The 144179-nt window shown below is 36.5% G+C and overlaps 3 protein-coding genes across 6 annotated transcripts; 1 reads left to right on the top strand and 2 right to left on the bottom strand.

Moving 5' to 3' along the window:
* Window positions 1–34667: 34667 nt before the first annotated feature.
* LOC127802033 (mitochondrial adenine nucleotide transporter ADNT1) lies at window positions 34668–48116 on the top strand. Its single transcript, XM_052337670.1, has 8 exons — window positions 34668–35090; window positions 35994–36042; window positions 42916–43079; window positions 44177–44214; window positions 45089–45201; window positions 45316–45429; window positions 46559–46903; window positions 47662–48116. Exons 1-8 carry the CDS (start codon window positions 34933–34935, stop codon window positions 47743–47745), a joined length of 1065 nt encoding a protein of 354 aa, XP_052193630.1. The 5' UTR covers window positions 34668–34932; the 3' UTR covers window positions 47746–48116.
* An 11543-nt stretch (window positions 48117–59659) lies between these two features.
* On the bottom strand, window positions 59660–62590 carry LOC127802473 (uncharacterized). The gene is made up of 2 exons (XM_052338307.1): window positions 60592–62590; window positions 59660–60307 (listed from the first exon to the last, which is right to left on the bottom strand). The coding sequence occupies exons 1-2, from the start codon at window positions 62498–62500 to the stop codon at window positions 60171–60173; spliced, it is 2046 nt and encodes a 681-aa protein (XP_052194267.1). The 5' UTR covers window positions 62501–62590; the 3' UTR covers window positions 59660–60170.
* A 6690-nt stretch (window positions 62591–69280) lies between these two features.
* LOC127802561 (mitochondrial carrier protein MTM1-like) lies at window positions 69281–106860 on the bottom strand. Of its 4 annotated transcripts, XR_008023305.1 has the most exons (11): window positions 106404–106860; window positions 105329–105403; window positions 104234–104359; window positions 103663–103722; window positions 103390–103560; window positions 102549–102639; window positions 97235–97326; window positions 96978–97127; window positions 95716–95774; window positions 94842–95274; window positions 69281–69432 (listed from the first exon to the last, which is right to left on the bottom strand). XR_008023305.1 is itself a non-coding variant. In XM_052338427.1 (10 exons), exons 1-10 carry the CDS (start codon window positions 106659–106661, stop codon window positions 95136–95138), a joined length of 1221 nt encoding a protein of 406 aa, XP_052194387.1. In that variant the 5' UTR covers window positions 106662–106860; the 3' UTR covers window positions 94722–95135. The 4 variants fall into 4 exon arrangements, 3 of the variants coding, with proteins under 3 accessions (XP_052194387.1, XP_052194388.1, XP_052194389.1); XM_052338427.1 differs by lacking the exon at window positions 69281–69432 and having other exon boundaries at window positions 94722–95274; XM_052338428.1 differs by lacking the exon at window positions 69281–69432 and having other exon boundaries at window positions 94722–95274; window positions 104234–104349; window positions 106404–106473.
* Between the last annotated feature and the right edge of the window lie 37319 nt (window positions 106861–144179).

Raw genomic sequence — 144179 nt, 5'->3', positions numbered from 1 at the left:
CTAGTGAGGACACGTTTTCGATAGTAAAAATTAAATTATTTTCTTACATCTTATTCATGCTCCATGCATTCATATAGCTCATGCGCATGATAGGCTCTCAATTGGTCATCCAAATATAAAACCCAAAAGAATGTTGATTGTATTCATATCTATTTAAGTTCTCAAAATACAAAAAAAAATAATGAGCCCAAAAAGACAAAAGAGGGTAAGGGGCAGCAATAAATCTTTCCTAAATCAAAGCACCAAGAAACCCATCCTCCTGACCAAGAGGTCCCTCTATAAAATCTAAATCAGTGAATTCAATGTCTTCTAGGGCCCCTATTGCCTCCATCCCTTAAGAAGCCCTTGTCAACTGACGTGTCCGGCTCTGGTATATATGGGCTCCATGGACCGATGGGCTTATCAAGATCCTTCACCTTTTCATTCAGAAATACCTTAGGTCAGGGTCCAGTCACGGATATCCCCTATCTTGTCACCCATGAATATGACATCAAAAAGTCGGTGTTCGGACGGGTTCTCTCTAAATACTCCTAGGCCAAGTAAAATTCATACTTCGAGAAGCCCGAAGCATATATTTCTTTCTCCTCATAACACACCTAGTATGATTAATACTCCTTAACTGTCTTGGCCTTGATGGCCTCAATGTTGATCCCCCCAAGCTGATTAGACAGCTCATCAGCTTGCTTTTTCTCGTCCAAAAATTGGGAGTGGGCGTTGTCCCTTTCTTGCAAGGCTTATTTTAGTTCAGTGGATAGTTCAGAATTCGTCCATAGCAACGAAGCCTCAGTCTTCCTAAGATGTTTAACATCCCCCTTCAAGGAAGCATTTCCCTTCTTAACTTCTTCTTCCTCACGCTCGAACAAGAAGGCCTACCTCTCATATTCCTTAAGGTCCCTCACTTTATCTTGTAAGCGTAAAGCACGACAGACCATCTAGCCTTTGTCTGCCTGGGCCTTGGTCAGGTAAACTCGAGCCTTTGTCGTGTCCATCGCCTGGTGTTGAATTCCCTATTAAGAAAAAGTCCAAATATCATAAGCCACAATAAACATCAGGAAAGTGCTAAAAGAGAAATTCAAAGTTTTTCATACCTCAGTTAAATATTGCTCTGCCATGTCAAGCTGACTCGGTGTATCCCCTGAATACCTTGCCTCATCCCATGGCATTATCGAGGTATACATCAACCTCGCCACAATGCCCAGCTCCAAAATGGTATCTGTATCCAAGAGCCCTGGGCCGATCAAAAACTCGCGCCCCTCTACTTGCTTACGCCCTATTTGTGCCACTCCCTGGTAGATAAGGCCCAAGTTGGGAAATAAGGGCAAGTGTGCCCTAGTCTCTGAAGCCAGCACTCGCCTTCCCAGTTGCTCTGTCAGCTATGGAAAAAGTAAGTTGCTAATGGCCCAATTTTGGCCATGGTGCCTCCCCAGCTCTGCTTAAGCCTCAGCATTCTCCCTAGCTTCCCATTCTTCTTGTGCAGTCATTATAGTTGCTTGGGCCCCTAGGCTCAATGGTGATGGCTCTGGAATCTCTCCCTTCTCAATAGCCTTGTTAGCATGTGGGGAGATGGCAGCAGGTCCACCGTAGAGAAATTGAAGAAATCCTCTGAAAGCGGGTCCATAGAAGTTTTCACCGAGCTAGGACCCTCTCCATCCGTCCTAGCCCTCTTATTCCTTCGAGCTTGCAAAGTTTCTTCTCCCTCGACTTCTCCCAAAGAAGGGGCCTGGGTGGCCAGCAATTGTATCCTTTGAAGGGCCTCTTACGCTCGTTATTCTGATTCTTGCTACTTAACCCGTGTTGCTCTCTAAAGCTACCTCATCTCTACACATTCAATCAAATCATTAGTGCAATTATTTAATATCAATATTTAAAAAGCTTTAAAGAGACAAGTAAAAAGATAAGGATCAAGGTGAGCACCCCTAGGGTCTGACTCCCCTTCAAGCCCTTCTTCCTCCTCTTCAATCACATCCAAGTCCTCTATAACATCCACCTCTTCAGCATCTCCCTCACATTCCTCCCTTCTTCCTCTCTCACTATCATCTAACAAAAAGGATGACAAGGACATGGTCGCCTGAGAATTAACAAGTTCTGAAGAACCAATGCCATCGCGCCCTTCAACAACTATCCATCTCATCTCAATAAAATGTGTATCATCTATTAAATCTAATATAATTATTAAGCCTCCTTTGGCTAGTTTATTGATATCATCTTGGGATCCTTCACCAATGAATCTACTTCTGCCCAATCGCACCTTGTGCTCCTCAATCTCTCGATGTGCCAATATCATAAGCCCCTAGTGTCCCACAAGCGATGTGACCAATATCCTCTTAGTCTTAAAATCATCTATTTTTTAAGGTACACCCCTAAACAATTTAATCCTAAAATGCGTCCGCTAAAGGGACACAAATTATTTCTCCCCTCTTATAGTGTGAGCGCGATAAAAGTAGCGCAATAAGGATGTTATGGGTTCCACTCTCCACTCCTTACACACAAAAAAAAATAAATCTTACCAACATGGCCCAGCCATTAGAATTCAACTAGGCCAGCACTAATATTTCCTCCCTTAAAATTACATCCCGAATGAGTGTAAGGGAATCCTAAGTCCTATTCACAAGCTATCTAAATGTATCGCTATATCTCTTCCTCTAACAGTAGCAGTAAGTTCTCCTTTCCTAGGACCCCTCGATTTTCATGACTTGGGGATGCGAAATGATTGCGTAAGGTCTTTAGCGTGTTTTCCTTTACAACAGAGGGTCTCATCTATGGGGAGTTGATAATATCAATTGGAGGTTGTTTGAAACCCATTTTACCTCTAAGAGTTAAATTTTTCAACAAGTGTGAGTCTTTCGAAGAAGTAGAAAACTCTCCGAGCTTAGACAGTATGTCTTCAGGAGCTCCAAATGACTCAAGCTCTTCAAGGTAAAAGTGTAGCCTATTCGGGACCACCATTTATTTATAATCGCAGCCTTCGGTAAGCCAAGCGTCGTGAGTCCCCCGAAGACTCTTTGTAAAACCCAAGAAATCCTTAAGGGTATAAATGGTATTTTATGAAGGGCATAAATGGAACTATAGAAAGAAAAAGGCTGTGGGGTGCACTATCGCAGTTTTAAGAGATCAAATTGACCGAATGGAGTACCCCGGACCCTAGATAGATAAGGAAAATAGAATAGTACTGACGAATAATTCGAGGCATGATTTAAGGTGATAAAAGAAATTGGATCAGGAACAGTTTTCGGTATAATTATCGACCGGGCTGAGAAAACTGAATCAACGTAGGGAACTTTCGAAGGGTCAACGGAATGTGCCGAGGACCAAAAAGTTATATGTAGAAACAACCCTTGAGCGATTTTGGGTTGAAACGAATGGATTTAAGGTCAAAACGATCAACCGGGCCTAAGGGTAATTTTCCAAATTTACCCGAGGGAGGTCAAAAGGATAGTTTTTTCAGAAATTTCAAGGATGAAATGAAGAATACAAAACTTGTGGGCCTTAGTGGTATAGTTGGATTAATCAGGGGTGTCATGGAAAGGGCAGAAATATCAATTGAAGAAACTAGGGGGCCAAAGTGTAATAAATCAAAAGTTGGCAGTGTGAATGCAAAGGAAAACCCGGTCGCTGCCTTCACTGCACATGGCTGTCATTTCCGACGATGGGACGGCCAAGGGAGACCTGGGGGAGGTAGTATACGGCGGTGGGAAGCTTGGAGGCCAAGCCATGGCCATTGATTGGTCGAGATCTGGCTGAATTTTAGCTATAAAAGGAGCCGAGGGTTTTGATATTTTTGGCATCAAATCAGCTGTGATTTTAGATGTTTTTGAGAGAATGGATAAGAGGCTATTGGTCCTTGCATCAAAGAGAACGTTTCTGGAGCATTTGGTGCGCACTGGAGCACGTTTGAAGCTCGGACGGAAACTGGAAGTGAACCGCCTAGGGTTGCCTATAACTCAACTTTTTCGGTGAGCTTTCGATCAAAAACTGGTACGGTTGTGATCGACTAAACGAGGGTTTCAAGGGGGTACCCTCAGATCATCCATTGGAGCCGTCACCGGCAACTGGAAATCGGAGAAGAATGTGGCGCGTGAGCTGCATGCGCCACACTTCACATGCAGCCATGCACAAGGCGTGTGGGACAGGGGCATTTCTGGTATTTTTCTTCTATATTTTTCTTAAATTATGTTAGGAATTATCATGTTGAAAGATTTGGGAAAAAGCTTGAGGAGATAATTATTTTTGAATTATCAAGGTAAAAAGTGGGAGAAAAATAGAGAAAATTATGAAAAATTGAGGAAAAACAGATTTTAATACTCCTTTAATTAAATATGGTGTTCAGGGTGTGTCGTGGCTCGAGGTTGAATATAAGTACAGGTGTTTGTGATTTGACACTCAAATTGAGGTCGTGCACAAGGATCGAGGCAATCTAAATACATTCAATATGAGTGATCTGATTCTAGTCTTACCTTTACTTGGAAGTGTGTTGGTGTGTGTGTAGTGGGTTCTGGTGAGTGGGTTTACCCTCCCGAGCTTAAGTTGCATGTGATTGAACCAATTCTAGTGAGCGGTTATACCCTCCAAAACTCGAGATGTTATGCATAGGTGTTTTAACTTATGTACTTGTGGCATCATATGCATATTGAACATGTGGTATATTACATCAACTATTTTTACTTGTAAAAAAGTTGATGCATGGCGTGTGATTTTTCATATCATCGGGGTGTTAATTTTCGTGTCGTTGTTATGTCCATGGGGGACGGGATGGGATCTTCTTAAGAATGGGGCAAGGTATGTAATATCCCGAGAATTGGAAAATAAATAAATGATTATTAATTTGGTCGGAGCAATTAATAATTGTTAAATATTTTGGGGTTTAAGGAAAATATTGATTTGATTTTTATTTGTGGTGATTATTGAATATTTGTGGGTTAAAAGGAAATATGAATTTATTTGGGTATTTAGGAATTTAAGAAAAATGTTTATGTATGTTAGTTTGAGGAAATAACTTTTTATTAGGGAATATTTAGAAAAAGATTAAAATAAAGTAATTTGGGAGAATTTCTAGAATGATTGGGATATAAGTGTAATAAGGGAAATAGGAGTTAGGGGTGTATGTGGAGGTTTCTAGAAGTTGTGGGTTTAAGTGTAAACTTTCGGAAGTGGCTGAAAGTCACTATAAAATTAATTAAGTGTTGACATATTGCTAAAGAAGCAGCCAGCTCAGTGGCCGCGTGCACGCGGGTGCAGGTGTGAGGCGCGGGATCGAGCCAAAGAGCGGACGTGCGCGCTGGGAAGAAAAATTAATTTTTTGGGCAGCAGAGGCAGCCCAAAACGACGCCGTTTTGGGGCGCCAGTGCTAGCCCCTTGTGCGGCCACGTGGCGCGCGCTGGCGCGCCCTGCGGCTGCCTCTCTCACGCACTATTGTGCGCGAATTTTAAGGCCAAATTGGCCCTATTTTTCTGCCTACTTCGACTGCCTTTTTATGCTTCAAATTGAAGCAAAAATTTGGATTAAATCGGAGCAGAGCAAAGAGCTCGGGAGAGAAGAAAATGGCGCGTAAAGGCTGGAAATCTTGAGGAAAATTAGAAGAAGTTGAGGGTTTAGTCAAATTTAATTGCGGATTAATTACTCGGGTGAGTAAATAATTATGTATTAATAATTTTGTTCGTTTAGAAATTATTTAAAAGTTTGATTTTAGTAATTTTGGATGATTATACTGTGTTTCGTGTATTAATTTGTTGCGTAAGTATATATATATATATATATATATTAATACATTGTGTGCAAGTGGTGAGTTTACTGTGTGTATATTGTTTTGATTGTGAGAATTGCGTTACAGTAAGGGTGCCAATTATGCTATTTTAGACAGTTTCAATATAGCTCTGTAATTTAGGTATAACTTTTTCGTCCAAATTCTGATTGAGATGATTTAAGATTTTATGGAATGAAAAGAAAAAAATCTACAATTTTTATGTTTTGAGTTTTAAGAGATACTATCTGAATCAAGGATGAAATTGGACTTGAAATTGCTGCAATTGTACAATTGGAAAAAAAAAAAATCATGAATAATGGACCATGCGCATGCTTTATATATTAATTATGAAGGCCCAATTGGAAAGCATCATCCCTGAGAACTTAAAGTCCAAGAAGCAACTGGAGATGTCATGGAAAAATTGTGGCCCACTTATATATTATATTATAAAGTGAAAAGGCTAATTGGAAGCAATAAATTGAAAGCCCAAAAGGAAGCTACGTGCACTTGAAGTCCAATTGCGGGTCCATGAAAATCGGAGATGGGCTAGGGTGTGCTTACAACATATATATATATATATTTCATGGAGATGGGCTAGGGTGCGCTGTGCTTACAACATATATATATATATGTATGTATATATATATAATACATGGGAAATTAAGGAGGAGAATAGCAGGGGAGGCACACGGAAGGAAGAACGAAGCAGCCGCTTAGGACTTCTCTTTTCCCTTTTCTTTTTCATAATTCTCTTTTGAGTTTTTGTTATGGTTCTAAGTGACTAATTTTTTATTCTTAATTTAAACAAACAAAAAACTCAAAATTAATAAAACTGTGAGATTTATTTTTATTATTTAATTCATGCTTTGAGTATCGGATATTCTTCTATATGTATTCTCATAATTGTCTCGTTTAATTACTATGAGATCTATTAATTTATTATTCGATGCAATATACTATTAAGTTATATATCAAATTCGTAATTGTTTGATCCTTCTAATTTGTGAAGTAATTAAGATTTAATTATTTGTTGCGTCAGAAATTATTAGATCTTAAGAAAAACGTTCAGACTAAATTAAATGTAACCGCCTGTGTTTGTGTTGTTTAGTTTTATCGATTTTTCTAACTTTTAAGGTTGCTACTAAATTAAACCTTTAGCACTTGTATTGGGTTATTTAGTAGTTAGGGTTGATTAGATCTCTTATTTTTTAATTAATTATGACTAAGAAGAGATAGGAAAATAGTTATAACAGTGAATATTTAAAGTGTGAATTAATATATTTGTATCGATGATCAATTGTAAGATTCCAATAGTGGATGTTGACTTAGACAAATGTTTATTCTTTTAATTGATTTATATATTTTAATTTGATTGATTAGTTGTTATTCTTAAAATTACTTTCGTTATACTCAACCCCTCCCCTCAATCTTTATTCATATAGCATAAAACTAGACTAGATACTCTCTCAGAGAATGATCTTTACTCGTACTACTACATATATTTTTAATAATATAGGTTTTATTTTTAATTGCTTGTGACAACACACCAATACACTAAGAAAATTCAAATTCTAATAAACGACTTGAAGAGATTAATCAAAGAAAATGAAAGGATATAAGAATCAACGCGTTCTATTTGTCATTTTGAAAAACTATTTTTTAAAATAGAAAATTAGAAAACGCGTTCTCTTTTAAATTTTGAAAATATTTTTTAATTATATTTTATTCAATAAATTTGATTATTAAGTAAATTATAAATATTTAATGTTAATATATTATTAAAAAATATATATATTTTTTAAAGTTAATGAATTTTATAATATTTTTTTATTATAATAATAAAATATGAATAAATAAATAAATATGTTTTGAGTTTTGATTTTGTTTTGGATGAAAATACTTATAATAACTTTTTGTTATTTTGAGTTTTCTTTATAATTTTTTTTTATTTTTTAAAATATATTTTTAAAAACAACATAGAGAACGCGTTTTCATTATTTTAGAAAATTGAAAACTAAAACTAACTTAAAAACAATAAAGAGAATACAAGCTTAATATTTTGTAAATGAATTTTCAGATGTGCATTGAAATTCAAATAGGATAACCGATCTTTTTCAATCTGAAAAAGAAACTCAGCCTTATAGGAGGGAGTCAACTTACTTGTCCAGTGTGAAAATACACTTTCAGCAAAATTCAGCATGAGCACTTAATGAAAATCAAAGGCTCTTTTCAAGAAAAACAAAAATAGTGAACATACTTTGAAAAGACGTCCGATTTCTTACTAGTATTTAAGACTTGAAAAGTAATTTTTTTTAAAGGTATAAAAACTTTTCCAATATGATTAAAATATTATTTTATTATCATCAAACCATAAATTGTACTGTTGAGGTTAAGAGATGTGGATTGGATCATCATTTAATATTTTTATTTTAATTTTAAAAAATAATATTAATCATTGCTCGAAAAGTAATGGTCATGTTATAATAAACGCATGTTATTTTTAAATAATATGTATTTATTATATATTATTTTTAAAACACAATATAATTATAAAAATTAAAAAAATAATATTATTTTCAAAATACAAAAATGATGAACATCCTTTGCCAAATCTCAAGGGATTCCCATGGAATTTAGCTTAAAGGAGCATTATTTAGGACAAAGTAAAGGAAACTACAGGGCCGCACAAATTGCTCCTTGTTTTGATTTTATGATGACATCAAATGTTGAGAATGCCGAGTCAGGGCAATCGCCGCCTTAGGTCTCTGACTCGCCGGTGTACCGGTCCTGTCCATGCTGTCAGCCAGGTTTCCTGTTCGCAGAGAAGAGCAAACTAGCAGAATCTAGTACCATCCTCTCTTCACAAAATAACTGACACGTGTCAAACAACAAGGGCATTTTGGTAAACTCAACTTCCCCAACTGGGCCATCTCGGGAAAGCTCTTATGGTTCCCGTTGCTCACCGCCTCGGACCAGTATGTGGTCCATTTTCATTTGTGGACCAAGCATTATTTCACCGCCATTTATTGTTGAGTGCAACGCTTTATTGTACGACTATAACTATTATTCTTTCCATTTTATAATAAAAAATAAAATGCTTACAACCTTTGTAGACGTAAGAGTTGTTTTATGGAGCCCGACAATCCTATCGAGCAACTCATAAAAAAGGACAAAAAATATGATTTTATCTCGTCAACTTTGTAAATTTGCAAAGCAGGTCACTGTCCCCTCTTTCTGTGCGTCTCCTCTGCCATGGCCATCGTCTTGTCTCGTCGCGCTGTCGTCTCCGTCGTCTCTTTACCATGGTTGCCTCGCCTCGCCGACAGTCAATGCAACAACTGTCGACGAGGGCGAGACAGGACGACAGCCATTACAGGGGAGACGCACAAAGTAGAGGGGAAGAAAGCAAGGCGTGAGGGCAAAATCAACTTTTTGTCCCCTTTCGATAAATCTGTCGATAAGCCTGTCGAGCTTTCTAGTATTTTTCATTGACGTAATTTAGTGTTAGTAAGATCTAGAAATACAATTTAGGACTTTGAGGTTGTGGGTTTGGATTTTAATTTTAAGAATAATATGTGAAGACTTTATGTGATAAGTTGATAACATTTTTAATTTTATTATTACTCTTATTTTTTGTGAAGGTGACTAGTGATCCAAAGAATGGAAGGGCACGATTGTTAGCCCAAACAAGAACAATACTAAATGGTCCCCCTTCCACTTGGCACGTAGGAGAAGAAGAATAGGTCCCAAATGAACAGTAACATCAACTTGTAAAATGAGCACCAAGAGATTAGCAACTTAGTTCTATTGTTAACAAATTCATCTATCAACTCATTTATCCTTGTTGAATGGAATCCACAGGTTTGGCTACAAATTTAGGCTTCTTTTAGTTACCTCATACTTGGAAGAGTTTTGAGGTTCTATAGTACAAACCATATAGCTTACCCATTCTTTAATAATGTCCACAAAACATTAAAAACCCACTATTTTTGCTATTCATAGATCTAATTATTTTTTTTATTTATTTTTATTAAAATTATCGAAGATGAAGCATTCAACCTGACAAGTCATTTTAACTTTATTGCCAAGTTGATCTTTAAGATTAAATCACTTAAAACTTCAATTATTTAAAAAAAGAAATATTTTTCTGTCCGATCCAATACGAGCATGCAGGGAGGAGGGGGTGGGGCTCATACCCCCTCTCCCCCCACGTTTTGTTGTTCGCATCAATTTCGTATATGAGGAATCATGTTACATAAGAGGATTAAAAAATAATTAAATAATTGTCATCAAATGTCTGTGTATATACAAACAAAAGAATAACATTTGTGGTAAATTATTTTTGCCAAAAATAACGCACACATATATAAGATATTTATGTGAAAAATATTATCAGAAGATGCACTACAAGTGATATTTTAATATTTTAATTATAAATAAATATAAAAATATATCTTTTATATGAAAACAATTATTTACTTTATAAAAAGTCGTAACAAATTCGGTAATAGCCTTATCTACATGACCTGCCAAGTCAGCTAATATTAGCATTCAAAGTAATAAAAGTTCTAAATTTACCTTTCCCAATGTTAATTTGTCAAATTTATTTTTGTACTTTTTTTAAATAAAAGAACATATACATAGATATGAAAAAGATATAATACAAAAGTAAATGTATAAGCCGAGCTAAATAGAAGATCAGCCCACTATTTGTGTTATGATAACTGTTGTGGGGGTGCCATAAGGAAATTATTAGAAAAAATTTTAAAATTTATAAAAATATTTTAAGTTGGTCGAAGACCCAAATGAGCTTAAAGAGTCTTTTAGGGCAAGAGTTTCCTGGAGACTCTCCTAAATAGCCTATCCGTATCCTCAAGGCCCAAGAGACTCCCAAGAGTCATTTGGAGTCTCTTGGGCCCAAACCATTTGATGACTCCAAAAAGTTTTCGAAGCCACCTAGAAAATACTCATCAGAGGACTTTGACCTTGAAGATATCTTCAAACCTTTCGACCTCATCCAATGCATTTTTTTCGAAGAATTGGGAGACTCATATTAGCATGTCATGTGAACTTCACCACCAATTGTCTATAAATACTCGTTCATTTCACGACAAGAGAGAACTATTTTCGAACCCTTTGAGACCTCTCTCTCTCTCACACACAGATTTAAGACTTGAAGACTTAAACCTTAAACCACACAAAATCCTTCGGGAGACAACCCATAAAAAAACTTCCACCAGAAACATACATATATACATTCATACTTCTACTTGAGGACATTATTGTCTAACTTAGGTATCAGAAGACCCACGTGGGAAAAATCCTTGCATGCCTTCTAATTATTTTTTTGTTGCAGGTTCTTCTGGTGCCACCCATCCAAAAACCATTCGGACCCTGTGGAAGACTGTCCATCTGAAGGCTCTCCGAAAAACAAGACCTCCAAAAACTCTCAAAAGTCACATGGAGATTCCCTGCATCCTTATAGCTCTCACAGATAGCGGATCGAGCTAGACACCTCTTGACTCTCCTATGGTGCCCTAGACCTTGAGTTTTGACTTGGACTCTATCTAAGCTGTTACTTAAGATAAATAAATTTAATTATTGCATTAAGCCAATTTCAATAACAAAGAAAGTAAAACATTTAAATGATGATAAATTGTATGGTATCTGAGGCATAGTATCTTGTACAATATAAAATTTTTGATGTACAATAAAATAGTATATTGTACAATACAAGAGATATATTGTATCATGAAGGATTTTTTCATAATTCATGTATAATGCCATTTTTTTCGTGTATAGTACACCTTTTATATTGTACTAAATACTAATGTTCTCGAGTATCATCGTTGATGCAAAAAGCTCCAGTCTGCTACATGAAACTGAAATAGTACAAATCAAGTACCTGAAGATGTTGGCTAACAGACAAACCGCTTATCCTGTCAACAAAAGTACAAAGTTACTCCAAATTGTATTTGAGGATAAACTTTTTTATGCTTAAATCAAAGACTAACAAGATTAATAAGAATAGTTGGAATGAAAATGAGAATAAGCTCAAGGTTATGATTATGCATACCTCATTCCAACCATCTATCTACCTTTTTATAAATCAGTGAAGTAACTATTGGAGGTTGAAGACATCCGATAATGACTGTTAGTGGATTACTGCACCCATATTTTGAGGTCATATTTATCACTTGTCATCTAACATTGTTGCAACAGTTTCCCATAACCCACAATACAATTATTCCCGACATGATGGATGATTACCTTTTCGTCATGTGTCATAATTAGTCGATTACTATTCGATTACTATTTTTACCTATATAGTTGATAAAGTTTGAATAATTACTTAGACAATTATGTCTTATCCATGAATGCCCGTGAATAACTAACTATATGGTGTGCATACTAAGTGGTTTATTTGCGAGTGATTTCACTTTATAAATCATTAAATTAAACTTAGAGTGTGTTTGATTGCACATATTTATCATAAAAAATATATAATTATTATAATATTTTTTACGGAAACAATCAAACACTCTTAATTTTTTTATGAAAAAATGTGTATGATACAAACATTTAAAACTTCTTTCCATGGAATTCATTTTCCAAGGGGGTGGGGTGGTTTTTATTTTTTAGGCAAATTTTACCTAAAATTAAATTCTAAATAATGCAATCAAACACACTCTTATAGGAATAATTTTGTTTGATGTTTCTTTTTAACCATGTGAGATCTCTTTATTATTCCATAATTTTTTCACATAAACCATAGAATTTCTCTATACTTTCCTCAACCATCTTACCGTCTTCTTTGCAGCTTCATATTTGCAAAAATATATGATTTTTGAAGCACGAAAACGATTTGAAAATGCAATTTTGACGTTTCTAAACCATTTCCCGTTTCGGAAACGAAAAAATGATCCGAAACGTTTTTCGAGCTGTTTATGTAATTTGTGAAATATTTTGGAGTCGTTTCGCAAATTACATAAAATGACGGAAAACACATTTCTGGTTATGAGGGAAGATACAACAATAGAAGGAGGGGTGTGCAGTAGCAACAGAAAGAGAAGATGCAACAGTTGTCAGCGATGAGAGGCAAGACAACGAGAGAGTTAGTGGCAAAAGACGATGCGACAGCAAGAGAAAGATAACAAGAAGCAATTGTTAAAGAAGAAGAGGAACAGGCAAGCAGTGGCAAAGAAAGGGGAAAGAGGAGAGAAAGAGAATGATTTATCGGAAAGATGAATATAAATATGATAAATGATATAATATCTAATATATGTATATGTATATATAGATTATTGATAAAAATAAAAAAAGAGGAATATGATGTATTATGTATGTATATATGTTAAATAATATATTTATAAAAAAATTCGTATAAATTTTTAATTTACACTTTATCGTTGCTAAAAAAAAATTGGTTAATTTCAAAAAGACCACCATTACAACATGAAAAGAAAGGTGATTTTAAAAAAAAAAAATGATTGTTTGTGCGGCATGTTTACTTTTGTAAGATAAGCAAAATGATCCTATCATTTTATACTTTAGTAATTTTATGTTATAATAAAAATTTAGTTTTTTGAATGAAGAATTTTAAACTAATTATAATTTTACTGTTATCTATGTTGTTGATTTTATGTGATTCAAAATGTGTTTAATATTTTATCAGAATGTTGGCATACTGTTTCATAATATTGAAATGCATATTATATTTGTTTTAATATAATCATGTCTCATTATATTTGTTGTTACATGCTGATTAATATAATGCATGTTATCTTTATTGTGGGCTGTTGAGTTTTATGGGCTGAGCCCATATTGCCCATATCCTTTCGTGGTGTTTTCCTTGTTGGCTCGAGCCAATTCTCTGGTCCATTTGGCACTGATATATAAGGGTTTTCAAACGCCTTAATATCGAGAATTTTCTTATATTTGTCTTGTGCTCTTTTTCTGAAAACCCTAAAACGACGATTCTTGAAGCGAGACACTTTTTGTGAATCCTTCGTTCTGATCTCTGTTTCAATCGGTTGTTTGGTTGCTTCCATGGTAAGATCTGACGATAAGAACAGTTTATTCCTTAATCTCTATGTGTTTTAATCGCCTGAGGCGTGAGAAGTTGTTGGCTGATAGAACAGATACTTAGTCTTGATCGCGAGATCGGTATAGAACAGATCTATCTTGATCTTGTTGTTTTGTTTCTATTTTTCAGTTGTATTGCAATATTGTTTTTCTTTTCAGTTTATGATCTTGTAATCTTTTGTAAACTTGAGATCTAGTGGATTGACTAGAGGCGGAGCCTTTGTCGTGAGTAGGATCTATTGATCCGAACATGTATATCGCTGTGTCTTGCATGTATGGTTTTCTGGTTTAAAGCTTTTGGTTTTACTGTTTATCGCGCTTGATCTGTGTTTGGCCGAGGAATCAGGTTGTTCAAAACCTACAAGTGGTATCAGAGCCACGAGGTTCTAAGATCCCGGTTAAGTTGTCTCAGATCCGAAAGGTAAAATCTCAGATCTGGTAAGAACTTCAAAAACTTAGGGTTTCAGATCTCGTACTCTTTTTACCCTATCTTTGTCTGCAATAAAACTTGCCTATTTTAGTCCGTTAGATATATGCTGCATGCCCTAAATATTTTGTATATTCTTGATCTTGAATAAGTAATCTGTTGTTTACTCTATTCTAATATATATTGTTATATGTTCTGGTTTGTATTTGAAAATCAAATTAAGGTTTAATTAATTTCTGAAAAATTAAATTTTTCAAAACCTTTGACCTGCTTATACTTTAAATCCTGTCTGAATAATCTCAGAAAATTGAAATATCACCTGTAATCTCTATTCTGTTTTATTGTTCATATAAATGGCTCTATCTAAATTCGAATTAGATAAGTTTGATGGTAGTGGTGATTTTTCGTTATGGCAAAAGAAAATGACTGCAGTATTGGTTCAAAACCAGTGCTCTGAAACACTGGATGAACCTTCTGCAACTGAGAAAGATAAAGTAGAATCACCTCCTACCCCTGAAATGAGTAAATTGGATAGATTAGCCTATAGCCTAATAATTTTAAATCTTTCTAATAAAGTCCTTAGGCAAGTTAACAAAGAAAATATTGCCTTAAAGGTGTGGAATAAGTTAGAATCTCTATATATGACTAAATCTTTAATAAGTAAGATTTTCTTAAAAGGAAAATTATTTGGTTTTAAAATGAATACATCTAAATCTCTAGAAGAAAACCTAGATGACTTTAATGTCATTGTAATAGGTCTAGAAAACATAGATGAGAGTATTTCTAAAGAAAACCAAGCTGTAATCCTTTTAAATGCTTTGCCTGAGTCATATAGAGATTTAAGGACTGCAATGCAGTATGGTAGAACTTCCTTATCCTTAGAGGATGTAGTGTTTGCCTTAAGATCTAAGGATCTTGAAGATGATAAGAAAGATACAAAAATAAATAGTGCTGAAGGCTTAAATGTAAAGGGTAATTGGGAGCATAAATCTAAGAATAAAGGCAAAGGAATTCAAGGGGTAGAAGTAAAACAAGGTCAAATTCAAAGTCTAGAGGATCTAGTAAGGAATCCTCAAAAACTAGAACATGTTGGTATTGCAAGAAAGAGGGTCATATAAGAAAGAATTGTTACAAAAGGAAAAAGGATCTAGAAAAAAGAAAACTCTAGTAATCAGGATGCAGCAAATATTTCTGATGGATATGATAGTGCAGAAGGCCTAATTATGACAGAACATACCATAGGTGATGAGTGGATCTTAGATTCAGGCTGTACTTTTCACATGACACCTAGGAGAGACTGGTTGATTAACTTCCAGCACATAGAAGGTGGTAAAGTCCTAATGGGTAATAATCAATCTTGTAAGGTAACTGGTTTAGGATCAGTTAGGTTTAAAATGTGGGATGGAGCATATAGGACTTTAGATAATGTGAGATTTGTGCCAAATCTTAGAAGAAACCTTATTGCCCTAGGTATGTTAGACTCAAATGGGGGGTCTTATAAGTCAGAAAATGGAGTCCTTAAGGTGTTTAAAGGATCCATGTTAGTTCTTAAGGGAATCCGTAAGCAAGGACTGTATGTCCTTCAATGAGAGTCTATCTCTGGTTGTGTTGCAGTTTCATCTTCTAAAATTGATGACACTGTGTTGTGGCATAGAAGACTATGTTATATAGGAATGAAAGGTTTACTAGAATTAAGTAAGCAAGGAATCTTAGATCCTAGGAGGATTGGTAATCTAGACTTTTGTGAGACATGTGCTTTGGGTAAGTCTCACAGGTTGTAGTTTGCTGCTGCAACTCACAAGTCCCAAGATGTCCTTGAGTATGTTCATTCTGACCTTTGGGGATCTCCCCAAGTCCCTAGCTCCCTTTCAGCTGCCCAATATTTCCTTTCCTTTATAGATGACTATTCTAGGAAGGTTTGGGTCTACTTCCTTAAGTATAAGAGTGAAGCCTTTGCTAAGTTTAAGGAGTGGAAGACTTATGTAGAGTTGCAATCAGGAAAGAAAATAAAGACCCTTAGAACAGATAATGGCCTGGAATTCTATAATCAAGAATTCTCAAATTTCTACAAACAAGTAGGCATTGCAAGGCATAGAATTTGCAGTGAAACACTTCAGCAAATTGGAGTTGCTGAACGCATGAATAGAACCATCCTAAATAAAGTTAGATGTTTTTTAAAGGACTCTAACTTGCCTAAGAAATTGTGGGCTGAAGTAGTTTCAATTGCTTGTTATCTGGTAAATAGATCTCCTTCCTCCTCCATAGAATTTAGAACTCCAGAGTAGTTGTGGAGTGGGAAAATCCCATCTCTTAACCACCTTAGACCTTTTGGATGTATAGCCTATGTCCATAAGAAAGAAAGGAAGTTAGACGCTAAAGCCAAGAAGGCTGTATTCTTAGGTTACCCTCAAGGGGTAAAAGGATACAAATTATGGCTAATTGAGAAAAAGAAAACTGTTATCAGCAGGGATGTAGTATTCAAAGAATCAAAATTTTATACCCCAAATAAGGTGGAAAATCTCAAGGAAGACTAAACTAATAAGTTTTAGTTTGAGGTGGAAAGAGATAAAATAAATGATACTGAAGAAGAGTCTAACCAAGAGAGTCTTCAAGAGTCTAGCTCCCAAGACTTTGCTGAAACTGAAATAAAGACTGAGGAAAATGAAAATTTAGCTCAAATCATTCCAAAACTGGATGATTATGTCCTATCTAGGGATAGGGTTAGGAGGGAGATTAAACCTCCTACTAGGTATGCTCATGCGGATGTGATTGCTTATGCTCTTAATATTGGAGATTCAATAGAGCATGAAGAACCTCTTAGTTATCAAGAAGCCAGCTCTAGTAAATATAGAACTAATTGGTTAAAGGCAATGAAGGAAGAGATGGAATCTCTTCAAAAGAATAAAACCTGGATTCTTGTAAATAAACCTAAAGACCAGAAAGTTATAGGTTGTAAATGGATATTCAAAAGAAAGCCAAGTATCCCAGGTGTTGAACCAGCTAGATTTAAGGCTAGGGTAGTTGCCAAGGGTTTTTCCCAAAAAGAAGGCATTGACTACCATGAGGTGTTCTCCCCTGTAGTAAAGCATACTTCTATAAGGTTAGTTTTAGCCTTAGTAGCCTTAAATAATCTAGAGCTTGAGCAATTAGATGTAAAGACTGCTTTTCTCCATGGAAACCTAGAAGAGAAAATATATATGGATCAGCCTATAGGTTTCATAGAAAAAGGTAAGGAAAATAAGGTTTGCTTGTTGCAAAGATATCTATATGGTCTAAAGCAATCTCCTAGACAGTGGTATAGGAGATTTGATGAGTTTATGCTCAAAGAAAATTACACTAGGTGTAACTTTGACCATTGTGTTTATTTTAAACAGCTTAAAGAAAAGTTGTTTATATATCTCCTTATATATGTAGATGATATGCTTATTACATGTAAAGAGAATGGAGAAATAGATAGATTGACTCAAGCATTAAAATCAGAATTTGAAATGAAAACCCTAGGAGCAGCTAATCGTATCTTAGGGATAAATATCACTAGAGATAGGAAAAAGGGTACTTTGACCTTATCACAATCTGGTTATATAAGAAAAGTGATAAGTCTCTTTGATATGGAAGGATGTAAACCTGTCTCAACCCCTATTCCTCCCCATTTTAAGCTTCAAGCTATAAAAGCAAATTTACCTAAGAAAGAAGCTGATTACATGAAGAAAGTCCCCTACTCCAATGCAGTGGGAAGCCTCATGTATGCCATGATAAGTACCAGGCCTGATATAGCCTATGGGGTTAGCCTAGTAAGTAGATTCATGTGCAATCCTTCTAAGGATCATTGGTCAGCTGTTAAGTGGGTTCTTAGGTATTTAAAGGGGTCAGTTAATAAGGGTTTAGTGTTTAGTTCAAATGCTGAAAATTCCAACAGCATTAAGGGTTATTGTGATTCTGATTTTACAACTGATTTGGATAAGAGAAGATCCTTATCAGGATATGTTTTCACTTTGGGTGGAAATGTGATAAGTTGGAAAGCAAATCTTCAACACATAGTGGCTTTATCAACCACTGAGGCTGAATATGTAGCATTAACAGAAGCTATGAAAGAAGTCATCTAGTTGCAGGGAATAGTTAGAGAATTAGGTCTAGGTGACCAAATTTCTAAAATATATTGTGATTTCCAAAGTGCAATTCATCTCTCAAAGAACAGTGTGTTTCATGAGAGAACCAAGCACATAGATGTGCGTCTTCATTTTGTTAGAGATATTATAGCTAAAGGTCAGGTAAAAATAAAAAAGATTTCTACTTTAATAAATCCTGCAGATATCCTAACTAAATCAGTTCCTGTAGTTAAGTTTGAGTAGGCTTTGGACTCACTCAATATTCTTCCAACATAGCTATGGAAGATTTGCAGGGGTCTCTAGTCATTATCCACAAATTTTAAAATCCATTCTTGAATCAAGGTGGAATTTGTTGATTTTATGTGATTCAAAATGTGTTTAATATTTTATCAGAATGTTGGCATACTGTTTCATGATGTTGAAATGCATATTATATTTGTTTTAATATAATCATGTCTCATTATATTTGCTGTTACATGCTGATTAATATAATGCATGTTATCTTTTTATGGGCTGAGCCCATATTGCCCATATCCTTTTGCGATGTTTTCCTTGTTGGCCCGAGCCAATTCTCTGGTCCATTTGGCACTGATATATAAGGGTTTCCAGACGCCCTAATATCGAGAACTTTCTTATATTTGTCTTGTGCTCTCTCTCTGAAAACCCTAAAACGACAATTCTTGAAGCGAGACACTTTTCGTGAATCCTTCGTTTTGATCTCTGTTTCAATTGGTTGTTTGGTTGCTTCCATGGTAAGATCTGACGGTAAGAACAGTTTATTGCTTAATCTCTATGTGTTTTAATCGCCTGAGGCGTAAGAGGTTGTTGACTGATAGTACAGATACTTAGTCTTGATCGTGAGATCGATATAGAACAGATCTGTCTTGATCTTGTTGTTTTGTTTCTATTTTTCAGTTGTATTGCAATATTGTTTTTCTTTTCGATTTATGATTTTGTAATCTTTTGTAAACTTGAGATCTAGTGGATTGACTAGAGGCGGAGCCTCTGCCGTGAGTAGGATCTATTGATCCGAACACGTATATTGTTGTGTCTTGCATGTATAGTTTTCTAGTTTAAAGCTTTTGGTTTTACTGTTTATCGCGCTTGATCTGTGTTTGGCCGAGGAATCAGGTTGTTCAAAACCTACATATGTGAATTACATTACAAATAAATTGATAGTCATTAAATTATATATTGTCCAAAATTATTTTGTAAAAGTTACAATTACAAACTAGTTGTAAACTATCATATTGCTTGTAAAGATAATAACAAATAATAAACATTAAGCTCATAAATCTTAAAAATTTCATATAATTCACATAATGTGATTAAATAAAAGTGTATATTAATCCATTAAAATATAAAATTGTAAAGGAAACTGCCAGTTTATAAAGAAAACAACCAAATTTGATTTCTCCCTTCTAATCCAGACCTTGATGATAGATGAAAAATATAACTGTAATTTGTTTTTATGTGCATGGGGTAGAGAGAGAACTAAACCCATATTTTTAATTGTAAACATAATCTCTCATCAAGGCTTATTAACTTGAAATATTAACGTGAGTCATGACGGTTATGTGTCAATTTTTCAACCTAATCCTTTTCATATACCACAACACTAACTTCGTAACAGTCCAACTTTAATGTTTTTCTTATAAGACTATTCCTGTCAACATTATTCTAAAATAATTATGTATACAAATAAAAATTAAAAATATCATAAACACATAAATGAACTCAAAATGTCAAATGTATAAACTTTAATAGTCATATTACAATATCTCTAATGATGCTCAAAAATACCCATGCTTTCAATATGTTCATTAAATATTTTGGACGACAATTCTTTTGTTATATGATATGTAATCATAAGATTAATGCTAATATTTTTTATTGACACTCTTTATTTTTGAACTTTTTCTTTTAATAGCCAAGTATTTAATTTTTAGCACCCTTGGAATACTTGTCATTTTTAGAGAAGAATACCATTGCATAGTTATCGCAATAAATTTTCAACGACTTGGCAATATTGTCAAGAATCCAAAGTCCTAAAATAAAGTTCCACAGCCATAAACCATGAATAGTGGCCTCAAAGCATGCCATGAACTCAGTTTTCATAGTGGATGCAGTGATGACAGTTTGTTTCTTACTTTTCCATGAAACTACTCCTTTAACTAATAAAAACAGGTAGCCAAATGTAGATTTTCTAGTATTAACACATTTGACAAAATGTAAATCTGAATATTCAATCATCTCAAGATGATCGGATATTTTATAAGTGAGCATATGATCATTCATTCCTTGGAAATATCTGAAAACTTTCTTTGTAGCTTTCTAGTGATTCAAATTTAGATTACTTTGATACCTGCCCAATATTCTAACAGCATAACTAATGTTTGGTTTGGTGCAAGTTTGAGCATACATTAAACTCCTAACTACAGATGCATAAGGAATATTTCTCATCTGTTCTCATTCCAATTCATTTTTCAGGCATTACATAAGGCTAAATTTGTCCTCCCTCCCTCATTCTGAATTGGAACTACCTTTACTAAAAATTTATCCATCTTAAATTTCTCTAGAATTTTATTAATATAAGCCTTTTGAGATAACCCTAACAATTCTTATAATCCATCACAAAATATTTCTATTCCTATCACATAAGTTGCCTTTCTCATATATTTTATTTCAAAATTCTCAGAGAGATATTTATTGGTTTCATATAACAAACTAAGATCATTAGCAACCAACAATATATCATCAACATACAAAATCAAAAAAATAAACTTGCTCACACTGACTTTCATATATACATATTGATCAACAATGTTTTCCAGAAAGCCAAAAGAAGTGATGGTGTTATTAAACTTCAGATACCATTGACGAGAGGGTTATTTAAATTCGTATATTGATTTTTTAACTTACACACCATGTGTTCATGTCCCTTAACTGAAAAGCTCTCAAGTTAATCCATATAAACCTCTTCCTCCAAATTCCCATTAAGAAATGTGGTTTTAACATCTATATGATGTAACTCTATGTTATAATAAGCCACTAAAGGCATAATGATTCTAAGAGAATCTTTCTTAGAGACTGTTATGGGTATTTCCTACACCATTTCTTATGGGCTGGACACGACATAGCAGACTGGCCCAATCGCCAGAAGTCCAATAAGCCCAAGGCAGAGCTCGTTAGAACAAGGTCACACATCGCTGAGACCTGAGCTCAGACCGTGAAACCAAGCGAGCTCCCAACGACTCTTCCAGCTCGTTGGCCTAACCAAGCGAGCTCTCAACAATGTTTTCAGTTCTCTGGTCTAATTCTCCAGCTCGCATAACAACAAAGCCACAGAACAACCGGTGGTAGGGACTCACCTACTTTATCTAAAGCAAACCAGATCCCTGGTAATACGAGCCCACTCTTGATTTTATGGAATCAATAATGACATACTGTCTCCATAATATTATCATGTTATTTTGGATTTTATTCAATTGTAAACACCCATCACTATAAATAGGGGTCAAAAACCATTGTACAAAGGAGAGAACAAGAAGAATAATGTACTATTACTCTACCAAAATACTTAGACAACAGCCGTGAAGTAGGCATCATTCTAGCCGAATCATGTAAAAATTTCCCATGTACGTTCTATTTTGTTTCTCTTTCTTGTATTTTGGCTTATTTTCTCATTGCGGGCCTACGAATCACGATCGGATAATTTTGAACGTCGACAGAGACTGATGAAAAAGTCTCTTTATAATCAATGTCATCCTGTTAAGTAAAACCTTTGGCAATAAGTCTGGCTTTATGTCATTTAATATTACTTTTTGAGTCATGTTTGGTCTTAAAGACCCATTTACATCCAACTCTTTTACACCCTTCAAGCAATTCAACAAGATCTTAGACTTTTTGATCCATAGATTTTAACTCTTCTTTCATGTCATTTAACCATTTAGTAAAATCACCACATTCCATGGCTTGTGTAAATGAAACTGGATCATTATTAATTCCTAAGCTAAATTCTAACTCTTGTAGATAAACCACATAGTCATTAGGAATAACATATCTCATTTTCTCTTTGAGATCTCCTTAATGGTACTACTTGTGGTTCAACTACTATCAGTTCATTATTGACATTTTTATCATGGAGTGTTTGATCATTCATTCGTTGTTCTTGACTGTTATTTGGTTGGATTACAACTTGAGGAACAACCATATCAATTTTGGGCATAGGAACTTTTACCCTAATTTCTTGAAAGCTAACATCATGCATTCTTTCACTCCCATTAATATCACAATTTTCAAAGAACCTAGCATTTCTAGATTTAACAATTCTAGTAAGGTGACTAGGACAACAAAATCTATTCCCTTTGGATTTTTTCGGATATCTAATGAAATAACCACTGGTTGTTCTAAAGTCCAATTTCTTTTTATGTGGATTGTAAATTCTCACTTCTGCTAGGCGATCCCAAACATATAAGTGCCTTAAATTGGGTTTTTGACTTGCCTACAATTCAAAAGGAGTTTTTGAAACTATCTTACTGGGAATCCTATTTAACAAATACAAAAAATGTATGCATTCACAAAGATAAAGACAAAGATGAATGACTCATCATATTTCTAACCATTTCCATTAAGGTACGATTACGCCTTTCAACAACACTATTTTGTTGTGGTGTACTTGGCATTGTACATTCAAATACCATGTCTTTCAAGGAATTTGAAAAATGAACCTAGACATTAACTTGATTCATCAAACTTTTCATAATATTCATCACATCTATCAAACCTTACAATTTTTACCTTTTCATCTAATTGCCTCTTAATCTCTTCAATATACATCTCAAGTGCATATCAACCTACTGAGATTTACCATGTAATAGATAAATATAACCAAAACATGAAAAATCATTAATAAAGATGATAAAATATTTTTCTCCACTAAAAGATGAAGCATCAAAAGGTCCACAAATGCCAATGTGTATAATTTCAAGAACTTGTGTGCTTTTTGTGACTCATTTCTTAGTATGTTTTATTTGTTTGCTTTTAATACAATCAATATACACTTCAAGGTCAGCAAAATCTAAATGCAAAAGGATTTCATTCATTGCTAATCTTTTTATCATTTATATGTGACCCAAATGTTTATGACACAAGCAAGCATAATTCTCATCAACTAAACTATGTTTATTACCAACATTATGATGCAAGGCTATCAAAGTCTCAACAAAAATATTATCAAGTTTAAACTTGTAAAGACTATCACATAACATTCTAGAACTAATAAAACTATTATTTTTAAATAAACTAAAGATTCGAAACCAAATTTAAAAGAAAACCCAACTACATCGAGTTTTTGCAAAGAAACTAAATTGCGAAGAAATGTAGGCACATTAAGAGTTTCTAATAAATCTAAATAATGTCCGGTATCTAAAATTAAATGATAAATCCTAACGCCTTCAATAGGATTTTTACATTTATTTCCCATGAACACAAAACTTTCATTTGGTTTTATGGTTTGGATTATAAGAAATTCATGTATCATGTGAGAAATATGAGCAGTGGAATTAGAATCAATCCACCAAATATTATGTGGAACTTCAATAAAGTTTGATTTAAAACATACTAAATCACAAGACTTACCTTTCTTTTCGAACCAAGCTTGACGTTTCAGGCAATCTTTCTTGTAGTGTCCACCTTTATTACAAAAGTGACAGTTAATGGTCCCATGTTCCTTTCTATGAGCACCTTTAAAAGATTCATTAGGTTGTGAAAGCCCTTTTTCTTTCCCTTTCCACTTTTCTTTTTAGAATTCTTTCTAGCTTCTTGATGACTCAGGAGATGAATTGAATGAGCTTTTTGATTCTTTAATCTTGTCTCCTTTTGAACAAGCATACTACCTAATTCATTTACATTCCACTTATCCTTTATAGTATTATAATTCATTTGAAATGACCCATATTGCTTAGGAGGCAAGAAATTGAGTATGAATTATATCAAGAAATACTCATCTATATTCATTCTCAAAGTCTTTAATTTTGCTGCTAAGGTTGTCATCTTAAGAACATGCTCGTGCATGGTACATGAATCATTATATTTCATGGTAGTCAAAGTACTCATTAATGTACCAGCAAAAGATTTATCAATAGTTTGAGAACGCTTTTCTACAAATTTCATAAATTCCTTAGCATCATCAGTTTTAGGAAGAGTGGTCTTTAAGTTGTTTGCAATTGACATCCACATAAACATTAAGCTTAATCTGTTCGATTTTTTCCGCGCTTTATATAAAGCCCTTTCATCATCGCTATTTTCAGTAGTAATAGCAGCGAATTTCTCAGCTCGGAGTGCCGAATCAAGATTTAGAACACTAGTGAAATTGGATTTGTTCACTCCAATTAGAGAAATTCAATTAGTTAAATACAGGAACAAATGAAATATGTAAATGCATTGAAACATGTACATATATTGCAAGTAAAATTAAAATACTCATACACTAATATTTTGAAATATAAAATTTCACATGAGTTCAGATTTAGACATTCAACATAAATAAAAATAAGATACATCAAAGTTTTTCTTTGGGTGATACTAAGATGTATAAAATAAAACAATCATTGGCAATTATATATGCATTAATTGGATCTATTTTGTTATCTTTGGATATACAAAGTAAGACTAATATAATATATTAATTACTACATTTATGTTTGTCAATTATAAAAATAAATAATTAACCTTTGTGCTAATCCCAAATTGTCTTATAATGCAAACCTCAATTTACCCATAAACAAATATCATTTATAATCTTAATGTTATCATCAAATATAAAGTTTGTGGGTAATTGAAAACAATTTATAACTTGAAATTTATTTACCAAAAAAAAAAAATTATTTACTTTAAAAATTTGGCCACCTTGGTGACTAACAATTTTTTTCCTAATATAAATTTCAAATTATAACTATTTATTATATATATATATATTTTAAATGGATCTGATTATGGATCGCGATCTATGTCGGACTATGGATTGTGGATCTGTACTAAGTTAATGGGTCCAGGTTTGCGTGGATCCGATTTAGGGTTTAGATCCAGTTGGCTGCAACTGGATCTAAACCCTCTTCAGTGGGTTAGGTTAACCTAGCCCAACCACTGTAATGGGTGGATCCTTTCCTTTTAAAAAAAGCTAGGGTTTTAGCTTCTTTGATTTCTTAAACCCTCGCCACCAATTGTCTCCTACCTCTCACCTTTCATTAATGTCAGCTTTAGCTGCCAACTAGCCTCCTTTAATAAAGGTACATGAAGCCTTTGACTGTTAACGAGCTGCACGAAAGGGAGATGAGCCATCTCCAACCACACATCATGTCGTCGACACCCTCAAGAAGCTACCTACTTACACCACGATCGAAGAAGAAATGGCTGCGAGGTGAAGCCTAAGGCCAATGCCCGGCTGGCCATGATGAGAATGGTAAGCATGTGACTTGCAGTTAGCGGTGACAAGCAAACATAAGGCCATGGGGGAGGTGACAGGTCAAGGCCAGCAATGGCGCGACGAACACGTTAAGCCATGATCGATCACAACATGATGAAAGATATGACCGGAGAAGACTAAAAGACGTATAGCAAAGGTAAAAGCAACGATTGGCTACTATGGAAATGTAGAGCCACAGTTAAAGAAGACGATGCATGGTGGATCATTGTTAGCGATGCAATGAAGATGTAAGGCCATCAACCGCCAATGACTATCTTTCTTTAATGGTAACCCACTAAGCCCATGGCCACCAGCAAAGACATAAAGTCACGGCGAATGCGTAAGGCCCATGGCTGATTGATCTTTAGTGAAGATGAAAAGGCATATAGTGGAGAAGACCCACGTCATACGACCAAAAAAGATGAAGAGTCACAAGTTTTCACCACCCTTAAGCCGCCATTCTTCTTCAACAACCTCTATTAAACTCTTTGACAATTCCAAATGGAAAGTTTTCCTTTTATTTTCATGTATAGATTTATTCATGCTATTGTTGCCAAAATACAGTAATGAATTTGTAATGTGGGAAATGTGGTCTTGATTGTAATGATTAGGAGACCTGGGGTCTTGTTGCAAAGATCAGGAGACCTAGAGGTCTCATGGATGATTAAATGCCTTGATGAACAGGTAGCTCGTTGATAAACAAGTGACCCTTGATGACTGGGAGACCTTTGATGAGCGGGAGGCCTCTGATGATTGGGAGACCTCTGATGACTGTGAGACCTTTGATGAACATGAGACCTTTGATGAACGGGACACATCTGATGACCAAGAGACCTATTGAGACAAGCAACCGGTTAGGGGAGCGGGCGGATGTCCCTACGCAAACCTTTTGATACTTAAGAGTGTTAAGGTGGTCCTCTTATTTATATATATATAGAGGAGGGAGAAGAGGACATGTGGCAGCCATCCCATGTTTTTAGGATGGAATATTTCTAGCATATTCTTGGCATATTCCCAACATATTATGTGGAATCTTTGCATATTCTATAGAATTTTAGAATATTTCTGTGGGTCCCCGAGAGGGTCTTGGAAAGAGGCTCTCAGGCCCGGTTTATGGAATACCCCAAGAGGGTCTGTCGGTTATAAGAGAGACTCCCAAGGGTGAAGGATGGAAATGATCAAGAGGTCCTAAAATGACTGAGAGGCTCTGGATGACTGTGAGGTCTTGACATGACTGAGAGGTCCTAAAATGACCGAGAGGCTAAGCCTTCTTTTGTTGCATTGTTCTTCTTAACCAAGTGGCCACTCGGTCATTGTCTTGTCTTCAACTTACTTGGTTCCTTCTTTGTTGCCTTCATTTTTGTGGTGTGTTTTAAAGGTTGTTCTTTTTTAAAGGATTAAGGAGTGCCTTCATTGCCGTGAGCCTTCCACGACCGAGTGGGGGGTACCCCACTTGGTCATGTCTTGATTTTTTTTCACCTTGTTCTTCCTTTATTGGTTTTTGCTCTTGGTTTGTGGATTTTAGCCCATTTAGATATGCACTTGATCTAAAGGCCCACTTATAGATTTTAACTCGGATCTATCACTTGGGTTTACTCTATATCTAAATTGTATGCTGTTTGTAGGGCATATCAATTGCTCCCTACTTTTTTAACCAGGAGTCTCAGGTGGAAAAGTATCTCACCCTACAAATCTTGCACATGTCTTCCTTTCATTCTTTCTCTTGAAGCTCTTTTCTAGGAAACTTTCAAGTCTTAGGATCATTTTAGCTCTCCATATCATTTCAAGTCTCTAGATCATTTGTAACTCTGACATTTTCGTATTTTGACTTCCCATAAGCACTAATGGTTCAGAGATGATGAGACAGCGACTTCGTAGGACACACGTTGTCCTGAAGCTTTTACTCTTGCAATAAGGCTTCTTATGTTCAGTTTTCCATCCTCTGAGAGCGTAGGCACAACTTCTGTAACATCTCGATAATTTGGGAGTAGTTAATATTATTAAATTTTTGGCTTTTGAGGTAATTTTTGATTTATTGGAATTGAATAATTTAGTTAACAGTTGATAATCATTAATTATTGGGTATTAGGAGATTTAAGGAGAAATAATAATTTATTATGTTTTGAGGAAATAGCAAATTTAGGTAATTCATTAAATTATTTGGGGATGTATGCGAATGCGATAATTTATTTGTGATTTTAAGAGAAATATTAATTATTAATTGTTGTGTTTGTGGAGATTATTGAATATTTATGGGTTTAAAGAAAATATTAAATTGTTGTATTAAAAAGAAATTAAGGTAATTAATAATCTTTTTGGGAGTAATTATCGAAATAGTAAAATAAATTAATTTAGTGAATTTCTAAAAATTATAGGGTGAAAGTGTAATAAAAGGAAATGAGAGTGTGGGGTGTATATGTTAATTTCCAGAAATTATGGGGTTTTAAATGTAATTTTCAAAAATGTCGTGAGGTTCCATTAAGATTAATGGGGCGTGTATATATATATTAACGAATGGGTAGCCAACGCAGCTGGCACGCATGCTCGAGGAGGCAGGCGCAGACGCAGGATCGATTTTTGGCTGGTGCGTGTGTGTGTGCTGGAGGGAAATTGGCTGATTTTTAATTAGCCTCAAGCGCCAAAACGGCGCCGTTTCATGTGAGGCGGTGGGCAGCATTTGGCTACCAGACGGCGCTTGCTGAGCCGCTTTTTTTTTTTTTGCCTTTAAATGGCCATTTTGCAGTGTGTGTTCGAGCAGAACAAAATCGTGAAACAACAAGGGAAAATTGCAGAAGAAGATGGCGCACGCACAGTGATGAAAAATGGAGAAATTGGGGAGAAATTGGGATTAAATCAATTTTAATTGCGGTTTAATTAGTCAGATAAGTAAAGAATTATGTATTAAACATTCTGTACGGTTATAATTTATTTTTGGGTCTAATTTTATTAATTTTGGGAGTTTAATCTATTTTACAGCGTGTATTAATTTGGTGGTGTTCAAGCGTGGAAATGTTGTAATCAGCTTAAACGAGGCAAGCTCCATCTACCCTTCGCAATCTCTTTCCATTTTGTGAACCCCTTGTCTTCCCTAATTTCGTTTCAATTTCGCGTATTAATTATGTGAAACGAAGATTTTATTAGCGTGATTTAATTTAAAATAAATATAAGACTTATTGAGATTTTATTTGTGGTGAGCCTACATGGGAGTTTAGATGGCTAAATTATTTATATTACACAGTTAAATTTGCTTAATATAAGTTATGATTTTATTAATTGTTAGGAAACATTTTACTTCGTAGCGGGAGTGCAAGAAAGGCAATGAACTACCGTGTAAAGGCAAGCTCTTAACCCTCTCCTCCTGTTCTTTAATTCCCGTGAGAGACTCCGTGGTTTCTCATATTTTATCCCCTCCCTTGCTTTAATTTGGCTCCTAGCATTATTTGTTGAGTTATTATTATTGAGTTGTTATTCATTGGATTTAATTTAAATTAAACTCGGGACTTCTAGAACTTTATTTGTTGTGAGACTACGGGGGTTTGTACCGCCCCCATTCCTTTCGGAATGATGCCGAACCCAGCTTGGGGACTAGGTTCCTAGACGTGCGGGTATATTTATGATTTTCTCGGGTTTATTTATGGTTCGGTTAGAGCTATTGAGCAATGGGGCAGGGGTTGGTTGTTTGGTGACGTTGGGGTAGACTATTGTATGGCCTTGAAGTGGACCGTCGGGTGGACACTCCTAGTCACCGGCCATTGACCGGTGCCGGGCACTACTGATTAGTTCTGCCATTATGTGACTTACTACATAATTCGATATATTGTTTTATCGTTCATGATTTGATATGTACATGGGTACAGGATGCATGTTGGAATATTCATTTATTGAGTATGCTTGGACACGGACATTCTAGCTTGGTTAGGTTGCATCCAACACGGGTATATGCATCACGTGTGGTTTACTATGTGAGCGGAGCATGGCCTGATGCCTGGATGTATGGGCATTAGTGTATCACGTTGATGCTCACTACGCCATTGCATTTTGTGTGCATTGCATGGTTACTGGTAGTTCACTGGTCTCGGACGGGAGGATCGTTTCGAGGGAGCCTACGGCTCAGTCATTCAGAGGCTTGGGTGTCGGGAGTATCGACACAAGCACACGGGTGGCGGGAGCACTGACCCGGGACGGCGCACACAGATTTGCTGGAGGTATTTGTTTCCTTCCAGGGGCAGCGGCAGGTTGGTATGGGACTTGGGTGCCGTGTATCTTGGGTGGGCCCCAAAGACCGGTATGTGCCTTTATTTATGCTTTTATACTATGTTGTGCGTCTCATGGCTTGTGTGTACTTGGGGGTTGGTGTTCTGGGGAGAGCTTATTGGATATGTTCAGCCATCAACCTTTCTTTCTTTATGCTTGCTGAGTCTCTCAACTCACTTTGTTTTCCATCATTCTAGGTAGTAGCAGCATAGGTCAAGAGCAAGAGAGATATTTTCTAGCGACAGAGTCGGTATGGTGTATAGGCAGTCCCGTTAGTCCCTGTCAACTCTGATGGTTGAGTAGGATTTACTCTATTATTTTTATTGTGCCAGGTTCTTTCTCGAGTCTCGTGTATGTCGGCACAGGAGTCTGTATTCATTTATTTATCTTGTGACTGTTGTGCTAGCGGTGTTCCTGTAGTGCATGCATGTATATAGCTTCGCTTCCGTTGTTTTAACTCTTATGTATGCATGCCAGGGTAGTTCTTGTCTTGTGTTTCATTCTTTCTCCTTCTGTAAGCGCTCCTGTTCGAGTAGTCCGGGTGTTGGGATATCCAGGCGGGGGTGTTTACAACTTTTTCATGTGCTCCTGATTCCTGATAGGGTAAGGGCTCTTCTTCTCATTGACTCTAATGTTGTTTGCAAATGACTTAATGCTTTATGGGAAAGATCTTCAAATGTGCTCAAGATTGTTAAACACGGACTCAGTGATTAGGCCCAGTGTTAGTTCATATGCGAATCTATTTTTTGTCGAGATGAGCATTGGCATATCGAGAACTTCTCCGAACCATAGATGTTTGTGATGATAGACATTCCATTTCCTTGTTGTTGAGTTACTTGCGGGACGATGGATATGATGCCTCTTCATTGTTAAGCTTCTTGCAGGACAACAGGTATTATGCCATTCAGTCACCAAGCGAAGCAACGTAAGTCACTCGTAAGGTAACGGATATTGTACCTCCTTGTTGTCGGCTTACTTGCGAGACAACAGTCCTATACTTTCTTGTTACTGAGCTACTTGCAAGACAACGATTTTATTTTTCCTCCCTTCTCGAGCTACATACTGGATAATGGTTTTGTTTTTCTCCTCATGGCCAGGCTATAAGTAAGGTAACGAGTTTGTTTTCCTCCTCATTGTCGAGCTATAAGAAGGGAAATGGATTTGTTTTTTTCTCATTATCAAGATGTTAGCGAGACAATACATTTCAATTTCTCCTCATTGTTGGGCTATGTGCAGGGTAACGAGCTTGTTTTTCTCTTCGTTGTTGGGCCATAAATAGGACAACGGGCTTGTTTGCCTCATTATCGAGCTATGCACGAGGCAACATTTTTCATTTTCTCCTCATTCCCAAGTTATCTGCGGGATAACGGGCTTGTGTTTTCCTTGTTATTGAGTTATGTGTAGGGCAATGAGCTTGTGGTTTTCTCGAGATAAAGATAAAGAAAAAGGCTAATGTTCTAATACTTTCTACTACTGCCTAGTGCCAAGAAAGTTCCTCAAGTTTTCAACTTTAGTTAGAAAAAGAGAGAATGAGTGCTTATATTTTTTACATTCTTTCTGTCTCTTTTTTCTTTGTGAGAAACTAATCTTGTTATTTGTTCTCTATCTTGTAAAAGCTTCTCAAGGTGTTCAAATTGTAAACCTTATTTATTTTGTTGTGGTTCCACTTGATCCCTAAAAGGCAAGAGGTTACGCCTCATCATTTGAAAAGGCAGTGGTTACACCTTATCCTTTAAAAGACAGTGATTTCAATTGAGCCTTTAAAAATCATTGTAAAGTTTTGTAATTGGTTATTGCTGAGCCTGTGAAAAACAGAGGTTACAGCTACACCTATGAAAAGCTAAGGTTATAGTTGAAATTGCAAAACTTATAATGGATTGTTAAATCCTTGGTGAGGAGCCAAGGGAATAGAGTAGGCTGGTTGAGCCGAACTACTATAAAATTTGTGTGTACTACATTATTTACTTTCTTTCATTTCAGCACTTTCATTCTACATTTAGTAAGAGTCATTTTTCAGCACCTTTGATATCAATTTTAAAATTCACAGCAATAGCTTTTTGAAACTTTAAAAGAATCACTATTTTTATATTGAATTTATTTCACACTTATAACATTTCATTTTTTGTTTTATTCAAATATTCATTAAAAGTTAGAAAAGTTTTTGAAAAATCCAACTCACCCCCTCTTAGTGTCTATCATTTATTTCATGTTGCAATGATCAGGAGACTTAGGGGTCTTATTGCAATGATCAGGAGACCTGAAAGTCTTGTGAATGATCAAATGCCTTGATGAACGAGCATCTTGCTAATGAACGAGTGACCCCTAATGATCGGGAGACCCTAAATGAATGGGAGACCTTGGATGAATAGGAAACTTCTGATGAACAAGAGACCTTTGATAACCGAGAGACTTGTCAAGATGAGCAACTGATTAGGGGCACAAATGGATGTTCCCGCACAAATTTTTCGATGCTTAAGTTAGTCTTCAGATGCTTAACTACAAGAAATAGAGTTAGAGTGGCAGAGTGAGCGTACTTAAGAGAGGATGTGGCCCTCTTTTTATAAAGGAGGGAGAGAGGGACACACGGTAGCCATCCCACGTTTTTAGGATGGAATATTCTTAGCATATTCTTGACTTATTCCCGACATATTCTATAGAATCTTAGAATATTATTGTGGGTCCCCAAAAGGGTCTTCGAAAGAGGCTCCTAAGGGTGAAAGATGGAAATGATAGAGAGGTCAAGCCATCTTTTGTTGCATTGTTCTTCTTGACCGAGTAGTCACTCGGTTATTGTCTTGTCTTTTGCTTACTTAGTTCATTCTTTGTTAACTTTACCTTTGGGTTGTGCTTTGATGCTACGTTTTAAAGGTTGTTTTTCTTTAACGGATTAAGGGGTGCCTTCATTGTCGTGAGCCTTCCCCCACTCAGTCATGTCTTGATTTCTTTTCACTTTATTCTTCCTTTGTTGGTTTTTGCTCTTGATTTGTAGATTTTGGCCTATTTAGATATGCACTTGACCCAGATGCCCACTCATAAATTTTGACCTAGATTTGTCACTTGGTTTGGTCCATATCCGAATTGTCTACTGTTTGCAAGGCATATCACATGCGAAGTAGAAAAATATATGACTTTTAATGGAAAAACGTGAGTTTCTAAACCATTAACTCTATTCCACATGTAAACTATCATATTGCTTGAAAAGATAACAACAAACAATAAAAATTAAGTCCGTAAATCTTAGAAACTTTATGTAATTCACCTAATGCAATTAAATAAAAGTGTACTTTGATCCATTAGAACTTAAAGCCTTAAAGGAGATTGCTAGTTGATGAAGAAAACAATTGGATTTGATTTCTTCCTCTTAAACTCGACCTTGATAATGGATGAAAAATATAAGTGTAATTTGTTTTTATGTGCGGGGTGGAGAAAGGACGAAACCCCTATTTATAATTATAGACATAACTTCCCATCAACATGTATCAAGAGTTGTATTTAACTTCTAAACTAAATAGAATTTTTGTAATCAATTATTTTATTAAATCTTTTAATTATCTTAGATAAATGCTAATATATTTAATAAGATATTTCTTTAATTATCATGTGAATTACAAGATAATTCTTACACGAATTACATTACAAATCAATTTGTAGTCATCAAATTATATATAGTCAAAACTTATTTTGTAAAAGTTACAATTATGAACTAGGTTTTTAAAAGAAAGAGAGTTAGATCCACAAGCATTTTTTAGAAAAAAATTAGTGATCAAAATGATGAAAAAAGTAATACAAAATTATGAGTATAGACTTTAAAAGATTTTCTTACATATCATTGATCAAACTTTAAATTATTACAAGAATAAGTAAGAAAAACATTTTATACTAATAATTATTTTTTCTTATCTCTTTTGTTTTCTATAAACCAACACATAATTTAAATTTTCAACTCGAACCAAAATATTATCAAAGACTAGATATCAGTTTTAGACAGCGCATAAATGGGTTTGCTCCATTAATAGAAAAAGGGAAAGAAACAAACTTGAAAAAGTAATTAATCCGAATTTGCAATTCCAAACCATGTATGAATTCTAATCTATAAAACTATTGGTCCAACTTATTGAATGTTGGACAAAATAAAATAAATATCAATTTGATGTTCACTCATGAAAAAAGAAATTAACAATTTGAAAGCCAAAAAGTTATTTCATAATTTTATCCTTATCCGGATGATGCTCAAAATGAAAACAAGATTTATTACAATTCAGGGGAACAATTTCAATTTTATTTTTTTTATCACACACCACTATAGGTACTTAAGGGGACAAAATCTAATAAAGACTAGCTAAGTTAATAATGTAATTTTAAGATACTTTCGATAGGGATAATGATCCAACAAATTCAAGCACCTCTCCTCTCCAACGTCATCCGTTCAGTACAATCACCGACTGGACTGGAAATGAGCCAACATCTCTACCTTACTTTCTGTTGGCCTCTCCAACGTGGCGAATAGGTGGAGCGAGTTTTCTCGTTCACACACTCTCGCGAGTAGGCCTATTCGAAACTGGCTTTATATATAAATACACACACACAGGCCAGCGGCAAAACGCCGTCACTTCGACTCAAAGGCAGTGCGCACTGTGCTGCGTTTGATCCACCAACCCTCTTTTCGCATCCACCGCCGCCGCCGCAAACCACAAGTCCGGAGAGGAGAAGGGAAGCGGAATGGTGGCCCTCGGTCTTCGTTAATCGCGTGGTGTTGTCGATCGCTGGCTGGATAACCAAGATCAGGGAGAATAGTTGAGCTAGGGTTCTGTGTGTGGAAGTCGTCGGCTTACCTTTGTGGGGAGCTTTTTCTGTGATGGCTTCGGAGGACGTGAAGACCGGAGAATCAGCGGTCTCGAAGATCGTCAATCTCGCTGGAGAGGCGAAGCTTGCGAGGGAAGGGGTTACGGCGCCGAGTTATGCGTTCCTCAGTATCTGCAAGTCTCTGGTTGCCGGAGGAGTCGCCGGAGGCGTGTGAGTTTTTTCTCTTTGTCTTGATAGATTTTCGTTTTTTCATGGGGGAATGAGTTTTTGTTTTTCCCTTTCCTTTTGCTATTTGGTCCGGCGGAATATTTAGGTAGGGGCAAGGAGACGAGCTCAGAAATCTTTAATTCTTTTCTTGTCTTTCCGTTTTCGTTTAAGAACAACCAGAGAGAACCACGCTTCATTTAGCCGACTTGTAATCAGGTAGAATTATGTGAGAAATATACCAAGAAGCAAGAAATTGTTCCTTTTCCAAAATATACTTGTTCTGCCAACAAAGTGACCCTCTCAGACCCTCGCAAGGTGGGGTTCCTTGTGCTTTGGGGACGCCCTTATTTAAGGAAAGAACTTCTCAGGCCACATAATACGTAGGTCTTGTGTGAAGATCCTGCCTTCTTTTTATTTTCTTTCATTTGTTTCTGGGGTGTTCTTATGTTGTAAATTATAGGCATATTCACATATCTATAATCTGATTACTCCTACAATAGCTGAAAAGGCATTTTAACCTTTCTTCATCTCGAAGTTGAGTAGTCTGGAAATTAGCTGCACAGGATCTGTTACTTCTGAATTTATCTTACTTCATGAAATGCTTGTATGTAAGGTTGAAATGTTGAGCATGTTGAATATGTTTTCCATATTTGATACTGGGCTGATATAATGGTATCCTATCCACTTCTCTAACATGAGAATGTACAATAATCACCCATTCATTTTTCTTGTAGTTCAGCTGGATGTTTAATCTTTAAATTGAGATTATAACCTTGTCAACTTATCATACTGCTTTTACCATAACGTCCATTATCTTCCCCCATTTATTAGAGCTTCTAGTTTGAGTTTCATCTTTGTGGTGTTGCTCTTTTGATCATTGAACTTAATTCTTATGTCTTACTGCAGGTCCCGAACTGCTGTAGCTCCATTGGAACGATTGAAAATACTGCTTCAGGTTAAGACATTTGGCCTTTTAGTAATTTTATTCATTTTACTTGTTATCCATGTACGTGATTGCTAATGGTTGCCAAATACTAATTATAGAAGGTTCATTGTTCAACTTTAATGGGTGCAGATCAATTCAGCTACATGAAACAATTAAACTTTGCATCAGTATAAGCTGATTGTTATTGTAGTGAAACAGATTTCCTTGATTGTTGTAGTTGTCCTGATATGTCCTTGTTTTGTCGTATTTTGAGCTTTCAGGCTAAAAGTTCCCAGAAGTTTCTACCGACAAAAACTAAAGAATTTGAGATCATAGTTATTCATGAAAAGACAACTCTATCTTGGCATTCAGCTTGAATAGGCTGCCAAGGAGATTGAAAATTGTTCTCATGGATGAACTGTATTCGTTCACGTGCTATTCGCTTAGTGGCTGATATTGCTTGTCTTTGTTGAAAATGAGTATTTCCTTTTCTAAATTTAGCATATTCCGAACCTGATCTTTGATTGTCTCATCCCAAACTTCTGGGGTGGTTTACACTTTCTTCCTCTTTAATTACAGTGAGCATATATTTAGAATTCTATTATCTTAGGGCCCATTTGATTTTATTGTTGATTTCCATATGTCTGTTTTTAGATTGTTGTATTTAGTTTCTGTTTTTAGTTGGAAAAATGAAAATTGAATCTGCTGTTTGATTGTTGCTGCCATTTTAAAAAATTTGAAAACAAAAAAATGGAAAATGTGTTTAAAAAGTCCACTTGCATAATTTCTTTTTTTCGTCACAATTCATATGGTGATGGAATGAGACGGAGAGGTGAGACAGTACTGTGGTTGGGGTAGGGGGCTTGTCAGACTAAGCAGTGAGCAGCAGGGAGGGATGGGGGGGCATTGCTGGAGGTGCCTTTCCAATCTAGGGAGCAGTGGAGTTAGGCTCTGAAGTGTTGATCTACACACTAGGGGACTGCTAGAGCTGGGGAAGAAGAAAGCCTGGTTGCTGGAGATGGGCAAGGTACGCTGCAACTTGTTAGAGGGAGGTCATCAGATCTGGCCAGATCTGACTTTGCAGCCAACCAGGGCTGTCTGATACTGTTGGGTCACCAGAGAGTTGGGAGAAGTGCCAGATGGGTTGTCCGAGGGAGATTGCCTTGTCAGAAGGCTCTGTCTGGTCGCAGCAGGCCTTGCCGCCGGTCCTTGTGTGATCACAGGTGATAGGTGTGTGGGTTCCTCCGTTATGGTTTTAACACTTACTGGTTTGAAACAGAAAAATGCCTTCCAGGCATTGCCAACTCCAAAACTTTGAACATGCCTTAAAAAAAATGATATTCCCTGTTTTTTGTTTCCAAAATTTTGAAACAAAATGATATTATTTTTTTTTTTTTTCACCAAAATTTGGAAAATGAAAACAAAAAGGTTTCTCCTGCTCAGATTTTGACAGAGGGAAGATTGGATCAAAGAAGTTTCTATTGCTCAAGGACTCCTTGTCGATTTCTCGCTGACTTAATGGGAGGATGAAGAAAATTATAAGAAAGGCAGGAATGCAAAGAAAGCAAGACCGAAGAAGACAACTAGTGTTAGAGGGGAAATTGCGGAGTCATTTTGGCCCATCCAATATTGGGAAACTCAATTTTGTGATGGTGGGATTATTAATACGAGAACAAAATTTTCTTTAGGATGTTAGGGTGTGTTTGATAGCATGGAAAATACATGGAAATGTCCCATCCAAGGAATTGAATTCCATGTTTGTTGTTTGACACACTACATTTTTCATAGAATTGAATTCCATGGTACAACCATTAAAGCATCATTTGGCCTATTTTCCATGGAAAATTCCATCTAGGGGGAGGTGGTTTTTGTTTTCCATGCAAGTTGAAAATTGTTTTCTTTTCCAATTAAATGCTATCAAATACACTCTTAGACAATCTCGCTACTTTTTGGGTGGAATAGGAGTCATCATCCCAGGTGGAAGGAGAGGAAAAATCTTTCAGATCTAACAAGGGGGTTGTTTAGGAAGAATTGGGAATTAGAGGGAATTTGGTGGAGAATTCAAATGGAAAGGGATGGAAACAACAAGAAAGGGGGAGAAAGTTTGAGAGAGAGAGAACAGAAAGGGATTCAATTCATTTCTCAACATGCCTTCCCTCCTCTAGCTATGGCTTATTTATAGCCTAGCAATACGTCTATCTGGAATGCACAATCCGGTAAAGCACAACCACTATAACAACTAAGTACAATCAACAAGCATAAGAGGAAAAACACAATTATTGCCCTGCCCCTAGGAACATGTTGAATACCCCTTCCCTTGAAACATTTATTGTCCCCAAGAAATGTCAAAAGTTGGCTACGGATCAATGGATCAACCAATTCCAGCCTTCACTTCCTGGTTTATCCTTCTTTCTTTCTTTCTCCATTGCGTTTCCTCATGGAGGAGTTGAAGTGTTGCAGTGTTCGTAGCTGTTGAATGTTCTTTCTTTGTTTTAGTTTTGCCATCAAACTCGATAGCCTGTATAGAGTGCAGTTGAGACTTTGGAACCACTTTTTGTAATAATTTTTTCCTTGTTTTATTGGCGATCACTATGCAATGATCGGTTTCTTCTTGGAGAATGACCCCTTTGTCGTCTTCTTCCTTTTCTTCTTCTAATCCTTCCACTCGGTAATGCTGGAAGAACCGTTCACAACGTCGGATCCACCATTGCGGTTTGTCACCCTTGAATGCTGGAATCTCCATCCTTGGCATTGGAGTATGAGATTGAAATGTATGCACTCCTCTGACAGAAGTCTCCAGTACAAATTCTGATCACTCCTCTATTTCCAGAGGATCAGGAGCACGCTATTGGAATCTTGATCCTGCTAGGATCGAAGCCGTGGTGGACCTTGGAGGGAAGTCCATCGGTAAGCTTGCATTAGGCAGTTGGGGAAACATACATAGGACAGTGCTCAATTGTTGGCCAATTCCGGTGAATTCTTCTTTAAGGCTCGCTACATCTTCTCAAACACCAGTAACCCCCGCTCGGACACTCTTCTCCAATGACAACATCGCCTCTCGAGTGGCCAAATTTTCTGCCTTGCCACGACTCACCTCCTCCTGAGTTTGGCGAAGGCCTAGCTCCTTCGTCTCCAATCACTCCTCCAGTTGCTCCTGATTTTGTCGAAGGCTGATCTCCAATGCATCCAATCGGGTTTCTAGCTGCTTCATTCTAGTTCCTTCCGCCATCGCTCAATTCACTAGTCGCGCCTTCGCTCAATTAACTACCATAGTGCAATGGATTTGATGAGTGGAGGTGTTTGATGGCAATTGTGTTGAGCTCTGATCACTTGGATTTGCTGCTCGCCGTCGACTTGGTCGAAATCAGATGGTTGGGGGATTGCTTGGCTCTAGTTTTCTGTTGAGTTCGATTGATTAGAATCGCCTTGCTCTGAACTTTGATTAGTATCTCCTCCATTCTACACTTGCTGAAGATCAGGACTATCAGTGGCCGTGACTCGGCACTCCCTCAATTCAATTCAATCGCTGGATTCTCTGCAACTAATCGCTATTGAATTGTGATCTTTGCTGCTTCAAGATCGCTTGGATCTACCCTAGCCTGTGCCTTCTTATCACCTCAATCACTGTCCAATGGTCAGAGGACCATTGGCTTTGATACCAATTGTCAGATCTTTGGATCTGACAAGGGGTTGTTTAGGAAGAATTGGGAATTAGAGGGAATTTGGAGAAAGAATTCAGAAGGAAAGGGCAGGAAACAGAAAGAAAGAGGGAGAAAGTTTGAGAGAGAGAGAGATAACAGAAAAGGATTCAATTCATTTCTCAACATGCCTTCCCTCTAGCTATGGCTTATTTATAGCCTAGCAATACATCTATCTGGAATGTACAGTCTGGTAAAGCACAACCACTATAACAACTAAGTACAAGCAACAAGCACAAGAGAAAAAACACAATTATTGCCCTGCCTCTAGGAATGTGACAAGATCTGAGCTGGTGGCAGTTTTCCCCACTCAGATTCGGAACTGAACTTAGAGGCCTTGAAGACTTGGGAATTGGGTAAATTGTTGGGTCTTAAAGCGGATGCCTGAGATGTGAAAATGATTCAATGGGGCTTGAGGAGTGGAGTCCAGCAAAGAATAGGGAGTGTGGTGAAGATGAGGTTTCAGATGCATCTCTGGCTGTTGGTTTCTGTTGGAGGTGGGGTCTTATCTTTCTTTTGTTCTCTCTAGGTTGGGTTTGCAGTTTTGTTTGGTTCCATCCTATATTCTCTAATAAATTTTATCACCTTCCATAAAAAATAAAAAAAGAGAGAATGAAAACAAAAAAGTTTTTGCATCTTTTTCCCCACCCCTCTCTTTCCTTTCTCCTGCTACTTAATCTACTAGAATGTTTTTGCAATATGAATTCATTAGTTTGTAATGTATTTTGTTTCTTCAAGTTTATTAAAGAATACATTTATCTGATAAAAATATATTCTTCACCACTGTAATGTTTGTGTTACTGTTTGTGGAAGCTGCCTTAAAGTGTCTTCTATATTTTTGGTGCTTGTATGTTAACAGTCTTCTATCTTAATATTTGTGATGCATAACCAAAAGAAACCAAGAACAAACTAAAATTCAATCAGAAATCAATTCAATATCTCAATCAATATCAGTTATCAAAGTATGCTTCAAAGAATCCACCCATATTGCCCCTAGGGCATAGCTCGGAGAATGGGCTCATAATATGCTGGTGTCATCTCGGTGAGTTGTGGGTTCAAACCCTGGCTTTCTTGAGGCACATCCCGTGATTTACCTCCCCCTGCGTAATCAAGGGCATGAGCACAAGGGGCCACGTAAGGACGGTCATCCCAAGAATCCACCCATTTTGGCTATAACTCCTATCCAAATTCTATCCTAACTAGAATTCTAAACAATGGAAGCTAGTGTTATTAAAGGCTCAAGGCATACTAAGGCGCAAAAGGGTGTTGGAGCTTGAGGCGCAAGGCGAGGAGCGCGCCTGATAGAACTAGGTGTATGCTTACTTAAAAAAAAAGAAAAATATATATCCTACTTGAAAAATAAGGTATAAAATAAGTTCTAACTTCTAATGACATATTTACAAGTATGTTGTCAAGGAAATTAAAAAATTCAACATATACTGATGAAAAGAATAATAAAAAATGCCAAAAGATGTAATTTAAAAGTCTTTAAGTCAACTTTAATTAAATCTTAAAAAAATTTATAGGTCTTAAATATTAATGAAGATTAACTAATTATGCATTTTAAATAATCTAAAAATCATCCTCATCATCAAGATCAAACATTTCTATATTTTCATTATTAGAAGCATCATCTCTAATATCTTCTTCCACATTTACTTTTCTTGTTGGATGATTTCTATGGTTAGAAGTGTGATGATAGTTTCATACATTTTTTTGGTAGGTAATATATTAGACTTGAATTTGCATTTTTCTTTGTATAATGAAAACTCAGCCTCCACGGTGTCTATAAATATTGATCACGCCAATAGAATGTTGATTATTGGATATTGAGTGTAGTTTGCCTTTTTATTATTGAAATAATATAATTTTAAGAAAATTGTGACTTGAACAACTTTAACAAAACATTGTTGAAGTAACAATCAAGGAAGATGGGAAACTAAGGAAAAGCCACTATTTAACTTGGGCCTATGAAAATATAATTTTCTTTTTCCCTTTTTGTCCACTTCTTGCATCTGGGGTGATATATAGAAGCCTAAGAAAGATGGTTGCAAGTATGGGATTGTTGTTTTGGTGACTTAATGTTGCATTTTGTTATTGCATACTTTGAATTTGTTCAATTCTCCCTATCCATCTTCCTCTAGCTCAAATTCAATTGGAGCATTTGAAGTAGTAGCCTTTTTACTTATTGTCAAATTTGTAGTTGAAGCAATAAATTAAAACCCTAAATAGTAAAAAATTAAATAAAGTAAAAACAGTGAATAAAAATCCTGAAAAATAGCTAAAAAGCCCAAGGCGCGCCTTGTCACGCCTTTTGGTTTGCGCCTGCCTGGAATGCTTTCAGGCGCCCAGGGTGCGCCTTGCGTCTAGGCGCGTCTTTAATAACACTGATGGAAGCATAATCAGATACTAACTAGGAAAAATAATCAAAGATTATCTAGGAAAGAAATAAGGAAAGGTAAACAAAGATTAATTAAGAAATAAGCAAAAGAAACAAATAATGCTAATTTCTATATTTACGCCTAGAGCAATATTCACCAAAAATATTTGCTTCTATTCCCTCCATCATATTGCCTTCATGCTATGCTGATCTTATCACATGTTGGTTCTGATAGACCACCGATTCACTGGACATATCAAAGGCGTCCAAGGAATCAGGGATAGTTCGGGAATTAGGGAAATTAGGCTGGTGGTTGTAACAGCCAGCCTGTTAGAGGAGGGGTAGAACAGGAATTGCAAGGTTGTGTAACAACCTGCATGTGCGGATTCTAATTCCGTTAGAGAATGAGGAATAAAAGAGAGTGGAGGAAGGGGAGGGGGGGGGGGGGAGGGGTGTGAAGAATTTTCCAGAAAGTAGGAGAGATTAAGGGCCTCTCAAAGTGCCCTGTTTTCTTTCTTTTTTGGCTGTAATTGGTTTGGAACTCTTGCTTATTGAATCAAGCTATCTTTCAATTCTTAGAAGTTAGAATTCTACCAGGTTCATGAATGTTCAAATATTTTTGGGGCTATATGTTTTTGACTTGTTAAGATGAATTTTGAAATTTTTTGTAGACTGGTTTTTGTGAAGGATCTATGTCTTTTGAAGGATCTCTATGTCTTTTGGTTATAAAAAGAACTCCAATTGCCAAATTCTATTCTATTGTTGGCAAACAATGTCACATGTACTATCGTACTCTTTGCTTTAATTAGTTTTTGAATTGTGCAGGTACAAAACCCTCATAACATTAAGTACAACGGTACAGTTCAAGGCCTTAAATACATTTGGAGAACTGAGGGCTTCCGAGGACTGTTTAAAGGCAATGGCACGAACTGTGCTCGTATTGTTCCAAATTCAGCAGTCAAGTTCTTCAGCTATGAGCAGGCTTCTAAGTATGGAATTTTCTAATTCCTTAACATATTTTGATACATTAATTAGCTTTTTACACTTGGACACCCTTTATTTCATTATTTCTAATTTGGTTAACAGATTTCGGCATTATAATGTAAATGATTTTATATTGTTTCCTAATCGTGATTTCTTTACTCAGTTGAATATAACTTTTTCCAATTATTTGGCTTGGCTACCTTATTTGTTAGTGGTGTTGATTTATTGGATTGATGCTTTCTATATTATTTGTGAAGCTAGTTTTTCCAAATCAGCTATATTTGGGGTGAATGTCTACCTAACAGGGCAGTTATATGTCTGGCTTCAAGTTTGTCCTTGGACTAGTTTTCGGGTTCTGTAGTGTCCTTCAAGTGATTGATGTATAGCCTTTAGGATTTATTTTATTTTCGAGTATGGGTTGCAATTCATGGTGCCTTTTTGATTAATCTGATTCCAGCTCTCTTAGCACTAATTTACAAACCCATGGCAACCCATGGTTCTTAGAATTCATTGGCATTGAAATTAATGGTTTTGAGAAGACAATCTGATGTCAGATGGATGAAAGAACAGATATGAAACAGATTTTGGAGTCAGTTGTATATAAAATGGTAGTGTTCGTTACCTCTTCCCACTTCTTTGTGGGGGTAAGGGTGAGTAAGATTGTGTATAAAAACAACTCTCCTGACTTGCAAAGTGGGGAGCCTTGTGCATTGGGGGTATCGTAACCTCCCCCATTATCTGATATTTTGGGGGATATTTGTTTCAATGGGGAAAGAATAATTAAATTATTGCTATTCTCGTGTGCACATTAACGCATATCTGTTGATGTGTATTGCTATTTTATGCCTTAGTCTTTTTGACAACTATTTTATCTGGGCAGCTGTTTTATATCGTGTATATGTGCTTCTTCTTGTTGGATCATGCCATGTGGCAGAACTTGCTTCACTTTTGTTTGTTTTATATAGGCCCAACACTAGCTGTCTCTTTTTAGCAGTTTGTATGCAGCCCCAATTTGTTTCTAACAGCAAATGGGATTTGATTTTCCTTGCATTTCTGTCCAGGTTGTTCTTTCTGCTGACTGTTCCTTTTTGTATTGAAACAGGGGTATCTTATGGTTATATCAGCAGCAAACTGGCAATGGTATACTGAACTTTATTTCTTTTCTTTTTTCATTTCTTTTCTGTTCAACTTTCTTTTTTCAGGTGTCAGAAATTGATTTTTGTAGATTATATCATTTGAATACTTTGTCCACATCTCAAAAGGCCAGTTCTTATCATGATTCCCAAGAATACAACATTCTATCTAACTAGTTACTTAATACTGATTGGATATTGTACAATGTTGTAGCAGATTACTATAACTTGGCACTTGTATTCTCTCCTATATTTTTTCTTTTTAAACCCTCAGGATGTTGTGGAATATGTTTTACTGCCTATCTGTGGTCATCTTAACAATTTCATCTGCATCATTCATTTTCCAGTTTTTTGGTTGTAGCTGGATTTCTGAGAATAAACATTTCATTATCCCATTTATACTTTTTTGATTAATGTTGCTAAGCGATATACAGGTAATAGTTGCCTAGTTGGGTTTATGATCATGTGCAATGGTGAAATTGTCCTTTGTATCTCTTGGATTTTATTGTGTTTTCTATGGTATATACATTATGAACTTAATAAAGGGTTTGTACTTTGAATGTCCTTATGAGTGGCAAATACAGAAGTTTGTTAATTACTGAGACTGAGAAAGCCTAAAGTTTTGAAAAAAAATCAGAGATACTTCTGTCTGAAACATCACATTATTATGATAAGATCGTCGCAGGCTGGAAATATACAGAACTCTATAAAATTTATTTACAGCATATTTATTCATATGAACAATCATTTTACTTACAACCACCTAAATCACATATTTAATAATTTGTGGAAGTGCTGATGATCTCTGTTTGCATCTCCAATAACCCTGAACTCTATCTGAGACTGTCTCTGTTTTTGTTCATTTTGTTTTTTAATTACAGAAGATGCTCAGCTCACTCCTCTATTACGACTTGGAGCTGGAGCCTGTGCTGGAATAATTGCCATGTCTTCAACTTACCCTATGGATATGGTCCGTGGCAGGTTGACTGTACAGGTATTGTATGTATCCTTCAGGACGGTTGTATATTTGGAAGGGTCAAGTGTTTCTTTATGCATATTGCCTACCTTCTGCGTTTGCATTGGGATGACCTGTTTTTTTCCTTCACAGACAGAAAAGTCTCCTTATCAGTACAGAGGGATGTTCCATGCTTTATCAACTGTACTCCGTGAGGAAGGCCCACGAGCTTTATACAAGGGCTGGCTTCCTTCTGTCATTGGAGTTGTAAGTTCTTGTACATATCCTGGAAGTGATTAGTACAACTATGATCACTGCATTTTTGTCTGTGGAAGTTCTAGAGTTCTGACCGTTCAAATGAAAACATTTGAAAGTAAAACCATCATTTTTATCTTCCCTCGCTCTTGGAGTGGTGTGCCTCCATCCAAACTGATAGTAATAGCATTTCTATGGACAATTTCAAGAGTCAAATGGTGCTTAAGAATATTGACTAGGAGAGAGTGCTAAATCAGAGAAAAAAAAAAAAAAACCGTTAGCCTTTCTCTCATCGCTCTTCCTCCTAAGAAAGCAAATTTACAAATGGATTCTGTAGGCAAAGCATGGATGATCTTTGATAAGTAGATGGCATGAAGCAATTTCACCTTAGTTTGAGCTCAGCCTGAATGCTAAAGCACTTTTGCTAAACTTGGTTAAGCATGGTATTAGTCCACCTGAATGCAATAGGATTAGCTTGACTTTGGGGGTCTTGTTTGGCTTTAGTCTGTGACAATTTTCTTCGAACAAAATAGGACACTTGAATCAGTATATATGATACTATATTTTTTAGTAATTTGAGTGATAGTAGCCATCCAAGAGGTAAATGGAGACGATATGGTGTGAAAATAAAAAGAAACTACTTTGAAGAGTTAAGGGATGTCTTCCCTCTCTGAACTAAATAGAAAATGCTATAAGATGTAATAGCTTTTTCTATTTGTATCATCATGTATCATTAATTAAACACAATATCATTAATTAACTAGAAGGCATTATTACTCACCATGATAGAAAAGAAAGACTTACGTAACGAAACACAATATCACTAATTAACTAAAGGCATTATCGGAAGAATTCCTTCATGTTGTATTCAGTATGAATAGCTTGTGCAATGACTAGGAGGCAATTTGATCTATGTACGTATGCATTTTTTTTTTTTTGTATGTATGAATGATTTCTTTTGTATTTGTGTATGCAAGTGCAAAGGAGTGGTTGGTTCCTATTTTGTGCAATAAAATATATGGAGTTGAAGGCTAAAAATAAAAATGTTTTTGATGAGTTATGACACTGATTTTTTATTTTTAATATTGTTTTCTTATCTCGTGACATTCATTGACCTTGTGCTCTCATTTGAATTTTGCAGATTCCATATGTGGGTCTCAACTTTGCTGTGTATGAATCTTTAAAGGACTGGTTGATTAAAACTAGACCTTTTGGACTGGTTGAAGATTCTGAGTTGGGTGTGACTACAAGGCTGGCATGTGGAGCTTGTGCAGGCACTGTCGGCCAAACTGTTGCTTACCCCCTTGATGTTATTCGTCGTAGAATGCAAATGGTGGGGTGGTCCCATGCTGCTTCTGTAGTTGCTGGAGATGGGAGGAGCAAGGCTCCACTTGAATATACTGGGATGATTGATGCTTTCAGACAAACTGTTAGGCATGAAGGTTTCAGAGCACTTTACAAGGGGTTGGTCCCTAACTCAGTGAAGGTCAGTCTAAGGCATATCCTCTTACCTGCCATCTACTTCTTTCCTCACAGCTTTTCTTAGTGTTTTGAAATACCAAGTTTTTTTAACAAAGAAATTTTTCTGGTGCCCCAACCAGTAATCTTTATAAACCCTTTAAATAAATTTCTAAGTCACTAGAACCCAAGATATGAATATAAAAGTCGTCCATTTCCACCAAAATAAAACTTAGTTCATTGTAAATTTTTTGTTCTGTAGAGAAAGTGTATTCTTGATATACTTTAAACAGGTGAAAGTGTTTAATATTCTTCCATTTTGTTGGATAGGCTCATAGTAGAATTTTTTTTTTTTTACATTTCAAATAAAATAGGGAGCTGAAACATATGGTTTTTTAGTTTAGCGGTCAAGTGATATAAAGCTATAAGAGGTCTTTATAATTAACCATTGTTTTCATTATAAAAAGGCAAAATCATAATTTAATTTCTTTATTTTGTGAAGTGAACCTCAGTTATCTCTTGCCATACTACAAGGGGTGTTGATGTACAATTTTATTGTAGAGACCATGTTATACAAGAACATAGACGAGGGGAGTTCTCAGTAATTGTCACTAACTTTTAATAGTTATCCCCAAATTTTATATTGGATAAGTAATTAATTGACAAAATTGCACCATAACCACATTTTACTTGTGGAGTTCAAGTTCATATCAATAATGTTCAGTTTTTGTATGTGTTTATTCCCTGAAACTGCTAATGGATAACACTTCTATTTATCCTGTTCAGGTGGTCCCATCAATAGCCATCGCCTTTGTGACTTATGAGCAGGTGAAGGAGTTCCTGGGAGTTGAGATAAGGATATCGGACTGAAATGCGGGACCTCTGGCGTTTTTGTAGGGGCAAGGGAGAAGATCGATGACAAGGTGGACGGACAAGGTGGACGACGGGAAGTGAGGCCTTGTCTAATGCCGAGAAAACAGAGAGGTAGGAAAGGGCTGGAGTTTTTAGAGATTAGGTTGGACCTGTGTTCTCGTGTTCTATGTTTCCTCCCCGCCTTTAGTTATATATTATGTATGTTCTGTGAGAGACCTGCTTTAGGGTTGAGTTCAGCTGCTGCTCATTCATATGGTATGCTAAAAATAATAAGCATCTGGTCCTGGTTTTGTAGAGAATTCTCTTTAATTCTCTATGGATCATTGTACTTTGCTCAAGATGAATGCAAAAATAATGTTTTCTTATTATCATGGAAGAGCATAATCTTATTTCCCGTTTCAATTTGTTACAATTTATTTGATGTATGGAGTTGGTTGTGATGGTTAGTTATTATGCCCATTGAGGAGCTGTTCGTCCTTAATTCACTAGAAGGGTACTACTATAAGTAGACTGGGTTTTAAATCTTCACGAAGATCTCCTAATGGTATCATTTGTATATTTACAAGTATTTTAGACTCTTCTTTAGTCTTTGTTGAGTTTCTTCCGCACTGCCAGCGAGAGGTGGTGACATCTGCTGCTTGCTGCCTCTTCATGCGTACTTTACATTCTTCTGCCGTGCCTGAAGGGCATTTCAAAAACAAAAATTAATTTCTATATTCCGTGTCTCCCCTCTTCTCTTTGAAACTATATAATGACAAATCGAAGACTTGAAATCATGGCGGATATTTGTACTCTTAGGTTTGGGTGAGAATGATGATGGAGTGGAATGAAAATGGGGGGAAGATTTATGATTGTTTGGCGTGGAATGATCTGGAAATTGAGGAAAATACTACTGTCATTCGTTCATTCTCTCTAGGACTTTATTTTTGTCTCTCGAATTAGAAGAAGAATAGATGATATGAAGATGCATGAAAAATTTTCCTTGTGTGTGTGAAAACATTAGCTTTTGGCTGCTTTTGAACATGATGATTTGATTTTGTCATTTACTATTTGAAATTTGGAACTTCAAATCTTCATTATATTTGAAATGACATTTACATAGGTATCATTCCAAATAACAAAATTTTCGAATGAAAACATTTGAAATTTCTATATGCAAATGTGACTTTGGGCCTGTTTGTTGCAGCTTAAAAAGTGTAACTTTTAGCTTTTAGCTTCAAAAAAGTTGGGATGTAATGTTTGTTTTAGTTTATAGAATTCTAACTTATACCTTTTACTAGATTTTAGAAATGGTAGAAGCTGGTTTTTTCAAAGCTAGGGTATCTCAGCTTTTACAACTTCTGCTTAAATGATTATATTTTTATAACAATTTTGCTCTTATTTTTAATAAAGAATTACTCTCCTGTCTACACAATCATGAGTTTTTATTCTCCACCGCCATCTCCATTTTCAAATCTCTTCATCTCTCTCGCCATTTTCCTCTCTCTATACTTTAATTAATTTTTTTATAACACTTGAAACTTATACATATACACTAATTAATTTTTAAATTATCATTCTATAACTACTAAGGGTATTATGGACAATTATACAAAAATAAGTTATTTTACAATTTATGATATCAAACACCACAACTAATTAACTACAACTTCTAAGAAGTTGCAGCAAATAGGTTTACAACTTATTCTAAGTTTTAGAAGCTATAATTTAAAAAATTATAAGGTATAATTTCTTTAATTAAGCTGCAACAAACGGGGTTTTTATAGCCCATTTCATTTGTTTGAATTCCATTTCTTACCTAAGGCTCTCTCTCCCAAACAATGCTTAATGCCCTTTCAAATACACATTTTAGGATAAATTATACCCATCACCTTGAGGTTAAGTTATAAAATACAAAATCCTTCAAGTTATAAAAGATTATAAGGATTCTCATTCTCATTAAAATCAAGGGTAAAATAATCATTTTATCCTTTATTTTTTAAAATAAATTGATCATGCACTTCTTAAACTTTGGCCATTATACTAAACCATCTTTTACACTTTAAAATTCAGCAAATCAATGCTTAAACTTTTTAAAATTAGTCATGAGATCCTCTTAGGGGATGCATGGTCAATTTTTTAATTATATCTCGTGTTGAAATCTCTTTTTCTCTTCTTTTCTTTGATCAATCTGTTTGTCTATTTGTCTTTCTCCTCCCTTCTCTTTAGAACTACCTATTCTCCTCATTTGGGTCTTTAATCAGGACATTCTTAGACTTTTAATTTTTACCAAAATAGTTATTGAACTTTCTGAAATGGCAAAGATACCTCTACATAAGAGATAACATTAATAAAATTAAATTAAGTTAAATTTGTCCTTAATATCTATTTAATTAAGTTCTAATTAAATATAATATAAAAAATAAAACTAAAAACTATAGGCCATCCTTTTTTGACATCCATACCCAATGTCTCTCATATTTTTCTTTCTTTCTAGATTACTAGAACCTATTCCATCATTGGGATACAATGATTGGTTCGTTTTATTTTTATTTTATATTAAATTAACTTAATTAAATAGATATTAAAAATAATTTTAACTTAATTATTTAGTTTAACTAACTTCTTTTGGTTCAAGGGATGTCGTGGTCTTTTTGGGAAAATTTAAGTGAAAAATAAAAGTTTAGAGAGTTTTCGAGCCAAAGAACCAAAATTCAAGGAGTTTTGTAAAATCGATTTCCTTAATGGAGTTAGTAATGGATTGAGTATTGTGGTTAATTTTAGAAAGTTTAAGAATTGATTTGACACATTTTAAAGTTTAGGGGCACTGAAGCCCAGTGGCCAAAGTTCATGAGGTAAAGTATATAGTCAATTTATCTTTTTTTTTTTTTTTTAATTTTTCTTTCTTGAGTTGAAGTTTCTCTTTCCTTTTTTCTCTCTCTTAATGACTATGGCGCCAATAGTTAGAATCATCTTTATCCTCTTTTTCTTTGGAGCTATCTTTATCTCCTTTTAGGTCTTTTGACCTAGATGTCCTTGGAAGTTTTATTTTTTGTCAAATTTGTTTGTAAACTTTTCTAAAATAGTCAAGACATCCTTACACAAGAAATGACATTAATTAAATTAAATTAAATTAAAATTGTCTCTAATATCTATTTAAATAAGTCCAATATAATACAATATAAAAGCTAAAATTTAATAATATAGGCTACGATTCATTGGAATCCATAGTTAATGGTTAGTGTCTTTTATTTTTAAACTTATTCCTCGTCCAGAAATGAATATTGGCTCATTTTATTTTTTATTTTGTATTAAATTTAACTTCATTAAATAGATATTAGGAATAATTTATATTAAATTAGTTTAACTAACTTTGGTTCTTACATAGGTTTAGGGGGTGTTGTGGAATTTTTGAAAAAATTCAGGGATCGGTTTAGCTAAAATAAAAGTTTAAGAAGTGTTTAGTCTAAAGATCTAAATTTTAGAGTGTGTATAATCAATTTACTTGACATTATTAGTAATGGAGGAAGTGTCATGATTAATTTTAAAAAGTTTAGACACTAATTAAGGAAATTTTAAAATTTAAAAGGTGTCAAAGTCTAATGACCAAAGTTTAGGAGGGGGGGGGTATATGGTCAATTTACACTTTTTTAAATTACTTTCCAGCACAAATCTCCTGTCTCTCTCTCTCCGTTCCTTCTTTCCTTCATCTAATCTCTCTCCATTTTTCTTTATTCTACGACATAGTGACACAACTAGAATCATCTATCTTTCCTCTCGCTAACCTATAGTTGGGATCCAAATTCAGATAAAATCTATTTGGATGTTTGGGTTCTAAATTGGGAGCCAAATTGGAAAAATCAAGAGAAAGGTATTACCATTGCAAGAACCTTACACCTCTCTTTCTCTTTCTCTTTCTCCTTCTCCATTTTCTTCTTTTTTTTTGGTAATTTTTTTTCTCCTTTCTTATTTTTTCCCCTCTCCAAATTAAGGTTTGACCTTGGCTTTCCAATGAGTCACAAAAAAAAAGAAGGAAGGAATGCATAGGGGTGTGCAATTTTTCGGTTTAACCGAACTGACCGAACCGATCAATTCAGTTTTTAGATTGGTTTATTTGTGGTTCGGTTTGTTCAGTCACTTACTCGAAGAAACCAAACTGACCGATATCTAAAACGACGTCATTTTGTATTTCTTATAACGATGTCGTCTTGCATTTAAAACCTATATACCCCAACCCGACCCCATTTCAGTCTATTCGAGAAGCTTCCCGAGTTCAGAGAGAGAGAGAGAGAGAGCTAAATCAGAAACCCTAACCCCCATTCCGAACCGAACCCCGACCGTCGCGGTTGTTGTCATCCGTTGCCTCCGCCTTCCGTCGCCCTCGATTCTTTCGTCGCCTTCACCTTCCGTCGCCCTCGATTCCTTCGTCGCCTCCGCCATCCGCACGCTGCGTTTCCCTTTGCTGTTAGACGTCGACTAGTCACATAAGTGATAGGTGAGTCTCATGACTCTTATCGCGTCTCTCTCTCTCTCTATCTCCATCTCTCCGGTATTTAACTTGTTTGTTGATAACTTGATTTTGCAGATATTAGCGTCGATCATCACCATCTGTCCGCTTTCCATCTTTCATCCACTCCTAGGTATTTTTTGATTTATTTTTTCTTTTGGTTTTGGTTTTGATATGCGACGTACTCAACAATTGGTTTGGTTTTGTGGTTTTGTAACTTTGTTTTGTTTTGTGGTTTTGAGTCTCAACTTTGTGTACACAGTACACTGTTGCGAGCCACTTATGCTGATTGCTGACCGATTGATTCATTAAAATGTGTTGTAGTTGTGGAATTTTTGTGTTTGGTTTGGTTGGATAGAATTAAATATTTATTTCTTTATTTTGTGTTGTCTTGAGGTTCATTATTAATTTATTGATGAGAAAAAACTACATTTCTAATTTGTTCTCTGGTTCCAAACTAGGGTTTAGCTTCCGACTTCATTTATAATCAACTGATAAATATGCATGATTTATGTTAATTTATGTAAAATTGAAAGAACTTACTAGAACTAGAATACATTTAATTAATAGAATACATTTAATTGAAAGAAAATAACTCACTGGAATTAGAAACTAGGGTTTTATCTTCTGCTTTATGTTTTCTTTTTTGGCTCTCTCTCTCTCTCTCTAGGTTATAATAACAGAATACATTTAATTAATAACACTATTTAAATAAGTTATTAATAATAGAATACATTTAATTAACAACAGTATTTTAAGAAAAAACATCATCAATTTATAACAGCAGAATATCCTTGCACAGTTGCACAATACAAACTAAACAGTATACTACTTATGAACATAGGTTTCTATGGATGCTAGTGGTGGTATTATTTAAACCCCACTAAGGTTATCCTTCCAAGGCCATTCAAATAATAGTAATGACAACATTACTATTATTTGAAAGAGACTAATTTTGATAATATTATTGTAATGTAACAGGGAGTATAAGTGTTATTACACTGGTACTTCATTTGAAATGACAACCTCAACGTTCTCGTCTTGCAATGCACGTAAAGTCATACTCCTATATGATATTTTTGTAATTGATCCTTGATTTCATGTGTTGGGTTTCCTAATTTATGTACATAAATGCCCTTTCCAACTATAGTCTTTAGTCTTTAAAAATATTTAAATTAAATTAAAATTACTCTTTAGTCTTTAATCTTTAAATACATTTAAATTAAATTAAAATTACTCTTTAGTCTTTAAATACATTTTAATTAAAATTACAATTGTCAATTGTATTAATTTAATTTTATATGGCAAGAGAAGAAGACACAACTCACACCACAAATATCCCTAGTGTGGATGATAGTTCAAGCCCTGCACTACCAATAACACCAACCCAAGATAGCCAACTAGAAAATGATAGAGGTACAACATCACTTGGTAAGGTAAAGAGAAAACCAATAAGAGTTAGGTTAGAGGTTTGGGATCATTTTACCAAGTTTACAAATTTAGAGGGTGAGATTAAAGGGAGATGCAACTATTGTTCTAAGGAGTTCCACTGTGATCCCCAAAAAAATGGGACTACAGCTTTAAGGAATCATATGAAAAATTGTAAGAAACACCCTCATGCATTAGAATATCGTCAAATGGAATTACATTTTCAATCAACTGCAACAGGGGGTGGAAGAGAGGGTGGTGATAATGTTGCTTCAGTGGTTAATTGAAAATTTGATCAAGTGCTCGCAAGAAAGGCTTTAGGTCGTATGCTGATGGTAGATGAGTTACCTTTCAAGTTTGTTGAGCGTGAGGGGTTTAGACACTTTGTGAATGTTATTTGTCCAAAATTTCAGTTTTCTTCACGTTCGACTATGACGCGTGATTGTTTTGAGTTATTCAAAGAAGAGAGGTTGAATATGACGAATGAGTTAAAAAATTCTTGTCAAAGAGTTTGCTTAACCACTGACACTTGAACTTCAATTCAAAGGATTGATTATATGTGTTTGACAGTGCATTATATTGACAATACTTGGATTTTGAAGAAAAAAATCTTAAACTTTTGTCCAATATCTAGGCATAAGGGTGATGCCATTTCTCAAGAAAAAAAAATGGCAAAATGGGATACTAGCATTATGAATGGACAATATTTGCATATGGGGTGTGTAGCTCACATTATAAATCTAGTTGTAAAAAATGGGTTGAAAGACCTAAATGAATCGGTAACAAGAGTTAGGGATGCAGTGAGATATGTTAGACAATCCCCAATAAGATTGAGAAAATTCAAACAATGTGCTGAAATGGAAAAAATTGAATGTAAGGACTTGTTATCATTAGACGTTGCAACTAGATGGAACTCCATCTACTTGATGTTAGAGACTGCTCAAAAGTTTGAGAGGGCTTTTGAGATATTAAATGAAGAAGATCCTTGTTTTAAACTTGATTTTAGTACAAGTAATTGGAATACTGATTTGAACCAAGTTATTACTATTGATGGGAGACCGAAGTCAAAGGATTGGAATAAGGTTAGACTTTTTGTCAAAGTGTTGAAACATTTTTATGAGCTAACTTTGCGAGTATCAAGTTCATCATATGTCACCTCAAACACATTTTTTTATGAGCTTGGTAAGATGCATTGTCTCTTACAAGGGTGGTTGGAGAGTGACGATTTTGAAATGGTGGAAATGACGATAAAAATGAAAGAAAAGTTTGATAAATATTGGAGGAGATCCATACAAAACAAATCACTTAATTTATATTGTTGTGGTATTTGATCCGAGATACAAGTTAGAATATATGGAATATGTACTGAAAGAGATGTATCAGGGTGAGAGAGGAGTTGGTATAGTTTTGTTATTAAAAAATTTCCTACATGCTTTATACGAGGATTATAAGAAAAAGTTGGGACCTCGAGGTGATATTGGAGAGCCATCTAAAGTGTCTACTCCAATTGTTGTGGCGGATGACGAAGATGATTATGAAAATCTATTTTTCTCTCACTTCAAAAAACATAAGTGTGGCAGTGGTAGTGGACCTACAATTGTGCTTTCGAAATTGGATAAGTATTTCAGTGAAGTGTGTGAGCCTCCAGCTAAAGAATTCAACATTTTGAAATGGTGGAAAGCAAATTGTCATAGGTTTCCTATTTTGTTTTCGATGGCTTGAGATGTATTGGCAATTCCAGTTTCTACTGTTACATCTGAGTCTGCATTCAGCACTGGGGGTCAAGTACTTGATCCATTTAGGAGCTCTTTATCTCCTAAAGTGGTTGAAAGTTTGATTTGTACCCAAGATTGACTTCGGTCATCTACCACCCCAATAAGTGTTGAAGAAGACTTGGAGCATGTTGAATAACTTGAAGAAGGTAAAACTCAGTTTTACTCTTTTTTAAATTTACTTAAGAGTTAGTTCAATACATGTTACTTTGATATTAACTAATTAATTTTGCATAATGATTTTAGAATTGTCAAAAGTTATCATAAACAGCAGTAGCTCAACGTCCAATATGGAAATTTAGATTTTTGATTTTGAAGTTCTCATGCATTTGTAAGTATATATGTCAAAGCATAGATTTGCAGTTTATGCCTCTTTTGTTGAAACATTTAACTAATGTTATTCTTAAATTGTTGTTTGCAGTTGTTGTTTATTCTGATTCAAGCTTGGATACTAGATTTGGTTGGAAAAGCTGGAGATAAGGTTTGTTTTAGTACTGACTGTTGTGCCATTTTTGATTTTGTAGTTGTTGCTTATACAGAAACATTAATTGATATGGTTTTAGAATTTGCAGTTAAACATTTAACATTTAACTGTTGTGCCATTTGGTTGGATACTGTAGTTGTTGCTTATATCTCCACTGATATGGTTTTAGAATTGGTGCTGTTACAACATCACTATGTTTTCCCCCATTTTTTTTATTACTTACCCCCTTTATGCCATTTTCTAGGTTGCAAAAGAAGCTTCTGACATAGTATTAGCAGATGACAACTTCAATACAATTGTTGCTGCTGTAGATGAAGGCAGATCTATTTATAACAATATGAAGGCTTTTATCAGGTACATTCTCTATCAATATTCTTAGCTTTCAACTTTTATCGGATTCCTTTTGTTATTAGCTTGATGGTTTTAAGAAATTTTCATTTTGATATTCTTTTGTTGCACATTTTCTCTCGTATGATATGAATCATTACATTGCCAATAATCTTTCACTATGTATTTGTTTCTTCCCCATGTATTCTCTTTTATATATTGCTTATTCTTTTTGGCAAATGTGGATACGCTTTGTGAAGTAATTCTGTGCTTTACTAATGAGGTGGTTTTTGCCTGTTTCCCTTTTCTTCCGAAGGCCATGTTGTTTGTGAGAGATTTACTAATGTAATGGAATGGTAAAAGAGGAAGTATTTCCCATTCCTCTCATTTTTATTTCATTACTAAATCTCTCCCCAAGCATAGCCTAAGTAGGGTGCACTTGACCATGTTTTTCAAACTTGGCTTAAGCAGAAATAAGTGTTCTATTTAGCCCATTTTATTGTTCATTTTTCTCCTTTTCTAAGATTTGCAGTGGAGATATGGTTTTAGAATTTGCAGTTGTTGATTTTAATTGATATTATTGAATTTATAGTTGTTGATTTTAGAATTTGTTTGTTTAAATATGCTAGTGTGTTTTCTTATGTTTCAATTCATGTAGGTTCCAAAGAGCATAGTTGCTGATTTGTTTAAAGGGAATTGGCAATATAGTGCTTTCCAAATACTTCATTACCGTGAGTTGCTTATTAATTTTCTATGTTGTCTAATTGCCTTACAATATGATCAAGTCATGTGTGCATTAAACCATCTTCAATTTTGGGGAGCATTCTTCTACTTTTCTCTCTTTTCTTTTCTTTAACACTGAGAATAATGTTAAGATTCAATTTTGGGGAGTATTTTGATGACTTAGCTTAGTGAATCTTTGAGCATTGGTGATTAATTCCATGATTAAGCTTATAATTGTGATTGTTTGATCTCTCTTGATTATTCAATTATATGTGATGATCTCGATTGCTATGGTATGATTTAAAAGGAAGATTAAATGCTACCTTAGTGATTGCATTATTCTTGTTTCAATTGCATCTTAATTATTCATGAATGATAATTTACATTGAGCACTTTATGTCATGACCTTATTGATTATGTACTTATCAGTGAATGATTATGTGAAAGACATGATTATTTATGATTTTTAAAGACAGAACTATTTGTTGCATTAACGGTATGCAACAATTTGGTTGTGTTTTCTATTTAACTTAGTGTCAAATTCGGTTAGTTTGGTGTTTATTAAAGGTTTCGGTTAGTTCGATTTTTATTAAATTCGGTTCGGTTCGTTATGGCTATAGGCTAGGTTTTTTGGTTCGGTTATCGGTTCGGTTAGACCACATTGAAAATCGGTTTAAATCGGTTCGGGTATTTCAGTTAGTGTTTTTGTTCGGTTCGGTTATAGATTTAGCAGTGGTTCAGTTTGATTATCTTAAAACTGGCCAGTTCGGTTCGGTTAAACCGAATGCACACCCCTAGAAATGAGGTACAAAAAAAAGGGAAAGGAGGAGGGATGTATTTAGGGTTTAGGGTTTAAAATTTAAAATTAAAATAAATATAAAAATGAGGATATAGGTAAAAGGGTATTTGGAACTTGTCTTTGCGTTGGATTTGCAAATAGAGTTGATTGGGGCCTCGTTCACCTCAAGCTAAAGGTTTGGTCATGGCTTTCTAGTGAGAGGGAGAGGAGAGAAATTTAAGGGTATCTTAATCATTTTAAAAATTTTAACGATGATAATGAGTGTCCGGCGTAACCCATTCATGAAAAGAACAGGGCAAAACTCAGAAAGTTTACCTGCAATCTCTAATCTTGGTCTGAAATCTTGGCATTTGGCGCTCAACAACCTTGAGCTCATTGATTTCTCGCCTTTTGCCCTGCAATCTTGATATGGCGTCCTTAGCTTCAAGAAACTTGGCGTTCTCCTTCTTGTCATTCTCCTCAAAATCTAAACATTCGTCCGGCGACAATGACAGGAAGGAGAGGATCACAACGAGGTTGAGCTCCGCAATGAAGGATGTTTTTGTTCCCACAGATGCGTCACAGTCGCCATCCTCTCCCTCTTCTTCGTCTTCTCTCTCCGCCATCCCTGCTTCTTCCCGGTTCATTTCCATTGCATATTCTGCCAAATAGCCTCTAATTAGCATGACAAAAGGCCATCACCATTTTTGCATTTTCTTTTGATGGGTAATCAAGATTCTATACAGCCTAGAGATGAGGTGCTGTTTTGGCTCCTGAATTCAACATGAGAAACAAAACTGGCCAAACTGTGTTCTTCAATTGATTCTCTCTATTTCTGAAGTTTCATCTCTAAACTGGGTAGCTGTTCATTTAATCAGAGACCAGAAGATGAACCAGAAAATGGGAGCATTGTCGACAAGTGTTTGGCTCAGAATTGGATCCCTGCTAAACTAGGTACATGGTTGGTTAGTAAATGGCTTTTGGCCATTAACTTAGATAAGCAATTTTGTTTTTCTGAACTTTCTTCCCTTCATTCTAAAACTGTCTTCTGATTATTGGCTCAGTCTGATTGCTATTATGTTAATGCCCACTTTCCTCTGGAAGGGGTTACCCTGAAATGCTTCCCTTTCTGTTGCAAAACCTTATCAATGGCCAGAATTGATTAGAGTTCACTGGTCTTTCTTTCCCTTTTAATGGGCTCTAATTTCATATCCTCTTCTACTTTTTGGCTAAAAAGAATAAATAAAAGAACATTTCAAAATCAAATTACAAACTCTGGTTTTTTAATTTTTTTTTTAAAACTCAGATAGAGGGGGGTTGCTTAGGTAGTTGGCGGCTAATGTAAAACTCATTAGATCAAATATAATGAATATTAGACATTAAAGATTTAGAATTCACATAGCTGACGTTACTAAATGGAATTAAGACTTATGATTGCTGTTGCTTTAATAAACCTATTTTTATTTGTGATTGGATTGTAAATCAGAAAATATGTATTTTCTAGGCAATCTATTGACCATTAATCAGCTTCCCTTTGCTTCGTCAAAGTTTAGTTGCAGGCAACAGTTGCTTTGATAACTGGTATCTGCATTTACCATTTTGTTATTTTGCAATAGATTAAATTGGTGCAATCCATGATTAGGTGATGCTGATTCAGATTCGAACTTTCGAATGTATGCAAACTGATAGGTATATTGTATTGGTTTCCATAGATATCTGTGGGATGCTGAGTTCAACAGGGATGCTGACACTTGAATTTGTTTTGCGCATATGTATGTTCATCCATTTATCTTTTGCAAAACAGAAAAAAACAAAATGTTCATAGGTCTTTGAATGAAATGAAAAGCACTTATAGATTTGTGTGTTCAAATAGTATGCTCCATTAATATGTTGGTTTAAGACAAGCAGAAAAAATCATCTCTTTCTGTTTCGAGTTGTGCCTTGTTGTAAAGCAAGGGTAAGGGTAAGGGTAAGCGAAAAGTCTCTGAGAACTCCATCTTTCTAATTAGAGAAAAATGTGGTAGGAGTAACGTAAATGTAAGTGGGATCCATTTATCTTCTCTGGGTATGATGAAAGAGTAGCGGCAATGACATATATATATATATATATCTAGATATATATTCTATCAAAGAAAGAGTAAACCTCACAAGGCAACATATTTTCATCATGTTCAAGAACTTCAGATTGTAGATATTCAACAAGAACATTCTCATTTTTCATAATCCGCAAGATATAGGTTTCTGCTGCAATATGGAAAAATAGCCATAGCTAAACTTTTGCCTATTCTGAACCATGAACTACATTGAATAGATTTTGTGGTCATTTGGAGTTTGATTTGGTAAAATTACATGTGTGTGTGAGTTAGATCAGGCCAAAGCTCTTGTAATGTTTAGTACATTGGAAAAGGGAGACAGTTTCTACTATTAGAGCTCAGAATCGGAGGAATGGCCAGAAAATCTTCTTGGTCTCGGAGTGGAAGCCAATAGCTGGCTCTCTGAATTCATCCTTCTTGCGCAGTTGAATAATTGTGGAGGCCTTGCTGTCCTCCCTTTTGGTGTCCCTGCCAAACAAACAAACCTTCCTTCAGTCCACAAGTTTTCTTTTCTTGTTCCAAGTACAAGAAAAATAGGGCAACAGATTGAATTATAGAACCAGTAACAGAAGGGAGGTAAGCAAATAGAGTTATGCTTTTTTTGTGTCCATTTGTTGAGAAGCGCAAAAACCCGTAATGATATTTTTGAAAACGTCCCCTAAGACTGTCACACCGTTCTTGTAGCATTTTCTTGTATGGAAGTGCTTTAAGAGTTTCATTTTTGCTAATAATTTTGACGAATGTACCCGTACCTGGAACTTTGTTGGCTCTCATATCTGGAGATTTCTTGGACGAAGGCAGTCTCTTGGCTGGAGTTTCAGGGGAGGCAATTGGCTTCCTTCCTCTTGGAGATGGGAGTGGAGATTGGAATGGTTCATCTGCAATTACACTCTCATCCCCACAAGCTGAGGCTCCATCACTGCTTGATTCATAGATGTCTTTGTGATTTGGATTTGTTTTCTCCTTCTCCACAACTTGGTAAGCGAACATCTGAAATGGGATTTGTGAGATGGACAACAGCTCTGAATTCCCCCAAGAGGGGAAGTTCCTCAAAAGGCTTGCCTCAATGTCACAGTAATCCCCCGCTGGGATCAGCACGTCTGGCTGGCTGTGCTCGGGATTCATCACCAAGAACCGCTTAATGTACCGAAGTATTCTGCAGATTGATGAGAAGCTTGGCCTTTGGCTGGGATCAGAGTGCCAACATTTCTTTGTCAAGTTTGTCAGATACCTAGGCGAGGAGAAAGGGAACAAAGGCCTCTCTCCTGTCCTAATGTTTCTGCTCATTTTATCGCCTTGGAGATGGCTATCCTCGAAGGGGACTTTCCCTGTCAAAAGCTCAAAACAGATCATTCCAAAGCTATAAACATCGGATTTCTCACTGAATCTAGAATTCCCAATGCTTCCCAGTTGTTCTTCCTCTGCTAAAATCTCTGGAGCATGCCAAATGAAGGGGAGAGCCCCATTCTGATTTGAGTTTGCCTTTTGGGCAATTTTGACGGAGGATGAAGGCCCGAATCCTGCAACCTTTGCATGCAAGTACCCTTCTGTGGAGGCAGACCTTGCCTTTACAAGGATGTTAGAAGGGTTCAAATCTCCATGATAGATTTTCTTCGAATGAAGATATTCCATTCCTCTTGCAATCTGAAGCATGAGATCAACCGCGACAGCAAGATTGAATGGGAACCGCTTCTTTGGCCCAGAAATCTCCCTGACATAGCTGGACAGATCCTTGCTCATCAGCTCCATCACCAGAAAGCACTCTTTCTTTTCATCATCAGTGAATCCGCAAAGCATATGCATTATGTTTGGATGAGAAAGAGACAGCTCGTTAGAGATTGCTTCCATGAATGGTTCCATTTCCCCAAAGAAGTGTCTCAAAGCAAAACTCTCACCCAACCATTGAATTTCCTTGTACTGGCTTCCACTCCCCAGCCTTCTCTTCACCTGGTAATCTCTGGAACCAACCAAGACCGACGATGGCAAGAGTTTTCCATTCAATGGCCCTGACCCATCTAAGTTCTTGATAAGAATATCACACAATTTCTTCTCATGCTTTGTTAAACCCGAATTCCTTTTCTCTCTGATCTTATTGAGAAGTACCCATTTATCTTCTTCCCAAACTACAGCTACCCTGTTGCAGAAATCCTGAGGAACCGCGTATTGCTTTGCGAATCTCCATTGAAACAGCTTGGGATCTTTGCAGTCTTTCCGATACTTCATTGAGTAGATAACTCTCTTCTTCTGAATCTCATCATGGTCCCATCCAGACATCTCCCCAACACATTCAATTGCTTCAATGACAGTGGGAATGCAGGAAAGCAAATTGTGGATGTGAAATTCCACACAATCTGTGTTTTGGTAGAGGCTGATGGCTTTAGCCCACCAGTCTTTGATTTCCAAGCTTTGCCTGATGTATTGCTCTCCTTCTTTAAAGATCCTGTGGAGCTCTCTCAGTGGATGCTCAAGAACTTTCCATTTTGTTTGTTTCTCTTCAAATTTCAGATTCTGTCTCATTTCCTCTGCAATGGATTCATAAGCAAAGCTGAACATATCAAGCAGCAAGCTGCATTGCCTCTGGTTGATTTGTATATCATCCTGGAACACCATCAGGGCCTTCATGCTCCCGACGGCCTCTCCGATCTGCCGGAATTGCTCCATCCCCAGATTGGAAGCTTAAAAACAAAACTGAACAGAAAATCTGGGATGGCAATTGCAATTGTGGGCGATCAAAGTTGTAAAGAATGATGAGAATTGACCTACATTCATGAACAGCGTTGGCATAAGAAGAGAAAATTGAGGATTACTGAGATCACTCACCAAGAATTATGGACAAAGGAATGTGGAGATGGATTAAACCAACAACTATCTAAACTGGGTTTTGGTTTTCTTTTGGAGAAAATCCGGGGAGATGAGGGAAAGTGTGCTGAAACATCAATCTCCGTTGAACTGCAGGCAAATTCCTGCCAAATTTGACAAGAATTTGGAAATGTGATGAGGAGAATTCCGAGTGAGTCTCATGGAATGGCCCCAAGACCAAGAGGGCGAAAGTTCGTCCCCTTGGTTGATTCGATCATACAGATTCAACACAAGCATCACGGAAGAATGAAAGTCTATTAGATTGCCGAGAGAACGAACTTTTTCAGGGAGTATTTTCTGAACAACCAAACACTTGGCAGTTACAAATATTTCTCTCCTCCCAATATCTATGTAACAGGTTGCCTAATTTTTTTTCTCAATTCCTGCTGGAACTTTGCCAATTAATCACTTGAAACTTTGAAACTAGATTCAAAGAAAAGCCATTTTACAGAGTAATTGAAAGGGTACTCAAACAACATCTTGTATTCATAGATAGTGTATTTGGACGAATTTGTATCCATCAAAAAGAAATTATCATTTTGACAAAGATGTATGGGAAAATTAGTTTTTATTTTTATTTTTTATTCTTGCAAAAATTTATGGTTGAAGCCCAAACAAATAAAGCAACAGTAAGTCACCATTTGTTTCAAAGTAAATTGTTTGCATTTGAAAAAAAATAAAAATAAAATTCTATCCTTAAATGCAAGAAATATTAAATTTGAATTTATATATAATTGTTGTGGGATGACCTAGAAAAATCAAATCTAAAAATTCAAAAAATTTCAAAAGTATCCAAGAATAATGAAGACTCGGATGACCCCAAAGAGTCTTTTGGGCAAGAGTCTTCCAGAGACTTCGAAGAGTCTTTGGGCCAGCCAAGCTCTTAAGCTCATCTAAGTCCAAGATTTATTCGAAAAGTCTTCCATGCCCAAGTCACTCGATGACTCTGAAGAGTCTTTAGGGAAACCCATCAAAAGGATACTTTTCAGGACATTTCATTTTCAAATGCACCTTTAGGCCCTCTGGCCTCATCCACAGCTTTCTCGCCCAAAGAGTTTTTCGGGCCATATCAGCATGCCACATGTCACGTGGCCCCCACCATCAGTGCCTATAAATACCCTCGGGTACATGTCAAAAAAAGAGAAGACCCAGATTTAAGATCGAAAGACTCAAACCCAAGTTTTACTCCAAACCTATCGGGAGACTACCCATCCAAAGACTTCCATTTGAAGACTCACCCGAAGCCTCACACAACATACATACTTCATTTTGTACCATGACATCACCGACTTAAGTATCGGAGGGCCCCCATGGGAGAGCTCCCTGCATGCCTTCTAATTGATTTGTGTGTTGCAGACCTATTTGAAAACTAGCTAATTGAATACTTGAGTCATTAGGGAGCAAGTTTCCTAAAGACTCCCCCACACGACCATCCGAAGACTCAGGGAACCCTCTTTGCTATCCCAGGAAACAGATCGAGCCTTCCCATAAGGAACCTGCTCTCTCGGACAACAGATCGAGCCACATTCCAATCAGACACCTGCTAACTCCCCTTGCCGTCACGAACCTTATTCCTCACCTCTTCGCTAGGGCTCTACTAAGCTGTTTCCTAGTGTAAGACATAATAGACACCCAAGAGGGGATGGGTGAATTGATTTTCAAAACTTTTTCAATTTGAAGCAATTTTATGCACAGAAAAATGTTAAACCTTTTTAGAGATTTTGAAAAAATAGTGATAAAAGTATCTATTGAAAGACTTAACTTCAGTTGATTAAGGAAATAATGATGTGAGTATGTTTTGAGTGACAATGAAATTTCCAAGATCAATTTTAGAACAAAAATTGCAAACTACTTGTTATGGGTATTTTCTAGACTACTTCTTATGGGTTGGACTCGGCCTAGCAGGCCAGCCCGATCTCCCAACGCCCAACGGGCCCAAGGCCAAGGTCGTCAGAATAGGGTCGAGCGTCGCCGAGATTCGAGCTTAGATCGCGGGAACCAAATGAGCTCCCAACAATGTTGTTAGCTCGCTAGTTGAATCGTTAAGCTCGCATAACAAGAAGACTGCGGAATAATCGGAGACGATATCCACCTGCCTTATCTGAGGCAAACCAAATCACAAAAATCACGACGTTCGTTCCTAATAATTCGAAGACGATAAGGAAACGCCATCCACGAAGCAAAATCCTTCTACATTTAGAACTCATTCAAATTGTAAACACCCCACTCTATAAATAAGGGTCGACAACCATTGAATGAGACATGAGCAATAATATACTGTTACTCTGTCAGAATTATCAAGAAACAGTCGTGGACTATGTATCGTTCTGGCCGAATGATTAGTGATCAATTTTGTAAAAATTTTGTTATAATTTCACCCTTATTTTGATCTTAAAATAGTTTAAATTGAATATTATTATGCATTTTGTGATTTTGTGCATGTTTAAAATATTAATATAAAAATATATATAAAATATATAAAATATAAAAAAAATAAATATAATATATATAATAATATAATAATATAAAAATATGGAAAGCCCAGGCCCAAGCCCAACACAAGTAAAGCCCAAGCCCAAGCCCAACACAAGGAAGGCCCAAGCCTAAAAATATGAAAAGCCCAAGTCTCACAAATTGATGACATCATCGCTTACATCATGGGTTGGAATGACATCATCGCTTACATCATGGATTGGGATGACATCATCGCTTACATCATGGGTTGGAATGACATCATCGCTTACATCATGTATTAGATATTTTATTTATCTTTGTATTTTTAAATTAGTTATTTTGTTTTTCTTTAGATATTTTGTATTATTAAATTATATAATTAAATGGTCTCCATTGCATCCTAAAGCCTATAAATAGAGCACTTGGGGTTCATTTGTAAGAATTCAATTTTTCTATAATGAAAGTATAGTTTCGTTCTTAGGATTTCTCTCTCAAATTTTCACTTTAGTTTCAATATAGTTTTGTTCTTAGAATTTCTCTCTTAAATCTTCAACTTTTGTTTCCATATAGTTGTATTATGTTATTCAGATTGTCTTTTTATTATATACCGCCTATATGGTCGGTTGAATATTGTCTTTCAATTATTGTCTTTTCATTATATACCGCCTATATGGTCGGTTAAAAAATAGTCTTTCAATTCTTATCTTTTCATTATATACCGCCTATATGGTCGGTTAAAAAATAGTCTTTTAAATACTATCTTTTAATTTTCGTCATTTAAATTCCTGCCAATTTATTTAAAAATGAAGATAAGTAGCTAAAACCAATCTTGGGTTAAGGCAAAGACAGTGTCTAACGCCAATGATTCCCAAAGAAAGTTACGCTTCAAGTATGTAATATTAATCTGATTTAATTTGAGCAGCGTGGGTATAGTGTATCTTTAAGTTTGGATTGAAGTATAAGCCTAACTTAGAATTTTCATGCCACGTATGGAGATTGCTAGACCTGGAAATGTTTTCATACCCAAACCCAAATGATTAATCTATATCTATAACTTCTGTCTGGAATATAATTCAATTTATGGTAATTACTTAACTTAGAATTTTCATGCCATGTATGGAGATTGCTTAAACAAGAATTATCATTATCTTGAACTTAAAATTACTGACAGAGCTGCAAAACTTAATTCAGATGAATATTACTGATCTTTTTTATTAAATTGAGAATTAATTGGTTTTGGCACTGAAATTGTCTTGACCCAAGCTACTTAAATTCAGTATTAGTTTAGTTTTAATTCTTACCTTTAAATCATCTTAATCACCTCCTAAACTCAAATATTTTATGATTTTTACTTTCAACCATAAATAATCTCCCTGTGAACCGACTCGGACTTACCGAAATATAAATTTAAAATTGTACTACACGCACACTCGTACACTGGCGAGTATAATCGCCCTACACCTGCTTTAATAAAAGGATTGACGTCTGATGAATTTGGTTGTAGTTTTGATAAATAAATGTGTAGGGTAGCGTAGCAGTCACCGAACCACGTAAAACTTCCTTGCGTACAGTTTGTTCTTTGCTCTATTTGTTTCTTCTATTTGCATTCGTGTTTATTCTCTCAGTGCGAGCTAACGAATCACGATCGACTAATTCCGAACGTCAACACTACTATAAGTGTTGGAAATAAGAACCTCACTTGCTGAAATGTAAGATAAAAGTAAATAATGCAGCACACACAAATTTTATAGTGATTCGACTCAACCAGCCTACTCTACTCCCTTGGTTTCTTCCAAGGATTTCAACAATCTACTGTAGCTTTTACAGGATAAGCTAAAACCTTTGCTTTTCAATAGCTTAGCAATAACTGAATATAAACAGCTTTTATAAGGAGCAAATAGAACCTCAAGCACTAACCACAATAAGATAAGTGAAATATACAAATTTAGCACTTTGAGAAATTTTTACAAGATTGAAATCAAATGATGAAAATAGTTTCTCACAAAGAAAAAAGAGATGGAAAGAATGTGAAAGTAAAAACACTCTATCTCTTTTGCTAGTAGAAGATGTATGCTTTCGGAGTTCTTTGACTCAAGGTAGGAGTAGGAAGAATTCAAGAATAACTACTTCTTCTTTATCCTCTTCTCCTTTTTATACTTGTTGTTAAGAGAGTGATATTTGTAAGAAATAACTATCTTTCTCCTCAAAATAATAATTAGAATATTCAAAAATCAAGATAAAAGACTATGAGAAAATTTAGAGCACTTTTAGAGCCTTAACGGTCAAAACTATGCATTAAATGCACTTGCAATAACTATTTTTTTTAAGTTTCAGCACACTCTTTACTCGAGTACAAACTGAGGCTTACTCGACTAAGTTTGATCTTTACTCGACTATATAGGTTTTATAATCGATTAAGTTTTATCTTTACTCAACTAAATTTTGTTTGTACTTAACTAATTTTGAGCTGCAAAGACATGAATTAAATACTCGATTACAAATCAAATTTAATCGATTATACAACAACTTTTACTCGATTACAAATGAAAAATATTCGATTATAAGAGAATAATACTCAATTACTTTTAGCACTTACTCGAGTGAATTAAAATTAAACTCTTACTTGATTACAAAAATTACATAGTCGATTAATACTTCAAATACAAAGACACAATCTCTGTCCAAACAAAATTATTCGACTATGGTATAGAAATACTCAATTAAGATAAGATTTTACTTGATTATACTCAACTCTTAGTCGATTAATGTTCAAGTAATGAAACTTGACATTTTTCTTAAATTAATTACTTGATTACAAAATTGATTTAATCGAGTATGCTTTGTCATAAATTTGAAAATAAGTTTACTCGAGTAGAAATTTACTTAATTATAAACTTAAGTACTCGATTGCTTTTGATCTAGTCAAAACTTGTAATAAATACTTGATTATAAGAGAATAATTAGTCAAGTACAAACTCACACATACTTGAATACATTTTAACTTATAATCAATTATATGATATACATAATTGGCTTACTCAATTATAATAGAGTTTATACTCGATTAAAACAATGAGTACAAAGACTCAAAAGCCTAGATCAACATTTTACTCGAGTAACATAGAATATTTACTCGATTAATGTTTTGATACACTTGATTGGATTATTGGATTTAAGATTTACTTGATTAAGATTTAATTAACATATATTGTTTTAAATATCATTATCAAAACAATTTTCTCATCAACATCTAATATATGACTTAACATAACACATTAAACCAAAACATTTAGAACATAAGTGTTATTTGTGAAAATTAGTTAAAACTAACTTTCTAATCAAATTGGTTAAAACTAACTTTCCAATCACATTCACTTGGCTACATAGAAAGCCTTAATGGACTAAGATATTCCTTTCTATATCAAGGAAATACCATTCTACTTAGCACATAACATGACATATTCTATAGAAATACTATTACCCAAATAACTATTCATTCAAATACAAACACATGAAACACACATAAGTTAAATAGCTTACTTGAGATAGAACATATAGAAGATTGTAAATACGTTGAGCACAGTATATGTTACTCAATAACAAAGCACAACATATAACACAAAGATGCACTAGCTTGATCATCATCTCATTTATATTTTACAAAAACACATATAAGTTAAACAAAGTATATATATGATTTCTATTCTATAAGCTTTAAACCATCATACACATATATGAAAATTATACATTTTAAATCCAAAACATTATTACTTTAAAACACTTGACAACTATGAATTTATAGCAGCTTAATCAAATACTACTAAATTCAATAAATTTTAAATTCTTTCAAATGCTTGAATGATTTTGTTTATCTAGCAACAACCATTCAATATTATGAGTTCTTCATGTGACGATCCTCCCTTGAAAAATCCCGCCACCAGGGGAATCTGAGAGAAAACGCCAAAAGATTGGTAAAGAGGAACACTAAGGAACAAAAATTCCCATTTTGATATACATAAAAGTTTTGATTAATATAGTTGAAGCAAACTAAATATTCAAGCTACACACCTACTTGATACAACACTAGGGCCATACATATTGCATTTACATTCATTGTCCACTAATGGGCACAACTTAATTACAATAATACAAATTTGGGACATTGATGCCCCTGAACTCAAAACACACCCACGAGACATTTTCAGTCAGGATTGTCCCATACACATGTCTACCCAATGAACTGAACTCCCCTTTCTCCTTCTCCTTCACCTTTTCCTTACCTGGAATGATGTAGAAAGAAAGAATGAGCCACAAGGCTCAACAAGTATAATTTTAAGAATGTAAGGGAGCCAAATAAAAGAAAATGAAGCACACAATGAGATTACTCATATAACGAAATTTCTTTCTTGTAGAGTGGAACTACTGATTTACACTAAACACACCCATGCTATGCCTCATCAATAGTAGTATATATATACATGTGCAGGTAAACCTATTCGGCCATTGGCCACACATAAACAACATTGGCCCTTGTGGCCTAACTATTACATAAACAATAACCGCAGACCAAAGTCCCTCCACGCGCTGATTTAAATCAGGCGAGTATGATGGGACAAAGCTCCCTTCGGTCAAGCCTTGTGCCCATCGAGTCTAGTCTCTCCACGTGTTGGTTGTCATCAAGCAAGTATAATGAGTCAAAGCCCCATCTAGCTAGGCCTTACGCCAACCGAGTCTAGTGGATATAGATATATCTCATGAACACGAGTCTAGTCTGCTGTGTGCAACAATCACCATGCAATGCTTATGCAATGTCACATATACATGTTCATAGATAATCCATGCACATGCTCACACATGGTCATATATAATGTGCACATCACCATGCTTATGAATGCATATTTAGCATAAGCTTCCCCCATAATCAACCTTAACATAAAATAAATTATTACCCCAACTGACAACCAACCTATTTTATGGTGATTTCCTCACTATTTTTGACTATGACAATGTTTAATACCACGTGGTTATCTTGGCAAACAAGGTTTACTATGACAAGGTGCATAATTCCTTTTAAAATATAGGGTGAACTGAACCCTCTTTGGGCTTTTTGAATAGGATTCATCAAATATTTAAGGAAGACAACAAGGTTAGACATGATAGAGTAGGAAAGAATAGTGATATCAAGCTTAGGAAGAATAACCAAACAAAAGGAATTCAATAAGCAAAATTCTAGAAATTCCAAGTTTCAAGCTGATTTTCAAGGACCTCTTTTAAGCTCAATAATTGGTCAAATACCACAAACAATAGATCAAAATTGAAGCTCAGGAAGTCTAGTTTCTGGAACAACAAAAGGATTCGAAATTGGGAATAACCACATAAAGTTATGTCCCAAAAACTGGACCATGGTCAGTTTACACAGAAGTAGTAAATTTCTATAGTTAAACAATGATTCACAGGGCGATTACAAGCCCAAAACTTAGTCAAATAGGTCCCATAATATGTCTAAACAAAGCTTATTATGTCTAGTTTTCATAACAAAAAGAGGAACTCAATTTGGATATAATCACAAGAAGTTATGGGCTAAAGAATATAGTAAGGTCATTAACTTTTGAAAATACGAAATTTAAGAGCAGAAACTTGGAACTTCTAAAATGGAAAGAAGATTGAAGAACTTGCCTTTTAAAATGAAAAGAGGCAGAAGAACTTGCCTCGTATGGTCTTCCCTCTTTGATCTCTACTTGATTGAAGCTTGGAAGCTATGGAGATAAGTAGATGGACAAAACAAAAGAAGGAAGAAGAACGCACAGGTTGCCAACCTGCTTATTTTCTTTTGGTTTCTAGAATAATCCTATATTATTACACATAATCTACACATTAAGGGGTAAATTTAATATATACTCACTGAACTTTAAAAAATATAACTATTTACTCATTGAATTTTGAATTGTTACTACCTACTCACTAAACTTTGCTCAACGTCAACCATCAACCACCTACTACATCTTGCAAACGAAAAATGCCCACGTGGCTAACGGAATCTGAGAAAATTTAACAAACACTCATTGACTTTAAAAATGTAACTACTTACTCACTAACCATTGAATTGTTACTACTTGCTCACTGAACTTTGCTCAACGTTAACCATTCGTCACTTGTTACGACACCATCTGATCTTGCAAACGAAAAATGCTCACATGGCTAATAGAATCTGAAATGGTCCAATTAAATCCTTATTTTTTACCAACTTAGCTCCAACAGCGGCGGTGGTTGCCGACCCTCTCGTCGCCGCCTCACTTCTCACTACCTCGCCTCTCACGCGCCAACTGCTACTACTAGAGTAAGGGAAAGGGATAGAGAGAGATGGAGATGACCTTCTCGTCGCCTTGTTGCTTGGTGCCTTGTCATCACCTCACTTCTAGCTGTCTCGCCATCTCACATCTTGCATGCCAACTATTGTTGTTGGAGCAAGGGAAAGGGACAAAGATGAGAGAAAGAGAGAGAGAAGGGGGGAGGGAAATGGTGCTACTGAGTTGGCCAAAAATAAGGATTTAACTGGTTCATTTCAAATTCCGTTAGCCACGTGGACATTTTCCATTTGCAAGATCAGACAGTGATGTAATGGATGATGGATGGTTGATGTTGAAAAAAGTTCAGTGAGTAAGTAATAACAATCCAAAGTTTAGTGAGTAAATAGTTACATTTTTAAATTTTAGTGAGTATATGTTAAATTTAACCACACATTAAGCTATATATTCATGTATATTTTTCACCCCTTTTTATACCCAATTTCCAGCTGGAAGAAATGATGAAATTGGCCCCTAATGTCAAACGTCCAATCTTCTAAAAGCTTTCTTTTCTTCCTCATCTAATAACATGATTATCTTATATTATGAAAATCTTTATATTATCCATTAGCTTGTATTTTATGCTTCTAAAATATATATTACCACATGAGACATAAAAAAGAGCATGCCTTAATGTGGAAGAAAAGACGCACAAAAGCTGCATAATCTGCCTTCTCGGCCACAAACGATCTACCGGCCTTAGAAGACTGTCGACTGTTCCCTCAAACTCACAGAATCGATCAACAGCTCCAAGCTCCAGTTGCTAGCTCCAATACAGCAACCAAAATTTATCATTCAACCAAGAACGAAATGAGCAACACTCGTAAAAATACCCCTAACGGGTCGTTATAATTTCTACCCCCCTTAAAAGAATTTGGTTCCCCAAATTCATATCTAGTTAATCGAACATCCACGCTATACAGCGAGAGAATACCTTGGATTGTATTGTTCCCGCTCTTCGCATCAACTGTTGTCAATGCAAATACTCATCCTTACACATGTGGCTTATCAATAGTAACAGGGTGCTGTGTGGATGGCAACTCCAACTGTGGGGACAATCCTTGAATCTTGGGTACTGACGGTCTTTGATTAGTTCCCTGACCTTGATTTCCTGTCCCTTTCCCTCCATGATGAGGTGGTTGTGGACATCCATTTATTTTGTGGCCCTTTCGACCACATCTGAAACAAGTCAGCTTTTGGATACGCACCACATCAAGGATACCATCTAAAATGACCACATTTCAAAATTGTAAGATCACTAATTAAACCATAATGGTGGAATAACCTTGAGTGATCATATCCAGTTAATAAAACTAAAACTCAAAGTGAATTCAAGTAACTATCTATCTAGTAAATCCCAAAATCCTACGCTAAGGTTGTATGAATTGGGTGCCAACTAACCCTCTGTTTATAAAATTTTCCTTACCTTCCTCGAGCAAGTTTCAAACACCTTAATTTTGGATTTATCAATATCTACAACGCCAAGTCTCTCTTCAAAGATCATTGCCCTTAATTTCTAAAAATCTAACTGTATCAATTCCCTACAAAATAGTTGAGACTTCAATAAACCATATATGGTAGTATCTCTAAGGTCCGACTCGCCTTATTAAATATCTACAACCACTTGTTAGAGAACTCTAGCTACGATGTTCATTATGTCTCTAAAATTTAAAAGAGCATACTTGTATCAAACCTATTCTTACTTATAAGGTTTAATTGTCTACATCCCCAAAATTTGCTATGTAATCTATCTTGATTCCACAAACCCTGGTAATATATGATATTCCTTTGTTATATGTAATGACACTCTTGTTAATTCTTATGATCAAAATATTACCAAAAATCTAGTAAGTCTCCAAGCTTTCTTCTCATGGTTTATTCCTTTTAGACCCAGACTTGTACCAAGTCTTATCCTGTTACCAAGAAGTCCAAAGGTTAGTAACTACAAATATATATATAAACATCTAGTATTCACTATTTTATCCTCTATGATTCACAAAAATAGCTATACAACTGGTCTTGGCTTCAAAGAACCCCAAAGGTTAGTAATATCAAGTACATATCACTATAAACATTTTCAAGTACATCAATCAAATGTCTACGAATCGTAAACCAAGATGTTTTCAAAAATCAATTAGTCTTCCAAACGTTCTTTTTAATGGTTTATGTTCCTCACGTACTTATTTATACCAAGTTCCACCCTGTTATCAAGGAATCTCACAGGTTAGTAATAAACATCAAATGACATCCCATGTCACTAGCGTATCCTCCTTTGTACATAACACTCGGTTTCACTAGTATATATTCACAAATCCTTATTCTTGCAACAACGAAACAAATCCCCTTCCTCGAACTTAGATCCATTCTTGCCATAGATCAAGACAACCTTAAGGTTAGTCAAATCAAAATCTAAACCCAAATCCATATATTTAAGCTCTGATACCAACTGTAATGCCCATATTTTCAATCCACAAGGTGGCTATGTTTAATGTTTACAACACTTGGGCGTTATTGGAAATCCTTTATCAACGGAAGAAAGGATCGAACCTGAGAGCTTAAATAGCTAGGATTTCCATGAGTCATAAAAGATGCATACACATACTTAAGTGACTATCAAGTATCTTAGCAGCTGTTTACAACACTTAAAATAGACACAATGGAAATTAAAGAACTTAAATTAAGTCTCAGCTACCTCATTTTCGGTTATTCTGCTTGTCTCCCTAGTACCTGGTACAACTATCATACCTGGAACGTGAAATGTTCCAAGGGTATCAAACACCCAAGTTAGATATTGACATCTAAGTGAGATGGTTCAAAGGTAATAATGTGTGCAGATGTAAAATGCAACGTGAGAATGAAGTCTCCCCAAACACCTTACTCCACCGAGGCACGTGATTGGAGTTAGATATCCTTAGCCTCTCTGAGGGCACCGGAATCCTTAGCCCCATCGAGGGCATCGGATTCCTTCCCCATATCACCACACTCGCCTCATCAACCATCCACAACACCAGTGATGCATGCAAGAACGAAGAAATATGCTTCAACAAAGAGAAACATGAAGTGTAAGCCACAAACATCACTCAAATGAACCAACATATGAACAATATGGAGTTTATTAGGTGCGAGAACCACTCACCTTGCCGGTTTACCTTTTGGAGTTACTGTTCACAAGGTATCGGCCTTGGTTTTGTTGTAGTTACAGAAGTTTTGTGTCACAAACACAAAATATTTTTCTACTAGGTTGTAGGGAATTAAAAGGGGAGCATGCCATAGAAATTTTAAGGGAAGGGGGCTTCACAAGTGCCCGTACGCGCCACTAAAAGGGTGGCCACGCGCGACCACTCGCAGCAGTCCATGGCACGTGCGTTACACGCGTCGTTGCTCTTTCCGTCAAATTTTTGGGCTGCTGTTTAAAACGACCATATCTGCCTCATCCAAGCTCCGTTTTACCTCTCGATTGAACCTAAGGACTTCTCTTTTAATGCTCTACAAGATTATGCTGAGAAATCAAACTTACCTTTCAATTTTTCTGGCGATTGCAAGTGTTTTCCGACAGCTGTCCATTTTCCGACAACCCTCTTGTTCTCCTTTATTTTCACCCCTTTTCTCTTCCATTTCCTCCAAAATTTCCCCTTCTACAATTCTCACCTTCACACCCCTTAATTTGGCCCAAGGTTGGCTCAAACTTGGCTTAAAATGGGTTTTAGTTGAGTTACCATGGTTTATATAGAAGTTTTTGGCCAATAAGATGCTTCCACACCTTAGGGACACTTGGACGCCTTTGATTGGTTAATTCCTGATATTTTTTATGGATATTTTTAGCTAGTTTTCCAATATTACAGTTCCAGCCCAAAGGTTTCCACAATTTACACTTTCACCCCTAGGTTTATAAAAGCTCACTTTGCCCCCTTGAAATGTCATCTTTTTTTTTTTTTTCTCAAAAATATTTTAAGGCCTCTTCTAGGATCCTTTTACCCTTGAGTTCCAACCGTTGCCTCAAAACGATTGTCCAAATATTTTTAAGAAATTACATTTTGGCCCGTTTTTGTATTTTGATCCCGTTTTACCTTGGAATCCCATTTTCTTCTTAAAGCCCTATTTCCTTGTCCTTCAAAAGAGCCTAGAAGAGATTCTTGACCGTTACATTCATCTCTTTGAACGATTCCAAATTTAGGAAAATTACACTTTTGTCCCTCATTTTCAAGAATTACCCTTTTTGCCCCTAGGATTTTCCCCTACTTCTCCTTGGATTTACAAGACATATCATTTCCTTTAAAATAGACAAATCCTATAAAGAGTTTGGGTATTACACAACCAACCTATTTTATGGTGATTTCCTCACTATTTTTGACCATGACAATGTTTAATACCACTTGGTTATCTTGGCAAACAAGGTTTACTATGACAAGGTGCATCGTTCCTTTAAAAATATAGAGTGAATTGAATCCCATTTGGGCTTTTTGAACAAGATTCATCAAATATTTAAGGAAGACAACAAGGTTAGACATGATAGAGTAGGCAAGAATCGTGATATCAAGCTTAGGAAGAATAGCCAAACAAAAGGAATTCAATAAGCAAAATTCCACAAAATCCAAGTTTCAAGGACCTGTTTTAGGCTCAATACTTGGTCAAATGCCACAAACAATAGATCGAAATTGAATTTCAAGAAGTCTAGTTTCTGAATAGCAAATGGATTCAAAATCGAGAATAACCACAAAATGTTATGTCCCAAAAACCGAATCATGGTTAGTTTACACAGAAGCAGTAAATTTCCAAAGTTAAACATTGATTCACAGGGCAATTACAAGCCCAAAACATAGTCAAATAGGTCCCATAATATGTCTAAACAAAGCTTAATATGTCTAGTTTTCATAACAAAAAGCAAAACTCAATTTGAATATAATCACAAGTAGTTATGGGCCAAAGAATATAGCAAGGTCACTAGCTCTGAAAATAAGGAATTTAAGAGCAGAAACTTGGTTGTTGGAAGCCTTGAATTGGATGTGTAATACATACGACCAAGTTTGACCTTTGGGGTTGTTCAAAATCAAACCTACTCCACTGCCCCCCAAGTTTAAGCTTTTATCAATCTCTAAATACAATTATTCATTAGTCAATTCCTTTGAGTGTTTAAGCTATGTTATTTTAGCAATGAAGTCAATTGGGATCTACCCTTTTTGATAGCTTGTCAAGGTTGATATTCAATGTTGTAACTAGTGAGTTCTATTGCCCACTCGAACATCATTCTTGAGATATTGGGCTTTCCCAATATTTTCTTTAAGAGATGGTTTGTCAAGATGGCCATCAAGTCTTCTTGAAAGTATGGTTCTAGATTTTAAGATGATGTTACTAGGGCGAAGGCAAGCTTTTCCATTGGAGTACACTAGACCTTGGCTCCGATCAATCTCTTACTGATATAATACACTAGTCTTAGACAAAACTCAAGCTTATTGCTTCCTCCACTATTGCAAGGTAAAGGTAGAAGGACCTGTGCAGCTCAGGCTTGGTTAGGATTGGGGGTGAGATCAAATATTGCTTGAGTTAGTCAAAAGCCTCTTGACACTAATGACTAGATGAATTCCTAAGTCTAGGAAAGAGTCCTAAAGAAAATGAGTCCTCTCTAAGAGAGGAAGTGCTCAAGGGTTACCATTTGGATAGTTAGTCTTTGCATCTCTTTCAAATTCCTCGACGGGATCATGTCAAGAATAGCTTATATCTTTTTAGGGTTAGTTTCAATTCCTTGATGGAGGACAACAAATCTAAGGAACTTTCATGTAGTAACCCCAAAGGCACACTTAGTAGGGTTTAATTTTAAGTTAAATTTCCTCATATTACCAAGGTATTCCTCGAGGTCGATTTGACATTGCTTAACCTCACAACTTTTCACTAGCATTCCATTAATATATGCCTTCATATTCTACCCGAATTTAGCCTTAAAGATTTTGTTGACAAGTCATTGGTATATAGCCCCGACATTCTTTAGTTCAAATGGCATGATTTAGTAATAGTAGGTGGCTTTGTCAATTATAAAGTAATCTTGTCCTAGTCCTTGGGATGAAAAGGAATTTGGTGATACCCCTGAACAACATCTAAAAAGCTCATTTGCTTGCACCCTACTATCCCGTCAATCGGAGCACCTATGCTCAGTAAAGGGTAGTTATCCTTTGGACAAGCCTTATTTAAATTCTTGAAATCAATGCATAACCACCACTTTCTTGATCCCTTGGAAATGTGCACCATATTTTCTAGCCATTCTAGGTATTCCACTTCTTACATGTACCTAATTTTCAAGAGTTTATTAACCTCTTCTTTGATGTCTCGAGCCCTTTCTAGAGAAAACTTTCTCTTCCTTTACTTAACTAGCCTGCAGGCTATGCTGATGTGTAACTTATGGGTCTTGACGATGGGATCAATCTCAGGCATTTCATCAACTGACTATGCAAACACATCAACATAGTTTTACAACAAAGAGATTATTCAACTTCTTTAGGGTTCATTTAATCGGGAGTTAATTTTTACTCTATAGTTGGGTCATCTTCTCTCACAATGACTTCTATTAATTCACCAATTGAGCTCGCAACTTTTAGTTTCTTGGCACTCTCTAAAAGATATGTCGTGACTCCTAATGATGCCGAAGTTATCCTTAGCTCAAATTAACGGGGCGTGCCATCTCTCGATTGGTTCAGTGGAAGGTTTGACGCTTCCAACTCATTGATCTTCGCCTTCAGAAGCTACCCCCGAACCATCAACTCAAAAGGTGTTCTCGAGCCTCCTTCAAATGGTGTGAGTAAGGCTAGGTAACACTCTCAAGCTGTTTTATGGTTTGTCTTGGACTTTTCTCTTTCCATTAAGGGTAGGGAACTTCATCACCATTCTATAAGTACAGGGGGTAGCTTAGAAGGTTGTCAATTTAAACCTACCATGGATCATGTTATAGGTTAAAGAAGCATTTGTCACAATAAAATCCAAGTTCGTCATCACTGTCCTTGAGCCTGAACTAATCGTGTATGGGATTCTAATCATTCTATTAGCTTACACCACTCTTCCATCGAAACTACTAAAGGGTACCCTAATTAGGCTATATTGTTCCATGGTGTACCCTACTTTGAGGAAGGTTCTCATTTGGAACATATTTTTTGATATATGAAAGTTTTGAAACATATGTTAAGTTGAATGAAATATTTTCCTTCAAAACGTAATATCATATGTTTCAAATTCACTTAAGGTATTTTGAAACATATATCTTTTTGTTTCAAGTATTTTGTCAAACACCCTTTTGATGTTTTGAAACCTATGAGTTATTTTGAGAAGTATTCTCAAAACAAGTTTTGAAACTAGTGTTTTCATATTTTGAAATCAAGTACATTTCAAAATTTGTATTGCATATTTTGAAATCTAAGTCTTATTTGGAAAAGCTTAGAAAGTATATAATTAAACTAAAGTAAGTTTAAAAATAAAAAATCTTCTATATCGAAACAAGCATGTTTCAAAAGCCATAAATCTTATTTCGAAGCTTCTCATGGATTTATGTAGGAAAGTTCTTCATTTGAAATTATTTTCTAAAAGGTTGTAGTTAGGCCATGAAAAACTATAAAAAAATGTTTTTGAAAAAGAGGCTCGATCGTGAGCTTATGAAAATTATCAGTATCTAAAAAGGTTGAGGTGCACCTATAAGAGCCTCTGTTTGATTGTTTAAAGAAACTAGTGAAATACCTTCAAGGGAGATACTTGGCAGAAGTGGCATAGGCTAGAGTCGAACCATTATAAATCCTTTGTGTACTTTATTATTTTCTACTCTTTATTTACTTATTCATCTTAAAGTTTCAAGTTGTTAAAGATAAAATATTTTCTTAACTAAACTGTCAAAGATTATATTGAAACATCACTCCTTATTTTGAAACACCTAGATTACTATTTTTAAACACTTCAAAGCTTATTCTCAAATAATGAGATTATATTTTGAAATTCCACATTGTTATTTGGAATCATCTTTATCACTATTCCGAAACAAAAAATACTTATTTCAAAAATAATTATTTATCAAAATAAATAGTTATTTATTTCGAAACAAACAATTTTGTTAAAGAATTTTAAAAGAGATCAAGTTAGTTTTATTTCCCAATTCACACCCTCTCTTGTGAAGTATCTAGTTCTAACATCTCTAATAAAAGATTTAAGAGGAACTCTCGGTGTCCACTAAGATTCTCTTGAGATCCTACTTACCCACCACCATTGAGATAACGAGAGGGTCGTAAAAATTGGGTTAGGAAAGGAAGTTTTCATCTGAGAATGTTATTGACCTGCCCAACATGTCCTTTTTCAAGAGTTGTGACCTCTTGATGATTAATGACCAACCTTGTCACTTCAAGTCTCTCCCGAGAGTCACGTCCTGCAATCAAAGATAAATTGCCAAATATAATCGCGATTGAGTAGGTCTTCAATTTCTTCTCTTAACTGTTTACACTCTTTAGTGTCGTGCCCATGATCTTTATGAAAACGACAATATTTCCCTTAATCTCATTTGTGTGCCAGGTTTTTCACCTTGTTTTTCTCTTTAGATATTGTTTATCTTTAAGGGTCATTAGTATCTCAATCCTTAGGGCATTCAAGGGGGTAAGCCTGAGTACCAATAATGACCATTTCCATTTAAGGTAATGAGAAATGGCCAACACCACATACCATTTGAAGTAGGTTGGACTAGCATATAGGAGGTGAAAAGCTCAATATGATCTGAAGAATCTTTAGTCCTATTGTAGAGCTTAATTGTCAAAATGCAAAATTTTTCTTGTGGGACTATCACAATTATAGCTTGGTTGAGGAGTTGTGAAGGGCCTTTTTCCCATATCTCTTTCTATTCTTCCATCTGTGCCATATTTCTCTCCAATTGTCTAAGGTATCTTTCTTGTGGAGTTCCACCTTTACAAGTATAGGAGGGGATTGAACCTAGACTTTCCAAGCATTGGTGATTGTGTCTCTTTCATCGGGAGTGGCAAATTCTATCCCTTTGCCACTAATGATGGTCTTTATTTCTGGAATCCTATTAGTCTCTCTAGGAATGATGACAGTTTTCTCCTGACTAGTGCTCATTGTGTAGGGAAGGTTCGTTCCTCGGGATTAGTGATTCTTTCCCCCTATTATCCGAGAAAAATGGTTAACAATTTAGGAAAACGCTGCACTTGGTTTCCAAGTTGAGTCCTGATGGTCATGGGGTGGCTAATCCATAGTGATGAGGATTCGAGCCCTAGTGGCTTGAGTTTTGATATTCGTAACCCCATGTTGGTAGGTGTTTAATGAGGAGGCATGTTAAGAAATTGCACAATAGACGACTAGGTGGCCCCAAAGTTGAGCATGTGTGAACAAAGACAAAACTTAGCCCCAAAGTGTTGACGATTTTAGAGTCGATCACCACACTATCCATGATACAGTTGTGCTTCCTTTATGTTCTTCTCAATTCTAAGGTAGTCTTGATAGTCCTTGAGCCCAAACTTATCTGAACTGACTCTTCTTGTAGAAAAGGAGGGTAGAGTCTAGTCCCTTGATGGATTCTCCAACACTCAAGTTAATCACTATGCTCGAGAATGATGTAATAAATACATAATAAATGTCGTACTTGGCACGTGGGATATTACGCCTTTATATAGTCGATTTGAAGGGTTTGTATAGGTTAGGACGATACTACATGAGTGGTTAGATTTGATCATTTGGATGGATTTTGCAGGCTAGTTGTGAGTTTGGGCCTTACCTTTCTTGATAGTTGTTTGGATAGTCTTGGATCATGTTTTTGGGTAGGCTTAACCCTTTAGGCCAAGCCACTCAAGATATATCTAAGCTGTTGTAGGCTTTTTTTTTTTTTTTTTTTTCAGGAACTTGATAGTTCATCATTCCTTATTTTTATAAAAAAAAAACTACAAATCAATCATATATTTTCAAAAATAGTTAACGTCAAAATAAATGACATGAAAAATATAACTATTTTACCAAAAGTAGTTGTTTGAAAAATAAATTATTTTTCAAAAGCATTTTTGGTAAAATAGTTATTTGAAAGATGATTTATTTTAGGGTGCTCAAGCGAGAATGGGGGAAGAGTCAAATTAGCAACACCAAGTTTGAATTGGAATCAGAGGAGGCCTCACACAGTTAGAAAACGTAGATAGTAAAGACTAGTTAGAACCATGAAATGACTCGTCAATTCTCACATCACAACTGTTAAACCCATTGTGAAATAATGTTCATGTAAAGAGTTATAATAACAAGAGAAGTTACTAAAGTTATGGATGAATTTTAAAACTTAATTTAGTTAATCTAGACCGTATTGATCCATTGGACCGGCTCATTACTTGGAATCTAGCCCAGTTCCTAGGCCAGATCTTAGCCCAAAAGCTCGGATAGCGTATCCATTCAAGCTGAGATTCTTGCGCCAGTAACAGATTCCATCACCCCTAAACAACTCACATGTTGATCCTCATTAGCTCGCAATTTTTATCAAATCTGAGATCCTCAAAGATGATCCCTATCATTGTCGTGCATCTTGGCCCTCAAAGATGATCCCTATTATTACCGTGCATCTCGACCCCCTATCCTCCCATGATAGTCGGAAGATTGCGAGGTGATAAGGATCAGATTTGATAAAGATTGCAAGTTGAGTATCAGATTGAGGGTGGCCCCCTAAATCAAATATGGGGGGTTATTGACACAATTTCTGAGGGCTTCGCAAGTGGAGGAGATTCTAGCTCAATAAGAAGGCATCACCTAAAGGTGGTGATGACCGTTAGAAGCATTAAACATAGGCCGAAAAGAATGGCTCAACACCCAGCAGTCCCCTTCACCGATGAAGACTATGCAGGGATCGACCAGAACTTAGACGATCCCATGGTGATATCTGTGGTCCCGGCTAACTTTTTCATCAAAAAGGTCCTAGTAGACCAAGGAAGCTCGAATGACTTACGATACTCGTCAACTTTAAAGAAGCTAGGGATACCAAAAGAGGATTTGAAGCCATTTAATGGAAACCTAGTCAGCTTTTTTAGGGAGCAGGTGAACGTGAAGAGGTACGTAGAACTATTGATGATGCTCGGGTCAGAATCGTCGCTTAAAACAGTCAGTGTTAAGTACTTGATGGTTGATTTCCAGACACCTTACAATGCCCTACTAGGCCGCCTATCCCTCAACTCTTTAGGCGCAATCGTTTCTACTCCACATTTGGCAATGAAGTTCTCGGTCTCAATCACCGAGGTCGGAGTGGTCCATGCTGACCAAAAGGAGGCTCGGTAGTGCTACAATGACAGCCTAAGATTTTAGTGCTCCCGCCTACCAAGGGAAGCCGCGACAACCAGATCGCTACCACTAATAGTTGATTTGCGGATCACAACATGAGTAAATTCTTAGATAGCTAGCCACAAGCCACTGAAGAGCTACTTCTTGTGAGCTTAGGGGCCCGCCCGAAGTAGTTAACTAGAGTGAGCATCGGGCTTCCCCATGACCTCAGGGAGAAGTTGACCACGCTGTTGCAGTAAAAATGCTAACCTTTTCACCTGGACGCCCGTAGACATGCTGGGATTGACCTGTCCTTCATCTGCCACAAGTTGGCCATAAATTCCAACGCGAGGATGGTGGCACAAAGGAAAAGAAAGTTAGGTGAGGAAAGGCAGTAGGCAATAGCCAAGGAGGCGTCAAAGCTCCTCCAAGCCAGATTCATAAGGGAAGTAGATTATACCACTTGGCTGTCAAACGTGGTGATGGTAAAGAAGTCCTCAGGAAAATAGAGAATGTGTGTAGAATTCATCGACCTGAACAAAGCATATCCAAAGGATTCCTACCCCTTACCAAATATCAACCAACATGTGGATGGAGCCTCGAGGTATAGATATCTCAGCTATATGGACGCTTACTTAGGGTATAATCAGATCCAGATGGACCCGAATGACGAAGAAAATACAATTTCATCACTGAGGATGCGAATTTCTGCGATAGAGTCATGTAGTTTGGATTAAAGAAAGCAAGGGCTACATACCAGTGGCTGATGAACAAGGCGTTTGCTGATCAAATAAGACGTAACATCGAAGTGTAAGCTAATGATATGGCGGCCAAGACGTCAAAGAGCGGAGATCATTATTCAGATTTGGCCAAAATCTTTGAGCAAATCTGATGACACAACAAGAGGCTGAATCCAGAAAAGTGCATTTTTGGTGTGCAGGCCGAAAAGTTCCTCAGATTCATGCTCACTAATCGAGGGATAGAAGTAGACCCCGATAAATACAGAGCTATCCTCTAGATGCGTAGCCCCAACAATGTGAAAGAAGTCCAATGGCTAATAAGTCGAATAGCTACCCTCTCTCGCTTTTTCTCGAAGTCAGCAGATCGAGCTCAACCATTCTTCTAAAGTTTAAAGAAGTTAGTAGAGTTCTAGTGGAATGAACAGTGTGAAGTTGCTTTCCAAGAGCTGAAGCACTTCCTAACAACCCCTCATTCTCCCAAGGCCAGAGCCTAGTGAAGAGCTTTTACTCTACCTCTTCATTTTTGAAAGTGCGCTCAATTCTATGTTAGTAAGGGAAGATAGGAAAATACAGCAACCGATCTATCTTATCAACAAAGTTTTGCAAGGGTACCAAATTGGGTACCAGATTATAGAGAAGTTAGCTCTAGCCTTGATTATCGTAGCTTGGAAGCTCAGGCCTTATTTCCAAAATCATCGGATCATAGTGCTAACCGATTAACCAATTAGGTAGGTGATCCAGAAGCCCGAGTTGTCAAGCAGAATGATTAGGTGATCAGTGGAGCTTTCCGAGTTCTATATACAATACCAACCCAGCAAACATATTAAATCCCAAGTACTATCTGACTTCTGTGTTGAATTGTCTTCACCTACTCAAAGTTTCAATAATAGCCCTTGGTTTTTGTTGGTGGACGGAGCTTCAAACATCAAGGGGAACAAGCAGGAATAATCTTAGAAGGGCCAGATGGGCTTCTGATCGAACAGTCCCTCCGTTTTAACTTTAGGGTGAGTAATAACCAAGCCGAGTATGAAAGCCTCATCGTTGGGCTACGCTTGGCCAAAGAAGTCAGAGCCACTATGTTGGTTGCAAGGAGTGATTCCCAACTAGTGGCTAATCAAGTTAAAGGTGAATTCCAGGAAAAAGATCCCCAACTCGACAAGGTCAGAATCTTATCCGAAGCCTTCGAATCTTCTGACATTAAGTACGTCCCAAGGGAGAAAAACTCAAGAGCGGACTTGCTCTCAAAGCTTACTCGCACCAAGGCTCCAAGAAACAACTGGTTGGTTATACAAGAAACCTTGAATTCACCAACTGTTGACTTAGAAGTGCATATCGTGGAGGCGGACCCTGACTTCTGGGGGTTCCCCTTCATTAGGTTCTTGAAGAAATGAGTCCTAACTGATAACTCAGAGGAGGCCAAGAAGTTAAGGAGAACGACTAGTCTTTATACCATGATCGGGGATCAATTGTACAAAAGAAGCTTCACTATGCCACTCCTTAAGTGCGTGGATCGAAGATAGGCCACTTACGTAATGGCCGAATTTCATGAGGGGGTTTGCAAAAGCCACATTAGGGGCCAATCCTTAGCAACAAAAATATTGTGGGCCAGGTACTATTGGTCGATCATGCGCAATGAGTGCTTGGAATACATGAAAAGATGCAAGAAGTGTTAGAAATATGCGAATGCGCATCACTCCTCACTGGAAGAACGCCATAGCCTTGACGTATCTTGGCCCTTCTACAAGTGAGAGATTGACCTGCTCGAACCTTTTCCACTGGCCTCGGGCTAGCTCAAGTTCATTGTGGTGGCCATCGATTACTTAAGCAAGTGGATCGAATCTGAGCCCCTAGCAACAATTACAACCGTAAAAAGTTAAAAAAATTCATCTAAAAAAATGTTATCTGCAGATGTGGCTTGCCCGGGTTAATCATTTCCAACAATGACACTCAATTCACCAATGCAAATTTTTAAGAATTTTGTAGGGAGTTCGACATTCATCAGGCCTTCACCTCGGTCAAGCATCCCCAAACAATTGGGCAAGTTGAAGCCACTAATAAGGTCATCCTCATCCTCGTTGGGCTTAGGAAATAGATGGATTAGGAAAATGGGGCATGGCTGGAAGAGCTCTCTATGGTGTTATGGTCATACCATACCACAATACAGACATCAACGATGGAGATTTCTTTCAGGCACACTTATGGGTCAGAAGCAATGATTCCGGTGAAAGTTGGGGAGCCGAGCCCCCGAAGACAGTGCTTCCAAGAAGATACCAATAGAGGTATGAGAGCTAGCCCATATCCGAGAACAAGAAACTAAGCAAAAGGTATCCCAGAGGTATAATTCTGGGGTCAATCCCTGGAGTTTTCGAGAAAGAGACCTAGTCTTGAAGAAGGTAGAGATCGCAAACAACAACGGGGAAGGAAAGCTCGGTGCCAACTAGGAAGGCCCTTACCGTGTTACTCAAAACGTCGGCAACGGGGTTTACCACCTTACTGAGCTCTCAGGGCAACCTTTGTCGAGGTCGTGGAAGGCAACCAACCTATGGAAGTACTACAACTAAATAACAATCTCACGATCATCCTCAAGAATTGTTTATAGTTCAAAATTAATTTACTGATTTTGTGTTTCTTATCTAGATTCAATTTATTCTTTGATTATGTTATTGTTGCTTTAGTTCTGTTACAAGGCATATTATTTGGTTCTATGTCGAGGTCCTCTTGTCAATGAATTTAGATGTTCTGTTACATGGCATGTTATTCGATTCAACACCTAGGTTTCTTATCAATGAAGTCAGATGTTCTGTTACATGGAATGTTATTCAGTTCTACACCGAGGTTCTCTTATAAATGAAATTAGCGGTTATATTATTCGATTTTATGCCAAGGACCTCTTATTAATAAAGTCAGATGTTATTCAATTCTACGTTGAGATTATCTTATCAATAAAATTGGATGTTTAGAGGATCGATTCCTTTACACTGCTAAGTCGTGCCCTACCCAGCCAGGCTCGGTCAATCTGTCCACCTACGCCCGAGCCAGTCTCGGCAGCGAACCTTGGGTCATCCCGAACTCCTAAGTCGTGCCTTGCCCAACCAAGCTCGATCAGTTCACCTACCTTCGCTTGGACTAGTCCCAAGGGGCGAACCTTGGGTCATCCTAGACTCCTAAGTCGTGCCTTGCCCAGCCAAGCTAGATCAGTCCTCCCACTTGTGCCTAGGCTAGTCCCGACAGACAGACCTTGGGTCATCCCGGCCTCTGCAGATCACCTTGAAACAAACACACTCTCCCGACCTAATGTTGGAGGTAAAAAAGAGGTAACAACAAATATACTACGCACAATCAAATCAACATACAAAATCAATTGCAACTTAACACTGACACCAAACAATGTAGAAAACTAAGGAAACATTACATTTCACGACTCATCCTTGGAAAGAAAACAAAAAGTAACAAAGAAGATGCTGTCAACATACAAACAAGGAATAAGATCAAGGAAATATTCTTTATTGCATCGATGTCAAAATTACAAAAAAATGCCCACCTATACTACAAGTTTACAAAAAGAAAGAGAAGAGAGGAGTTAGGGTCGAGCAGGTTTGGGGCCAAGATCGACCACGAGCTCGACAACCACTCTCGAAGTGAACTTAAAGATAGCTGCGAGCTCACCAGACTGGTCGGCATCTTCCATGGGCAAGTCTCCCTTAGCCCTCAACGCCCCTACCGAAGCTTCGGCCTAACCAGCTAGATCCACCAGAGGCAAATCCACAAGCTGATCGGCCACCACTTCTTTGAAGGCACAACAGGTTGAGAAGTCGACTTCAGGAAAAAAACACTTAAGCCTTCGCAAAACCCTAAAGGAATTGGTCGACAGCCTCATCATTCAAGCTCTCAACCTCAGTTCGCATCGCGGATATCTAAGTCTTCAGCTTGGTAGCCTCGAGCTTGGCTTGGTTAGTTTGGAGGATAGCGGTGGCAAGGTCGATTGTCAGCTTCGCCACCTTCTCGGCCCCTTCCAGGGTAGCGACTTTGGCAGTCTGGGTTTCCCCCTTTAACATTGTTAGTTCCTCCAAACTACGCTCCCACTGATGTAGATACTTCTTGGAGCGGTCATCATCTCGGATAACTAGTTTCTCCGCCTGCGCCACTAGCTTTTATAGCTCCTCGATCTTAGTGGCCACTGCACCCCTCGCCCACTCCATCGCCTCCTTGCGAGCTTGGCTGAGTTGCTTTGACTGAGTCTAGAACTCCAGCTCCTGTGTCTAAAAGGCACTGGTGAGATGGAGGGACTACATCTCAGTCTAGCAGCACAGCCCCCCCAACTCCGAGCTCCAAGTACCTCTATCGATCGGACTCGAGGTAGAGGCACTCCTCAACAAAGGCCCTAGGTCAAAAATACTTGCTCCAGAGGCTCCTCGGATCGGCCTTGTTGTCGTCACAACCTCACAAGCTCAGCCTCGACAAGGTTTGCCCGGAGCCCAATGATTGATCGATGGCCAAGCTTGAGGTCCTGAATGTAACACCCGGGAAATTCTTGAAGTTATAAATGTAATTCTACATAGGGTGTAAGTGAAATTTTTGGAAGATTAGGGCTATAGGGTACACTATCAATAGTCTTGAGTGACCGGGTCAACTGCAGGGACTGCCTCAGACCCTAGATGTCAAAGAAAAACGATATAGTATCGATAAGCATTTCGAGACACAATAATGACGTTAGAGATAAGATGAAGACTCATGATGACGTTAGAGATAACATAAAGGCTCATGATGACGTTAGAGATAACATGAAGGTTCATGATGATGTTAGAGATAAGATGAAGGCTCATGATGACTTTAGAGATAAGATAAAGGCTCATGATGACGTTAGAGATAAGATAAGATTTGATATGATTACTACAAAATCCAAGATCTATAAATAACATGTTCATGGCCAAGGGTTTTATCATTCAAAGTTGTGATAAATTCGTATTGGATGAGAGTGATTCAAGCTTAGTGGATAGAGGGCTTTTGTTCTTAGAGAAGAAGAAGCATGCAAAGCACACATGAGGCATCACACGCGCAGAACACTTGGGCAGTGTGTGAGGAGGTGGTTTGGTCAAAAGACTTGAGGATTTGCATAAAAATCGAGTTTTAGCACGAGAATTGAGGTATTCTGAGTTTCATTCAAGGTGAGTAGTTCTATCCTAAATACTTGTTTTGATTCTACCTAAACTTGATTTGATTTCATGCAGAAGGGTTTTGTTGCATGTGAATGATTGAACCTGTTATGGTTGTGTTTTTGTGAGAGGTTCGTCCTAAAATATTTTATGAATATGCATTGAATTTTGTGCGATAAATTATGTACATAAAATGTTATTTTATATGATGCATCGAGTTGTGGTATGTGGCACTGTCACGTGTTTGTGTTGTTTATATGGGATGTCAGGTTGGGATGTTGTCTGGATAGTGTAGTCGTAATTTCCCAAGGGTGTTGTCGGAATACCGTATAGGGGTATCTCGTGTTGGTGTGCATGCTGGGATGGCCGCCTAGGGTTCCGTGCTGGGGCTATGTGGCCAGGGAAGTTATACTAGAGCGACTGGTTATAGATGTGGGATATGGGTTGGAATGGGTAATGTTTCCAGAATGTTTTTGAATAGGAACGTAATCTCTGACGTGATTGTGGTGAGCCGGGTTCCTGGGTTGATGTTGACCCTCTTGGACTGGGAGTGGTAATGATTGTTCCCGAGGTGTCAGGGAGATGCGTTGACTTTGCCCCTCTTAAGGTAGGACTGTGCTGTGCCAATGTGTCGATGTAGTGATGTTGCCTTTAGAGAGATTGCTCTTTCCCCAAGGTTGGGTTAAATGTTGTGTGGGATTCTCTTGGGCTGGGGCTTGTTGGGTTATGTCGGTTTTGTTTCATGTCTCACATACATTCATGAAAAGGTTTTTGAACTCTCACTTAGATGATTCAACATCTTATTTGGACTTTGTCCCTGAAATATTCAAACGTTCCAAGTGAAGGCAGCGGTGCTAAGGGGAAAGGAATTGCCGAGGATTGACGACGATTATTAGATTGTTCGTAGCATGTCTTTCAATTATGATTTGTATTTTGATGATGTCATGTTAAACGATAAGTACGACTTTCATGTTATGAATAAGATGAGTTCGGTTATGTACCGTTTGAGGTTATGATCTAGCTTTCGCATTTATGATGATTTACTTGTCTTAGCTTATTGATTCTTACTTTGGTATGCTAAGAAGGTGTAATGGGATTTTCAGGGAACGATTTATGTCGAGTTTATGTTGGAAAAAAAAATATATCCCCGAAATCTTACGTTTTCTAACGCCCTGGAAAAACGGGGTGTTATACTAGAGGGCTCAGATTCCTCCTGTCGAGCAGTCCTTGGCCTCTTTCCCTGCAAGTGGGCCTCCTCAACATTAACCTGTGCCTTAGACTGTTGAAAGCTCCTGCTTTTCGAAGAAGTAGGTTGAGAAGATGAATGGGGAGCTGGCATTGGACCCTTGGACAGCACGGGGGCCTTGGATGCCTGGGCACTCTTATTTAGAGCAGGGACTTTCTTAGCAACCCTGCGAGCTAACATCGAACTCGATTTGGCCCCCCTTTGCATAGTACACACTGCCTCACCTCCTCCAAAGTCATCTTGGGGGTCATTTCACCTGAAATAGAGAGTAAACAAGATAAGTAACAACAAGAGTTAGTTGAAAAAGAAAGATGGAGAAAAAACCAACCCATGTAAACAGCCAAACCCTCTGGATCATTCCCCTACTTGACGAGGGTCGAGCTCTCTAGCACAGGGCAATCCTCAAGGAGATCCATCGTCAGCTAGTCCTCCAGACTTAGGCGCCTATATTCGACCCCCATGATGGAGCTTGACTCTTTTCTCCAGCATAGGGGGAATTTGGCGGCCACTTTATCGTCCAAAAAGAAAGTGAGCACATCCTATTGAGAGGCTACTTTGAAGTAGCTGGCCTCAAAATTCTTATAGGAGTTGTCAAAGGCCTTCAGCAATTTCCTTCCCGATAGCCCATTCAAAGAGACCCAACTACCCTTGCTGATGCCCTTTGACTGAAAGAAGGAAAAGAAGACTGTGCTCACTCCCCAACCTAAGAAGCCAGACAACACTTCGAAGGCCCAGCTGTTCAGGTGCAGCTTGGTTGAGGAGACATTTAGCATCGTTAACATCAAGCACTGGAACTCGATAAACGGAAGTTGAAGACGAAGACATGTAAAAAATGTCTCGTACACAAAAATCAACCTCGAGTCCGCGACCATGAAGACCCATTCCTCTTCCCCACAGAGTTGAGACTCAAACAAACCCTCGTCTTCTTCAGTCGCTAACAAATGGATCCACGACCTCAACACAACGACACTATGAGGAGAGTTGTACACTGAGGTGACCTTGGACACATCTTCACTCACCCAACTATAGTCACCACTTGCACCAGAAAATAGGTTTGAAGATGACCAAGGCATGGATGAAGCACCTATACTATCCCTAAGGGAACCAAGGAAAACAGAGCCATCATAAGTCGTGCCCCTTTCCTACTTCGATCTATGTTTCAACTACCCTAGTCTACACATCGAATCACTCCCCTACGCTTGACGACCAAGCATCGGATTCCTTGCCAGGAACTCTTTGTTGATAGTCATGGAATCACTCCCTTCCCCAGATTCACTCCCCAAACTTGTCGTAACACTCGATAAACTGGTAGAAAATAAAAAATAAAAAAGCGAAAAAGTGATCGAAAGAGTCATTCACATGAAGTTACTTGTGGAAACGAATGAATCTGTAGAAGAATAAGCAAAACAGGAATTTAGCCCAAACACACGAGCGATTAAAGGCAGAAAGAATGTGGAAACTCTTGGGAAACCAGGGTTCAAAAATCGATCGCAAAAGTAAAAGTGAGAAGCGAGAAAACAACCTACATGTGCCTTTATATAGATATCACACAATGCATCCAACAGTTTGAGATCAAACGTCGCCAAACACCCGTAGAGATCATGCCACATGTCACACTCCTTCATGTGGATTAAATGCCTTAGGTTAAAATGTCGTGACAACTCCCTATCTGCCCACGACGTCACATCTTCTAGAACGAACGCCTCAAATTTCAAGACCACATGCGTTACTTGTCAGAACCTTGAAAAACAGCTCCTGCATCTGTCGAGCTCGGTCCCAGCAAGCTCAATCCGAGGTCAAGGCAAACTAAAGAGTCACCACCACCACGTTCCTAACTCGAATGCTCACCCATGCGAACATCAGACCTGGGGGGCTTTAGACGATACTGATCCATTGGGCCAGCCCATTACTTGGAATCTAGCTCGGTCCTCAAGCCAGATCTTAGCCCAAAAGCTCGAATAGCGTTTCCATTCAAGCTAACGTTCTTGCGTCAGTAATAGATTCTATCAACCCCAAACAATTTGCACGTTGATCCTTATCAGCTTGCAATCTTCATCAAATTTGAGATCCTTGAAGATGATTCCTATCACTACCGTGCATCTTGGCCCTCTATTCTCCCACGACAGCTAACGACACGCAAGGTACCTTCATCTCTATACAAGTCAGTCTGATTACAGGTCAAAGTATATTCTTTTCAAACCTTATCAATACTCTGACATTCTAATTTCTCACTGACTTGAGTATCAGAGTTCTTGCAGGTGCTAGCTACCTAACTGCGAGGTCGTCGCCGAATCGTGGCATTTCGCCGCCATCACAACCAGCCTGATCAACTCCGTTAGGCCGAAAAGAACATAATCCATGAAGAATTAAAACCTAATTTAAGTGAGTGAGTTATCTCTAGTCGGATCAGTGAGAAATTAAATAAAAAAAATACCCCAATTCGATAATTAATAGTAACATTTGAGAAGAGCGGGGTTACAAACACAATATATTGTTTCGGTATTAAACCAAAATCTTCATTTGTAATTGATAATCTTGGATATAGTTTTTAATAACCAATTCACTCCCGAGCTGTTAACTGGACCCCAAAAATGTATTGTAGGTCATGAAGCTAACTCCTAAAAAAGGAAGATGAAGATGATAAATTTTTATTGGTTAATATGGTTGATGTTTATTTATTTATTTTTTACTTTTATGGCTGATTTACTTATGTCAAATCTTAGAGATAATATAGTATATACTCTTTTAAACATTTAAATATTAAGTTGATTTCAATTATTTAATTATAAAAAAATAAATTATTTAATATTAAATTTTTACCAAACTATTTTATTTTATTTTATTTTTTCACTATTAAATAACAAAAATATGAAAATTTTAATTAAAAGAGATAATAAAACAGAACTTAAATCTAGGGATATGTAATTTTAGAAACCATTACTTAGGTTGACTTTTAGAGTGCTAAATCGATCCTCATTGTCAAATTTAGCAAACCAATCCCAAATTGATCCTCCAAGAGACTCGTCATCGCCAAAATCATTTGCTAAATTTTTGGCGAAGCTCAAAAACATTGCCAACTATGGTGATTAAAATCTGTAAAGACATCATCACCATCTCTCCCCCCCCAACGGCCATCAATGCCGAACGAGCGACAAGCAGACAACCAGCGACGAGCGATGACCAACGACAAACGACAAGAGCGATGAGCAACAGCGACAACAAGCAGACTAGCAATTTGTGTATGTATATGATGTTGGTTGTTTGGAAAATTTGTATTGATTTGTGTATTTGACAAGTGATATTAAAAATTTGTGTATTTAGTTATTGTTTTGTATATTTGATTATTGATTTTGTACATGTGCGTACTTGATTATTTTGTGTATTTAATTATTGATTTTGCATATCTGTGTATTTGATTATTTTGTATATTTAATTATTAATTTATATATTTAATTATTACTTTTGTATATATATTTAATTTATTTTGCATATCTGTGTATTTAATTATTTTGTATTTAATTATTTTATGTATTTAATTATTAAATTTGTATATATATTTAATTATTTTGTGTATTTAATTATTAAATTATAGGTAAGGTAAAATAATAAATAAATGAAATTAATAAAATTAAAAATTATAAATAAAGTCAAATAAGTAGAATTGAAACTTATTGATAAATAAATAAAATAGAGAAGAGAATATAAAATTTTGTTAGAGCAGATAATTTTTAAAATAAAATCAAAATAAAAATTAAATTATTTATAATATAATAAAAAACATAATAAAAATTCTTGTTAAAGTCAAGCCATAATTTTATATTTTTGTAATACCAACTTCGCATGTTTGCAGAGCGGGGCGTGGCAGGGCCTAACCTTTTTCTATCCCCTCCCCTCCCCCCCAACAGGAGAGATTTCAGATTTTTTTATTAGTGATTAGGCTGCGTACTCATAGAATTTTAATTTTAATTTTTTTTTTTAATAATTTATTTTCAAAAAATAAAAAACACATTCTATTTATCACTGAAAAACTAATTTTCAAAATAAAAAACTAAAAAACGCATTTTATTTAATAAATTAAAACTATTTAATTTTAATATATTATTAAAAAATATATACATTTTACAATTAATAAATCTTGCAACATTCTTTCCGTTACAAGAATAAAATATAAATAAATTACATCATCTTTTCCATATTTTGATTATTTTGCTCAAAATAATTTTTTATTATTTTAAATTTTCTTTACAATTTTTTTATTTTAAAAAATACATTTTTAAAATAACAAAATAAATGTTTTCAATGTTTTAAAAAACTAAAAATTAAAACTGACATAAAAGAAAACGAGGGTTAATTTCTTTAAAAATTTTGTAAAATTTACTCTTGCAAGATTTTGGTAAAAGAATAAATTGACAAGGTGAGTTCAATTATTTTTTAATTAATACAAATATTTATTTCTAATTTGAAAAATAATTTCAATATATATGTATATATAAACATATTACTAACTAATTTAGTAAAGTGACAATCTAAAACGCAAACAATACTCGGTACTTTTTTGACAAATCAAACATCATACAACACAGCCTCCGCTATTACTAATACTAGAAATGTGAGGACATTTCAAAATTTCTGCTGTTTCTAAACCCAATGCACTTTACCTTTTCCTTCTGCCAATTAAGCACTTAATAATATTTTTTATTACCATATTGTCATATTACTTTGGAAATGCTTTCTGCGTTAAATGTATCAAAAAATACCATATTCATAAAATATTCATGTTGCTAATGCTGATCATAGTATTCTTTTGTTCTTTTTTTTTTCCCCTTTCGAAGATGTTAGTAACGACGAACGATACACTTGTGTTGACAAACTAGTCAAGAGCATTTATAATCATGAAATGAAAATACCAAGAAATTTAGAAGACATGGTTGGCATTTGGAAATGGTCTCATACCTCAATCTGTCAGTATACACGGGCCGCTTCATTTTAACGAAAGAATTAAATGAATTTTCCTTCCTGGCTTAAGTCTGTTGACCTGAGGATTCATATAGGGGTCTGCATCTCAAGGAAGGGGTGGACAGGAAGAATCCTCCATACTTCGTCGTAAATGCCTCAAGAATTTGTAGTATGGGATAGTAGCAAAAACCATGGTTTTGTTAGCTGCAGCGTAACGTCCGTACAATATATATGAAACCTCACTGAAGTTGTCTACCTCAAGAGCAGTCCCCTGATGATAGCCATCTACTCCTACTGTATCGAAGAATGCCTATGATGTAACAAAGCATACTTGACGACTTCATAAAAGGAAACCACTATTCCAACTGATGGTCCTGCGCGAGCAACTCGAGGCCCAAGTCCTGTAAACAGCCCTTTTATCCCCCCATCCCTGATGAAGATGATGATAATAATAGTTCAGCAACACAAACCAACATATAAAGCAAAATAAATCATTTATCCATAACTTCTTTCAACACAATGTTCTGGAAACTATCAAATTGGAGAAAAGGATCAACGGTTTGGACGAACCATGTTTAAAATAATTAATCTTAACAAACAAGGAAAATAATAACCTAGTTGATCTGATAGGTTCAAGTAGTTTAACCCTTTCTTAGGCCACCTGAATCATCTAACAACTGATTTGCCAATCAAGGTGGTTCGACTAGCTGCTTCAAGGTCAACATATAGTTTATATAGTTCATGGAGGACGTTTACTATTGAGTGTTCAGCTCATCCATCATATATAGGCATTCCATGTGTTCTTTGTATCAAAATACCCAACATCGAATTTCACCAAACAGCTGAAGAACCTTGTGACAGTATTACATACCTCCAAATTTCAACCAATGTCTGTTTTGTGGTCATAGTCAACGCTCGGGCAGGATCCTTCTGAAAATACAAGAGGAATACAACGTCAATAACTGGAAGAGAAATCAACAAAAGCCATTTTGCTAAAAAACAGTATCCAGGTTGCAGGATGTCAAATTATCAGATATACTTGCACATTTTGCCTTTTGTAAGATATCCTCCCACACTCTCATGTGTGAGTCATTCAGAACTAGGAAGGGCTAGTGAATGCATCTTCAAAGCTCTCTTCAGTCAAATGCAAGATAGCATGATCAGAAGATAATCCTAAAGAAGGTTTCTTAGTCTGCTCCATACGTAGTTGCCATGAGTACATTGGGACAAGCAGCCCATAAAACAATGGGGACACACACACACACACACACACACAAAAAAAAACCTTTGCCCTAGACCTTAGTTCTAAGGCCAGCAACTACATGGAAAAGCCAAAACTTGTGAACAGTATACTGAACCACAAGGAGAACATTAGATGTAATTAATCCAGAAGGTCTAGAACACATTACTGGTTCCTGAGTAGATAGCAACAGCTCAAAGTAGATTCCTTCAGGAATTGCATATTGGAATGGTCAGACCACGTGCCAACACAGAATAGATAAGTTGGACCTTTTTCCTAGTAACTCCTTCCTGACCCAACACTAACAGGTTAGTCCTTTGGTGCTTTAATCAAACAACCTTTGCCAGTTGACATCATGAAATTGGAGGGGCTGATAGAAAGTAATACTTTGAGAAGTACAAGAGCTCATTGTCTTCTAAACAATAACTTTTTGACATACAGATGCATATAGATATGAATTCAAATAATTCCCTTCACACCAGAGACATCATATTGGTATTTATGGGTCTGAACTAAAAACTGTCCAAATAAAAACTGTGGACCTCCCGGATTAACCACCAGGTAAATTGATGTTTCATCCTAAACCAGATCAATCAATTTAATAATAAACATTGTGAACACTACAACAATAATACGTTTATAAAGGCAAAGCAGGGATCCTCAACAAGTACAAGGTCTCAGAAGGCTACAATAGCCAATTATGGAGAGAACTTTAATTTCTAACATTACCCATCTGCTGCTAATATTTCATTATTATATCGTTCTTATGAATTTCTGTTATGTTGAGGCAATTTTCCTCCAAGGAATTGTGGATGAGAGCAATTTTAAAATTATAATTCTGCACTGACATAGGAAAACATGAACAGGGTTTCAAGTTTTGTTTAGAAAACAACCTCTATCTGCCGCCGAGTTTTTGCAACATCTAAAGGACATGTAGCAGCGGCTGCAAGGGTTCCTGCAACAAAGCCAGCACAGAAGTTTGTCCCCACAACATTGGCTCCACTGGTTTTATCACCAATTAGACCCAACATTCTTCTCCTCATCTACACAAGAACAAAAGAAATCACATCAACTCAAAGACCTTTAATTGTGGTTCACAAGTAATAACAACAATCAATTGTGGTTCTTCTGAAAAAGAATTAGGTCTCACAGGCTCAAGGGTTGACCAGCAGATAGCAGAAAAAGGAACATCACGTGCAAGCTGTGCTCCAAGGCCCGTCCATAAAATGCGGTAGTTTTGCACTGCCAAATTATAGCATGTTACCAAAACAGGAGTTGAGTATAATATGCAACAATGAAATCAAAATTTTCTTCTCTTTATCTTACTTTTAAATAATCTTTTAGGGTTATGGTTTGCCTGCCGGGGGGGGAGAATGCATAGGAGTAATACATCAAATCAGAGGATCTGTCAAGATGTTGTCTTACACTTCTGAGTTTGATGTATAAGCAGTAGATAATAACAGGAACTTGTTTACCAAGTACTGATAATCTAAATGGGCCAGTGCACTATATTTGAAAAAGGTCACAAAAATCATTAAAAAAAGATTATTTTCCATAAATGGCATCCACGCAACAAAATATGGTATCGCAAGAGCATATTCTTTGATTTATTGTTGTTTTTTATTTTATTATTTGTGTAGCTTATCATTAGTGTTTAGTCTATTAGGTTTTTGTTATTATTTATACGAGGGTAAATTACCAAAAAAGACCCTAACTTTTACCCTTATTTCAATTTTGGACTGAACTTTTAATTTTATATATAATAACATCCAATTTATTTTTGTTTCAATTTTAGACTATCATTTTTCTTCCGTTAATAAAAACTATTAAATGCAGTTGTGGCATGCAAAGTCAAATTAGCAGATTGCCACCTTAAATAAAAAATGCTAATGTGGTTAATAAATACTAAATATATATAAATATATTTTTAACAAAAAATATAAACTATATATAAATTAAAAAAAAACACATCTCCTCATTGGTGGCAATGCCCATCGCTGATGTAATAGCCAGTCCGCCAACAGTGTATTGTTTTTAACTTATAAAATATATGTAGTTTATATATTTTTTAGTTTACTTTGTGTTAAAAATATATTTATTTAAGCCACGTCAGCATTTTTAATCTGGGGTGGCAGACAAGCTAATATAACTTCACATGCCACATTAGCATTTTACAGTTGTTACTAATGGAAGAAAAAAGACTTTCCAAAATTTAAACAAAATTAAAATTAGATGCTATTATTGATAAAATTTGAAGTTGGTACTGATGTGTATATGAACCAATGCCCATTTTCCGAAAGCCTAAGAAGGATAAGCCCAAAAGCAAAAAAATAAAGCATAAGGGTTAAAAGCCACATGAAGGGGTCCAGGAGACCCTCTTGATAGACTCCCACAAGGGAGTACCAAGAGCCTCCAAGAGACTCCACAAGGTCTCCCAAAGACCCTCCCATAAGGTATTCTCATGTCAAACGTGCAAACAGTTACCCTCTGAAATCCTCTCCAAAAATTTCGTAATGGATAAGGGTTATTTGAAGTAGTCCTAATCATGAAATATTAGGATTGTCATCACTTCCAAGCAATTTCAACTATAAATAGAGTAGGATCCATTATCCCAAGTAAGTCACTTTTACTCATTCAAGAGCTCTGCAACTTTCTTTGATTTTGGCGAATCTGACTTAAACATCTGAGTGTTTGCACAAGAAATGCCCTATGCTCTTTGACGATTTTCTTCTTTGCAAAGTATTTGAAGCATTGAGATGGTTCTTCCCCAATAAATAAATTATATTGTTGTGTTCGAGCAACAACAAGTACAAAATTGGAAAAGAAAAAAAAAATTAAAGTTGGATGCTACTATTGATAAAATTAAAAATTCAGTCCAAAATTGAAAAAAAGGGTAAAAGTTCAGCATTTTTTTGATAATTTACCATTGATATTCCTAGCTTTAAGTAATCATGTGACTTCTAACATAGATGGATGGTTAAGATTAGAAGGATTAATTTATGATCAATGGCTAGGAAATATTACCACTCTTAACTTCAGTATAAATAGTCTTTAAGACACCTTGTAGATAATTGTTTTTATTCTAATTCAACATTTGAGGTTTTCCTAAACCTTAAGTTTCATACTATTGTTCCAGATTTGAAGTCTTAACTGCTTTAGCCCAAATTGTTCACTTGTTTTGCTGATTCTTCCTCTCACATTGCATCAAAGTGGTATCAGAGAAAATGATCCTATAGTTATGTCAAGATTTTTTCTTGAGACCTATGGTTGGACATGCTACAGGATGTATAAGAGATAATCAAAGCCAGAAAACAAAATTGGCTGGGGCAGAGTGCATGATTGGAGATTTCTTGTGAACTGTGCTTGCTTTGCAACAACAAGAATGTGTAGGAACCTGCATGGATATTACCAAAGGTGGCCTTAAGGGAGAATTTGATGATGGAGAAAACGAAAACCTCTTGATGATGCTGGAACCACAGATTTTGTGGCACAAGGCAGATTGAAAAGAGTGGTTGTACATGCACTAGATTTTCAACTGGTGGAATCAAGGTAGAAGTTGCAGGTTTTAACAGAGAGATGCATGCCAAGAATCTTTGAATTGAGAAGCAAGTTTAGAGAATTATTTTTGAGTGGAAGCTTATAGCCAAAGACAGGAAGGTGCTATTTGTCAAGCTAAAATTGAAAGAGACAACCCTTCAATGATGGAAGAGAGTTGTAGAGTAGCTCACTTGCAAAGGTAACCAAAAATTCAGACTATCGAGCATATGAAGACTAAGATGCAGAAGCAATAACTGGTGATTGATTATACAAAGGAGTCATATGAGAGATTTCATTTCTTGAAGAAAAAGGGGATGACTATGGAGAAGTACGACTGAGTTTTGGGTTAAATAAAACCAGTGAGCAAATGACATCATAATATTTGCCTGGTCTGAACCAAGCCATGAGAGATGAAATGGGAGTGGTGAACTTGTTTAACCATAAAGATGCTTGGCAATATGCTTTAATGGCTAAAAAGAGGTTATGGCATTATGGTTTGAGAAAACCAGTACCTGGAGAGAGTGAAGGTTTTTGGCAGCATACCATAGTTTCAACTAGGGCTTTTCAAACTAATCAAACAGACAGGCCTAAAAACAAGTCACGGAGTTGTTGTAGCTAACAAATCACCTCTTAAGAATGTTTCCAATGTTGAGGGGGATGGAAGTAGCAAAGATTTTAGAAGATATGGCACACAAAACAGTTCAGGTTCCAGTTCTTTTAATTCAAACAGCAATAAACAAGGCCATTGTTTCGCTTGTGGTGAGAGGGGACACAACTCATGCATGCCCGCAATGCTGAGTGAACTTGGTGGAATGAAGGAAACTAAGAAGAGCTTCCAAAACCAGTTTATGATGATTACGCAGAAGAAGAGGATGTTGAAATTTATCCATTAAAAGGAGAGTCCTTAGTTGTACCAAGGGTGATGACAACATCTTGTGAAGAGTAGAGGATTGATATTTACCCAGTTAAAGGAGTGTTATTGATGTTAAAACAATTTACTAAAGTAGAGTTTGATATGTAGCACAAAAAAAAAAGCATTCAACATTTCTTCCACCAATAAGGAATCAGTGGTATGATGAGTTATGACAGCTCCAATGATTGAAGAAGATTGGAGGCGTAATAGTTTGAAAACATGTGTTTTCTACTGTGGAACGTCTGGACTACTGTGCTTGATGGGAGAAGCTATGAAAACACTGTGTTGAAGGATGTTGAGAAGCTTAATCTGCAAGTTGAGAGGCATCACCCATATTTCATGGTTCCAGAAGAGCAGTGAGCACCAAAAGGTAAAGCTAAAGACCATCTCATGGTCTATCGCAAGATTGGCTTTGAAGAGAAGTTTAGCTCCAGATGTGGACAAGGAATTAGTACTGGGCATATTCTTAATCCATGCTATTGAGGTTCCACGCACCAAGAGGGAAGGCAGATAGTGATACTAAGTGGTGGACTTCTCCAAGGGGTGCAGGATTTATGATCAGAGAAAAGACATCTGAAAAAAAACTTGAAGGTAAGTGGAGAGGAGATTCACTGCTAGAGCACATAGCACTTGACTGGTTTAAAGTTGAAAACTGCATTACTCAGGTTGCATTGCATCCCACAGTTTTCTTATTCTGTTGGAAGCTGGACACCAAAAAAAAAATAGCCATTCATCCTCATCATAGCCATGAAGTGCCAGCTAGAACAACCCCATTCATCCTCATCACTAACCTTGAGGTGCCAGCTAGACCTAACTACAGCCTGGGTTTACATTAAGCTGCTGATAGGCCTGTAAGTAACAAGTCTCTGCTGCGTACACTTGTTGATGGAACTGACATATTTATGATTCTAAATTTAAACTAATCCCACTAACTGTTGAGGGATATTGGATGGTGGAGCATGTAGTCATTCAAAAGCAAATGAAAGGAAAGATAGATTTGAGGATGTTGTCGGGTGGTACAGACAACATAATCTCCTTCATAATACCTCCAAGAGATAAAGTTGCAATAGTTAAAAGAACTAGAGCAGGAAAATCTAGCATGCTCAATGCACTATGTCTGATCATAGAGCTGGAAAGAGGTAGAATCCAGATTGATGAGTATGATATTACAAACTTTGGACTCATGGACCCCTGCAGTGTTTTGGGTATTATACCACAAGCACCTGTGCTTTTCTCAAGAACTGCGTGATCTAATCTTGATCCTTCTAATGAACACAGCAAGGCTGACCTTTGGGAGGCTCTAGAGAAAGTTCACCTCAAGGATGTCATCAGAAGGAATTCTTTGGGGTTATTTGTGGATGTCTCCAAGGGAGAAGTTCAGTGTTGGTCAGAGACAGTTATTAAGCCTTGCCCGAATGTTACTTTACCAATCATAAATCCTTTTTCTTGGTGATCTTTTGAATAAGAGCATCAGACCATAGTCTCTCCCACTGTTTGAGGCATTGATGGAGGATATCATTCTCTTCTTCTTTCCTGAATGATATGAGTTTCTTTTTAACCCTGGGAGATTGAAGCAAGAGCATATTCTTAGATTTATTAGTGTTTTTATTCTCTTATTTGTTTAGCATATGGTTAGTTTTTGCTATTATTACATTTTAATACTTGTATTATTAGCTTTAATAAGTAGTCAAGTGACTAGCATGTGACTTTTACTATAGATGGATGGCTAAAGTTTAGAAGAATTCCTTTTTGATCAACAGCTAGCATCTATTGCAAATTACATCACCTGAGTATTTTCCATTAGTTTCCATTAGAAAGATATGGCAGGCAGAAATCCATCACTTCACCCCCCCCAACACACACCCCAAACCCCAACCAACAAAAGGAAAAGGGAAAGGCAAAAGGAAAGAGAGGAACATAATGCTGTATGCTTGAAGATTGATTGGAGTCATACTTTGCATATCTTGTTTTCCTGCACAAAACCTTTAAACTATGAACCTAGGTGTCAACTTACAATTTTGAAGGTTGTTTGTGCTTCTGATGGGGGGCACTACCCCAGCCAATGTCTTCCAAACTCCTGGAGGCTTGACACCCTCTTTGAATGCCTAAAGTAAAGAAGAATATCATAAACTGATACGAGAATAACAAACTTTAGCCAAAAACTGATATGGAATCCAAAAAATGTCCTCTCAAGCAATATTGTAGAGGACAAACACAAAAGTTTTTCAAACAAAAGCATGCAATAACCACCTCTGGAACAGTTACATCAACAAATAGGGTCCCAAAACACATTAACTTTCAATTCCAAATCCCAGATCTTAATTATAATGGACACTAGAAAGGAAAAGAAAAAAGAAAAGAAAAGAGTAAAAGCCAGCCTAGAATCAAAAACAAGATTGGTTCACACTAATTAAAGATGTTGGATGAGTGAGTTTATCACACCAAGAAATAAAATGGCTTCTGTTACCAATTGCAACAATAAGCATACCAATTTTATTTTTACAGTAGCTAGTTGATATGTAAATAGGTCAATAACATGGGTATTTGAGTTTTAACTACTACCATTCCAATCTCCTTTTAGGGTCGATTAGGAAATTCATTGGGATTACCACATTTTATGATCAACTTAATTGAGGTAGCTGTTGGGTCAGATAAATTTCAGCCACTGGATATATATAGTGTTACCAGATAACCAAGAAATTTAACAATTGTAAGAGATTTTAAGCATTTTCACATACAACACAACCTAACCCAATGGGATGTCCCCTGAGAGAAGTAAAATAATGCCATTTTCCATAGTCACATATAATGAATATACATGTCAAATAAGAATCTTCATATACAAAAGGCAATACCTGCATACGAGTTCTTGCAAGTTCAACGGGATAACAAGTGATACAAGCTAGTGATCGTGCCACTGAGCCAGCAACCAAGGGGACATATGGGGTAATGCTAGGGGCATTTTGTGATGTGAATTCTTCCATATGATTACGCAAAATATCATAACAAGGCAAGTAGATACCGACCTGGTTTGCATAAGTTCTATAGTTAAACCTCATACCACATCTACGAATGGGTCTATGCCCAAAGAAATTAAGGAAAAGAAAAAGGTTGTGATATAGACTTACAGTTGGCACTGCTAGTGCCAAACTTGCACCTGTGCCTCTCCAAAGTCTTGCAAGACCTTCCTGCACATTTTCATACTGATTAAACACCTGGCAACCAGTGTCACCATACACAAAAATATGCATGAATTTGCATCATTCCGATAACATCACCAAGAATCCAAGATAAAGGTGTTAAGAGAACATTTCAACTTCTTACAAGAATAAATCGAGCCACTACGTAGAACTTTAAAAATCACAAGTTTATGGTCAAGATGTGAATGCACATATTCAGTCATCTTGTCCAAAGAATCTATGATTTACTACCTCTTTAAGTTTGGGCATACTTAATATGCAGAAAACATTTCCAGTAGTTTACAATTTGGCCAACAGAAACAAACAACCAAATTAGAGTGACCATACAGACTGCACGGGCCATTATCTAGGAATTTCTCCAACAGTTGAAGCATAAAATTGTGAAACTGGGAAAGACTAATGCATATAAGCACCTAAGCATCAATCAAATTCAATTGGGTTGCCTCTCTGAAACAAATAATTGGAGCACCTGCATTAGTAATCACACAACTTTATTAACCTGGCGTGCAACTTTGTAAAATACATCCAGCGTCCCTCTATATCGATGAAAGTCCTGAGGACCTGCTGTTTCAGCAACATGAACTGTACGAGTGCAGGATGGAGGACATCTCATATCTGGAAGCATCTAAAAACAATTGCAAAGACAGAATTTCGTCAATGAAGAAAACTTGGGGGACTAGAATCAAACTTCCAATTCCCACAAACATAAGCATTGTTGGAAGCAAAAACAGTTTTCCTTGATAAATTAATTACAGGTTCAACAGATTAGCTACAGAGTAAGAAAAGCAAGTGGCAAAAGGATGAGAAACAGAAGATCAATAATTACTAAGGAACACCTTTAGAAACATAAATAAATAAAATTAATCTCTTACAGTTATCTATTTGATTTTCTAATGCTGGTAACATTTCTAATGTTGCTTCTACACACAACTAAATTAGCCATTGATGTGTATCATTTATAAAAGTATATTCACAAGATGCTAGGCTACTAGTCAGGGAATAAATATGATTTGACCCTATGAAGCAAGAAACTAAATGCAATGCAAGATGATTCTTCAAAGAATAATTCACCAAGGTGCTAATAGCCATTTCAAGTGAAGGCTAGTCCAAAAGGATGCATGGGCCTACCCACAAAATAACATGGATTATGTTACCAAAAGGAGAATTAAATCATTAATACTTTCTTTCATCTTTGATTGTCCATCTAAGAGAAAAAATACATGGCAACAAGGATAAGGATTTTTATTCATTAAACACCAAAGAAGAATTTTGATGATGATATAAGTTATTTCATCTTGGATTGACCACCTAATACAAAAGATATATGGAAACAACAAGAAAGGGCATTCAATTAGTGATAGATGAATTGGAACTCTAACATAGTTGTTGAATGGCTATCATCAGGTCATTGAAAAAGAAAAAGTTCAAAAGATGGCCTCAAGGGCACTAATGATTCCCTATGTCTCCTAAGCCCTTCAACATCTTTAAAAAAATCAAGATTTTAACCAAACAGATGTAACATTTTAAGTTGTTCCACCAAACTACAAGCACACCCAAATAAGAAAATCAAAATGAAAAACCCCTGAAAACATACCGTGTTCATTTCAAAACATGTCATGTTGCAAAGGCGTTCATAAGGGACACCGGCAGCTTGTGCTTGCAACCTTGTCTGGGAAGTACAAATAGCGGTCAGTAAATTCAATGGAAATACAATAACTTTATAATGGTACAACTACATCAATATTGGACTAAAAAAAAGTTATTAGGATGAATACAGAAGGAAATAAACGAGATGACAGGTCAAAGGCAACCCTCAGAGCTCAAACTAGACTTGCATTCAGGAGCAACATTTAGCAAAATATCTCTCCAGATGGAAAGTAAAATTATGAAGTAAACATAAGGAGGAAAATCTATCCCTCAATTCATATGACTGTAGACAACTATAAGGCACCCTTTGATTTGTTATAGGAACTGGTTCATTACAGGAGATGGGAATTAGGAAATTTAAGAGTCATTCATCTGCAGAGAAGTATATGAGTTTTAGTTGGGAAAATAAAATAAAAGAACAACAATCACAAGCTTTTATCCCATTGAGTGAGTTCTGCTTTAAGAATTCTATCAAAATAAAATAAATAAAGTCTGCTCATGAAAACACATAAAGGATACTCTCATAGAATATAGGAAAACCAACCACACAAATTCAGAATTCGTTAATTTAGGATGAAATGATTTCATCTGCAGAACCAAATTTTTACACAACACCCAAATACTACATGGACTATGAGCAGATGAAATTGGCATCTTCCAGAAGGAATAGAACTCTCAAAAAATTAATGAAATAAGGAGTGCTAACTGCTAAGTAGGCATTAAGAAACTGCAAAACTACCAACAAAATATGAGGAGGAAACTGTACCCCTAAAAAATTCAAATGATCATGAGAATGGACACCAAAGTTATATAACAAAAACAGAAGAAGGGAAAAGCCATCCATTAATTTGTATGACCACAAGACACTACAAGAATAATCTACACAACAATGGCCCTTATTCACAAGCACCGTGAAAAATCCTGCCTCAGATAACCACCAACTGTTATATGAATTTATGAAGTGGCGAAAACAATTGAATGGGGAAGAAGAGATAAATGAGGGGGGGGGGGGGGGGGAAGACCTTGGCAACGTCGAGGGGATTGACGAGGACTGCAGAGAGGACGGCGGCGCCTGCGGCAGAGAAAGCCCTCTCCGCAAAACCGACATCGACATCAGGTAGCGTTAAGTTACCGGTTCCGGAACGAGGAGGAAACGAAGAAGAGGAATCTTCTTCTGCTACTTCTTCTCGAAGCGCCGTGGAAACGTTGGGATCGAGCTCGACTCTGGAAGCTGCGGCGCCAATCCACGAAGGAATCCCCTGCCTTGTTGGTCCCGCCATTTGTCCTACGGATGAAATTCAACAAAAGAACACACGTATTTTTACCCTTTCCTTCCGGATTGCCTCAGAATCGATTGGAAAGAATTAAGTAGATGGATCACGAGAGAGGGGTAGGGTTTGATTGATGGTTGCATGGAGGAAGAGGAGGAGAGATTTGTCGCGTGGAGGCGCCAAAGCTTATGAAAAGAAGCGGTCAGAAGCTTCCACAGAGGCAGCCGCCACCCGTACTTCTAATAAAGAATGGAGAGATTTTTTAAAAAATATTATTCAGTTTTAAAAAAATAACAAAATATTAAAACCTTTAAATAAATTACGTAATTTATTAATTAAATTAAAAACATGATTTTTTGTTTAGATTTCTTTAAAATTATAATAATAATTTTAAACTGAAACAAGGAAAGTGTGAAACCATTTTTCTTTTGATTTTGCTTTGTTGTTTGAAATTTGAATGGATCATCGTCATGGCAAACGTAATGGATGCCACTTGCAGCTGCCGTGAAATACGTGAGTGGTGGACAGGCATATTATTGCCCATTGCATGGATGTGGAGCTTTGAGTTGTTTGGGGGGAAATTTAATAAAGGACGTTAACACTTTAAATACACAAAATTACATTTTACTCATACTCTCATTGTCTGAACACAAAATCTTTCATTATCTCACCACGAAAATCCCATTTTTTAACTGCTTACCAGTTACTCGATATTAAGAGTACAAATTTATTTATGCTTTTCATGATAATAAAATATTTTTAAAGTATATTTTAAAAATAATAATAATTTGTACTTATAGATCCCTTAGAAGTGCTTAAAGAATTCACTCGGTTAAAATATATCAAGTAGTTGACTAGTGCAAACAACTGGTCAATGGAAGTTGACCGCTATTTTAAAGATTAAAATAAGGTTGTAAGTAGTTAATTAGGATGATTTGACTAAAATTTGACATAAATCTTATTTACTCTTTAAAGAATAAACAAATAATCAACTACCTGCTTACCACTAATCAAATCAATTAAAATTTGACTATGAATTATGAGTTATAAAGGTACTCGACTAGTGAAGTAATGAGACTGTATTAGTCGTCTAAATTTAATAGAATATTTTGTTTGTGTCTTGAAATCTATAAATAATTTATTAGTAGACAAACACTATAGTCGACCAATCCTTTTTAGTCTCTAATTCGAAACCTAAGTTTGACAAGTCAATTACCCTTATATATGGTTCCATTGTCCTTAGCGTATGTATACCTTTTATGCTTAAATTTTATGTACAAGTTTCATGTTTTGGGGCATAACCTATTTGCTTTTTAGTTAAAGAACAAAATTTCCCTATTTGGTTAGGTAATCCTAAAGAATTAACTAAATCACTGCACCTTTTCACTAAAATAATTTCTAACTATAAGGTCGTTTATCTCTGGTTTGATTTTGAATGTATCATTTCTTTTTATTACTAAGCATTTATTATCCTTGATTTATCACTTACTTATTGTTAAACCATTTTTTGGTATGATGTTCTAAGAGTCAAACCCTCCAAAGAGATGACTCTCCTTCCTTTAGAGCAAAAAGTGACGCATCATAAATTTGAATTTTGAACTCCTTTTGTAATATTTAAAAAATTTTAAGAATTTTTAAATATCAAAAATTATTTTTGAATTAATTGAAATTAGACTTAAAATGGAGCTTAGTAATAATTTAATGAATTATCGAGCCACAGAAGCAATCTAAAAGAACTAAAACATGAATTCGCGAAGAAAATTATCTAAGTATATATAATTTGTTAAAAATTATAAAGATAATCCAATTTAGCTAAGTTAAAAGGAGGTAAATGTGATTGCAAAATTGGATCAAATCATATCAAATTAGCTCAAACCCAATATTGGCTTTGTAGATGCGATTGAGATGAACACGCAAAGCCTAACTTTTCAAAAATCTTCAAATGGATTAAAAGTCATTCGAGTTTTAAGTCAATAAATTGATTACATAGCTTATTTTGGACTTAAATGAAATCTAAATGGGCTTAGCTTAAGACAAGTGGAAACTTGGGAGTTAAATAAATATAACCGAACACACAATAATATTTGCATGTCGCATTTTCACCTATCAGACTTCAAGTAATCAGACCCAAAAAGTTTACAAAAAAATAGGTTCCACGACACAACAACCAATTGGAGAAGGTTACTTTGAACTCAAATTTTGGTCAAATAGTTTCAAACCAAATTGAACTATTCAACGGGTCTTATAACCAACATGGAGGAAAGTAACTCGATACTCAAAATGGATTTTCAATGACCAATGATGAAGTTACAAGTAGTCATGTAACATCCCGCCTTGTCGGACGTGTCACTATAAGAGTATTTTCGAGAATCTTTTTTTTTTTTTTTAAATAATATCATCACGCGCGGTACTTCATGAACCACCTTCACATGCAAACATAAGATCTCGAAAATTCCAGTCTTGCCCGTTTAACTTAACAAGATCAATAATCTTAACAACTAAACGAAAGATATCATAATGCAGCGAATACATTAACATTAAACACCGTGATTCTTACATAGCATTTCCATAATGAAATACGTAATACAAATAACCAAATGATAACAATGTTATTGTACAACTACTTATACACACGCTGGAATACATACCAAAAACTCCAAAGTTTACAATGACTATCAATCTAAGTACCGTTGACCTTCAACCGACCATGTCCTTGCCCTCGCAGCAGTCCTTGACTGGAACATTGAATGTTCCAGGGGCATAACCCAAGTTAGATGACAAAACATCTAAATGACGGTATGAAACAGTTTACATAATGCACGAACAAACATACGAGCATGGCATATACAGACAAAATGACAAATGCAAACACGTATATCTTGAGAAATCTTCCTGACATACTCAACCTCCCGTGGAAACACCTTCCACACACCGTTGGGGGTTGAGCTTGCCGCGACATACTTAATCTCTCGAGTGCCCTACCGTGTCACTCGTTTACTAGGATTAACTTTGTCCCATTCTCAAAAAGACCCCATCTCGTCCCATACGGACCCAATAACGACACGAAAATCAATATCCCAATGATATGAAAATCACACGCTATACACCGATTCTTTTGCAAGTAAAAACAGTTGATGCAATATATTACATGATCAATATGCAAATGATGTCATATATACAAGAATAAAATGCATAAGCATAGCATCCCGAGTTCTGGTTTCGAGTGCCCTACTGTGTTATTCGTTCACCTGAACTTACTACACTCACACCAAAACATTTCCAGACAAAGGTAAAACTAGAGTCAGGCCACTCACCTCAAACACATTCGGATCGCCTTGATCCTCGTGCACAACCTCAATTTACGTGCCAAATCACCAAATACTTGAACTTGTACTCAACCTCAAGTAGAGATACTTCCTAAACATCATATTTAATTAGAGAAGCATTAAAATCTATTTTCCTTAATTTTTCCATAATTTTCTCTATTTTTCTCCTATTTTTCACCTCTATAATTCCAAAATAATTATCTCCTCAAATATTTTCCAAACTATTTCAACATGATAAATCCTAAAATAAATAAATAAAAAATAATGGAGGAGAAATTACCAGAATGCCCTCATCCACGAGCCCTCACCCGCCTAGCGCATGGGTGCGAGTGAAGACTGGCGCGTGCAGCCACGCGTGACCGTCTTCTTCCTTAGCTCTGGCCGCCGACGACTCATCCGATGACCAAAATAAGGGCACCCCCTTGAAGCCCTTTGAAAGTTGATCCCAACAGCACCAATTTCAGGCCGAAAGGCCATCGGAAAGGCTCCCAAATCGGCAGTTGCAGGTCCGGCGAGGCGGACCTCTTCGCTTCTTCGAACAGCCTCCAAATGTACACTAAAGCTCATGAAATTATCCAGAATCACTAGCCTTGATGCAAGGATGAAAAGCCCTTTATCCATGCTTCTCGATTCTACCTTTAACGCATCCGATTTGAAGCTCCAAATTTTTAAAACTCTCGGCCACTTTGCTCCTATTTATACCCGTTTTCTCAGCCGAAAATCTCCAAATCTTGGTTGATCTTATCCCTTAGACACTAGATCTAGCCTTTAACACCCTCGAATAGCCCTAAATCATGAGGATAAACCTTCAAAAATCTCGGCCAGATTTCCACACTTTTTCCATTAATTCTGGTCATATCTTGACCAATTCCGGCCAATGGACACCACCCAACGCCTCCCCAGGCAGGATACCACCTTCCCCAGCGACCCCTGGATCGTCCCATCACCGGAAACGGCGGCCACGTGCGGTGGAAGGGGGCGACCGACTTCCCTGTTGTGTTCACACTGTGCAATTTTTGCTAAATTGCACTTTAGCCCCCTTGCTTCTTCCTTTGACATTTCAGCCCTTTTCCTTGTGCCCCTGAACTATCCAAATATAACACTAAGTCCCACAAGTTTAGTACATCTCATTTAACCTCGAAATTCCTAAAAAATTACTATTTTGACCTTCCTTTGGCAAATTTAGAAAATTACACTTAAGTCTGACTGATTAATTTGACCTTAAATCCATTTATTTCAACCCGAAATCACTTAAGGGTTGTTCTATATATAAAATATTGGTCCTTGACATGCTCCGTTAACTTTTTGGATGTCTCCTATGTCGATTCGATTTTCTTAGCCCGGTCGACAGCTGTACCGAAAACTGTTTCCGATTTCACTTTTTTCATCACTAAAAATCATAATTCAAATTATTTGTCGATACTATACCATTTTTCTTAATCTTCTAGGGTCCGGGTTACTCCCTCCAACTAATTCGATCATCCAAAGCTGCGTTAGTGCGTCCTATAACCTTATTCTTTCGATAATTCCTATTATACCCTTTATTAAATACCATTTATACCCTTAATAATTTCCTGGGTATTACAAGTCAAAAAAGTGACACGAATTTAAAAAGTTAATCAAAAAACTCACTACCCACCACCTCAAATGTTTCCAAAATTTGTAACAATCTCAAATATGAGATTGGAAAATTGATTTGAAGTGACCAAGGATCAATTTGAACCAAAAAGATTGAAGATTGGATGAAAAAAAAGGGAAGAACTCAAGGTAATTATGTAATCGTATATTTATATATATGACCATACATATGGAATGATCAAGAATGTACGAAAACTATTTACTATAAAAAGTGAAGCTCTCAATCGGCTTTGAGACACACAAAGCAAGAAGGAATGGTAAGTTTGAGAATGTTTGGAGAGGTATTGGTTGCAAGAGACAAATTGGCTATCGACAACAAGTTAGCGATGAGTTACAATTGTTGTTTTCAGGAGTTTGGCAATGCAAGGACGGTGAGCGATGGTGATGAACAATGTTGGGAAACTTTTGATTCCAACAACTACAACAACGACGAAATGTGATCAAATGAGTCATTAGCAAATCTACAATATAGCGCACAATAACAAAAAAAAGTGATATAGTGCCCCAAGGCGAAGATGCATAACAAAATTGAGGTAATTTCACCCCCTTAATTTTGGAAAAAAAATAGATTTAGTATTTGTATATAAAAAAAAAGAATTGACCCTCTTTTTAAATATATATATTATAAATAATATTATGTGTTCGATATTTTATTTATAAGCACATATGTTATTATTCTATTGGGCCTATCTTCTCAAGTCTTTAACTTCCCACTTTCTCAACTTATGAGCTTTTCAACTTTTCAAAAGGAGACAAAATTCACTTTTCTCACGTCCACTCTATTATCACCGTTCCTCTCTTCAATTCCTATTACGTTGCAATTTTAAATCCATTTGCTCAACCTCTTCTACCATTTTAACGTCTGATAATCAATTGCAAAGAAAGTCCCAAGTCCAAGTAAATTTTGTTTTCAAGGCTTTCTCTTTTCAATTCATCTTAAATGATCCTCTTGATTTATGTGTTTAATTCATTAGATTCTTCAGTAGTGATAAGGTCCTTGTAATTTGTAAAACTAATTAAATAAATAGAAAGATTAAATAATGTGTATCTTAATTCATGATTTTTATGATTCATATAATTGGGTAAAATTATTATTGTTAGTTTTAGTTCTTAAAATTTTTATTTGAAACGTAAATTTATCAAGAGGTTACTAGAAATTATTTTATTTTTCTTAATTCATGATTTTTTTAGCCATATAAAGGTACATTAAGAGAAAATCTATTTTTGAATCACTATCATCTATTTAAGAGCAAGTCCACACGATCAATCTTTCCACGAACGTCTTGATCGTGTTAACAACCCTAGACACCTTTAGAGAGAAAACGAAATTTTTTCTTCTTATTTTTTTCAGCTTCTTAAGCGACATATAAATAAAGTTCAAGAACCCTAATCACGCCATGGAAAAACTCTAAACACTTTAGGCTCAGCCCTTAAACACATTGGGCTAACTCTTTCTTTTTAATTGTGGAATGGTCTCGATCTAAGTGTGTGACCCCTTAGGTCCACCATTAGACTAGATATAGGACCAATTCTATTTAGACTATATCAAGGCCGAATTTCTTAGATTAATTAAACTCATGGGCTTCTCAGTTAACACATCTCATGGGTTTCTTAATTAAACTCTTTAATTAATAGTTTTAGAATTAATCAAATTAATTCTAAAACTCTACATATCATAGTTAACATCTAGCAGCATGCCATGAATACCTAACCAATGATGAAAAACACAGATCTTTTCAATTGCAATTACCATGCAGTAAAATCCTTTCATCGATCTATGTCATGATTGAATTTAGGGTATGGTTTTATGACGAAACCCTGTTGTTGCACCTTTTTGTATATTAGTTTTGATGATGAAAAACATATATTAAGCTTAATCCATAAGTCATGAGTCAATATTGTGGTTTTCAACACATATCAATTTCAATATCAAGTATTACTGTGTGAAAATGAAAACCAAATGAATTTCAAGTATCAAGATTTCAAAATCCTGTTTTGACTAAGTTCGGAAGGTTAGCACCTTAATAAGAAGACATATAAGAAAATATTTTTATTTTGGAAAACTATCTCTCGATATTTCAGTAGCTTACATTCATTGGTGTTAGAATGATTTTTAATGAATTTTTCATTAAATAGAAAGTATATATTTTGGAGGTGGTAATATTGCTAAATTTTGAGTTTGTACTAAAACTCAAATTCTACTTTTTGATTTTGATTTTCTAGATATTTTTATTGAATCCAAATAGGGGGTACTTTGTTATTTACATTTATGTATTAAAGTAAATGGAAAGTAAAATATAAATAAAAGAAAATGTAGACATTTACTTAAACTAAAGAAATATAAATATGATGTGATGTATATGCTGTGGATTGTGCTTTCAAGTATATCATTCTGAAATTTGTCATATTTCTATGCATATTTCGAAACCCTTTTGAAAAGGTTTTCAATGTTTTCTAAGTGTATGCTATTTCAAAACATCTATGCAATGCATGTATTTTCAAATCAGGTTTTGAACTATATTTCGAAACCTAAATGTCATGTTTCGAAACCTCATTTCCACAGAGGTATGTTTCAAAACATATATATATATCATGTTTCGAAACCTATGTCTCTATCAAGCAGAGTATTTTAAGAATTCGAGATGCATATGTTTTGAATCAAGTTTTTGAAGTATGTTTCAAAACCTCCATTCTATGTTTCGAAACCTCTGACATTCTGTCAACAGATTATTCAAAATCGAGATGCTTTTGCTTTGCATTTTTGTATCTATCTAAAAGCTTCTCAATCATGTTTTTTTAATGCATTCTCCATGCTATGAGATTCAAATTTGACTTTGAATGTGAGTGCTTTGAATTAATCATAGTGGGCATAAGACTTTGTCTCTTACTCAATGCTATCTTTAAGTGCTTGTCCAGCTGTAAAAGACTGTATGTTTCGAAACCTGTTGTTTATGTTTTGAAACTTAGTGTATTTCTTTGATGTTTCAAAACTTACTTTTCTGTCTTGTCTTTAACGGCTATAAACGGCCAGATTTCTATCTCTTGGTATAAATAGCAAGTTTTTGAAGACAAGAAGAGATTGATTAAGGGACAATAAGAAATAATAAGAGAACACACACTAGAGATACACACACAAGCACAAGTGATCTAAATCCTTCTTGACAAAGCTTTCAAGGAAGATCCATTCATCCATTCCTAGATGTGCATTGTGGTGTAAAAAGGAAAAGCAAGCTGAAATTCAAAGTATCATCTTTCAAGCTCTCATCTCTCAAACCAAGATATTTGTACAGCCATTTGGTAAGGCATTCTATTGTTATAACTTCTAATAGGTTGTAAAGATAAGTTTCATTTATCTTATTAATGTTATAAGGTTTGAGTTTAGCCTAAAACTCATTGTGGTGTAAAGGTTTGAGTTGAGCCAAAAACTCATTGTGTCAAAGGTTTGAGTTTAGCCTTAAAACTCATTTGGTGTAAGGTCTGAGTTAAGCCCATAAAAACTCATTTGGTGCTAAGTTTGAGTTAAGCCCATAAAAAACTCACTTTGTAAGGTTTTAGGGTGAACTGTGATAAAACCTTTGTTATGGTTGATCACTAGTAAAAAGTGATTGGAATTGAAAAATCCTTCAAGTGGGCAAGCTTAAAGGTAGTGGAGTAGGTGGGGTGCCGAACCATTATATATCTTGTGTGCAAGTGTTCTTTAGCTTTCGCTTATCATTATTGCCTATTGCACATGCTTTCATAAGTTTTGTTATCAAAGTATAAAACAAAGTTTTCTTGAGCTTAATTGTATACATTCATACAAACATATCTTTGATACACAAACACCTTTGGTATACTCTTAATTTTATAAATCATCTTTTCCAAATATCGTTATTTCGAAATACAAGGTAAAAGATTTCGAATCAAACAAAACAGTAAAGTAGATTTCAAAACATACATTTCATATTTTGAAACTTGCAAAACATAAAGGTTTATTTCAAAATATATAGAGTAGGTTTCGAAACCTACTAGGATAGAAAGTCTCATTTTGAAAAATAACCCCTATATTTCGAAACCTAGTATCTTGCCATCAATTAAAGTTTTAAATTATCATGAATTTATACAAATCCCAATTCACCCCCCTCTTGGGATATATTTTTCATCATTAGGAACTAACAAACCCTAATCATTCAATAACTATGTATCCATTCCAAATTTATGACTTGATAGGTGAAATCAAAACACCTTTTGATTTTCACCTCACCTTGGCCAAGGATTTGCTCAGTCATGAAATCATCGAAATACATAGGACATCCTCTCATCTTGATGATAAGTGATGAATCCTATTTCAATATTCACAAGCCTTCATATGTGATAAGGCCACGCGCCGAGTGATAGTTTTTCAATGACTTCATTAGAATCCAAAAAACACCAAGGTGTAACCAGTCAAATATAAGACTACCATGATGTTTCAAATCTAAGAATCAATCTGCACAATTGTAACACAAGAATTTCAATTCGACATTAAACAATAACCATTAGGAATTCTGTAGTGAGTTAGTTCAATATACTTATTCTTATAATAAGCACCCACATATATGCACTAGTGTCCTCACACCAATGTCCATGAAACAAGATATTCTCCTAATTGAGCATGCATCACATGTACTAGTCTATCTGAGTTGTTAGTGTTCATTCCTAATAACTCTATAACTAAGAACATTTAAGATCAAGGCCTATAAGGAATATGTTTCATGATCGTCATCTCTATGCATGACCATATTCCATGAGTCTGTTTGATCTATGGACTTTGTCAAGTATGGATTGCGATAAATAATGACGACAACCATCAGTGACAAATAAAAACATAATGTCTTGCAATAACAATTGATTGAAGATAAAGAATCCCAATGTAAAGTATGATCAATTACATAAAAATATAATTGGCTTGTGGGGCATAACTCTAACAATTTTAATATGACTTTACAAGGAAAAGTGGTGAGGTGATTTATTCCATCTTAGTTTGACAAATATCCTACATGGTTGAAATGTACCATAGAGAAAGAAGTTGTGTATTGCTTATGTTGCTACCTTCCCAAATCAAATAGTAAAAACCATGGAGGTAGTGATGATGTTTTTGTTAAGGAAGGTTTTAGCAATTCAAAGTGATGTATATTTGGACCAAGGCCCACTAATGAAACTTAAAGCTCAAAAGCATAAGGGTCAAAGAAATAAAGATGCCAAAAGGGGGCCTCCGGAGACCCTTTAGATTGAGAGTCCCTCGAAAGACACCCTTAGCATCACTAACAGAGACTAACAAGCCTCAAGAGAGTCTCTCGAGTAGTCCTTCGAGAGGTATTCCTATGATAAACGTGTAAACATTTATATATCTCCAAAAATTTCTTCTAAAAATTTGTAATGGATGAGGATTATATACAATAATCTTAATCCCACCATATTAAGGATTGTTATCACTTCCCATCCAATTCATTTATAAATAAAGGAAGATCCTTCCTCCTAGGTAAGTTACTTTTTACTAGTTTAAGAGCTCTATACTTCCTTCTTTGATCTCCAAAAACTTGATTCAAGTATTGAAATGTTTGTGTAGGAAGTGTCTTATGCCCTCGACAATTTTGTTTTTATGGAATTCTCAAGATTCTAACATAGTTCTCCTAGAGGGGTTCTTAAAGCCTGTAGGATAACACCTCCCATTATCCCCTTGAGTGACTATGAAGCGTTGAGATGTCATCATGAAGAAAGTTCCAAGGCTCTCTAGGAGATAGCAATTTTTCTACAAAGCCTCATGCCCTAGGCCCCTCTATTATATACTTTACAAAATTATGTAAAAGATGAACATAATGAGCCATTACCTAAAAATCCACTTGAAACCCTATGGGAGAGTCTCCCACAAGAGCATCTCTTGAAGGTGAGATAAAAAGAGGGGTGCGAGAGACACTCCTAGATCAACAAAAATGATCAGACGCTACCCTAGTCCATAAGGAACCTATATGGGAAAATACCCAAAAATTGTGGAAGGTATTACAGTAGGAGAGGCTAGAATTCTACCTAAGACCCAACCAAGAAAAAAACAACAAAGGGACAATCAACTTTACTACTTATGAAGCAATAGATATGAAAAAATGATCCACTAAAGAAGACCAACACTGGAGGAAGATCTCATTTACTCCTAAAATTATGGAGAAGTCCTTTCCTCCTAAGTTCAATATGCCCCAAATCAATACATACTTAGGAAAAAGTGATCCCCATGATCACATCCAAAATTACAAATTAGTCATGTTACTGCATGGTTGGTGTAATACCCCAAAATTTGATATAAAACTTGGATGTTATAATGGAAATTATAGTAGCAAAATGAATGGTATTTTGATTCAGGGCATTAACATAATAAAGGAAATGAATGCAATAATGAATCCTTATCCTAGAAGCCAAGTGTTGGAGAGACAGGATTGGTTTGAGAAGTTTTCCCCAAAGTCTTAAAGTGTTATGATTGTAATAATGGATTTTTACCCTAAAAGTCTAAACTTGGAAGATTAGGATTGGCTAGGATTTGCTTGCAAGGAAAGAAGATGATAAAGCTTATCTTGAAAGTGTATTTGGAAGACTAGGATTGGAAGAAGTAGAGGCTTACATTGGAAGATTGGAAAAAATTCAAAGTTGTGATGATTACTAGGGTGGAAAATGAGTAACTTGGAGGCCAAGTGAAATCTTGAGGATTTGGGAATTTGAAAGCTATATAAAGGGAAGGAGGTAAGGCCACGTGAAGCTAAGGAGAAAGGAAGCAAGCAAGTGCAAGAAAAACCAAAGAAAAAGCAAAGAAGAAAGGATAGGGAGACCTGATCGAAAAACTGAGAAAACTGAAAGGGATTCGAAAAGGTAAGCCAACTTTCTTTTCCTAGGGTCGTAGAGTATTGGAAGGGGAGTCCATAGGTTCAAACGGAAGGCGAATCAAAGTTAAAATGAATGAGTTATAGCCGTTTTAATTTCTGGTATAAAATTCGTAAGAAGCAGGGAGACGACGCATGCATCACACACGCCAGCCGCACCTGCACTTGGCCGCCCTTCTGGTGGTGCGTTGCAAGGGCTCTTACTCTGTAATTTTGTGGTTTTGCTTCTTAAATCATTCTCTATGATTGTATGTAAAAATATCTTAATTTGGTGAGCCGAACTGTATGAAATTGCAGCTAAACCAGGCTATAAACAGTGCTATAGAAGAGAAAACGATCAAGGTGAGTGATTCATGCATGTTTGTGACACTTTGAGCATTTGTTGCTTCACTTGTGTGTGGATGTTGTTTGCATATCATGCCTTTGTGGCTTACATGTCATATTTTCCCTTGGCTATGCATATTCCTTCTGTTTTGTCATATATCATGTTTGTGTTGGTGATTGTGGCTAGTTGTTGGGCCATCATGGAAGAACTCGTGCTCTTATAGTGAGCCAAGGGTTGACTATGATGACCGCGGGGGTGATTGCAACACCCTGGCATTGCTACCAGAGGGGTGGATTTCGTAATGGCTGTAATACCCCAAAATTTAATGTAAAGGTTGGATGATGCAATGGAGTGTTTTAAATGGAAGTTTTGAATTTAAGTGTAAATGGAAATGGTTTTAAGGACTCAAATGAAAATATCAAATGATAACTTCTCCAACAATAGGAATATATGCAATGATAAATGCTTATGCAAGAAGTCTTGAGTTGGAAAGATGGGATTGGAGGATTATCCCTAAAAGTCTTAAAGCTTATGATGATATTAATTACTTTTACCCTTAAAGTCAAAAGTAATGAAACTTGGAAGGTTTACATTGGTTTGCAAAAGAAGAGAATGATAGAGCTTATCCTAAAGCCACGTGAAGGAGTATTTGAAAGTTTAAGATTGGAAGAAAGGAGAAGCTTGAATAGGAAGATAAAAATATTCAAAGGAAGTAATGATTGATTCTTACCCCAAAAGTCTTAAGTGGCATGAGTTGGAAGGCTATGAGTGGCTTGGAAGATAAGAGATAAGGGTCTTTGAGTGTTCTTATCATGAAAGCCACATGAAAGGGAGATTGATTGGAAAGAAGTAAAGGCTTAAAGGAGAAGATGAAATCAAAATCAAAGGATGTCATGATTGATTTTTATCCTAAAGTCTAAACTTGGAGAATTAGGATTGGCTAGGAGTTGTTTGCAAGGAAAAAAGATGATAAGGCTTATCTTGAAAGTGTATTTGGTGGCCTAGGATTGGAAGAAATGGAGGCTTGTTTGAGAAGATTGCAAAAAATTCAAAGTGTGATGATTACTTGGGTGCAAAATAAGTAACTTGGAGGCCAAGTGAAATCTTGAGGATTTGGGCATTTGAAGGCTATATAAAGGGAAGGAATTAAGGCCACAAGAAGCTAAGGAAAGAGGAAAGAAAGCAAGTGCAAGGGAAGAGCAAAGAAAAACCAAAGAAGAAAGGAAAGAGAGACTTGGCTGGAAAACTGCCAAAACAGAAGGGAATTTGAAGAGGTAAGCTAATTCTCTTTTTGTAGATCGTAGAGCATGAAAATAGGAGTCCGTAGGTTCAAATGGAGAGCGAATCGGATAAAAAATGAGTAAGATATAGTCATTTTAATTTTAGGATGCAAAATAAAGAAGGGGGTAGCGCGTGGCCACCTTTTGGGGGCACGTGAGGGCGCATCTGGCCTCCGATTGGCCTAAAATTTTTACCGTTGTTCTCCTATTTTAATTCTCTACAACCCTATATAAAAATATTTAAGGTTTGATTCACTTAAATGTGTGATTTCTACAGAAACAGTCCCTAGTGCTCGAAACCGGGCTGTAAAACCGTGCTATGGAAGGGGAAGTGGTCAAGGTGAGTGATTCATGCATATTTGTGACACTTTGAGAATTTTTTGCTTCACTTGTGTGTGGATGTTGCTTTCATATCATGCCTTTGTGGCTTGCATGTCATATTTTCCCTTGGCTATGCATATTCCTTCTGCTTTGTCATATATCATGTTTGTGTTGGTGACTGTGGCCAATTGTTGGGCCATCATGGCAGAACTCGTGCTCTTGCGGTGAGCCAAGGGGTGACTATGATGACCGCGGGGGTGATTGAAACACCCTGGCATTGCTACCACAGGGGTGGATGTTATAATGGCATTATTGCATTTGGACGCATGTACTTTCCTTTTCTGAGTCACTCACTTAGATGTAATTGTCTAATTTGGGTGTTTCATACCCCTAGGACATTCAACGTCCCAGCTTTATCAGAAGTGTCAGGCATTCCAGGTATGTTAAGCTTATTAGGTACTCTAGGTTCCAGCCCGAGCAAGGATTCAGAGGTGGTGCTTGGCTGATTTAGAATTGGATTTATTTGTGTACCCATGTAACCCCAATATTGTAATGTAAATAGTAGTTAAGAAACTTAAGGATGTACTTGTGAAGCTGCTATAACCTTCTGATATGTGGGTACGTGATGGACTTTTATTTAAACTTGAGGAAATCCTAGCTATTTAGCATACTCAGGTTCGATCCGTGCTTCCATTGATAAAGGATATCCAATAACGCCCGTAGGTGATATCTTCTTATATTTCATGTTGTTTTGTATTTGGAAAAGTGGGGCATTACAATGGTATTATTGCATTTGCACGCATGTATTTTCCTTTTCTGAGTCACTCACTTAGATGTTATTATCTAACTTGGGTGTTTCATACCCTTGGGACATTCAACGTCCTAGATTTAATAGAAGTGTCAGGTGTTCCAGGTTTTGGTTCGAGCAAGGGCGAAAAGGTGGTACATGGCTAGTTTTGGGTTTCACAGCCAACTTTGGCTTTTATTTCATTATGTACCTTTGTAAACCCAGTGATGTGTTGTAATAGGATGCTAGAGCTTGTATTAAATGCATGGGTTGTGTTGGTGTAATATCTCAATTGGTGCACTTCAAATGTTGTATGGGGAAGTTGTCATGATGAGGGTTTATTCGCTAGCTTAGGCATGTGTTGCAGTTATAACTACAAGTAGTGAGTTGTTTACTAAAAGTTTTATGTGTTTCCTGTACATATAAAGGAATCTAGTGGAAACCCCTTTATTAAGCTTTGATTAAGTTTGCAGGTTCGATCCAATGCTTCCGTTGGTAAGGGTTTCCATAATGCTCGTATGTGATGTCTTAAATATATTTCAAGTTATTACGTATTTGGAAAAGTGGGGCATTACAGTTGGGAGGATGCCATTATGTGCCAAGCCTTTTCTTAAACTCTGACTAATCATGCACGTACCTAGTTTAATGGCATGATCAAAGCATATATCTCCTCATTTCATCAATTAAGGAGAGAATTCATCAAAATATTCACTATCAAGAAGCAAAGAAAGAAAGAAAAATGATATGTATTTGCTAAGTGTTCACCAAGAAATAAAGAAACCCTTAAACCAATATATAAAGCGATTTAGAAATACTAATTTGGAAATCCAAGACTTGCAAGCAAGTGTGGCAATTGCCACGATACTCCAAGGAACAAAGTCAATACCATTGTAAGAATCCCTCGCTCTAGATCAACTTACATCCTTAGCAAATCTGTTTGTTCAGGCTAACAATTATATATTGTAAGCTGAAGTAATGAGAATGATTGAGGGAAATAAGAAAAGAAGATAAAAGAAAGGAAAGAGATTTTGATGAAAGGATAGAAAATAAAGAAGAAAAATCTAAAAGAATTTATGGTCCTTTAAGACTACAATTCAAATATTATGCCCAACTTACAAAACCAAGGTCAGCTATTTTGGAAGCTATTGAAGGATCAGGCCTCATTAAACTTCCTAAAAAGGTAAACCAACCCTTAGGCAAAGACAAGGATGCATTCTATAGGTTCCATGGAACTCACGAACATTCAATTGATAGATGTTGTGAGCTAATGAACCAAATTGAATCCTTGATCAAAGAAAGGAGATTAAGAAGGCATGTCTAAGTCGAAGTAAGAGAAAGAAGATATGGCTGAAGATTAGAGGAAAAACTAGAAATATAGGATAGGCAACATGAAGAGAAAATGAGGGAGGATAAACAAAACACCTCGATTAGACAATGAACCTACCAATCAAAATATTTATGTCATTTCTAGAGGAGAAACTATGGCAGGAAACACAACATCCTGAAGAAGGGCTTATGCAAGAAAAGCCTATCAAATAAATTCTATTATGCTAGCACAAGAAAATGAAGAAGATATTACATTTACTCATGCATATAGGGGAGATGTCATTATGCCTCATGACAATCATCTCTGTTGTAATAGCAAAACACCCAATTGGAAGAATACTTGTTGATAGTGGTAGCTTGATAAATTTGATTTATTGAAATTGTTTCAAAAAAATGAATCTCTCTAACATGATAAAAGCCATATCTTTTCCCCTATATAGTTTAACTAGAAGCGCTACCAATAGTTGGGGCAATACAATTGCAGTTACACTAAGTACTGAACCCTAAAGTAATAACAAAATAGGCAAACTTTATGGTGGTTAAAATATCGTTGTCAACTTATAATGTTATATTGGGACTCCCACTCCTAAATGACATGAAATTGGTGATTTCTTCAAGATATCTCTTAATGAAATTCCCAATACCATATAGAGTGGGGTAAGTTTGGGGTGACTAAAAGAAGGCGAGAAATTACTATATTTCCTCTACCAAAGGGAAAGAAAGAGAAGAAACTCATACCATCACAGAATAATTCATAAGCATGACTCAAGTAATAGAAAAATTGGAAGCAATATCACTAAAAGATGAGGATACCAAAAAACTAGTGTATGTGGGGAGCTAGTTGCAAGACAAAGCAATGCTTAAGGGTAAATGCTGACATATACGAATGGACATGGACAGATATGCTTGGAATTAACTTGGAAGTAATTTCCCATCACCTAAAAGGAACGAAAAGCCGAATAGGGATCATTCCACTCAACCATGATCGAGTGGGGTACACCCCACTTTGTCATGATCAAATGGAGGGAAACTCCACCCGTTCATTTCCATCAAGGTTTGGCCACCCCATCTCTCAAGCTCTATCATGCAATCCACCACCCTTGGGAGCCTCTCTCATAGCCAAAAGACCTTCCTAAGGCGTTCCTCAAACCAAGCTCGGGAGCCTCTTTCCAAGACCCTTTGTGAGACCCACAAGAATATTCTAAGATTTCACAAAATATGCCAAGAATATGCTATCCAAGAAGTGTGGGTTCGCTACTATGTATACACTATCTTCCTTCTCTATAAATATGAGTCACTTTATCTCTCAAGCAAGTTCACTTATGCTCTCAAACTCTACTCTTTACGCTCAAACATTTGAGGACTAACTTAAGCATCAGAGGGTTTGGGCGAGGACATCCACTTGTGCCTCTAATCAGTTGTTCATCTTAGCAGATCATCTAGTCATCAAGGAGTTATTCAACCATCAAGGAAGCATCGGGTCATCAAGAAGGCATCTAGTCATCAACAAGGCACCTAATCATCCACAAAACTCTCAAGACCCCTTGCACTCAAACTTACAAGTCTCCTAATCGTCATTATCCAGACTTATAGGTCTCATAATCACTTATGCTCAAACTTGGGACTCTCAAGATCACTTGCATCCAGACTTGAAACTCTCAAGATCATTCTTTGAGATCATTCTTTCCCATAATACAAATTAATTATTATATTAAGACAACAACAACTAGAATTAGAAGAAAGATCTGAGTCAGTTACCTTTGAATCTACTTTTGCTATAAGGCAAAGGTTTGCAATTTCTTGTACTTTATCCTCTGATGAGGAGGATAAGTCTTCATCCCTCCAAGCTGCTAACACCTTATTTTTCTTCTTCTTATTCTTAAACTTTTATTCTTTCTTAGTTTCTAGACATTCTGGCTAGATGCATCCACTCTTCCCATATCCATAGCACTTTATCTCTAGCTTTGACTCCTTATTGTCTTCATTTTCAAACTTGTTTCTACAAATATGTATAGAATATTTCCTTTTGAATCTTCTTAGAAACGTTTTTAGCAAGTAAGGCAGTATCATTTAAATAAGTTAATTTAGATTTAGATTCATCATTTTTTAAAACTTTCAAGTCTATTCCTTTATTTTTATTATTTGGAATGTCCTTTTGCCTTCACATACTAAGTTCATGAGTCATTGACCCAATAATTCATCTAGTGTCAGTTTTTCTAAATCTTATGCTTCTTGTATTGTAGTGACTTTAGGATGCCATTCATGTGGTAAACATTACACAAAAAAAAATTCATCATTGTCTTCATTTAAAATTGGTTTTACTAAGTTTTTTAGATTTGATACTATATTTTTAATCTAGTATACATGTCTTTTATGGTTTCACTAGGTTGCATTAAAAATAATTCATAATCATGCTTCAACATATGAATGTTGGACCTTTTTACCTTAGAGGTTCCTTCATGTGCTACCTCAAGTTTATCCCAAATTTCCTTGGTTGTCTAACATGCTGAGATCCAGTTGTATTCATTTGGGCTGAGTGCACATTCTAGCATATTTTTGGCTGTTGTATTTAGCTTGATCATCCTCATATCTTGATCATTCCAATCCTCTTCCAGCTTTGGAATGATAGTGTTTCCAACTGCCATTGTTAGCATTTGGAATCCACTCACTATTGCTCTCCAAGCTTCAACATCTTTTGAAAGAATGAAGGTCTTCATCATATTCTTCTAGTAAGCATAGTTGTTCCTATCAAAGTATGGTGGTGTGTTGCAAGATTGGCTTTCCTAGAAGGGATTGCTTGATGTGTTGACCATTTGATCTTTACTATAGGCTTGTTAAACTTGTAAATGAAACTTATCTTGATACCACTTACAAAACTTTTTAGCTTAAGAGGGGGGTGAATTAAGCTTTCACCCTTTAGAAAAATTGAGAAACTTAAAGCTGAAAGCAAAGACAAATTGAAAGATTGCAGCATACAGGATATATAGTGGTTCGACTATGCCTACTCCACTACCTTGGTTTCTCACCAAGGATTTACTCAAACCAACTTACTTAGGTAGTTTTTAAAATAAGCTCAACTACATAGAATAGATAAGATGAGCACCAACCCAAGGATCCATTACTGAATGTGACTCCAAGACCCTTGGGTACACTTGGAAATCCCAATCGAAGACCTTGAAGCCATAAAAAAGAATGAGTGGAGCATGTGGAGGGTTGTCCATAAGAGGAAAAATGGGAGGGTGCTACATAGAATGTCTTTCCCATAATGGTCATCTATCTTTGCGACTTGGGACATTAGGGCAACAACACTCCTCCTCAATTCGCTCCATGTCCTAAGAAAAGCGAGATGAAAAGCCTAGAGCTAGAAGTACGAGGAGGAGCTATAACGACATCATCAGAAAGAGGAAAATCTTACACATAAACTTTAATAGTCAAGAAAGGGACGTCCTACGTCTCCTCAACTGTCTTGGCATCCCTACGCCTCTGTTGCTTGTGAGAGGATGAGAATCAAAAGAAGAATCCATTTCTTGAGTTGGGTGAGAACTCGGTGAAGGGTCAACTCCTCAGGTCGTGCAAGAACTCAAGGAAGAGCCAACCCCTTAAAGAGTGAGAGAACTAGAGGAAGAGCTTGTTCCTCGAGAAGGGTAAGAGTGTGAGAACTAGAGGAAGGGCCTGCTCCTCGAGAAGGGTGAGACGAACCTCTATTCCTCGCAATTAACTTGTCGTCCTCATCTTGCAAGCGATATCAAGCTCCCAAAGCATATTCATATCTGTAACGCAAGAAGAGCGAATTAACTAGATAAACATGACACATAAAGAAAACAATATGAGCATTGCAAAAAATCTACCCTCGAGAGAGGATTCCTCCCAGGGAGTGATGAAAGTATGTGGTGAATGCTTGAGGACATCTTCCTCGTCCTCCCTTTATGCTGCCAGAACATCCTCATCATGATCCATAGGCATATATAGAAACCCCTCAACGTGCCTCCCGAATATCCTCAATGGAAAGTAGACCTTCCAGCTCCACTAGCCTTTTAGCCATGAGATTATTTATCAGCCTCCTACAGACTCGATGAACATCTTTGGTAGGAGGCAATCCCTTTTCACAAGCATCATCATGGTTCCAAACTTGCAGGCCATCCCAACTTGGTGGTGGATCAACAACAAAACATCTCGATACAAATTTGTTTATTTTATTGGGAAGATCTATCAAGAGGTCTAGTCCCAGCACCTTCTGCAAAGTATATAAACACCTCTACCTACTAACCTTCCTAAGCCGATAGAAGCAACATAAAAGATGAAGCGAGGGAGCCACTCTTCTCTTATGGCACAGAACAAAAAATCCCATCAATTGAGCCTATCCGTTAGGATGAATTTGAGCATGAACTATCTAATAGTGGCGAAGCCAGTCCATGATGAACTCTAGCATGGGAAATCGGAGCCTTGCCTCAAAGGATGCATAATGAACCCCAAACATCCCCCATCCACATAAGAAGGATCAGGCTCGTCCATCTAAGGATATCTAACCATGAACTCTATTTTTGCATTGATTGCAATCCAGGCCTTCAAATAATCTCTCACTTGAAGTCTGAAGTGGGTGTCTTCTGAGATTAGCACAGGGTTGGGGGGGGGGGGGGGGCAACATGCTTTATTTACACCATTGTGAGATTTCAAAAGATTACCTTCAAAAATTAGGACAAGTAAAGAGTAGCAAAATCCAACACTGAGGGCACGTTCAAAGATTTCTACAAAAGAGATAAGAAAAAGAAGGGATCAATGTTAGATATGAATAGCAATGGCACCAACACCAAGAAGGGGGTGAATTGGGTTGTTTTTAAAAAAATTGATTTACCTTGAAAATCCTTTTGATGAAAAATGAGATTTTAGTGAAAGTGAGGATTACTGAAATGCTTGGAACAATAAATGAAACAAAGAGCACAAGAAAATAAGTGACACAACGATATATAGTGGTTCGGCTTAAACCAAGCTTAATCCACTACCTTAGCTCCTCACTAAGGATTTTTCAATCAATCCACTAAAAACTTCCTATCTCTCCGAATAGGCCCTCTAGCAACAAGTTAGGAGATTATAACCTCTTTCTTAGACAAGCAAACCCTCTAGCACTAAGCTAGGTATTTCAACCCCTTGCTTCAACAAGTAAGTCCTCAAGAAACAAGCTAGGAAAATAAGAATAATACAAAAGGAGAGGATCTAAGAGTAGACACTCTTAGTTACAAGATCTCTCAATAGAAATACAAGGCTTGAACAAAATAATACAAATGATAATCAAAGCCTTTAGAGAGAAAAATGACGCACAAATGAAACAATTAAGCTCTTGAAAGAATGAACACTTGTAAGCTTGAAATCAATCCTCTTGGTTGTTTTGAATCGCCCATTTGATCTCTATTTATAGAGTATTTTGAGCCCATTCAAAAATATAGCTGTTGGAGATTTGAACAGTGGAGAATCTAGCCGTTGGAAGCTGTCTGCGACATAAATTGTCGACATCCTTGATGCAGAGATTGTCGACATTTAGATGTCGAGAGCAAGATTTGCAACTGTCGACATTTTAACAGAAACTGTCGACAATTTTTATAAAGTAAATGCCCTCATTTTGTTTTATTTATATTTTACCTTCCATTTACTTTAATATATAAATGTAAATAAGAAAGTACCTCATATTTGAATTCAATAAAAATATTTAGAAAATCAAAATCCAAATCAATAAGAAAGTAGATTTTGGGTTTTAGTACAAACTCAAGTTTTAGCAATAATATCACCTCCAAAATATATACTTTCTATTTAATGAAAAATTCATTAAAAATCGTTTTAGCACTAATGAATGTTAGATATCAAAATACCGAGAGATAGTTTTCTAAAAAGAAAGCATTTTCTTATAGGTCTCCTTATAAGGTGCTAACCTTCCAGACTTAGTAAAAAATAGGGTTTTCATTTTCACAAAGTGATACTTGATATTGAAATTGCTATATGTTGAAAACCACACACACTTGACACATGACTTAGGGATTAAACCAATATATGTTTTTCATCATTAAAACTAATGTACAAAAGTACAACAACAATCTCCCCTTTTTTGATGATGACAAAACCTTAAATCAATTTCACATATCTTTTTCCCTAAAATCATAAACCTTAAATCAATTTCACATATATTTTTCCTTAAAATCATATATATCTCTCTCCCTTTTTCTAAACGCTTTTGATTTAATATATGGTCACAAGGTAAACCTTAAAATCTTGAAAAAATGGCATAGTTGAAGATATGAAACTAAGTGGCAATCGAATGACCACTACTCAGTTGGAATTGAGAGGCCCTCACTCGGCCACTCATCAAGACCAAAGATGGCCACTCAACAAAGATAAGCAATGCACATAATGTGCAGGTCCCAGCTTCAAATAAGTGGCCCATGAAGCAAGTGATTAAAGTATGAAGCAAAGGAACACAAGGCCAATCGGCATAATGGAGTGGCCTCAAAAATCCGACAGCCCTAAGAAGAGAGAGCTTGGAATTGAAGTGTTCGAAAAATGAGCTCCAAGGACCCCTATTTATAGGGGTACAAGAGAACTATAAACACAAAAGAACGTACATGATAGTAGAAAATCTAGAAATACGATACCGATAGAGCAAAAAAAATGCTAAAATTAAGCAGTAGGCGCTCACAAAATTTGTAGGGTACAATACTCTTCGGCCTAGCTCACCTGATCAAAAGAGTAGAGAGCAATTGATATGCCTAGTAAATATCATGGAAAACATACATGGGTCGAATCCATGGATATGGGTTAAATACACCCAACAAAATGGCTAGGAAGCCAAAGTAAAAGGAGTAAGAGAGAAGAAAATCAAATGGAGGCAAAGAGGCCCCCACTCGATGGCAACTGAGTGGTCTCTTGATTTCAATCGAAAGGTCATTTATTGCACAGCCACCACATTGCCATGACAATTCTCTTTAATTCTTGGGAGCCTCTCGCTAAGTCAATGGGCTTTCTTGGGGAAAAATTCAAAGGCACAACAAAGGGGACAAGGGTGGATCGATAGGCCTCTTGGTTTCAACCGAGAAGCCACTCGGTTTTTTTTATTATCATACGGCCTTAAATGTTCCTCAAATCCCAAGAGCCTCCCTTGAAGCCAACGGACCCTCCTAAGAAAAAATATAAAGGCATATGAAGAAGAGCCGAGGGTTGAACCAAGTGGCCTCTCGATTCTTAATACCCTTGTAGCAATCAGTGGCACTTTAACCCCAGGAGCCTCTCACAAAGCTAGCAGACCCTCCCAAGGTTCCTCGAATCTGAATATTCCAAGAAGATAAAGTAACAGACCATTAAGAGTCCTAATCCTACAAGGACTTTGGAATAATTGAGATAAACACTCTCCATGAGAGATTTCACAATAAGGGTCATCCATAAAAGATAAACACCATATAGCAATTCTAGTCTCAACCAGACTGGGAACAATCAAGATAAGTATTATCCATAAAGAATCATAATCTTAGATTAATCAGGATCACTCCATACTCGTTTATAAATAGGAGGCCCACCTCCTCATTCAAGTACGTTGATTCTGATAGTCAAACCCTCTTTTTGTGCTCAAGCACTCAAAGATTGACTTAAGCATCAGAGGGTTTATGTGGTAACAGTTTCCCATGCCTCTTACCAATTGTTTATTTTTGTTGGACTGGGAGGTGCTATGGCACACAACAAGAGGAGGGTGAATTGGGTAAATTAAGAATAGCTTGAAAACTTTGAAATCTTTTTCAAAACAAATAAGATAATATTGGAAACAATTGAGGAATAGATGGGTGCTTGACAATAAAGAGAATTTAAAGAACACAAGTACACCAAGATATATAATGGTTCGGCTTAACCCAAACCTAATCCACTACCTTAGTTACTCACTAAGAATTTTTCAAACAATCCACTAAAACCCCTTACTTAAACCAAGTAGGTACTCTAGTCCAAGTCTAGGAATTACAATTTCCTACTTATACAAGTAGGTCCTCTAGCTACATAAGCTAGGAAATACAAGAAATATACAATAGGAGAGAATCTAAGAGATGAATCTTTTAGTTACAATGTCTCTCAAAATAATACAAGGCTTGAAGTAAATAATTACAAGTGAAGATCAAAGCCTTGAAGAGAGAAAATTAAAGCATAGATAATGTAAATACAGATAAGTATAAGATGTAAGCTCAAATCAATTCATTTTCCATCCATTAGTCTTCTTAAGACATCCTTGATTTGTATATATAAGCATCCCGAAAGCTTCAAGAGAAAACTAGCCGTTTGTAACCGTTGGGATTTGAAAAACTAGCCGTTATGGCTTTCTGCCAAAAGAGTTAGTCGACAGATTCATAAACAAAACAAGACATAGTCGACAGAAGAGATGGGATAGTTGACAGAACAAAAATATGAATAAAACACCTTTTAAAATACACACTGATAATCGATAGATCAAATTGTTCTATTGATAGAACCACGAAAATAGTCGACAGATCAAGGCATATAGTCGACTATTCTCTTAGAAAGACTTGACACTTAGTCGACAGATGCTACAAATTTGTCTTTAACTTTATTTTCCAATATATTGAGATTTAATTGAAATTTAATACTTTATTTTTTCAATCTCCTAAATCATAAACAACACATATATATTGGAGAATACTTTGACCAACTATCTTTGAAACTTGAGAACCAATATGAAAAACTTTGGGGAAATAATATGAGTTCATTTAATTTGGAGCGTCAGGATAATAATCATTAATAATTTCATCATCAAAATATAATTATTTTTCATCATCAAAACTATATCAAAGGAAAAATATCAATCTCTCCATTTTTGATGATGACAAAACATTTCATGAAATACCTAAAAGTTTTGACAGATCTCTCAGTTCTCTAAGAGCATTCGATGCTCGAAAACCACTCAATTCTCAAAGACATCTCCGTTCTCCAAGAGCACTCGATTCTCCAAGGGCACTTGGTGGTAGAAGACCATTTGGCTCTCAAAGACCTCTCGGTTCTCAAGGGCCTCTCGGTTCTTTGAGGTCACTTGGTTCTTTGAGGCCACTAAGTAATTTGAGGTCTCTCGGCTATTTATGGTCTTCCATTCATCAACAAACAGTCATTCACCAGCATCAACAAGTCGTCACCTCTTAAGGCCTCATGTTCATTTTTAAGTCTCCTAATCTTTACCGGCATTAGCAAGTCATCACCTCTCAAGGCCTTTGATCATTTTCAAGTCTCCTAATCTTCCTTGCACACTAACATCAAGACTATCCTTCTCACATTACAAATTCATTGTAATAATTTAACAACAACAAATTATAATACTAGTGTTAATCTATTACGATTGATTAGGTTAGATAATGTGGACCCCCTTCTAAAGATTTAAAATCATTAATTATTTTAATTAAATAGAAATAATTATTATTTTTATTATATCATCCATTTATATATTACAAATTTATAATTTTAATTTATATTTTACAAGTTGGGAACCTTTGCCCAGCAAGCGGAATGAAATCCCCCTCCTCAATCTTCCCTCTCGGCTGTCTCCTCTCGCTATTCGCTAGACTGACGGAATCGTTGGTCGCACCCTGCCCTCTCACCTTTCTAGTTGGATTTCGTAGTGGTCATGCTGGAATCTCGCTTCTCACACTCCTCTCTCGCTAGTCCGATGTAGTCAAGAGACTTTTTCTCACCTCTGGTACACCGTCTCACCCCTTTCAATCGTCCTCTTTATTTGTGAACTCGCTGGTCTTGATTTCTATTTTGATTATATTGACTTCTTGATTTCTTAATCTTCGTTCATTGCAATCTTATGTTGATTTCTCGTTGAAGTTCTCTTCTAATTTTCCTTTGGTGTCTTTTGTTGCATTAGGTCTGAAGTGTTGTTTTGTATTGCTTAGAGTTGGAGGTTGTTCCTCTTATATTTAATCGATACAATTTTGGGTTATTTGTGTTCATCTGTTTTTTTTTTTTTTTTTCAGTTGATGTTATTACGGCTTTAATTGTAATTTCATGGGTATGGATGTGTTGAAAATAAACTAAAAAACTATAAATGTAGAGCTGTAATTTTCACTACAAAGCTAATTAGAGTGTTCATTTTTGTTAGATGTATTTATTTAATAGAAATTTCAAGTAAGAATGTCCTCATATGGTTGCTTATCTTCCAATGGGAAGGAATGTAAAATCTTGTGGTACTTCTTAGATCATTTTTTCTAATTATGTAACAACTTAAAGAAAGGATCTCTAATGGTGAAGCCTTCAATCCTAATTGTTGTTCAGTTATTGTTATGAGATAATTTTGCAAACAAAATTTTGTATAGGGTTCACTCTGGTATTACAATTACTTCTTTGTGAACTACCTTTTGAGGATTGTTGGTGTTACTATTTTGTAGCTTGTGCTATCTGTGAGGGAAGCATATCCAAGGTGTGACTTCGACCTCTCTGGTTTCCTAGTTTTTGCCAACTGCCAAGAATGACAATTTCCAAAAAGTTCATAAACAACAACAACAACATATCCAGCCTTTATCCCACTATGTGGGGTCGGCTACATGAATTCTAGACTTCCATGTATTTCTGTCTTTTGTCATATCCTCATTTAGATCCATATATTTCATATCAAATTTTAATGTCTCTCCCAAAGTCTTATTGGGTCTACCTCTACCTCTTTTTGTGACTAATTATTCCATTTCATCAACTCTCCTCACAGGAGCATCTCTTAGTCTCCTTCTCACATGACCAAACCATCTTAGTCTAGTCTCTCTCATCTTCTCCTCGATTGGCACTACTCCTACCTTATTACGAATAACTTCATTTCTAATTTTATCCTTTCTTGTATGTTCGCACATCCATCTTAACATCCTCATCTCCGCTACACTCATCCTTTGCTCATGCTGGTATTTGACTGCCCAACATTCTGAGCCATACAGCAAGACTGGTCTTATAGCTGTCTTATAAAATTTTTCTTTCAATTTTAATGGGATTTTACCATCACATAACACCCCTGATGCATTTCTCCATTTTAACCAACCTGCCTTAATTCTATGTGCGACATCCTCGTGGATTTCTCCATCTTTTTGAATCACTGATCCCAAATATCGAAAATGGTCCTTTTTTTGTAAGATTTGGTCTTCTAATTTTATTATAACATCATCCACTCTTGCATTTTTACTAAATTTGCATTCCATATATTCTGTTTTCTTTCTACTTAATTTAAATCCCTTAGATTCTAAATTGTTTCTCCAAAACTCAAGCTTAGTGTTCACTCCTTCTTTTGTTTCATCAACCAACACTATGTCGTCTACAAATAGCATACACCATGGCACATCTGTCTGAATATCTTTAGTGAGTTCATCCATTACTAGGGCAAATAAGTATGGACTTAGTGCAGAACCTTGATGCAGTCCTATTGTAGTTGTAAATGGTTCAGTATCCCCTCTACATGTTCTGACCCTTGTCTCTACACCATGATACATGTCCTTAAGGGCTTGTATATAGGCTATTTTGACTCCTTTCTTCTCTAAAACCCTCCATAATACTTCTCTAGGGACCCTATCATAGGCCTTTTCTAGATCTATAAACACTATATGTAGATCCTTCTGATGATCTCGATACCTTTCCATTAGACGCCTCAGTAAATATATAGCTTCCATTGTTGACCTACCAAGCATGAAACCAAACTGATTTTCTGACACCTTTGTTTCCTTTCTGAGCCTATGCTCTATTACTCTCTCCCAGAGTTTCATGGTCTAACTCATTAACTTAATTCCTCTATAATTTTCACAGTTTTGAACATCCCCTTTGTTCTTGTATATAGGAACCAAAGTACTCTTCCTCCACTCATCTGGCATCTTTTTTGATTTAAGGATGGCGTTAAATAGTTGCGTTAGCCAGGAGATGCCCTCTTCTCCCATGCATTTCCATGCTTCTATTGGTATATTATCTGGTCCCACTGCCTTATGATTTTTCATCTTTTTTAATGCTTGTCTTATTTCATTTGAACTTATGCGTCGATAGAATGTATAGCTCACATTCCCTTCGGAGTTACTAAGATGTCCCAACCTAACCCTTGTGTCACCACCATCATTGAATAATTTTGTGAAATACTCCTTCCATCTCTCCTTAATCGCTCCCTCATTTACTAAAACATTTTGATTGTCATCTTTTATGCATTTCACTTGATTTAAATCCCGTGTTTTTCTTTCTCTTGCTTTAGCTAATTTATATATATCCCTTTCTCCATCTTTTGTATCAAGTTGTTTATATAGATTCTCATATGATTTTGACCTTACTTCACTAACAGCTCTTTTTGCTGCCTTTTTTGCTTCTTTATAATTTTTTTGATTTTCTTCATTGTTGCATTGATATACCGCCTTATAGCAAGTTTTCTTATTTTTAATTTTCAATTGTATCTCTTCATTCCACCACCAAGACTCCTTAAGGTTAGGGGCTCTACCATTTGTCTTTCCAAGGACTACCTTTGACGTGCTTCTCAGAGCATTAGCCATTTCTTTCCACATTTGGTTTGTCTGTCTTTCTCCATTCCATTCCCTTCTACCCCTTAATTTTTCTTTGAAGATTAGTTGTTTCTCCCCTTTTAAATTCCACCACCTGATTTTTGGATTTTGTTTTATGTGATTTTTTCTCTTCCAATTTCTTACTTGGACGTCAAGTACTAGAAGTCTATGTTGAGTAGTCAAACACTCTCCCGGTATCACCTTACAATTCCTACAACATAACCGATCCTCTTGTCTCATGAGGAAGTAATCTATTTGGGTGCTTGAGGTGATATTTTTATATGTGATTAAGTGTTCGTCCCGTTTTTTAAACCTAGTATTGGTTATAATGAGCCCATATGCCATAGCGAAATCTAGGATAGATTTACCCTCATTATTAATTTCCCCGAATCCATACCCTCCATGTACCTCTCTATATCCGTTTCCGTCTCTACCCACGTGCCCATTTAAGTCACCTCCTATAATCACATTCTCTCATCTTGGTATCATTTGTATGAGTCCCTCTAGGTCCTCCCAGAATTTTATTTTTATCTCATCACCTAACCCCGTTTGTGGTGCATATGTATTAAAGATATTCATGGTCATTCTTCCTAAACTAATCTTCACCATAATAATCATATCCCATATTCTCTTTACCTCCACTACCTCATCTATTAAGCTTTTATCCATAATAATCTCCACTCCATTTTTCGCTCGATCAGTTCCTGTGTACCATATTTTATATCCAACTTCTAATAAAGTTTTTGCTTTTTTCCCTACCCATCTCGTCTCTTGAAGGCACATAATATTAATTTTTCTCCTAATCATCACATCCACCACTTCCATAGCTTTGCCTGTTAATGTTTCTATATTCCATGATCCAATCCTTAATCTATGATTTTGTTTTTGGCCTTGACTTTGGATTTGATTTTGTTTTTGGCCTTGACTTTGAATTTGATTTTGTTTTTTATTTTGATTTTGGTTTTGGTTTTGATTTTGATTTTGGTTTTGATTTTGATTTTGATTTTGGACTAGCTTCTTTACCCACATCTGTCCAAACAAATGCGGGAACCCTTGCTCATTTATCACTACATCCGGGCGCCGATGCAGCGGCCCTAGCTCACTTGTCACTACACGGGGGCAGTGTAACGCGTCGCTATGAAGGGTTACGCCCATGCCCAAACTATTTTTCATAATTTGTCTAGAGTTCATGTTTTGGATCCGACTAAGTTTTACGTTGGCTGTCGGCTACCTAACACAACCCTCCTCCTTTATCCGGGCTTGATTGTTTTTAGTTTTAGGAAAATGGATCGTATTGTCATCAATCATACATCTGAGAACTTTCTTCACCAAATTGGATGTTCCAGGTTTGTAGTAAACATTTGAAATTGAGAAAAGACCAAATTATTGTGGTTCTCTTGCTTTATATTTCATCATTTCCTTGAAATTATTTATCAGCATTGTTCAATTCATTCCGTTCACTTGTCAATTTTCTTAAGTCTTTAAATTGGTAGAAAATTAGTGTTAGTTAAGGGAATAAGATAAATATTTAGGTACTACTTGTAAGTTTGTAAGGTTTTACTACTATTGTCCTTCTATGATGTTTCTTTAACTGATCTGTTTAGGTACTACTTGTCCTATTATCATATTAGAAGTATTTTTTACTAAACCCATGCCTTCTGTTTTTGACAACGTTTTCTTTGCGGCAATCAGTTCACCAGAAACATCCCAATTACTAGTTGATTCTCTAACTTCCAAGACTTTTGGCAACAAGCTGACAACTTTTTGCAGCTTGGATCGACCATTGGTAACTTCCATCAACCCGTCTAGTCCTTAATATCGTAAATTTTCAACAATTTGTATCCCACTTTTGTCTTCTGAAAATTGAACAAATGAGTTTTAAGAGTCATTTCTACTCTTATGCTAAGTTGATATGACGCTTTCCTTGATAAAAGATTGCAATTGAAACAATCTTTTTTTTTTATTTTCTCATGTACTTTTGTAATTGTGTTTGATTCTCTTAACTTGATTTGAGAAGTGGTTTTACTGGAGCTTCTACATCTATCCTCTCTTGCTCTTTCTTTCCTGCATTTTCGTATGGCTCCAACATTTAACAGCATGGCCTCTACTTATTTTCTTTCTTCCCTTTTGCATAGCTTACTTCAGTACATATCTAATTACAATGAATTTCTTTTTTCTTATTGTAATGTTCAGCTTTCACAGGTTTCGAATGGCATCATATAACAGCTGGATGAATGAATTGAAGTGGTAGATGGTATTAGGTTTCTGACGAAATCACGCATTTTTGTTATCTCACATTTGTAGTAATGACTGTTGGTGAAGCGGTAGATGTTCTTATGTTTATGAATTTAGTCAGCACTTCAATTATAAATTATAAGATTTTGGCCAAGACTTCTGTAATTCATGCTCTTTAAGTGTTACGGATAGTTGATTGGGAATTTTTGTGAAGTTTTATGACTGTTCTAGCAATATTGTTTCAACTATTCTGTTATTGGATCAATTTGGAATTTATCAAATACATAAAAAAAATTGGTAAATGGTTTTGAGTTTTGGTGGCATTTTAAAAGTGAAATATATATATATATATATGGTGGCGTTTATAGGTTCTGAAAAAATTAATGTCTGGCATTTGAAATGCCATAATTAAGATATTCTCTTCATTTTTACATTTTTATTTGTGGCATTTGAAAGTGTCACAATTGTTTGTTTTAGTGGCATTTGAAATGTTAGAAAAGTTTGAAGGTCATATGGTTGTAATGACATCTATAAGTGTCACTAAGAATGTCACAAATTATTTTAGTGGCACCAAAGAATGTCACAAGTTGTTTTAGTGGCATGAATATTCATTTCACTAGTAAGAAATGTCACACACATAAAAAAATGTCATTAAAGATTCTTTAAAGTGACACTTTTTGAGTGCAACTAAATGAAGAATTTCTAGCAGTGGCAGCAACAGCAAACGACGCCATTCTTGACAACTTGCGATGGTGCAGAGACATATATGGCTGTTGGCAACAGTTAAAAAGAAGTCAAATGGTGATGATGGCAACAATGACGATTGGCTAGGAAAGTTGAAAGCGAGCAATCTTGCCAGAGAAGAAGGAAACGGTTGAGAGAAATGCGTAATTTAGAGAAATTTGAAACTTTTAAAAGGTGAGATTCCTACCCTTCAACTTTTATGTTATTGCATTTTACCCTCTATCTTTTGTTTATTATGCATATATCCCTTCTTTTTGCTTAAATTGCATAAGTACCCTTCAATTTACTTTCAAAGCCACTTATTCAAGTTAAATTTTTGTTTGACTAAAATTGAATTAATTTTTTATTACTAGACCAAATTTTTAGCCTATGCCCAAACAGTAGCCTTAATCTTGCTACATAGCTTAATGATTAAGGGACTAGTTAATGGACTCTCCGCTAAATTAAACTATTAATTTTTTAGCCCAACGTGCCATATGGCCATCTTTGCTACCTTTAATTTATTTAATTTAATTCCCAAATAACTAATTTTATGTGATTTAAAAAAATTAATTAGTGATTCTTTCTCCAATTTATCATATTCTAATCATATCACCTGTTACTCGTCCTCACTTTAAATTAACCCTAAATTAAATTTTTCAATGATTTAATTGGTCGAACTTACTCAAATTTTGTGTCGCATGTCTCTGCTCCCAAGCAAAGGCAGATTTAGAGGAAAGCAAGCACAAGATGCAACTTTTTCCTAGATCTATCTTGTAGATCTGGTCCATTTGAAGGAAGAATGGCTGAAATGACCTATAAATCTGGGATCAGTCCTCTCTCAAATTCACTCCTAGATCCGTCCCTGCTCCCAAACATCTGAGATCTTACATAAAACCCACGTGAAGTTATTCCTTACAACTAACTTAGTTTTTTTAGACTTTCATGGATTTTTTTAGTGTCTTTTTTTATTTAATATATCTATCTAGGCAAAAAAAAAAAAATTGATTATACTTGTATATTTCAATCTACAATAACCTTTAGACCTGTCTCGGGGCTTATTTGAGCATCCAACCTTTTGTTGAGTTCCCCGAGACTGTCTACAACTTTTTCAGCTCTTTTCCCAACTAGTGACCTACTCGGTGAGTTTGTTTAAGCTTCTGCCATGACCTTGCGCGTATTTTCATTCCTTCAGAACCTTCACAGGATTAGTCCACACATCCAATTCTATTATTCTCCGAGTCCCACGAGTTTTCTTTCTAATGATCTTTTCCACATTCACCCAATCTAGTCAATATTTACTTTGTTCCATGCATTTTAATTCTCATTTCAAAATCTCATCACATCCTTGGGACATTTTTTACCTCTTTCTGAGCCCCCTAACTTGGTTTATACACTTTCATGCTTGATGATGATTTTTGAGACCGACCACCACGTGCCACCTCTGTGACTGGACCTCGAGAATGGAATCTCGGACTTGGGGGTGTCAGACCTCGGGTGTAGAACCTGCAAGACAATGGAGGGCCGGGGCTAGGATCCCCCGGGGTGGACTCCGACGCTCAAATCAGTAGAGTAAATGCGAGTAGAAGTAAATGAGAGGGCTGTAGAGCTTGAATGTACCTGACGAAAGTCCTTGTCTTTTATAGGCGAACCCGTTTTGGGGTACCCGAGATGAGTGGGCACGACTCTCGAGAATCTTGGTCAAGTTGGAACGGGTCTTGCAGTTCAGCCCGGATTTCCCAGGCTCCGCTCCGGAGTGTTGACTTGCCACGTGTCAGTCTCTCAGGTGATCCGCGTGGCAGGTGAGACTATTAGCGCGTAGGGGTATTCTAGTAATTTTAGTTGGTGCCACATCACTTGCCCCCCACTCCTTGAGCCGAGCTAAAAATCATGCTGGGTCGAGGAGTAGGTTACCTGACTGTTGATTTTTACCAAGACGCACGAGAGTGTTTTTAAAGTTGAGATTAGTGCTTAAAAATCTCATTTACTACCCTGAAATTATAGGGATGGGTTTTGGTTGGATGGAAGAATTCGTTTGGAGGGAAACATTGTCATTTTGATTTTTTTTTTTTTCCTTTGGGTCCCCTCTATATAAGCCCTAAGACCCCACCCCACAATTATTATTTCAAGACAAGCATTCATCTCCTTGAGGTTAGTCTTTCCCATCCTCCTTTGCTTTTATTTTTCCTTATTTGTTATTTATTTATTTTTTACCTTTGCTTCCACTTTGTTTTTTTTTTTTTTTTTTAAAATCAAACTTTCCCTCGGCCAAGCGCCTCTGCCTGGCCGAGGTCGACCTGGCCAGGACGCCTCAGCCATGGTCGAGGTCGGCCGTGCTTGGCCTCGCCAAGGCGAGGCCGAGCTTCCTCGGCCATGGCCGAGCTCGGCCTCGCCAGATCTCAGCGAGGCCGAGCCCCTCGGCCACGGCCGAGCGCTTAGCTCGGCCTAGCCGAGGTCGGCCAGGGCCGGGGGGCTCGGCCCTGGCCGAATCGGCCATGGCCGACCCCCCTCCTGCTTCTTCTTTCTGCAAATTTTTTTTTTTTAACATCTAATATATATATATATATATACATATATACCTACATAGATATATGGGCGTCCTTGGGTCGGCCATAGCCGACCCTTCGGACTTTTGCCTCCTTTTTTTTAATTAATTAATTAATTATTATTATTATTTTTTATTCCTTGGGTCAGCCATGGCCGACCCTTGGGCTTCTCCTTTGTTAATAATAACAAAACGATCTTTAAAACAAGGCTTAACTTCACTAACCTGTTTCCTTGGCTCTTCTTTTTCGCAGGCGTGACTCGAGATTTTTCCAAGCTAAATCGCACCTACTGAGCTCTCCGAGGCTCTAGCCCAGTCGTGGTTGTTTTTTCCTGACCTCGACCTTTACTCTCTTGGTTAGTGACCTTCTCTTAACTACTTCTGCTCGTTTTTTAGCATGTCTTATTCTTCTTCTTCCTCTGATTCCGAAAACTCTAGTACCAGCTCTAGTAGTGAGGAATCACACACCGAGTTATCTAGCCCCTCCCACAGCCCCCTTCGTAGGCCCGGGAAACTTAGGAGGCCTGAAAGAATTTCACTTCATCCCCCTTCAGAGTCTCATGTGAGTAGTGATCCCAACTTAGGAAGCTTACCCGAGGATCTAACCACGGACCATTCTACCATAACCGAGAGGGAGTTGTTTCCCCTCCTCCGAAAATACCACCTCATTCATGATGAGTATTGGTATAGTGAACCCCGAGGTCTGAAAGCTCACCAGGCCCCCTATGGCTGTATCACCGTCTACGAGCAGGCCTTGGCTGCCAGCCTTAGATTCCCTCTCGCGACTCCTGTAGTTGAGGTGTTCGCTATCGTGGGGTTATGCCCCTCTCAGTTGACCCCCAATGGCTGGAGGTGCCTATCTACCTTCGTTCTCTGCTGTCGAGCTCGGGACATTGAGCCCACTGCTCAACTTTTCTTTAGGATGTTCAAGGTAATTTCCATTAGCAAAACTGAACCTCGATTTGCCTTTTCCCCCCTCAACCAGCGTCAGTTCGTAGTCGATAACCCCACATCTGTAAAACGATGGAAGAGTAGATTTTTCATTGCTGGCTTGAAAGACCGGGGGGTCAGCTTCGGGGTGCCAGTTGAGTGGTCTTTCCAGCCCTCAAAGGTCCGTAGTCGCAAGATCACGCAGGACGAGCTTCACAATATTCAGATCTTGAGGGAGCTGAACCCTATCAGCGCTCGGGTCCTGATATGTGATCGCACCTTGTACCTGGGGGGTTTATCTACTCACACTTGCTTCGAGCCTGATGTCACTTTGGGTAGCATTTTCCCACTATTTTCATACTTTTCTAACTCGCTTTTCTTGCCCTTAATATCTTGTTTGCGCATTTGCAGCTGAGATGGTGAGCACAGCTTTCATCTGGGGGAAGAACAAACGGAGACCCGCGGAGGACGAGGGCGCCCTAGCTCTTACGGGGGGAAAGGCTGCATTGAATGCTCCTCTTGCTAAGGAAGGAGAGCCTAGTCGTGCTAAGAGGAAGAGGACTTCCCATCCTCCGAGAGAGCTCATGCCAGCCCCGGAGTCTCCTCCCCACAGTCCAGACCATGTTCCCGATTGGGGAGTGAAGGCAAGCGATCTCAGTCGGAACACTCAGGTGGCAAGACGTATGATTCACCACTTTGCCACTCCCGCCGATCGTCAGGTGTTGGCCGAGCAGTCCTCGGAGGCCATAGAAGCCACATTGTGCAAGTATTTGGCCCAGGTAATCACCTATACTTTATCAACATCCTCCAGTCTCATCTATGTTGTCCTTACTTGTCTTGCCCATTGCAGGTGGTCACACTCGTTTCGGACTTTTCTAGACGTTTCTCTCAAGCTTCCAAGAAGACCTTGGAGCTAGACACCCAGCTGCAGGAGAGGGACGAGTTACTGGAGAGCCACAGGAAGAACTTGGATGAGTTGTCCTCCCAGCGGCAGGCTTCAGACCTACGTATTCAGGGGCTAGAGGCAGAGCTATCTCGGACGAGCTCCAAGCTATCTCGGGCAAACTCAGTCATTCGCCAATACGAGCGCAAGTATGCCGAGCCCATCAAGCTTCCTGAGGTAGAGGAGTTCCTCCAGAAGAACCTGCAGGAGGCTTGGACAAAGGGATTCCAAGCTCATGAGACAGAGGTATTACGAGCTCATCCAGACTTGGACATGTCCATTGTTCAGTCTGTTGTGGAGATTGTGGCCGGGATGGAGGACTCGGAGATGGCCGACGATGGTGATGCGCCTCCTGATGCTTGAGCTTTTCTTTTTTTCTAGCTAGGGCCTTCTGTACTTCCTCTATTATCATGTATTGGATCATCTCGCTTTTATACAGTGCCGTTTCATTTTGATTGTTCATCTTTTGCTTGCGAACATATGGGCTGAGACTAGTTGAACCTCGATCCCTTCCATAGTTGACGAGGGTGAATTTGACCCTTGGTTCTCCTTAGGTCAACAATCAGGAGGGTGCTGTGTTGTAATTTTTTCTTGGCCATTAGTCCACCTTTGGGGGACAGCCGAGAGCTCGTGACCCATGAACGAATCTTTTCGTAGCCATCAGTCCACCGTTGGGGACAGCCTAGGGCTCGTGACCCTTGGATTCTAGCGACTTCCACGCGAAGGAGGGTGTTAGCCAGAGTTTTTCCATGGCCCTTAGTCCACTTTTGAGGACGGCCTAGGGCTCGTGACCCTTGGGTTTTAACCACTCCCACGCGAAGGAGGGTGTTAGCTAGAGTTTTTCCAGGGCCCTTAGTCCACTTTTGAGGACGGCCTAGGGCTCGTGACCCTTGGGTTTTAGCCACTCCCACGCGAAGGAGGGTGTTAGCTAGAGTTTTTTCCATGGCCTTTAGTCCACTTTTGATGACGGCCTAGGGCTCGTGACCCTTGGGTTTTAGCCACTCCCAAGCGAATGAGGGTGTTAGCTAGAGTTTTTTCCATGGCCTTTAGTCCACTTTTGAGGACGACCTAGGGCTCGTGACCCTTGGGTTTTAGCCACTCCCACGCGAAGGAGGGTGTTAGCTAGAGTTTTTTCCATGGCCTTTAGTCCACTTTTGAGGACGGCCTAGGGCTCGTGACCATTGGGTTTTAGCCACTTCCACGTGAATGAGGGTGTTAGCTAGGGTTTTTTCCGTGGCCCTTAGTCCACTTTTGAGGACGGCCTAGGGCTCGTGACCCTTAGGTTTTAGCCACTCCCACACGAATGAGGGTGTTAGCTAGAGTTTTTTTCGTGGCCCTTAGTCCACATATGAGGACGGCCTAGGGCTCGTGACCCTTGGATTTTTCTTCGACAAAGTATAATCCTTTGGACAATTGCTATTAGATGAAGAGAATACGAAGCCTTGCCATTAGTCGTAAAGAAAAAGAGTACAAAGAGATTCAGGGAATTCCCCTGCTCATTGATAAAACTTCCTTAAGTTCTGCACATTCCAAGTATACTTCAAGGGCTTGCCTTCCATGTCTTCTAGTCGATATGCCCCCGGACTTAGGGATTCCACCACCCGGTACGACCCTTCCCAATTCGGAGTTAGTTTATTCATGTCCCGAGGATGACTCACGTCGAACCGTCCTAGAACAAGATCTCCTGGCATGAAGCTCCTAGCGTGGACTCGTCGATTGTAGTAC

This window comes from Diospyros lotus, chromosome 5, assembly GCF_014633365.1.
Source record: "Diospyros lotus cultivar Yz01 chromosome 5, ASM1463336v1, whole genome shotgun sequence".
Taxonomy (NCBI): domain Eukaryota; kingdom Viridiplantae; phylum Streptophyta; class Magnoliopsida; order Ericales; family Ebenaceae; genus Diospyros; species Diospyros lotus.
This window is presented reverse-complemented; position numbering and strand designations above follow the sequence as displayed.

What these genes read in the sequence shown, in the direction of transcription:
- LOC127802561 (XM_052338427.1), bottom strand. Translation starts at nt 106,661, where the DNA reads ATGGCGGGACCAACAAGGCAGGGGATTCCTTCGTGGATTGGCGCCGCA. An exon ending in CATGTTTTGAAATGAACACG is followed by an intron (nt 104,360 to 105,328) that starts GTATGTTTTCAG and finishes AATTGTTTTTAG; the next exon opens with ATGCTTCCAGATATGAGATG. An exon ending in TTTACAAAGTTGCACGCCAG is followed by an intron (nt 103,723 to 104,233) that starts GTTAATAAAGTT and finishes GAAAATGTGCAG; the next exon opens with GAAGGTCTTGCAAGACTTTG.
- LOC127802473 (XM_052338307.1), bottom strand. Translation starts at nt 62,500, where the DNA reads ATGGAGCAATTCCGGCAGATCGGAGAGGCCGTCGGGAGCATGAAGGCC. An exon ending in GAGAGCCAACAAAGTTCCAG is followed by an intron (nt 60,308 to 60,591) that starts GTACGGGTACAT and finishes TTTGTTTGGCAG; the next exon opens with GGACACCAAAAGGGAGGACA.
- LOC127802033 (XM_052337670.1), top strand. Translation starts at nt 34,933, where the DNA reads ATGGCTTCGGAGGACGTGAAGACCGGAGAATCAGCGGTCTCGAAGATC. An exon ending in GATTGAAAATACTGCTTCAG is followed by an intron (nt 36,043 to 42,915) that starts GTTAAGACATTT and finishes TGAATTGTGCAG; the next exon opens with GTACAAAACCCTCATAACAT. An exon ending in TGGTCCCTAACTCAGTGAAG is followed by an intron (nt 46,904 to 47,661) that starts GTCAGTCTAAGG and finishes TATCCTGTTCAG; the next exon opens with GTGGTCCCATCAATAGCCAT.